The 144179-nt window shown below is 39.2% G+C and overlaps 2 protein-coding genes and 1 non-coding gene across 5 annotated transcripts; all 3 read left to right on the forward strand.

Annotated features, from left to right (window-relative positions):
- The first annotated feature begins 7606 nt into the window (after positions 1–7606).
- ERCC4 (ERCC excision repair 4, endonuclease catalytic subunit) lies at positions 7607–23028 on the forward strand. The gene is made up of 11 exons (XM_030958391.1): positions 7607–7816; positions 9370–9550; positions 11852–12047; positions 13408–13615; positions 14690–14870; positions 15219–15353; positions 15928–16038; positions 17172–17763; positions 18473–18565; positions 19194–19306; positions 20340–23028. The coding sequence occupies exons 1-11, from the start codon at positions 7643–7645 to the stop codon at positions 21071–21073; spliced, it is 2718 nt and encodes a 905-aa protein (XP_030814251.1). The 5' UTR covers positions 7607–7642; the 3' UTR covers positions 21074–23028.
- Positions 23029–35541: 12513 nt separating this feature from the next.
- On the forward strand, positions 35542–102684 carry MRTFB (myocardin related transcription factor B). Of its 3 annotated transcripts, XM_030957798.1 has the most exons (17): positions 35542–35670; positions 38738–38781; positions 52583–52756; positions 76012–76077; positions 77060–77115; positions 77682–77757; positions 78274–78435; positions 78965–79149; positions 83197–83337; positions 84755–85002; positions 86566–86719; positions 88834–89856; positions 91231–91386; positions 93627–93785; positions 94074–94211; positions 95558–95618; positions 97267–102684. In XM_030957798.1, the coding sequence occupies exons 3-17, from the start codon at positions 52603–52605 to the stop codon at positions 97803–97805; spliced, it is 3318 nt and encodes a 1105-aa protein (XP_030813658.1). In that variant the 5' UTR covers positions 35542–35670; positions 38738–38781; positions 52583–52602; the 3' UTR covers positions 97806–102684. The 3 variants fall into 3 exon arrangements, with proteins under 3 accessions (XP_030813658.1, XP_030813660.1, XP_030813659.1); XM_030957800.1 differs by lacking the exon at positions 91231–91386; XM_030957799.1 differs by lacking the exons at positions 35542–35670; positions 38738–38781; positions 52583–52756 and adding an exon at positions 63056–63763.
- A 4084-nt stretch (positions 102685–106768) lies between these two features.
- Positions 106769–106840, forward strand: TRNAT-CGU. The gene has a single exon. It is a non-coding gene; the product is annotated as a tRNA-Thr (tRNA).
- Positions 106841–144179: the final 37339 nt, after the last annotated feature.

Raw genomic sequence — 144179 nt, forward strand, 5'->3', positions numbered from 1 at the left:
CTGTGAAGAGCCCCCAGAGGGGAGACAGTGGTTGATAACAGCACAAAAGAAGAACAAAAGGCAGATTTGGTACACCATGAGTGTGTCAAAGGAGGCATAGCAGAAGAAATAATACCCATAATGAGTTATTAATGGTACTGAAATTGTACCATTCATTTGTTAAAATGAATATGCTTGACTGTAGATTTTCTTGTCAGTCTATATATTTTGATTTTGTGCACCACACAGCTCAGCAGTAAATTACTGCAATTAACTTCGATTCCTTAGGATCCACAGCACTAGCATTTCCACATCTCGTGACTGAGGCTAGAATTCAATTCTAAATTCTTGTCTAAAGTGCCTTTACAAAGTGGTTACTCTGAAAAGTGCTGACAAACTTCAGCAGAAATTCTATACAGATCTATTTCTCATAAGAAAAATATTTCTAAAAATATCCAAAGAAAATTTAGTTTATCCATCACAGTAAAGTTTGAAAAAGAGCTGAACAGCTTGAGTTAATTCCTTAACAAACACCTTATGCATTCAGTCACCATTTTTGGATTCCAAAGACAGACATTTCAGTGAGAATCTTCACTTACAGATAAGATGTTTTTCATGCTGTTCCTTTTAAATTTTAGTAGCACATCCACTGTGAAAGCAGCACCGTTCCATCTGTGCCCTTCTAGAGAGTCAGACACTTTATCTCATAACAAATCTGCGTAGCTCACTGGTTTTTGGCTGTATGCGTACAAAAGAACTTGACACAAAACAAACGGCAAATAATCAGATGCAAGGTGTAACTCTGAATAAAGTTAGAGCCCTACCTTGGTTAGGAGAAACCACAAATCACATGTCAACAGAGGGTGGGCAAGGGAGGAGAGACAAAATATTAGAACTAGGGGGACCAAGAGATTACACAGTAAAAAATCTGCCAGGAAATAGCAAGTAATAACCCATCCTCTGAATCAAATTTGACAAAGTGTAAGGAGAGTCAAGACAGATATTTATTTCTGATGAAAACTCTAGTAGTTTAGTAGTTTCTCTAGTAGTTTCATGTCTATGTATGAGACATGCTTTCCTGGTTTTGTTCCCATAACTTCACAGCGAGCTACTGGGCAATTCCAAGCACTGAATTAATTTAACTTCCAAAAGAAGGTTCTGTGATTTGTAAAAGTCACTGTGTGAAACAATTAATTGCTGCTGTATCAGTAGAGTACAACTCAGAAAATGATACATAGACATAATGGAGAATTTTGTCATGACTTGGAAATCCTGTCAAGGGATCATGATCAAAAAGGCAAAAGCCAGCACAGAACTGGACCACATCTACTTGCCAGTACTTTCTTTTTATATCACAGCAGACTTCAGGGACCACAAAGAGCATCTGATCCTCTTTTGCTAGTGCACAAGCAAAGAGGATTTTACAAGCTATGACACTACTTGCTCCATTTGACTCCACTCTGAAGAGCCAGGAAAATTAAGCATGTGCACACATCTCAACCACTTACAGCTCAAACTCTGACCTAGCTGCATGAAACCAATGCCCTGTGAAATGGCACTCTTACATATTCCATTAGACTACAGATGTGGGGAGATAATTGAGGTAGTTTTTTAATTGCCAAATTATTCACTGTGGTTTTGACAAATACCATGGCTAGGATGGCTGGTCCCTTTCCCAAAAGCACTCAACAAATCCCCTTTGCAGCTCTCTTATAAAGTTACCTTGCACCATTCATCTGGTAAATAAAAATCCTTGGAAAAAATGGAAACAATGAGAAAGCAGCTCCGAGCATATTCAGACAGTTGTAATTGCTATGGAAACCATATCTAGTAATAGTCTTGCTTCAGAGCATCAGAGGCAAATAATGAAAAACTGACAGCAAAGCAAAGTGTAATACTGCCTAAGAATTCAAAGTTCAAGATTCAAGAGAAAATTAAACCACTGCATAGGAAAAGCTTTCATGCCCTCCCATCTTCCAGGTTCCCAGGTTCCTTTGCAGCACATCTCTGTGGATGAGCACTTGGGAAGTGACTTCTGCCCAGGCTTCCCAAATTGCAGCTGAAGCAGCGCTCAGGGCTGACAGCATCGTTACAGTTGTTACAAAATACAAGGACACAGTTTCTTTAGCCTAGAAGTTATCCTAATGTTATGGCTAGAAAATTTAGGAAACCTGAAAACATGTAACTCTATTCAAGCAATGTCAATTTTTTTCAAGCTCCAAAGAGACTGATAATAGGGTCAAAGAGGGTAATGGGGTCGTGAATTCAGAGATCATTAATGACAGTTATTTGCTTTAATGGTTTACTCACCTAAATTAAGGTGGGTAAAACAAGAAGCTACTAATCTTAGACCAAAAAAATCAAATTATTTTAGAATATTGTGTGCCTTGCTTTCATTTCTGTATATGAAATATTCTCAATTTATTTGGCTGTGTCTGTACTATACTAACCTGTTAATGGATAGGTCAGAATATTTCCAACACTTCATTTCCTTTCCTTGCAGCAGCATACCTGCTGATACACCACAGGTTATCTCCCTACTCTTCCTAATCAACCCCAACAACTCTTCCTGAGTTTCATCATACCAATTCTCAAATTTGTGTTCTGAATAAAATTAGACAATGCAATGTGCATATATCTACTACTCCAAATTCTGTCCAAAAGTCATCACTGCTGATGTGCCAGCCTTGATTCTCTCTAGGTACATAATTCCCAGAAAGAGTTCCACCTCAAATATTACTGCTGAAGAGCACTGGATCTCAAACACTAACACTCCTTTTCCTTTCTTCAGGGACATCCCTTCCCATTATAACCTCAAAAAGTAACATTCCACAAACACTTTCATTTATCAAAGGCTTACAGTAATAAATCATTATTGTTGTTGTTTATAAGCAACAACTTCTGCTTTTTAAAAGTTATTTTGTTTGAAAATTCCACACAGTTGCCTATAAATGGTATTTGTGTAATTAGGGTTTGGGTCTATGATCATCTGAATCTTGCCTTTCCCACCTTTTTTATTTTTAATTAGGGTCTTCTAAGCCATAGAAAGCAACCAACTTCCCACCAAAAAAAATCTAGGAAACACCCATTTTCTATGCTACAATCAGTTAGATGGGAGCAAACGAGTCCATTTTGTCAGGAGAAGCACGGGATGCAAATTTGTGCTAACATTATTCTGATAATCAGAAGGCAAACAATAACTATTCTCACCTGATGCCATTTGTTTTAGCATTAACCACCAACATTTTTTACATAAATGTGGACAGGCAGGATGTGAACCTTACAGACCATCCTGTCATGTGGTCACAGCCTTCCCATGAGAGCTATTGTCAGTCACAAAGGTGGATTTATCCAACCACCAAATCACACCCTGGGCTTCCAGAAGAAAGAGTGACCAAAATATACAGCAAGTTACACAATCAGCTACACACAAACACTTAAACACTTGTTCACAAGCCAAAATCATGTTTGGTTCTAAAAATTAGTTAAATAAAAAACCCTTTTGTTTATAAAACATAAAGCAATGTAGCACCAATATAGCAAGGACATTAATTTGGCTTCTCTAAAATCTACCACTTGGATATCACCAGAGTTACCAAAGTCATGTATTAAAAACTGGCAGGAAAATTGACACTTCTAATAACACTCATAACATTATATTGTCATCAATAATTTTTTTTTCATTTGCGATTAGAAAATACAAAATTTTCAACTAAAATTGAAAAAAGCAGATTTGCATTGCCACTACCACACAACAACTCTACACTGGTCACAATGGTGCAAATGTTCCCCATTGCACCATCAACTTCTTCTAAGTAGGTTATTTGTAAAATTTCTTCTATTAAATGAGCAGCTAAACATCATTGAGTGAAAATGCCCATGGCCCTCAGAAATGTGTGAGAGACTTGAACACGTGTAATCTATTAAAACATTTCATCTAGCTGATATTTTATATATTGCTACAATAAAGAAATCTCTTTGCATTTCATGACTTTTGCAGCTAGAAATTATTAAGTAGGATAGTCTACACAGTCACCACATATATTATACAAATAAGATGCAGAAAGGGGGGGGAAAGTCAAAATTAAGGTTGTTCAGGATACTGAAGTACAAACTATATGTATGTATCTTTGAAGTTTTAAACTTAGCTTTGTAATTGTGGAGAAAAAAAGCATCCTGTGGAAAACATTGACAGCTGCTTAAGTCTAGTTCAGAGTTTACTTAAGACAAATGATACTGGAGACGCTTGCTGTGACTTGTATGGCAATTACACCTAAGGGGAAAAAAAGGGTTGGTAATTCCAGGGTCTCCTGGTCTGGCAGAGCCAGTGCAGGATGAGAACTCACCTTTCCCTCACTAATGTTCCCTCTCCATCAGACCAGAGCCCAAATATCAGCTCTTTTATTGCAGTTCATTTTTTACCCAGCAAAACCATGTCATATTTAATTTTTACAATAGCCTCATTGAAAAAGAATAATTAGGTTTTCTTTTATAGTGGTAATATTTTTTAACTTATAAAGAATGTTCTCTATGTAGACCGCTGGAGAAAAATCAATTTCAGCCAATTACAGATCACAGAAAGTGCCCCCTCAAAACTACCTATTCTAAGAATATGAATAAATGTGGCTGAAACACAGGTTCTAATCAATTTCCAGATTAAAAAACACATTTTTTTTCAATTTCCAATATATACTTAAACAAAAGACAAATACCAGTATTTCTAAATCCAAACAACAAGGCAAACCAAAGACACAATAAAAAAATCCACAGAGTGGGCAATCTCACTGTGTTTCTTATATAAGTTATTTAAATATTGTTTTTCTTCTCACAGGGAGTCTTCTTCAGCTCTTTACATGACCAGTAATAAAAGTTTATAATTATGGCACAAAAGATCTGTTACTGTCTTCAGACAAGACTGTTGTCATTACCCAAGTGAGCAGATGACTTAGTCATGATTTTAGCATTTTCCTCTTTCACACTAATGAGAAATAACTTGTAAACATTAAAATTTAAAAACAAATTAGTTGTCAAAAGTGTATCATAAAGACTAACATTAACATTGCTGATCCAAATAACAAGGAGTGAGCCAAATGCTAATCCCCTCTCCAGGGATTTGTTCTATTGCACTACCAGGCAATTAACCTGACTTTCATTTAGTGCTGATATGATAAAATAAATAGATCTGTTAATGCATTTTTAAAATACACAAGCAAATGTCTTCCTTGGGAGGTTGATAATGGGCTGTACTGTTCATCTCACATCATCTATCAGTTTGAAAGTAACTTATCATTTGTGTCTGCTTACTATTTTATATGGAATGAAAATCTGAAAGTTACATAAAAAACATGTTTAAAATTAAAAACAAACCTTGATTGTTGGATACAGAAATGTGTTCGTGTACTGCCCTGAATAACATTCTCCCAGCCTATTATTCCCAAATTTAAAATTAAATAGCTAATTCTTAGACAAATTTTATTTATCTTGTTCCTAGTCAGGTTATTTCTTGTGTGTTTATGATTTTTTTTCAATATTAATCTAGTGTTTTGCAAAGAAAAATTGCACAAAAATAAATTGCAAGATTTAGGCCTAAATTCTGGTCTCCAAAGGTAAGAAATGACAGCCCTCTGCTGGCTAACAAATATGTACCCACAAGAAGGACATCTCACAACAGCTTTACATTGATACAACATTTAGCCCAAGTAAAAATCTATAAAAATACATATAGAAAAAAAATTGTAATACAGGGATGACTGAAATATTTTATCTGGACCATTAGGAAACATTCTGTCTACTTTCTGTAGGAAACAGTAGGGCAAGGAAATGGCTGAATCCTGAATTATATGGACAATTCTGTAGAATACTGAAATTCCTCAAAGAAGTAACCTTATTGGGCTTCAGTTTTCCTATAAAGTATTCAAAACCAGCAATAAATGTTAATGTAATCACTGTGTTACTGTGTCTTTGTTTTATTCAATTAAATGACCTGCAGTGCACAAAAATGAAAAGTTGTCCCCCCCCCTCAAAAAAGAAAAAAAAACCACCTAAAACTGATTTTCTGACATTTTTATGGTCTTAAATAAGTTTTAAAAGCAAACATCAGAGAGCTTATTGGCAGCCAGATAAAAATGAGAATCACAGCAGGGTATTTGCCACAACAGTTAACAATGTGATACAACTTGCAAAGAAAAAATTGTTTAGGTATCAGCATAAAATTTCATAAACATGAAACACGCATGAGAAAAACCAAGACCAGTCCCTATATTTTATTAATTTTTGCCTGTTTTTAAAGACTTGTTTTCTACTTTGCCCTGAGGACCTGTACTGCATTTTAAAATACAAAGACACACATTGTAAAGAATCTGCATTTTTCCTACATTAATTTAAAATGTTCTTCAGCATAATTCTGACTGTGTGGAAAATTTTCAAATAATGCTTTGCAAAGTGTCCCTTCATTAACTGTGCTGACTGAAACCGGTGTGCAGTAAAGGAACACGTTGGCAGCATGTTCTTTATTTTCCCTCATTAGAAAAACACGGAAACCCAAAGGAAGCCCCACTGCAGCTGCCCACAGGTGACAGCGTGAAACAAAGAACTGAAAGTGTTTATTTGAATATATTTGATCGTTGACTCAACGCCTGATAACGGCATTTTACCCAAAGAAGGGATTATTGACAGAGATAACTGGAATCAGCGCCCGGACTAAGTAGAAGTGATGGGAGCATTTTGCGCAGGTTCCCAGGATGGAAGGAGCCCAGCAGCCCTGCACACAAAGCCGGCAGCTTCTCCTTCCCTTTGCAGAGCGGGATCGTGACCCAGCCGAGCCGGGGCCACCCCGGGGGCTCTGAGCAGCCTGGGCCACGGGGAGGTGTCCCTGCCGCGGCAGGGCGTGAAACTGGGAGATGTGAGGGTCCTTTCCACCCCAAACCCTTCTGTGACCTCTGTGATGATGCTCGGCTGAATTGCAGGGGCAGTGTGAGGAGTGCCCTACATTTCCAGCTGTTTGTGAAAGCAGCTCTGAGGAGCGCCTTCGCCCTCTGCGCACAAACTGCATTTTGCGCACTGACCGGGGCGGGCACCACGGAAACGGCGAGGGGCCGATGCCTTGTGAGAGGACTGCTCAGGAGAGTTTGGGTTTGGTGCTTAAAAAATGCAACTACACAGTAAAGAATAATGGAATCACAGAATATTCTGAGTAGGAACGACCCACAAGAACCATCGATCCTGGTCCTGCACAGGACACTCCAACAATCCCGCCCTGTGTCTGAGAGCGGTGTCCAAATGCTCCTGAAGCACTGTCAGCCTTGGGGCCGTGCCCACTGCCCTGGGGGGCCCGTTCAGTGCCCACCCTATGGATCAAAAACCTTTTCCTCGTATCTAACCCAAACACAAAATGATTGGAGAGGACCGGCTACCTCGCATTTCCACTCGGCACACACTCCCCGCACGGGGAGAAGCGGAGGCTCATCAGGCCGCAGTGGGAGCCCGTGTGTGGGGTCCCGTCCCCGCCCGCTGTGGGATCCGTGAGGGGACGGACACTTCCCTGAGGCACCCTCCTGTCCGCGCGCCCGGGACCCCCGCGCGCCCTGGAGGACCGCGCGCGGGCCCGGCAGGGGGCGCTGTCCGGGAGCGCGCGCGCGCGCGCGTGCGCGGGAGCAGTGCCGCGATGGCGGCGCTGCTGGAGCACGAGAGCCAGATCTTCCTGGAGCTCTTCCACCGCGACGGGCTCGTCGTGTGCGCCCGCGGGCTCGGCATCGACCGCCTGCTGCTGCGCTTCCTGCGCCTCTACTGCGAGCCCGCCAGCCTCGTGCTCGTGCTTAACACCAGCCCCGCCGAGGAGGTGAGGGCAGCTGCCAGCGCCCGCCCTTTCTCCTCCCGGCTGCGGCGGGCGCGGCCCGGGGGCGGCCGGCGGCTCTGTGGCTGTCGCGGCCGGCGGAGCGGCTCCCCGGGCTGGCGGGAGGGTGTGCGGGCTCCGGTGAGGGCAGCGCGGGGGGCGGGCCGGACGCTGTGCACCGGCCCACGGAACGGGTCAGGCTGGTAAGGAGCACAGTGCTCATCTGGTGCCGCTTCCCTGCTCAGGCAGGGTCATTCCAGAGCACACAGCACAGGATTGTGTCCAGACGGTTCTGGAATATCTCCAGAGAGGGAGACTCCACAGCCTCTCTGGACAATCTGTCCCAGGGCTCGGTCACTCACACGAGAAGTTCTTCCTCGTGCTCGGGTGGAACTTCGCGGGCATCAGTTCCTGCCCGTTCCTCCTGGTCCATTGCTGGGCCAGGGAGCAGAGCCCGGTCCCTGCTCTGAGCCCTCCCTGCTCACACTGACAGGCACTGCTGAGATCTCCTCTCAGCCATCTCCTCTGGAGGCTGAAGAGCCCCAGCTCCTTCAGCCTTTCCTCACGAGAGATGCTCCAGTCCCCTCATTCTCTTTGTCACCCTCTGCTCCCAGAGCTCCGTGTCCCTTTTGTCCTGAGGTGCCCAGAACTGGACCCAGCACTCCACTGAGCAGAGGCGCAGGGTCACCTCCCCGACCTGCTGGCAGTTCTCTTCCTGATGCACCCCAGGATCTCCTTGGCCTTCTTGGCCACAAGGCACTGCTGGCTCAGGGACGGCTTGTTGTCCACCCCCAGGTCCTGGGGAAGCTGTCAAACCACGCACATTTGGGATCGGGGCAGTTGGATTTCTACTCCTGCAGCACAGTGAAGTCCTAGTAACACTAATGAGCTAAAACAAATGCATAACTTATTAGTAACCAGTGAGGAGAAAGGGATGAAACGTGCTTGTCAGACTTGTTGGGTTGTCCCTAATTGTACAAAAAAAGGCAGCTCTTTTTTCTCTGGAACCAGGCAAATTTCCCACCATCTGGAAGGGGAGGTCTTGGGGGACGTTTTATAGCAACCATAGGTGAATAAAGATCACAGCTGTAGTTTGTAAGATTAAGCTTGGTGTATATGATTTACCTGCTGTAGTCATCTCATGACTATAGGTGATGGCACTAAAAGATGATCTCTTCCCAATTCTCTGTTCTTAAGGCAGTATTAAAATTGCATTTTCTCTGAAAATGAGATACTGAAATACAAGAAAATATAAGCTCCTTGAAGTGTCAGTTGCTCATTTTTATGTAAGTATTGTCTGGTTACTACTGACTATGTAGATTTTCTTAAAATCACCTAGATGAGTTTGAAACTGAAGAAAGTATGTCAAAGAAGAAAAAAAGAAAAAAATCATAATAATTCCGACTTCTTCTAGTATGTTATACTGCCATGTCTTGTTTTTGACAGGTCCTCAAAATTGCCAGAGTATATAAATTACCAGAGTGAAATAAAGGTGCTCTATAGATCCCTTTCTCTGGATACCACAATAATGTCTTGTGTTTTTATTGTGTTTGGTTTAGGAGTATTTTATTGATCAGCTGAGGTCAGATGGAGTTGTTCATCTCCCTCGACGTGTTACCAATGAAATTGCAAATAATACTCGATATGAATTCTATACACAAGGAGGAGTCATCTTTGCAACGAGTCGGATCCTTGTGGTAGATTTCCTTACTGACAGAATTCCTGCCAATCTCATTACTGGTAAGAGCTTAAAGAAATAAAGGTAAGAATGTTCCGTTTGAAAACACACAAAGCTTAAAAAAAAATTCTATATGAAGAATTCTACTAACAGGTATTGAGGTTGAAGTTACTCCTTTCCCCCCCACCCCACCAAGACTGAGGTAAAAGGAGCAAATATGTAGTTCTTTTGTTCTTTTTTTTTTCCTCTCAACTCATTTGCCTTATTTAATTATACAGTTTAAAAAGGCTTTCAAAGAAGAATAATTGATTGCACTTGGTGAAATAGTGTCCTGGGGTCTTAATAATCTTAATCTTAATGATTAAACCTAGCTGAATATTGTATGCTTAGAGGCATGTGAGTTTCTGCTTCAGAAGCTGTACTTCCTTCCTTTTAGCAAGCTACATCAAGTTCTACTGTAAAACATTTTGAACACTTTTATGCTGGAGTTGAAGAACACCAGATTTCTAAATTCAAAAGACGTGAATAGGTTTTCTGGGCAACCTGTGGTAATTTCTCTTTTTCCCTTGACTCCTTCCTCTTTACCTTCCTACCCTACCAAAGAAGAAAAAAAAAAGATGAAAAGAAGAAATACTGTAAAGTTTTGAAACTGGTGCTGTCCTTTAGTGCCACAGAGCTGTGACAGGTTTTGCATTGCCACCAGAGGTCGGTGTGAGAGCAGCTGCAATCGACTGGTGGCTTCATTCCCACCCTCCCTACACCGGGGTCTGTGTGCCTTGTCTGTGTGTGAGGTTGTACAAAAAAATCTTGGAGTAGTGTTTCATGAGGAGATAACAGCAAAAGCTTCTCTAAGTGTTAAAAATGTAGTTTGTAAAATCATGTGAAGTAACATCTGATGAACTCATAAATCCAGCTAAATGAAGATAAGAAATTATCACTGCAGTAAAGCAGAATTATTCCTGGTGGTTTTAGCTGAGTAGAAATTATGTACATGACAGCACAGTGAAACTGATGCAAGTTGGTGTAGTAAAAAGTGGCAAGTTGTTTCTACCAAGGCTTACAGAGCAGGGGTGAACTCCTTCATAAGCAGATATATGGTGACTATAAGCAGGAAGGTATTACAATAAACAAAGTCTTACTGACCTGTTAGGAATTCTGTCTTTCCTGTCATGTCCATCTGGGGTCATATCTTGAAAAATTTGTAAGGTGTTCAGAGATGATCATTATTATGTATGGAAAAATTTGCTTCATAGGACAGGTTTAACAATATCTAGATAGAAAAATACCTTGTAGTGGATTATTTCAGGACTTAATTATGAATGGTGAGCAGTTATATGGAAGTCTATTTTCTGGAGACTTTTTCATTTAGCAAGCAAAGGCATATTAAAATCAATGGCTGTGTGCTGAGTTGAGGAGACTTGTTAGAGAAATTGAATGCTCTGTAAGTTTATTAGCTTATGTAGGCATATGGTAAAACCTGTGGTGTTTGATGTCCTTTGCTTCCATTTTAGAAAGGCATTTATGGTTCCCCTGGAAGCTGTGAACAGATAGCACATAGGCCTGAATTCAGTAGGGGGAGAGGGAAAATAATGCAATGTGCTGTTTAACATGATTAGCATGAGGAGAAAACAAGCCTTGGTGTAGCAGGTCTTGGCTGAGTGAACTGTGAACTCCAGAAATGTTTGCCTCAACCACATAATTAAATTAAACTCCTGTTTCATTTCTCTTTATTGAAATGTGCTTGAAAAGTCTTTTACTCCTACTGCACCTATAGCCATGAAGAAAACTGGTGGCGTACTCATGTATTTGATAATACTTGCTGGCCTTGAGTGTGAATATGGGAGAGTAAAGCAAAATAAATGTTTTCAGAAGTTCTTTGATTGTATAACACTTGAACTGTTACCAATTCAAGTTACATGACAAGTCTGTAATTCCAGAATTTCTCTAAACAAAAGAATTCAACTATCACAGCCTCAAACACATCAAACTGGCTTTGTTGTAACAATGTGTTATGTTGTGCATCTGCTTTTCCTGCTCTTAAAAGGCTCAAGTTCAAGTTATGCCTCAGGAGTAGAAAATTTTCCTAGCTAGTAAGTCCTGCCACCCATTCACAAGCTTTTTTTTTTCCTGTTAAAGATGCATTATTAACCCAGTTCTGTTATTTGGCAATTCCATGGTACTGAAACTGAGGAGTCACTTGTTTCAACCCCAGAAAGTTTGTTCAGCCTTCATTTTAGAAGACTTAAATTCCTGTATTTAAACAACAGTAGAAGAATAAGACAGTTGTGAGGAAAAATCTGTACAAACCTGGACCTTTCTGTATTTATTTTTTTTAAACTTGATTATTTTTTTTCTCTTGACAGGCATTTTGGTGTACAAAGCACACAGAATCATTGAGTCCTGTCAGGAGGCGTTCATCTTGCGACTTTATCGCCAGAAGAACAAGCAAGGCTTCATTAAAGCTTTTACAGATAATGCAGTTGCATTTAACACTGGCTTTTGTCATGTGGAAAGAGTGATGAAAAATCTTTTTGTTGGGAAGCTTTATCTGTGGCCAAGGTGAGGCACTTCTTTACTTCACTGGAGAGTTAAACTTAGAGGAAAGATGAAGGATGGTACAGTGGATTCCCAAGAAAACGAGGTGTATGCAGTCACTCTGCTAATCTGTGTTCCCTCCTCTATTCCCAAACAAAATTGTTTCAGTTTTTGACAGAAGTGGTCTTAAAGATGCTGAATTTCTGAGAGTATTTTAGAAAATGGACTTCAGTTGACTGTATTAAGGGAATGAACCTTATGGCGGAGCTCTCCTGTTAGTCAGCAGAAGTTGCACCAAAAAGACATTCTTAATAGTTTAAGAAAAACTTCTCTTACTAAACAAGAGTACTTAAGCCATGAAATTGCAGGAAAACATTCTCTCAGTTCTGCTATTCATGGACATGTTTGTTTCCAGCTGTTATGAAACTCCATGCATCTCTATCTACATGTCAGATTATTTCAATCTTCTTACACACCTATGCTGTGTATGAAGAACATTTCTTGATGACCATTAAAAAACGAATTGCCAAAATGTAGCATGCACAGAGTCTTCCAGGAGCAGATCCACAAAAGGAACTGAACACTGATGACCCAGTCAGTGCTTTTGCCCTGGGCAGGAGCTGTGCCCATTTGTTCTGTTAGTCCAGGCTGGAATGTGTTTCACTCCATCTTAATGAATGGCTCCTCTGCATTGTAAATTCCTTAACAGTCTTTCAATATCCCAGGGAAGTAGAAGTGGACATACCTGGGGTAGGAAAGGTTGAGTAGAAGCTCTCTAGATTTCCTTCCTTGACTTCCATGAAAAGACCTGGGGCTGCAGGCTGCAGTAAGGGAAATGTCCATGGAGTTGCAGAGGTCAGCAGCCATGGGTTTCTCTGAGCCTCGTCCTGTCAGGAACAGTCAGGTGGCATCTCTGGATCTGTGCAGCTGGAGTGGCTCCAAGGACAACCCTTGTTGGGTTCCAACAAGGACCTGCAGGTTGTTATTGCAAGCTGGAACATCATAAAATCTGCTGGTGCAGCCATGTGATTTCAGGGAATTTATGAACCCCTTCCAGTTTTTCTCTTACATGATTTTTTGGGCTTATTTTAATATTTGTTATGTTTGATGATGATGCAGAATCCAGTGCAGTAATTTTCCATGGATCATTCACCAGCACTGTAGGCTCACATGACTAGAATGACTACAGTCATAATTGTGGAACAGATGGTTTTCCAAGGCTGTTCATAAGATTGCAGTCTTCACATCAGTAGAAAATTATTTTGGAATTAACTTAGTTGTTTACATTTCAAATAATTGTAACTGTAGTTTGTACAAACTTTTGAATACTTCTAAGTCAAATAAAACTCTCCATGTAAATCTTAAGAAGCTGTTTTTCTCTTAGATTTCATATAGCAGTGCACTCATTTTTAGAGAAGCATAAGCCTGAAGTGGTGGAAATACACGTGGCAATGACCCCTGCTATGCTTGCTATCCAGACTGCAATCCTGGACATTCTGAATGCGTGTCTGAAGGAATTGAAACGTTACAACCCAGCTCTTGAAGTAGAAGATCTATCTTTAGAGAATGCTATTGCTAAACCTTTTGACAAGGTAACAATTTTGATTGTTCTGCAGTGTCTAAGTAATGGGATATAGATCTCCAAAGTGCCTGCCATGCAGACAGAAATGTTATTTGCAAAATAAATAACCAGCAGCAGCAGAGTGCTCTCCCATGACATGTTTATTGCTGGTACAAGGGGATGGAATGGTGATGTGACAGTTGCCAGTAGGGTTTTTGATGTATTGGTGTTATTGTTCTTCCTTCATTTCCAAAGTCCCAAGAGTAAGAACCCCTCAATTCATGGTTATAATAATAATTGTTGCTGCTGTTATTAAAAAGACAGCTGCAACTTCAGCTCAGAATACTTTGTAGATAAGTATCAGTAATTGCCATACACATACTCCCTTTTTCCTTCTGAATTTCTTGCTTGTGTTGTTTATTTTCTCTAGTAGGAGAAGCACTGTGTGTAATAGACAACATGTACATGCATGCATCTGCTGTATCTTTAATCATTATGTATGTCAATAACTTTGGGTTCAGCGCTATTTTTGACAGATCTGCAATGTTTGGCACACATATGCTTTTGTTAGGGTGAAATCAACTGTCATAGTGCAGCACAGTTATTGGTTAACTGTGATTTAATCTGGATGGAAGGCTTTCTGTACTTTAAATATTTGAAGGTTCTTTCTTGGGCTCTATAAGTTGCACATCTTCATGGTACCTATCTTGATTTTGGACACTAAATGACATTATAATGGTTTTTTCTGTACCTAAGTGAAGGACATTAGATACTAATTACAACAGGCCAGTACCAGTAAAATAAGGGTGGTTTTTTATAATTTTACCAGTATTTTGTTAATAGATGGAGAGGAAGAAGTTTACTGAAAGCATTAAATTATATATGCTAATTGCTGAAATGTGTTTCATAAAGACATCTGTATTATGTTAACTTTGCTAAAATATGGTAACTTATATCAAAACAGATATCTCACTAGTACATATTTATTTTGGTATCTCTAATAACTCTGGGAAACCAGAGTGTCCCCTGTAAAGTTAAAGTGCATTCTCAGCTTGTTGCAATACTGTATGTTTGACACTCCAAATTTTCCAATTTTAATTTCCAGACAATCCGCCACTATTTAGATCCTCTTTGGCATCAGCTTGGAGCTAAGACAAAGTCTTTGGTGCAGGATTTGAAGGTCCTACGTACTTTGCTACTGTATCTAACCCAGTATGATTGTGTCACTTTCCTTAATCTCCTGGAGTCACTGAAAGCAAGTGAAAAAGCTTTTGGTGAGAATTCAGGTAAACATGGAATAACCATACAAGTTAATGCATGAAACGATGCAATGTTGATGTTTTTAATTATGATTCCCAAACATATGAAGGTATCTAATTAGGTTTTACACAACCAGCCATAAGGACGTAGGTTTTTATTGACAGAAAATTCTTTCATCTTCCCACTTAACTGCTGTTACTTAACAGAGTGAGATTTGCATCACATTTTTGTCATTTATTAAGCTGGTGATTACACAGCAAGCAGGTAGGGCAGGTATTCCAGCTGAAGATCTGGGGCTTTTATTGCAGAGGGTTGGAACACATACACATTGCAGATGTCAAACTACTACTGCTTCCTTCTCATTTCCTCTCCAGGCTGGCTGTTCCTTGACTCCAGCACTTCAATGTTTGTGAATGCTCGAGCTCGAGTTTATCGCATTGCAGATGAGAAACTGAATCAGAAAGGCAAAGGCTCAGGTTCTGAAAAACGTGATGTAAAGAAGGAAAATGGTACTGATCATTCCTAATTTTAAGTTTAAGAGTGTCACACGATTTCAAGTGTTCTGCATATTATTACTTGTACTCTGGTTCCTGCATGAACTTCCACAGCTCAGGATCTCAGTCTGTTAGCTGGGATAAATTGAGATATAATCTTAGTTCCAAAAGCATATGATAAACAACATAAAAGAGTCACGAAGTAGGGATTCTCCTAAGCTTGCTCAGCTGATCACTGGAAGAGCTTTTGTGAAATTGTTCTTGCATTACACTGATGTTTAGCTTCATCTTTATTATCTTATGTGAAAGAGTAGGAGGCTGTGGTTGCTTTTATTGAAAAATATATTCAGGAGTTTCAGAATTGAAGAATGAGTGAATACTTCAGTGTTTTGCTTCACAAAAGCATTTATCTCCATTTTTAAATTTAAGAGTGTTCTCCACCTCATTAGCATAACAAGTTGCATATGTAGGCTGTTGAATATCATATGTGCCAACAACGATCACACTAATGACATCTAACCACTGATTTAAAAGTCTGAAGGATATTTTGCCTGCAAGAGCTGCTATGTTCAATCTTACTTTGTTTCAGAACTGAAAAGGGAATTGGTTCTAGAAAGTAACCCAAAATGGGAAGCTTTGAGAGAAGTACTGAAAGAGATTGAAAATGAGAATAAGAACAGTGACAACCTTGGCGGTCCAGGTGAGAGAATACGAAATCATGCAAGTTTTCCATGAATTCTACTGGTTTGTACTTCTATTTGACCTTGGAGAGAAGGAACTAACCCTTTTCTGTAGTTTTATCAAAGAGCTGGTTTAAATTTAGTAATTTGTGGCCTCAAGATGAGGAATTTCTGTACATTATGTACATAAACTATGTAAAATTAAACTTTTGTTAGGTCTTGCTCTAAAAGAGAAATGCTGTTCCTACAAGGCAATACTTTTTAGGAAAGAACCTGCATTATTCTGAAAAAGCATTTTAGGTTACATTTCAGTAATGTACTGATACCTTAGTTCCAAGCCAAATAAAACAGATATGGAGATTTATAATGATCAAGGTACCATTCACTCATTTCTGAAGTTTGGATTCAAAACAAAAATAGGGATTCTGTCTTACAGCCTTTCTAACTTGCATATTCTTCTCATGCACCTGAAAATTTGCTTTGCATGGGTTGCATATAAATGAGGTAGAGATTAGGAGGCAGGGAAGAGAGTCTAACTGCTTTGCTGCCTTTCCTATTTTAGGGCTTTTCATTCCCTTAAAATTTAGCAAGTTTTATTTTTGGAAATAGTAAGGGTAAAAAAGTGCTCTTTTCTCCCACCCACAGTGTTCTGACTCTGGGTAAGAACTGGCTCTCTCTCCCAGTGCTGTAGGAGTTTATCTGAGTCAGCTTGCAGAGAATTGTTATTCACCAATGTCAATAATACTGTGTGAAACATGTGTTTTGTAGACTCTCTAACACAGCTGACAAATTAGAATGGTCTAAATTAAGTTCTCTCTTATTCCATATCTTAAAAATGAGTAGTTGTTCGAGTATGTTTCAACACACACTGTATCTGTCTCATTTCCAGTGGTCAGAAGGAAAACTATGAATTTAGACATTGTAAGAAAAAGGAATGTTGAACTTCCATTAATCTACTCTAATTTTATTTGGTACAAAAAGCCATGCAATTTAGATTCTCTCAAAGTCCAGAGCAACTGTGGCAGCCGAATGTGAAGGCATTTGGCAGGCACAGTGCTTGGATCAGTGCAAGCCATTGGCTCGGGAGGTGCTTTAGCTGGATAAGAAGCACAGCATTACAGGCTGTAAACATGGTATTGTTTCTTGACTGCAGGGCAAGTGCTCATTTGTGCCAGTGATGACCGAGCCTGTGCACAGCTCAGGGAGTATATTATTACTGGAGCAGAAGCTTTTCTAACAAGACTTTATAACAAAACCTTCGGAAAGGATGAGAAAGCTGGAGAAGTGTGGATTAAGGACAGAAAAGCCATGAAGTCCAAAGGAAATGCCAAACCAGACACAGGGCCTCAAGCCAAAAAAGCCAAACTGACAGCTTCTTCAAAACAAAATAAACAGAAGAAGCAGCAAGACCGGACTCTAATCCAAATGATAGGGAAAACTGAGGAGGAAAAGAGAGAGGAGGTCGAGGTGGAAGACAACAAAGAATTAAGTGGTAGCCAAGAAAGCAACACTGAAGAGACCATTCCTGAAGATTTTGATTTCAGCTTGCCCTCAGATTGTTACTATGGGATTTTCAAGGACCCACTGACAATTATCCACCCGCTGCAGGGCTGTGGGGATCCCTACGCGCTCACTCGGGTGCTGCACGAAGTAGAACCCAGATATGTTGTGCTGTATGATGCAGAACTCACTTTTGTTCGGCAGCTGGAAATCTACAAGGCAAGCAGGCCTGGGAAGCCTTTGAGGCAAGTTGACTTGGCCAGGGTAATTCTAGTCTGAAAAGAAAAAATTGGAAGTGCACTGTCAGCAGTCAATGCAGAACATGCTGCTGTTCGTTTTCATTAGCTACAAGTGCTCCTGTTGAGCACTTAAGTTTAAACAAAAGCAGAATGTCTGGTGTAGCCAAAAGATCATTTTTACTTTCCAGCAGGTATTTAGTCCCTTAACAGCAGAAGCATATCTGTTAAAAAAAATAAACAGTTCCAAGATCTCTGCTTCAATGATTTTAGTGGCAGTATATCATTTTCAGATAGTGTAGTCTCATTTTAAACCGTCTCTGAAGATATGACTTTTAAAGAAAAGGATTCATTTTGGGTTTAATTAATTTTCACATTTCCTCATGTTCCTCATGCTGAAGACCAGTAATTCAGAAACTGTAACAGAGAAGCAAGTAAAGGAAACACAATAAAGAAAATTAGTATTTGCAGTTCTAGCAACTGACAGAAAGATCACCACATTGGGTATATGCATTTAATACACCTGGAAATTGCAAAACTCAGTTTTATGAATAAATGTCACATACTGATTAAAAATAGAGAAAACATAAAATTTAATATGTTATTAACTAACTTGTCAGGCATTTACTGCTACGAACCTTAAATTTACTGGTTGTGAATTTTTTTAACTTAATACAAAGTTTTGTGACCTCTTTTTTTTTCTCTTTTATACCTACAGAGTTTATTTCCTCATTTATGGGGGCTCCACGGAAGAGCAGCGCTACCTCACAGCTCTGAGGAAAGAGAAGGAGGCCTTCGAAAAACTCATTCGGTAACACAGTTTAACTGCCTTTAGAATTAGTGTTTCATGTGATTCCCCAATATGCTGACATTTTAAATAGAGCGAAGTTCTTAACTGTGTGAAGGCTTTAAATAAACTTTTAATTCAATTCTTTGTCAATTGAATTGTCAATACTTTCTTATTGAGAATCACCAAAAAGTCAAAACTTTCCTTTTCAAAGCACCTGGTATTTTTTTTATTAATTTTAGCAGGATTTAATATTAATGTAAAGGCTAAGCAGCATCACCTGAATTGTTTCCTAATTGTCTATGAAGTTCATTTGTGTAATTGTGTTTTTGTAGGTAACATTTCTTGTAAGATAATTTCTAAAGCTCTTATAACCTAAGTCAGTTGGGGAAACAAAACATTTCCTTAGACTGTATAAGATAGTATTTTAACTGACAGTGCCTTCTCAGCAGGTTACAGTGCCATTACTAGTCATTAGTTCCTTTGTAAAAGGAAAAAACTAGAAAAACGGAGAAAATTCGATTTCTGATCGAGCTTGCATTTAGTATTAAACTATATATAATTTTACATCTGGATGAAGGGTATTGAAATGTTTCAATCTTCTTTACTCCTGCATTTGCAGTTTTTAGTGTGTTTGTTTGTGGTTCCTTAGAGAGAAGGCCAGCATGGTTGTTCCTGAAGAAAGAGAAGGAAGAGATGAAACAAACTTAGACCTCCTCAGAGACGCCAGACCTGCCTCTGTCTCTGCTGACACACGCAAAGCAGGTGAGCAGCTCCTAGGTCAGGCTTGCAGCCCAGAGCTTTCCAAAAGTCCCTTAACTATTGCACCTTAAATCTCCCTCAAAGTGTCTGGGGCAGACACACGTTGTACATTGGCTTCATGCTAAAGAAACATTATTTCCCAGTGACAATGAACTGTGGTTTCCTTTGAAAGTACAGGTTAATGAAGTATTTGACCATTAAGACAGATACCGTGTGGATTGTTCCTTGTCAGATTCTTGGTTATGAGGTTGTCTAGTGCTGCTTGTAGGAAGAGAAATTAAAACATAGAAACTGAAGTCTGCAGATGGTCAAAGGCAGTGTTGTCTTTGAACTAGTAAATGTTGGGGATTTCTTTTCATCTTGACAAAACATGCTGCCTGGGTAAACAACTGCACATTATGGGTGTGATCACTTTCTTTGTAGTCCTTTTCCTTTTGTTGCAATTCTGACCATATTTTTGTTCTTTTCCTCTGACAGCTATGCTGTGCCTCTGCCTGTTTTTCTTTACTGTTGTTTCTATAATCCTGCTCTCCTTTGCCATATGCCTCTAATCTTTGCTATTACATCTTTTGTGGCCTTGGTGCTGCAGTCTCTTTATGTGTCCTGCAGATCTGTAGAGCGCAACACATAATTCCCACAATAAAGTGCTGTATTTCTGTGGGAAACAGCTGGAAATAAAAGGGATCAGCTTCATTATCTTGTTTTGCAGGCAGCCTTTTAAAGATTTCCCTGATTCACTTAAATAATTTTCATCTACAGCTTATCTATTTCTTTGTCACCTATACAAAGCTTTCAGCAAGTAGCATGGTAGTTCTGTCAAGCTGCAGAGCATGCTCCATAAACTACAGTGTATATTTAGGCAAGTAATTTTTTTCTCTAACAGTTAAAAGGCAAATGAAGTCTATATTTATTGTACTGCTGAATTTGAGGTATAACTTAAGATGAGAAGTCCATCCATTGCAGAAGCCTTGGCAGCACACAGGAAAACAACCAGAGCAGAATGTATGGGGATGACTGTGTTTATTTTGCTCTTCAGGTGGACAGGAACAGAAGGGAGTCCAGCAAACCATAATTGTGGATATGCGGGAATTCCGTAGTGAGCTTCCATCACTGATCCATCGCCGTGGGATCGACATTGAGCCTGTGACTTTGGAAGTTGGGGATTATATTCTAACCCCTGACATCTGTGTGGAGCGGAAGAGCATCAGCGATCTGATCGGTTCCCTGAACAACGGCAGGCTGTACGCACAGTGCGTGGCCATGTGCCGCTACTACAAGCGGCCAGTGCTCCTCATTGAGTTTGATCCCAACAAATCCTTCTCCTTGATCCCACGAGGCTCTTTACAGCCAGAAATTTCCAGCAATGATGTTACTTCTAAACTAACCCTTCTCACACTGCACTTCCCAAAGTTACGAATCCTGTGGTGTCCCTCTCCCCACGCTACTGCTGAAGTCTTTGAAGAGTTGAAACAAAACCATCCCCAGCCCAATGCAGAAACAGCAATGGCCGTCACCGCAGACTCCGAAATTCTCCCCGAGTCAGACAAGTACAACCCTGGGCCTCAGGACTTCCTGCTAAAAATGCCAGGGGTTAATGCAAAGAACTGCCGTGCCTTAATGACCCACGTTAAAAGCATTGCAGAGCTGGTGACACTGTCCAAGGACGAGCTAGCCAAGATTTTGGGTAATGCTGCCAATGCCACACAACTCTTCGACTTTATTCACCTGACCTATGCAGAGGCACTAGCCAAAGGAAAAAGCAAAAGATGACTCATGAGATTGTTCAACACACAGCACAGATAAGCTTTTCTGGCACTGTACTTTGGCAAATACATGAAATATTTTAATAAATGCCTCCTCTAAGATAACCAGCTGTTTCTTCCTAATGCTATTCCATCAGTTTTAATATGTGAGTTAATTATTAATAAAGGCAAGTTTCAAGAGGAAAAAATATTTTTAATAGAGAAATGTGAATTATTTTTATTCTTTTTAAAGCACTTTAACCAATTCTGTAATACGACCGAATTAACTAAATTTCTAACTGAAATTAGAAATTTCAGTTAGAAAACTGAAATAAATTTCTAACTGAATTAACTAACCTTCACCAAGACCATAAGAATTAAGTGCTAAGACTAACTGATAGAAGTGTTTTCTTGTGAAAGTTATGATGCCTTGTTCAAGCTAAAAATGTGCTGTGTTTTGATTAGTCTGGGTGACCTGCTGCATGATACAACACTGCTTTTGCCATTTTTAATGTCTCACTCTCTGGCAACTGCCACTTTTTGATTGACAGTGATGAAGTTATGTGAAACACCTTGTGGTCTTTGCTCAGGAGTTTATTTAGACTATACTGGGACTGAATCCTGAATTTTAGAACATGACCATAAGCCTTTGTCACAGTAAAATCCATTTGGATGCTATGCTCTACATTTTGCTTGCTTACCTTACTACCAGTTACACTTTTTACCATTCCAAAGCCAGTACAGCTCTGTCTTGCTAGATTTTGCAAAGTGCTTTCCCTTGGTCAAACTGGCTAGAGATTCTGTGGTGCCACAGTGCAACTTAATTTTGAGTGTGCCTTACTTATACTTTTAAGGGGCTTTGTTTTTTACTCAGTTTTGATAGCTCTTTCACTTGAAAGTGAAAAATCTGGGTATACCATTGGCACTGTTACTTTTTACCAAAGAATATTTTGTCTTGTATAATGCAGTCATTTTCTAAGCAAGGTTTTCCAAAAGTGTTGAAAGTTCTTCCAATATTGGCTTCTTTTGTGTCCTATTGCTCTTCTATTTTTATGTCCCAAATCAACTGTCAATAACCTCAGTAAAGCCATTGTCAGCTAGAAGATAATACTTTTAATGTTTTGTGTAGCATAAAAGAGGGAAACATTTGTGAATATGTGCATTGTTAAATTAAATATTCTACACTGAACTTTGATACAACTGTGTAACAAACTGACATTGCCAAAAGGGTTGGTCCAGTGTTATTCCATGCTAATGTATTTACATTTGCTATTTACAAAACCTTTATCTATGACTTGCACATGTATTTATATGATTCTAAGGGGAACAACAGATCAATATTATCTCCTTCATGAAAGGAGAAAATATTTTTTGTGTTCAGGTTTGGTAAAAACTGTACTGGGCACTTTCAGGTAAAATGTTTATTGTGCATTTTAAGTGTGAATTATGAATTGTTAACTTTAATCTGTGGTTGAGCTATGATGAGTTTCCAAGGGAACATTTTTCTGCAGATGCAAATTTTAGTATTAAATACACCCATAGTAAGATTAAAATTTGTTCATTATCTTGTTTATCATTTGGCTGAATTGATATCAAAACATTTTTATTTTTAGTGTGTGGTTTACAATCCAGATCTTTGGGTTTCTATTGCCCTAGATTCTAATTTATTTAATATGAGAAGAAGTCTTTCCATTTTGACTTTTGCTTATTTAAACTAATGTTGGCAGATGTGCAGAGGGTTGAGAATGCCTGTAAAGTGGTGCTAAGAGAACTGGAAATCAGAGTAGGATCCAAGTGTCCTGAGTGCATGGCCTGTGGTGCCTGATTCAGAAAAGGGCAGCTGAGCAGCCTTTGAGAACAAACTTTGCTTGTGCAATGGGCATTAGGGTGCTCCATGAACTGTGGGTTTGGGGTTTTCTCACAGCTCTGTCAGTGAGGTTTGGAGTTTTTGCATTGATGTGTAGGGGGTGAAAATGAAGGGTATAGTAATGGGTGATAAAGTTGTAGCTTTGTGTTGTGTGCTAGATCAAAGTCACAACGTGCAATTAAATAATTATTTGCTAAATATTTTAATGAAATTGCCTTTTGCTTATATGTGTGGAATTTTTGTAAAGCTTTTTCCTTTTTCTTTCTCTATGCAGGATTTGCCCCTTTTCTCTAGAGCAGCCACAAGTACATGTTGTTGCATGTTATTATTGCTCCTGTGCGTTGGCATTTCACTGTATTAGGTGTGATGGCCAGTGAGAGCTGTGTCCTCCTGGGGCAGGAGGTACAGACTGCTCCAAGGTGGGAGAGGTCCTGTGGGCTGAAACCACTTATCCCTGAAATTATAGAGCCCAAGGCTCTGCCTGAAAGCAGTCACAGCACAGGGTTGGGTGAATGATGAAAACCCTCTCTTTGATCAACAGTCATAGAATTTGTGCATCTTGTCATTGCTGATGTTTTAAATTTGTGCTTTTTTATTAAAAAAGCAAACACAAAAACCCCCTGCCTTCAGTTTGGGAGTGTCTCAGCTTCTCGCTTGTCCCCAAACAAAGACTTCATGTTCCCAGGTCCCTCAGTAGGTGAAGCCCCCCGGGAGGGGTTCACATGCCATAGAGTTGCCAAGTTGCTCCTTTCTGCAACTTCTCCTGGGCTTTGATCACTGACAGTTCTTCTGGAATAACACACAACGTTTTAGGAGCAAATGTAGCTTATATTAGCAAATCCGTTCAGCACAGGACCCTTCTATGTGCTTCATATGAAGTCTTTAATATCTTGTTAACTGCTAGGTACCTTCTTGCACTGAAAATACACTTACCAGTAGTATCTGCACCTTCTTAATTCACATGTCTTAATAAGGTTTTACAAGGAAATACTCAAATGTTATGAGTTTCAGGGCCATTTTTTATTTTGAGTACAAAATGTTAGGAACTAATCTCCCAGACTTTTCAATACAAAGAGGCTGACCGTTTTTTTAATTTGAGTTTTGATCTGTATTTTGAAAGCTTCTCCTCAATAAATTAAAGGGAAGAAATGTCCTCTGTCACAGTCTTGAAAACAGGGAAGAACTGTTCAGTAGCTTGGCTGGCCAAGACTTAGCTGAGAGATGAATTCTTACTGAAGTTAGTGAGGGTAACCAGGGCTGCTACACTGCTATGGTGATTTGTTGTCTAAACAGAAGATGTTGCTGCAATATGTCAAAATGGGCCTGTGTATGTACTAATTTTAGCATCATTTTTTAAAGCATGATAAAATTACCTTAATCTACAACTTCTATAAAGCAGACTTCCTAGGAATATTTAATCAGTGCTAAATAGGTACCATTTTCTTAGTTTGCATTTTACCCTAGTTCTGTCTGTGAGAGCTTCCCTCTATAAATTATAGTTTTCATTCTTTAGTTTCGCTTTGATAAATAATTCAAAGAATTCAAATTTCATCTACCTGAACTCAGAAAACTTGGAATTTTACATAATTGAATTAGCAAGAAGAGAAGCAAATTCCCACCTGAAAATTCAGTGCAATAGCTCTGGTTTCTGTCTCCTTAGTGACTATTAGCTATTGTCCACAGAAACATGCTAACCTTCAAATTTCAGCACATAAAACCATATCCCATGTGATCCAAAGCCCAGGAGTTTTCCCAGTGAAATTGGCACAGGAAGCCTAAACTTGACAAGGCTGCATTTCAGCCCCCTAAAAATAGGCAGCATAGTTCTAATCTGAGCTCTTTGCACAGAGCCCTGCAGTTCCATGAGGATACACAGTGGAACATGTGCATTGTCCCTCGTCTGAACATCCTGCGGTGAATGGGATGTCCCAGCTGTGCAGCTGCAGTGGAGATCTGTGTGTCCTGTACTCACAGCATCATTTAGCACTGAATTAAGTAACATTTTACAGTTTCTTCATCACTTTTTTCTTGTGAAAATGTAAACTCTTGTGAATTTACTTTATTCTCAGATTCTCTATTCAACTTTTATCTTTCTTCTATTTTTCCTCTGGAATTTTCTGCTTTATTTCTTTTTTACATCTCTTATCCTAACCATGACTGTCTGTATTCTTGTCCTTTCGTTTCCCTTCAAGAATGCTGCTTAAATATTGGGGCAGTTTGTGATGTCTGTTGAGCACAAATAACACTGAATTCTTTGCAAGACTGGCTGCACTGGAGCCTTGTCCAGTACATATTAGCAAAGGGATTACATAAAAAAAGTATTGTACTTTGCTTTCATTTTGGCCCCAGACTTGAGGCGTGTCACACTTGGAAAGCTGACACTCAGGGAAAAGAGAGCAACAGGTTGGCAATTCTTGCAACATCAAATTCTCGGGTTTGTCTTACATTTCTTTTGAAACAGATTAAAAGCAGTCCAAATAACAGACACAATAAAATCATAATCAGTTGATTTTATAAATTTTCCCATCCTGGCAAAATTTTGAGGTATTTTTTATGTGTCACAAAATTCTTGGAATCTTATGCATAGATAGCAGAAGTTGGAAATTTTCTTGTGGCGTTTATATCCCACGACCCTTTTTACATATTGCAGTACTACAACTGGCAAGATCTCAGATCCTGCTAAAACTCTTATTCCATGCTTAAGCATTTACATTAGGGTGTGGAAGATCTGCAACAGCAAAAATATTAACTACATGTCTTCTACTTTTGTCTAATTTTTCTTTATCCCCTTCTCTAACTCCTCCTATTGTCAAAATATGCTTTATTTCTGCCTCATCTTAAATCTCTGAATGTTGAGTGTTGGGAAGAACTACAGTCTTTAAAATCAACATGTCTTTATGTTAAGCTATCACAATTCTAACTTCTGGAGTCTCTGCAATGCTCTTGTTTCACTTGTTACAGAAGCATTTGGAAATCTATCAATCCACTTTCTCTGTAGCCTACACAATGCCTTTACAACACTTGCGGTGTGACAGCAAGGGGGGCAGACACTCCTAACAAAAGCTGGCCAGGATGGAAATGTTCAGATCACGTGCAGCTATAGCACAAGAGCAAAATGTAGAGATCCTTCAAGAAAAGTCCTGCCCATACTGTGCAAATCTTGGTGCATAAGTACTATCTATACAGACAGTCCTTCAGAAAATGAAGATGTCCCAGACAAGCCTTGAACTGCAGCAATAAATCTGGTGTACTACAGTTCATGTAACTATTAAAGTTGCCATTTTCTTAAATATTTGCATTATACTGCACGTCACTAGGTGACAGAAGTCATAACCAAGTTCTTCTTTTTCACTTTAATATTTACTTGACAGAAGGTCTGAATCACATACTAAGTTATCTGAGTTCTTTTCCACAAAGTACTATTGGTATTAAAATGTAGAGATTTGGGTTTTTTTTGGTCAGGCCCACCAGCTCCTTAGGGATCTCTGACATATTTCCAGTGGCTTCAATAACTCTTGTGTTGTTACCCAAACAGAGGAATTCCAGCTGGTGTCCACCAGCAATGTCTGACTTTCCTGGGGCCATTACCAGCTTCAGCACCTGCAGGGGCACACACAGAGTGCCTGCAGGGGGTGACACAAGCCTCACATCTGCAATGACCCTGAAAAAGCCAGCTAAGGCCATCCCCGGTTCTATATTTAAAACTGTTTGTTTAATTGGTGGAGTGCACCAAGAATAAATAATGAGCTAATTCTGAAGATCATTCCCAGAACAGCCAGCTTGGATTTTTTTTCTGCAAGTCAAAACTCTCTCCTCTCCTTTGTTTGGGTTTTCTGGATTTTCGTGTTTTTAATGGTTTCATTCTCTGAAGGTGAACAGCTTTATCTAAGTGCAATTGTAGGAACAGTACGATATTTCAAGCATGAAGCATTCTTCACATGAGTGATGTTTTGCAGTGGTTTTTTACTGAATACAAAAATAGTTAAAAGTTCAATTTCTAAAAACTGGATCAAAGATTCTAACCAGATTGGAGATGAAGTTTCTTCCACTAAAAAAAAAAAAACCAAAAAACCAAAAAACCAACCAACCAACCAAGAGAAAAAAAAAAAAACAACACAAAAAACCCCCAGCAAACCAAAACAAAAGTCAGTTAAGAAATACTACCACCAGAGTTTTTCCAATGTATTGTACAGACCTTCTTTACCTTCCTTGATAACAGTTAAAAACTAGGAGCTTAACTACAAATTTTATCTCAGAAAAGAATTTTAAAAGACTTAAACAGATATAGAAATTCCTTTTTTAAATTTTTCATTAACTTTTTAGCTGTAATGCGTTATAAAGGTTTGATAATATTTTTTTTTTAATAACTTTCTCTTGTATTTTGCTTTGTTCTAATGCACCAGCAGCATCCACGGGTCTCTGTGTCTCAGTGAGTGCACAGGCAGAGAGAGAGATGAGGTACAAAGTAACATACAGAGATCAGAGTGCAGTGAAATGACTGTCCAGAATAGGCTTGCTCATGGACTTGATGATTAATAATATTAATACAGCAATTGTCCTTTTAATGACTATGGACATAAGTGGATCTCATTTAACTTGACTTACTGTGGTTGAAAGAATACAAGCTTTAGTCAAATACCAACCAGGCACTGTAAGAATACTATGTCTCTTTGCTAGGTTATAAAATAAAGAACTTAATTCTGTCATGCACTTGGTGTTGTATTCATTTTATCTCACAAATAGGGAGCCAAAAAAACTAAAGGCAAAGGGTTATGCCCAAGCTGATAAAGCAGGTCCATGATGAAGTGTGAAATTGAAGCTCACCACTGACTCATAGGTCAGTTAAACCTTAAAACCTTAAAATCTTATTTCCATATGCTTTTTTAGCTCTCACATGATGTTGCTTATTACCAGTTTCAGATGAAATCTTTATTTCTGTAGGAGTGTAGCGATACTCTGAGCAGCTTACACTGAAGTTTCCTTGATTCCTAGCACTGATGCACCAATTCATTGTCACATGTAAAAACATTCTGCCACCTCCAGTACAGCTTTGGGACCAAATATGACACCTATTCCATGGCATGAGCTCACCAAAAAACCTGTCTAGAAGCTGAATCTTACCTTCTGGGTTGTGTCTAACTACCCTGTGAGACAGGAAAGCTGGGGATTAAGTGGTAGCATGGAGTCAAGAACCAAGAAGTTGCTATTTGCTGCTTGAGTTTTTAAATTCAAATCCTTTTTCTAAGAGTGGGTTTTAAGTACTCAAGAATACTGAGAAATTCAAGCTGGCAAGCAGAACCCAGTTCAGACCTGGAAAATCTGGATTTCTGAGCAACTGTAATTAGCTTGACCCTTATTTTTAGGGTCACACTGCTTAAACTGGCAGATATCAAAATGGGCTGAGGGCCAAATCAGTTATGATCTGGTTTTATTTATCCAAAAGTCTCCTACGGACCTAATTTGCTATTTTGTGTTAAGAAATAATGAGTAAGTAGAAAGGATTACGAACACATGTTTGGCATAGAGAGGAAGAGAGAATGCAGCCATAACTTCAATTTGGGAATGTCTTACTTCATCATGAGCTTAAGTTTCAAAGCTGACACAGGGATTTTGGTACATAATGCCTCATTTTCAACTAATTGCACCTTAACTGAACACTGAAACCTTCAATTTGGAAGCTCAAATTAACAGCTATATGGTGGTAGCTTTTTCCCAGGTTGTGTGTAGATGCCAACTGGAGGATATAGGCATGTGATCAAGTCTTTAAATGTGGTTTTATTAAGTAATAAGAATAATCAATATATGGTGACAATTTTTACAAAACAAAACTTCTTCTAGTCTGCTGTGTTATCCCTAGTCAATATCTTGAGTAATTTACCCTGAAGTTTTCTCAGCACTCTGTAGAGAAAACCAGTACCCTTCCTTGAAAGTGCCTTGCTATTCAGCTAATTGGAAAAAAACAAAACAAAACAAAACAACAACAAAAAAATGTAACTGTTCTAGGTAATTCCCATGCTACGTTGTGTCAAAACTGCATTTGAAAAGTTGAAGTTCCCCCAGGGAAAAGTAAAACCATCCCTGGTGGTATATACCTGTTAAATATGAATGCAAATCACTGCTTCCTTAACTATTTATGCAAATGAATCTTTCAGCTGGGTATGAGATGTTTAAACTTTAAGCCTACCAAGTTGATTAATGACTTGGTCAATATAAGCCTTGGTTCACAGGGAAGGCATCTGCAGATAAATAAATCAAACACTCCTTGCCAATTTATAATATTGTATTTATACTTCTACCCTGTGCATGCTGAATGATGGCAGTGGCACACGAATCAAATGGGTACTTTACAGCTTCCCAAATGCCACAATCTGCCAATTTCATTAGCAATGCCATAAGATAATTTTTTCAACCTGGGGAATTTCCTGAGGAAATCAAACTTAGAAAAGAAAAGCCATCCCATGCTCTTTGAAAGTATGAAAAAGACATTTGAAGTCAAATCACTGGAGAACAAATTGTGAGAAGTTGCAGAGGAGGAGATGCACCAAGGGTTGGTGGTGAATGGTGCAAATACAGATGTGTGTGCTTAGTGACAGCCATCCACAGAAACTCCTCAGTCTGAAACTGCTCCCTTCCTTCCTTCCCAGCCACCTCTGGCTCCCCTCCCCTAGGGATCAGTATGAATTGTGTCCAGCATCAGCTCCGTGCTGCAGAGAACTGGAGCAGCCTGAGCCCGAGCTCTGCGTCCCCACTGTGTCAGCGTGAGAATGGGGGATGGCAAAACTGGGTTACATGGCTGAGCCTTCTCACAGTCCTCATCCAAGGAACAAGCACAACAGGAGCATGAAAAGCATGGGACCTAAAAGGCAGAATGAACATGCATAATTAATTTTCAGGGACTGCAAGACAATGTGATCACCTTCAGATTTTCCCCATCTGTTGCTAAGCAGCATTCTTAAGTCACAAGCTTTGCCTCACAAAATGAACAGCAGTCTCCCCACATTTTGCTGGTTTTCCATTTACACTGTTCTTTTGCCAAGCTTGCATTTTAGCTATATTTCAAAATGCTTTAAAACAAAGATCAGTGCTGATCTAGCTGCAATCTTTGGGAAAAGGTTTCAGTTACTACCTGGGACCAGCAGCCCACAGACTCACCAGTCCCCAAAAAGGAGTTAGAAAAGCCTCCATCTGGCATGTGCCAAAGGAATTGATTTCTGCCTCTCATCCCTGAGCTTTACATGAGAAATTGAACTTGCATCATGGAAAAGGCAGGAGTATCAAACTTTTGTGGTTGTATATTCATTATCAGTCTCAATCTGTAGAAACCTGTAGAAACAAAATCTTAGATTTTTTCCTGTGGTGGTAGTAAATTAACTGTATTTATTCATTTGATATGTGCTAAGGACGTTGTTCCAATGATCAAACACCCATTCAATGCTCTGGGCATTCTGACAAAAATTAAAATTAAATCAAGGAGCTCTCTCTGTTAGAAATTCTCTCTCATTTAATTAGAAGTAAAGGGCTGGCTGCCAGTGTTCCAAAACTAATACCAAACATGCCCAGTGCAAACACCCTCTCCACAAATATTCACACCAGAAATTTCAGAAATCCTCATTCTTGAAGACCAAGAGAAGTGACAAAGAGTTCAGGATCTTTCAGTGACTGTGGGGAATTAATTCCTCACACTTAGATCCCACATGTCTGCAGTTTAACCACTCTACACTGTTAGCTCAGTTACACAAAATGAGCAATCCTTTTAAAATGCAAAATGACCATCAGCTCCGTTTTCAATATTCATGAAATGAACAAATCATAAAGCTGATTAACATAGGTGATCCTGTGGAGTATGCTCAGCTCTCTAGAGCATGTATCCTCAGCTCTCTAGAAATACATTTCCCAAAGGGATAGCTAAAAGTTTCCCAAGTCTCCTTGGCTAACTGTAGCAGCCTTCAGAGCCCCACAGCCAACAAATGCTTCTCACACAGCCACTGGCCCAACACACACACACACATTGGTCTATGACTCTTCATATCCTTCCAGATGCCTCAGCACCCACCAAAGCACCAATTCTACCTGGTCACACCCCTAGTTACAAACCCCCAACTAGAAGTAGCTGCACTGTTCTGCCACTGAATAAGCCATCACTGTTTTGGCAACAAATATTGCTTCTTGAAGAAGGTTTTTGTTCCACATAAATTCAGATATAAACAGAATAGCTTTAATGACCTGGGCATTTATATTCACCTACTACCCAGGAGTAGCTGGGGATCCATACTTTGCACCTACACAAGGATATGTCCAAAGCCAAATTTGTTCCACTAGCTCCAGTGGACAGTGCATTCCTCACTCTTTTAGGTATATCTGTAGGAAAGAGATACAGAGAGTGGGTTTGGTTTTTTTTTTTTTACTTTGTTAATCTCTTTTTGTCTCTACTAGGTGTTAAGTAAAAGGACAGGGAGCCCGCCTAGCAAAACCTGCAGCCTAGGTGTAGGTAGGCAGACTCCTGTTGCCAACTCAATCTCCTCCCTGCAAGCCTCCAATTTCTGCAAAACTGCAGGACTACGGGTGAGCCACGAAAGAACAGCAGTCTCTGGCATGTGTCCTGTTGCTTAAAGGAACAGGCAAATGAGGAGAAAAGAGGCATGAGGAGGCTGCAGAGATGGAATATACACATATTCAAAGGTGAGGTTGCACCTACACGAGAGGAAAAACAGGCAGAAAGGTCTGATGCAGGCAAAATGGACTAATAGAGGGGATACAGGCACGCCATAGGAGAAAATAACAACAACAACAAAGAAGTTATTAGGAGAATTAGAGCAAAGAAACTAATGGAAAGACCGAACAAAAATGAAAAAACAGAACTTAAATGCCAATAATAAATATGCATTTCTTGTGACAGACTATTAAAGCTTCAGTGCAAGACTGATTTTACAATTAGTATGAATAACCACTGTTTGGCAGTGTTAAAACTGAATGTAATAACAGCCAGTGGTGTACAGCTATATTATTTTCTCAGATGTAACCTGAAGTGTAATGCTGTTTTCGTTACTGAGAAGCCACTGATGACCTGCAGTGAGCTCCATTCAGTAAGGTCAGCATGACAATAGCTGGCAATGGAAACCAAAACAGCAGGAAAGCTGCTCTCAGACATCGAGTCCCTTCTGTAGAATCACTGGGTTCAGATGTTGGCAAGTTTCTCTAGGGAATACCAAAAACATTATAGCAGAGATAAGGTCAGCCTAATGTTTCTGTAACATGGCTGTTTCAATATCATAATGATTTATAATGCTTATTTAACCTACTAATTTAACTTGTAAGCTGGTGAGAGGTTTTCATATTTTTTGCTTTTGTTTTTACTATGATGTTGATAAATGCTGCCTTTTCCTCTTTCAAATTCCTTGTCAAATAAGAACTGGTTCTGTAGTTTACACTGAAAGTCCATCTAGTCCAACATGTCCCCTTGAAGAGTAGCCACAACAGGATACTTCACAAAGACATTCCTGTCCTTTGATTTCTGTTGAACTCAAGGAGTTGTTCCCCTGTGAGAGAACCACCTCTTGTTAACTGTGCTGCCATTTTGTAACTAGTGTTAAAGCTTCTACAAATGCAAATAACGCTGTATCAACAACTCATCCACTTCCCCCTCACTTACAGCCCTTTGGAGAAAGCTTTGTAGACCAAGTAGTTATTTCTTCCTCGCATAACGTGTTTTGTCAACCTTTTAATCTCAGGCCATTAAGGAATATATTGAAACATAATAATTACAAATTATATGACTCCGGGAGAAGCTGTAGCAGTTCCTGCCCTACTTTCAAAGTAGCTTGCTCAACTGCAAGCCAGCTGCACTACTACTCTGTAATCCTGCAAGTTAGGTGGCAAAATGGTGGTCTTTACTCAATGAGTTTCATCTAGAAATTTAATACCCCCATGGAATCTGTAGTTGACACTACTACAGAATATATTATTGAATGTTTTAAATAATGAAGTCTTTATTAACAAATCTAACCACAGTGTTTACATCTCTAGAATAATCAAATTCTTTATATAAAGCCTGTACTAGAATTGAAAAGCATAGGTTATTTCTGAATAATTCCCAAAAGATATTTGCATTGTTTCATTAAACAAACAATCCTTTCCTAAAATACGCAGCTTGCAATTGCATGATTAAATACATATTCACTATAAATCACAACAAATGTTTTTATTTGTGCATCAATTGGAATATTAAAATGCTGATATTGTGTCATTTATCTACTTTACATGTTCTGCAGTTTCTAACAGCAGAACACTGGTTTGAAAGTGAGAGAGGGAGAGGGGGGTCCATCCTTTCACTGCAGAGCATTGCATTGCTCTGCCAGCTTCAACCACTGTACCAGTGCTTCTTATCCTTAACCTGGTATAAAAAAGGGGAATATAGAATCCATTGTTATTGTTGGAGGCATATGCCAAGGGCTCTTATTGAACTATTCTGTAAGAAGAAGGAAGTGTTGAACATGTCCATGCCCAAGACAGGAAAGGTGGTGCTCAAAAGTCAAGAATAATTGTGTGCAGCTGGACAATTTCCATGGAGTGATTTTATGGAAGAAACTGTTTATAAGTAGTTAATTGCCACTTTAAATGTGTCTTTTTCACTGACTCCTATCACCATGTGGTTTCATAAAGCACAAATACTTCAAGAAATGAGCACCATCTGTGTTTAATGTTAAACCCTTTAACATACCTTTGTCTCAGACATCTTTTTTCCAGGCTTTTCAAGTTCTATAGTATTCTTTAGCAATACTCCATGTGTTCTGCAATATGATCCATGTCTTACCCTTCTAATCAATGAGTGGGCAATGCCCATTAATGCAGTCATTGGAACAACCAGAATGATCTAGGCTGCATTGCAATAATAAAGAGATTTCCACCTCTTGCACAATGCTCTTGTACATTGTTGTTTTTAGTTTGCTTCTGGAATTGGATAAAATCTGATTAGCTAACTGTAATCCAGTGAAATATAAGAGAAATTTACCCTATTTTACAAAGCTTAACAAAAAACTAACCTTCCAATCCATCTAAAACAATTTGAACAAGTAATTCTTTCAATGTCCAAGTATCCATTAGTAGTGAAGTGCATTGGAATGTTGTCTTAAAATCATAAGGGATTGTAACTGATTCTTTTTTTGTGCCTGTGGTATCACTGCTGAACAAGTGCACTAAAAACTCTTTTGCAGCAGGGAACCATGTTTTGCTTGGTCAGCACGTAGCGTAAGCTCAATGCAGTCTCTTAGCAAGCTCCTGGACATCAGCAAATTGCAAATAATAAAAAAGCTGTATTAGACCATAGCACCAAGTGGCAGCTTAGTACTTAATTCGTGAGCTAAAAAAAATACAACTCAAAAGCAGGGTTGCACAATACTGGGCCTGATGCAGTTTGTACTTACAGAACAGGACTGGCTCGGTATTAGTAAAAGTCAATTTGTTAGATATTTGCTGTGAGCACAGCATTGCACAATATGTGCAATAAATTACTGCGTGCATGCATAATCATATTCTGATCACAGAATAAATGCCTGTGCTCTCTATTGCACATTCTCAAGCGTAAATCATCAGGTTTCCAAAACCTCTTTGAAGAATTTTTTTTTGCTCGTGATTAGTTTGATGCTGAATCAAGTTCAGTCACCTCAGACACTGACAGCTAAGCCTGAAGGTGAAATACACGAGGTATGAGTCCCATCTTGTTTGTGAATGTTTGCACAGCCAACATTTGAAGCCATACCCAATCCATCGGCTCCGAATTTCAAATCTGTGTGACTACAGCGCCCCGAGAAGAGACACTGGCACCCTCAGCCTCTGCCCGCCCCGGACAAAGCCCCGGGGTCGGGTCGGTCCGACCCTCCCACCAGGGCCCGGCGCCCCCAGGAAGCGGCGGGGCCGCCGCGGCCAAGGCACCGCTGTGCGGGACGGGGCGATTTGCCTGGGCCTGGGGAGTGATCCCAGAGAACTTTCAAAAATACCTGCACCAGGAGTAGTGTGGCCAGCAGGACCACGGCAATGATTGTCCTGTACTTGGCACTGGTGAGGGCACACCTCGAGTGCTGCATCGAGTTCTGGACTCCCCAGTTCAGAAAGGCCCTAGAGGTGCTGGTGTGTGTCCAGAGAAAGACAACGAAGTTTGGGAAGGGTCTGAAGCACAACTCCTATGAGGAGCTGATGAGAGGGCTCAGCCTGGAGAAAAGTAGGCTCAGCGGGGACCTTATTGCTCTACAAGTACCTGAAAGGAGGTTGTAGGGGTAGGGGTCCAACTCTTCTCCCAGGCAGCCAGCGACAGCACGCGAGTACACAGTCTTAAACTACGCCAGTGGAGGCTTAGGTGGGACGCACGCAGAATTTCTTTCCAAAAAGGGCGATTGACATTGGAATGGGCAGCCCAGGGAGGTGGTGGAGTCACCGTCCCTGGAGGTGTTTAAGGACAGGCTGGACGTGGCCCTTTGTGCCATGGTCTGGTTGACACGGTGGTGCTCGGTCATAGGTTACACTCGATAATCTCAGAGTTCTTTTCCAGCCTCAACGGTTCAGTAACCCCGCACCGGCGCTCGGTCCAGCCCGGCTCACTGAGGGCGCGAGTGCCCGGATGTGCGTCCCCGCCTCCCGCACGTGCGCGGCGCCAGCGCGCGCGGCTCCCCCGCCCCCGCCCGCGGGCCAACCGCCGGGGCGCGCGCCTGGGGAGGGCGGTCCCGGGCGCAGAGCTCGCGAGAGGAACATGGCCGCGGCGGGCCGGGGTGAGCGGGGCAGCGCGGGCGGGGGGCGCGGGGCGCGCGGCCGAGAGCCGCCTCACCGGGTCCGCGCCTCACGGGGCGGCCGCGCTGCCGCGCGCTGAAATGGGCCGGGCCGGGCCGGGCCGGGCCGCTGGGCGAGAGCGGCACCGCCGGCAGCCATCGCCGCCCGGCCCCGGGGTGGGCTGCGCGCCGCCCCGCCCGCAGAGCCTTCCGAAGGAGGTTGCGGGGGGCAGGAGTGCCGAGAGCGGCGGCCGCCTCCTCTCTGCCGGGGGCGGGCAGGCTGCCCGCGAGGCCGCAGCCGGGCACACGGGGGGGCGGCCCCCCAGCCCCGCCGGGCCGCTCTGGGCCCCGAGCAGGTGGAGGTGCCGGTGTCCGCACCGCGCCCTGGGACACGGCTCGCCCCGGCCCGGCCGCTGGTGGATGTGTCCTGTGTTATTATTTGCTAGGGAGGAACACTCGCTGCCGGGGGAGGTGCGGGGCTGCGGGCAGCAGGGCGGCGCTGCGGGCCCGGCCCGAGCCCTGCGGGCGTTGAGATGGGAGCGCCTCGCCCGGGGGAGACCGGAGCCCTCCGTGTCCCCGATCGTGGAGCTGCAGCGGAGGTCACTGGGCTGTGAGGAGAGCTGTGACCCTTAGAGCACGGGCTGTTAACGAGTTCGGCTCGTTTTCTGCGGCATGCGTGGATTTAGATGGCACTTGGTCAATCCATTTTAGCGTGGAATAGGTTGCCCAAGAAGGTGGTGGAGTCACCATCCGTAAGGCGTTTAAAAGACGATGTGGCGCTGGGTGATGTGCTTTAGAGGTTTCAGTGGCAGTGCTGGTTCGATGGTTGGACTGGACGATATAAAAGGTCTTTTCCAAGCCTGATGATTCCGTGATTCCAGAATCAGCGTTGTTAGCAAGCGTATGTATCCCCAGCACCTGCGTGCACAGATCCACATGCGGCTGCAGGTCCCTTGGCTGGCACTTGCGGCAGTGACATTCTTGGGGACGCGGGCAGCCAGGTGCAGAGCTGTGCTGCCGTGCCTTTCTGCCAGCAAATACATTTTCCTTTGTTCCATTTCTGTGGGTTTTGTATTGGTGTGCAAGTGTGCAGTGCAGAAAACTGCTGTTAGTCAGTGCAGTCAAGAGATACCAGGACTTCTGCCTGCTGCAGGCAATTGGCTGAAATAAAGACTGCAGGATTTAAAGTGAATAAATCCTGTTTGTTTAGCTATAAAGTAAATATCAGGAAAATTATCTTTTTATGAATGTTTCAAAAACACCTCCATAAAGTCTGGTATGTCAATATGTCTAAAATACTTAAAGCTTAAACATCACTCACCTTTTAAGAAAAAAAGCCAAGATTTCACTGTCCTGTGAGTACAGCATGTTCTGAAGTTCTTGTTTATGGGAAGGTGTTCACACTTCTTCCTCACATTGCATCTTTTCCTTTATGAGAAAAAAATGCTCAGGTTTTGAATTAATTGAGGTTTTGAAGCTTTCAACAAAGGCACAGCTGGCATTTCATAAAATTATTCTCTTAATGTGTGACATTTTATCTTGTTCCTTCCTAAAGTTTTCTGTCCTGTGTAATTGCTTAGGGCAGATGTGACTTTGTGGTCTAACTTGCAGTTAAAACTTGACAAGATTGCTGCCTGGTAATGACACCAGTTATTAAGCAAATAAAAACACCTAGAAGCTGAACATCCTTAGTACATTGTTGGGAGTACAGAATATCTTAAGGGATTTGGCAGTATTTGGAGAAGTGTAGAAAACTGAACTTAATGATGCAAATGAGTTTTTAGAAGCAGTCATACAATAACATGGAAATCACCTTTATATTTATCTTTTGTTTGTCAGATTCTGTTGAATTATAAGGTAGTATCAAACAGCTTTAATAGTGAGGGTTAATACATAGATATTCAGAAAAATTTAGTGGTTTATATGCATAAAATACTTCAAAAAATGGAACTTTTACTTGTTAGCCTAGCAATGAAATTAGATAATTGATGACGTAATAGACTAATGTAATATTGGATAGGGAATATGCTTAGTTGAGGTTTGGGGTTTTTTAAACAGCGTTTAGATTACTGATGAAATGATTATTGGAAGGAAGAGGGAATATATTTTATCATAGGCCATTTATTTTTGTGGGCCTTTTTGGCATTTCCATCTTGTAACCTCTTCCTCTTGTGAGTTTGCTTTGGTTTTTTACATGTGCAGTTTTTAACCTCTGTCACTGACATGTACAGAAACCATAACATCAGCTTCAGCCTTTAAAAGAATGAACAGTAGTCTGTTAGGATTCATCTCTGGGATCAAAAGTAAAATTGTGTGGCTGAGCAATGTCAGGGACGTTCTAAGTCTGATACCTGTGGGTTCAAAGCCAAAACTGGCAAACTCCATTAGTGTTACTGTATGAAACAGCATTTGATAAATGCCAGACTTTAAAATAACTGATTTTTTAAACTTTTCTAAATATAATGAGCAGTAGGTTTCTATTGACTTAATCATATGTGTCTGTATATGTATATATATACACACACAGTCTAAAATATTCCAATGAATGAAATGTTGATGTTGGAACGGGTCCATTTGAGTTGGTGACATAGCAGAAAGGCAAAATGTGGATGGGAACAGTTTCCTTTTTTTTGTAAACATTCCATTGTATTGGAATCTATAGAAAACTAAAATGCATTTTTGTTGTATAATTGACACTTCCAGGTGTAAAGACTTGAAGGAACTAGGGCTGAGTTTGTGTATTGGATTGAGCTAAAAGGAGCAGATGATGCACCTCTGCTACTGCTGTTCTTGCCAGAGGTAATTGGAAAGACAAATACCATCTTAGAATTTGAGCAGGAATATGAAAGGTGCTAAAAGATGCACATAAAGTATATTAAAATCACTTTACTCTCAGGATTTTAACCTAATAGCACACTTTTACATCTGCAAAACTGCAGAAGCTGAGAAAGCTGACCTAGTATTCTTAAGGCTTTAATTTCTCAGAACAAAATATGTAACTTTTTAAATAACAAATCCTTGAGACATCTTTGTGATTTTTGTTTTTCCTTTTTACTTTCCAACCAACCAGGAATGTGCTGAACAGACACTCTAGAAGGGTGCTAGAGATACAAGGTAAGTGCTGTATCTTAAAAAACTTAAACTTTTGAAATAAGTTTTTTTAATAAAGCTGCTATGCTATTTTTTTAGTGAGCAGTATATCCCTTTAAGTTGTGCTTAAGGTTTTGTAATCCTGTTAAAATGGAAGGTTTTCCAGGAGATCTGTTCCTATACAAACAGAAATTTGGTTATATGTAGTACATGTATTACGTAAACTTGAGAGCAAGTTATTGTGATTTTATGCTTTGGCCTTTGATATGAGTGGGTTTTAATCACCTCTTAAGATTATGATATAACTGCTCATATGCTGATTAAACAATATTTTCTCTTTTTAAAGGACTGTCATGCTTGCAAGCCTTCATAGATGTTAGCTGTTTTCCACATGTGAATAGTTTCGATATTAAAATTTTGGCTTGTAGAACATTTTGTTTACTTTTAACAGTTTTTCTGCAGTGACTCAGGCTTGTACCAGCACAGCACCTCCAGAGGGACTCCAGATCCTGTGTGGTTTGGTTAAATCAATCCAGTTATAGATGAGGAAAATTCTCTCTCAAAGGGAGTCACCAAGTGTGTTTGCCTCTGCTGCTAGTGCTGTTCCAGGAGGTGTTAGCAAGGGAAGTGAAGGAGCTCAGTAAAACAAGGAACTTGGGTTATATTGACTAACACATTCTCAGTTCTGGAACTGTGTGCTTCTGGAGTTTAGCTGATCCCTAAATGGTGAAAATTCTGATCCTGCCCTTCCCTCCTCATCTTCAGTGTGGGAAAAAGAGGGTGGGACCGGTTGCCTGATTTTCAAGACTTAAAGCCTCTTGATAGTTTCCAGTGAGGCCTCCTAGATGAACCAGAGCATTGGTTCCACCTCTACAGAAAAAGCAGACACTACACACGACTGTCATGGCTAAGAGCTGCTGCAGAGACTGGAAGAACAAGATGTACAGAACTGCATATACACAGAAGGGGATATATATCTGTAGCATTGATGTGTTCCAACAAACCCCAGAACTGTGCTAGGCAAAAAATCCCAACTAGAAACACTTCAAGCTAGGGGAGCTTCCCCTAACCTGAAGGCAAGGTGTGTTTAGGGTTGTGTGCAGGCTCCATGAGGAGCAGGTTTGATTAGACTTGGCAAACCAGTTCACTTTGTGTCCTCCTTTAGTAAATCTACAATCTTTGGTTCTTACTGTGAATAAATCTGCTGCTTTTTTAGCTGCATGTCCAAAAAAAAGATAAACCACTGAAATTAAGACTATTTTTGCTTGACAGCTATGAATGTTTCATGTTTGCTTCTTCAAATGAAGAAATGCTGCTTATTTTTCCATGCTGTGCTGTATTCCTAGCATTGTTTTGAAACATCTTTAGCACCTGAAGTTCAAGAGCCAGAATTGCCCAGTGTTAGTTACAGAATACAACTTTTTTCAAACTTTCCTTCTGTGGCAAAGATTGATGTCTACCACAAAAATCTTCCATATCCTGAAACTCCAAAGCAAATGCACATTACAGAATTTATTGAAGTGTTCAGATTACTGTTATTAAATCCAGATGTTAATGTAACAGTTTTGCACTTGGGCAATAAACTGGATCTCTGTGATTGTTGACTCAGTAGAGAGTATTTTAAGATTTCATATTTGGTACTTGGCTTAAGCATTAATTAAATGTTGGAGAAGGGGCTTTTACTTGGGCATGGTGCCAAAAGCAACAAAGTGAGAGAGAAGCCCTGGTTACACTCAGTTTTGGTCTTTATACCAACTAGTGAAACACAAATTAACAAAACAAAAAATAAAGAGAAAAAGACACCCACTGGTTTTCTATCCTTCTAAGTGAATTATGACCTAGGTAGTCCTAGTTACCTACCTGAGAAGGACATGCAGTTGTGTTCATGTTTCCACATTTTGTGTCTAATACTAGAAGCCTGCTGGAAGGCTAGGGAACAGTTGCTGAAAACTTGTTTACAAATTCTAGAGACATTAAAATTAGAGTCTTAGTCATTCTTTAAATGTAAAAGAGGTAGCTCATAAAAATTCAGCAGAGAAACTCATTAAAATGAGTTCAAATTATTAGTGTATTAAGTTATTTCAGGAGTTTTTGAATGGACTAATAAATCTCTCTGAACTATTTTTGAATGTGTTTTTTCATCATATATCACTTGGTGCGCTTTTTTTTTTAGGATTTCATCTTTAAAAATAAAATCTTAAACATATTTTTCCATGGAAAGTACAACTAAGACAGGTACCAAAAAAGAAAAGCCTTAATGTTTGGCTAATGTTTTTGCTAATGTTTTTCAGTATTTAATTTGTGTTCTTTGTACAGCTATACTCTTTATAAGTATACTTAGTATATTTATAAGGTTTTTGTTAAAGACTTGTAATCTCTATGAGTTAGGAATTTATAGAAACAATTGGAAACTACCATTTTCTACTTAATGTTTTCAACACTAATTTCATTTGCAGGGTCTGGACTGCAGAAGGTGTTTAATACCCAGTTTATGAGGGTAAAGCTCACTTATGGTCTTTCTAGTAAATACTTAATTAAAGAGAAGTTACTGCTTTATTTTGCAGTCTTTATCATTTCTGAATTTGTATGGGTTAATTACAGTAATGCTTCTTTATGTTAATGTCAAATAATACAGCAGCACTCAAATACAAAGTACTGAGCAAATACTGTCAGTTTTTGCAAAATATGAACTGTCTTTATGGATATGGGAATTATAAGTCTTCCAGTGTGAATCAAGCCCTAAATAATTCTCTCTATATCTTTAGACAGTTTTAACCAACTTTCTTTGCTTCTATGAATAACTGAGTGTAATTTGTGATTTCTTCTGGAATCAGATCCTCTCTCCTCTGCCAGATGTTCCACCCTTCCTCTGTTCTGTCAGTTAAACCATTTGATGCCTCTTTTACCAGCTCCTGCATCAGAAGCCTAATTTTAAAAACTTGTGCAAAATTGGTAAAAGAGAAAAGTGGAATCTCTTGGAAGAGGTGAAATGCAGGTGGTGAGAACCTGCTGTGGCCCATAGTTCATCCTGGCTGTCCTGGGAAGGCTGTGGGCAGGAGCACAGGTGGGAATGTGGAGCCAGCGCAGCCCCCAGTGTGACCCGGGGATGGGTGAAACACTGGGGCTGCCTCCCTTTGCTGCAGAGAAAACCACACTCACAGGAGACCCTTGGCACAGTTCTACACCTCAAATACCTGGGGCAGCTGGGGCCTGGAGGTGGTGCAGGAGAGAATTCCATGGTGTCTCCCTGCTGCCTGTGGGTTCTTGCATAGGTGGGAGACTTTGGAAAGCCTAAGCCAGCCTTGTGCTGGCTGCCTGAGGAACATGGTCAAGAAAAGGTTATCAAGGAAGGATGGTATACAGAGCATTTTTGATGGGTAAAACTGAGTTCAGGTGATTTAGTGATAGATGGAGGATAGAAAAAAATGGAGAATACAGGAATAGAAATCAGGAAAGTGGGTATTGAAGTGATCTGGGGGAAAAAACCCTATTGTCTGACACTAGAAAAAGAGCAATGAAAATAAACCAAGAGGAAAAACTCCTTGGCTACAGTATTTATATCTGATACCAGATTATATTTAACGAATAGCTTGCTTTCATCACATAATCAGTATTTTCCAACAAAGTTTCTAATAAAGCTTTGTAGTATCTTTTTAAAATATTTTGAGTGCTGCTCAAACTACAAGAACTACAGAAAGTAAATGTGTGACAGCTGCTAAGTGCAGAAATTTGTAATCTACTGTAAACAATTTTATGTTACCATCTATTTCTTATTTATTTTTAAACGAGCAGCTTTGTATGGAATGAAATACTGGAACACAATAGTTTAACAGATAAGACTTCTTTGAAACTGGCCTTAGACAACATAAACTCTCCTGACCCAGAGTTTCTGCCCTATTAGTCTTTAGCTAATTTCAGTAGGGAAAATGGAATTCAAATTCATTTTAGCTTTGGAGATCGTGAGAAATTGGTTCTTAAAGTACTGAGGGCATGGACTGTGGATTATAGCATTAAACTGTTTGGAACATCAGAGTTTTCAGGCACCATCCTAATAACATCCTTTTCCTGATTATTTTAGAATATAGGTGTTGATCTGGAGATGAGGCTTCATCAGTTATGATCTTGGATCTGTATTTATAAAGAAGCAATAAGTTATATTCCTTCCTGTGGTCTTACCCTGTTCCTTGTTAGAAGAAATGTGTTTGATTTGAAAAGTAAAAATTTGGCTTCTGTTGAAGTGAAGAGTGTAATTTTGTCTTTATCAAATTACTTGTTTTGCTGTTAGTCATAATACTATGTGTGTGGTATATCTTTGTGCCTAATATCCAGTGTTTAGGAGAATCAGGGCTGGGATTTTGTGGTTTGTTGTGGGATTTTTCTTCCTGGAAGTCTGCTTAACTGTATGGAATTCAGCATTCTTTCAGTCTGCATCCTTGTTGTTTCTATTAAAAAACACCCTGACTTTAATTCTTAGGAAGATGATGTAAGATGTAAATCCAGTAGAAGTGATATAATTGCATTCAGATTGTGACCTTTTGTCACTGCTGTATAAAAATGAGGCCATGTAATACAATGTGGGATTAGAAGTAAGAAACAAGAAAGAATATTGTAGGTGAACTCTTAATCACTTGCTGCTAATCAGGTAAAGAATGTACAGTAAATTGTTGCTGAGATGTACCGCAAGTTGATTTATATATTTTTTTAATTAAACATTAATGTGTTACCTTCTGTGTTTTCCTTTTGTCCATTAGCAGATTAAATATTAAAAGTTTCATTTTCAGAAGTTGGGAGCAACAAGTTGACTGGTTTCCATGGGAGCTAATTCAAGTTACTGTTTGCATTGTTAATACCTCAAAGCTATGTTGGTCCAAGTCAATATGCAGCAAAAGGTTTGTGTGAGATAGATTTTCTTAGCTCTCCTAAAGTTGTGTGTAGAGACTGCTTGAGTGAGGACCTTCTGCACATGTCACTGAATTTCAGCTCAGACATAATGATTCTGATTTTTGCAAGATCCCCTAAATTGAAGTTGCTTGTAATCTCTTAATTACGCTTACGTTATTTTGAATTAATGTCAGGTTAGCACTTAGTTTCTTGCTGAATGTAAATAGTATGTTAAATTCTGTCCAATAGAAATTGATTGTATTTTTAAAGACAAATTTAACTCCAGATATTACAATAATAAAGTAATTACAGTAATTAATAATCAAATTTCAATAATAAAACTTTGCTAATCTTTGTAAAGTGTGTAGATATAAAAATAAGCAAAGCATAGATTTTTCAAGAAATCTCATCTACTAGAAATGATTGTGCAATCAGTCCCACTTCTGAAAAGAGGTAGAAAGCAGCACGTTCAATGGGAGGCAGTCCTGCAGTTCCTTCCTCTTTGGTTTGAATCCTTGTGCTTTCCTTGCTTTGTTCAGTTCAAGGGCTTGGTTTGCAGGCAGTAAAATAAACAGAGTAGCACCTGCAGCTTAGTCATAAATGGGAACATCTCGCAGTATCCAAGCAAACAAATGAAATCATGGAGTCATCTAACCTTTCTTGAAATGCCTTAAGAGCTTTACCAACATTCATTTTTAAGAAGGACTTCTATTTTGGTTATCAAAGGTCTCTGAACATATAGGGAAAGATTATGATCCAATTCACTGATAAAAGTTATGAAGTATTGTCTGAGCTACCAAGTGCCTTTATTATACAAAAACAAGCACTTGGGCTTTGATTTTTTCCTATGCTGGCAACTTCAATTACATAAATAGATTCTTCTGGCTACACCTTGTGTTTGCTGGCCACAGAAAATCATGGAGCACATGAGATCTTAGTAATTGCTTTCACAAAGTTCTGTCATAGACCAGAAGAACTGAACTTGCTTCTGAGCAGGTTAATCTGAGTTGAAGTCGCAATTACTCAAGCACTCCTGCAAAGCACTTCATATTAAAACTGAAGTTAATAATTTTGGGATTTTTGCTGGCTTTGGAAGTCATATGTCACAATGTTTCATTGGAAAAAAATATTTAAATATGTAGATATTTATGAAGGTGAGAAACTAGGAGAATCATCTGTTTGCACACCACACTAATGCAGATAGCTGTTGTTTGGTTGGTTTCTTTGTTTCTTTGCCTTGCTAAATTTAGGTGTAAAACTGACCTTGTGTTGCTTTGTAAACTCAGCCTGAATGTATTTGTTGCCAGTGTTAATGTCAGCTTCTTAAATTAGAGAATTAAAACAAATTTAGAATATTGACAATCAACATCATCTTCACAGACTGAAAAATAGGAATGTCATATTTAGATTTTTCTGACCATTTGCATACAACATATTTCCATATACAGTAACACGTAAACAAGACACTGCTTCATATTTTGCCTATCTAGTTTTAAGTATTTTTATGAAGCTCTTTATTTTAAGAACTAGTGAGGATATGTGCTATGACAGCTTTGTATTTATTTAATCAAGTGGAACCAGCTGAACCACTTAATGTTGCCTTAAGAGGAGCATGTTTTATTAAGAATATCCACAGAAGAGATGAGATTAAATCAAATTATGTCTGCTCATATGGTGGTTAAAAGTAAAAAGTTGTTGAGGACTGTGCCTGAAGTCCTTCACTTAAAACAATTTATGGGTCAATGTCTTCTACACTTCAGGTATTGTGGCCAGAATTCTGGTTGCTGCTAAGTGCTCTTAGGGAAGATGGATTTAGTTGTAGATGAAATAAATTATTGTCTTCTCATGATTCAGAGTTTTCAGCATAAATCTTTATGAACTCTGCTGCAAACATTGCAAGTTAACACAGCATAGGTTCTGTTTATGAAGTATTGTGTCAGTGGAAGGTGAATTGAAGGCTGTCCTGGGTTATCAGGGTGGGTTACTGGATGTTTGCTTCCGTGCCAGTCTTAAACAGCTCTCTAGAGATGAGCATCTCTCGTACAGGGTGGAATTGCAGAGCTTCAGTTCTGACTTCTCCCTAAAAATGGAGGTTGTTGACTGGGTGGTACCTTTAACAGGCAGCTAATATTAGATACTTTTTCTTTGGTCCCTCAGACCAATTTATTGGTTTTGGTGCACACTGCGGAGTTTCTCAACTGTTTCTTAAAGGAAGATGACATAGTTGAACAGTTTTATATAATCAGTAAACAATTTAAGCATCACTTCTGTCTGAACGTATGGGTTCTGTTTCAGTGATGACTGTTGTGCATATTGAACCTTTGCTATATTTAAAATATTTGTAAAAAGTTTAGCATTTTGAATAAGTTCTATTATTATCAATTTAAAGCCCTTGAAATGTGAATACAGAAGATAGTTGTAATATTTACAATTACTTTAAACATTTGTATGAAACCTTAAGGTATTTAAACACTAAGCTTCACAACATTGCTGTGAGGTAGATTCTTTCCAGTGAAGGTTGATGTGTAGCCCAGATTTCACAAACTCTTGTTTGAACAGGTTAGTTTGAGCAGGCAGTAATGTGAGAAAAGAATAGATAAATCATCTCTATGGCCCTGCACAGCGACAGGGTAGGCTTTAGTTTCCCCACACTTTAATGGAGCTGTGGGAGGCTGCCTTTATTCCTCACAGCCCCACACTGCAGGGTAATTCATTTGCACTTAGCAGGGCTCAGCTCCCATTACCAATTACTGTGATTTTTTTTTTTTCCTGCCTGGAGGTAGCAGTGGAGGGAATGAATGTATCATCAAGGATTCTCCTGACTCATCCCCAGCCTCTGTCCAGGTACAAGTAATTCTCTGTACATAACCTCATGGACGATGTGCATTTGCCACTGTAGCTTATTCATTTTTCATTTTTGGATCAGTCCAAAGACTTAAGATTTAAAGACTTCCTCTGAGGAATTAGTAAAGAGAATCTCAATGTAGCATTGTTATAAAAATATGCAGAAGTGTTAGATGAGTTTCTGGAGGTCTTTTGGTGTCTGTTCAGTGGTATTAATTTAGCTAGAGCAGACAGTTACAAAAATTTAATCTCAGTTATTTAATGAAAGTGGATATTTTTCTGCAGTATCAACCAGTCCAGGAGGACTCTGTGCTCCTGGAAGAAACACATTATTCCAGGTACTGGAACAGTGAGAAGCGTGACAGGACCTCAGTTTTGTCAGATACTTCTGCACGCTGTTTTTTAAAGAAATGAATAGTAATAGTGAGTTTTTCATAATGCATAATCCAAGGTGATTACTCATGGTTAGTCAGCTGCTGATATTTCTCATCTTTTTCTGCTTTTGTATAATTACCCTCATAAAAATAGCTGTATGATTTAAATCCTTAGTGCCCTGTGTTTGACCACAAAGCTTAATTAATTAGGTTTATCAGCATTGTGTTTAACTGTGAGATTGCAGTTTCTCTTTCAATATGGTAATTAAATGTCAGTTTTCATGTCAGAGTTCCCGTGCTGCAGTAAGATGGTGTCTGTAGGAAGGTGTCAGGCCAGCAGAGGTGAGGCTGTGCTGTCCCACGGGGGCTCATGCCCCCACAGCCCTTGCTGCATTTCTGACCCCAGCAGCTGCTGGGGCTGAGGAGTGTCACCCTTTGGAGCACAGCCCCTCTTTGGGGTTGCTCCAGGAGCTGATGGAGATGGAGACTGCAGCCAAGCCATGGTTTGTTTGTGCATTTCTCTTTACCTCTGGCTGATAGGCAGCATGCCAGGAGGAGCCATCCTTTAAAAGCCTGTGTCTCTTCCTCTCCTTGGAGTGGTGTTCCATGCCCAGGGCTCGACTCCGGGAAGTGACTCCCGGAGCTTCCAATTCCCGCACTCCTCCGTGAGCTCAGTGTTCCCGACTGCTTTGTTTATGTTCAGGCCTGACGTGTGCTGATCCTTGGAAGAAAGCAGAGACTGAGCATTCCAAGGCTCTGACCACTGGACTGGACTAATTTGTAGCCCAGGAAGGAAGTTTGCTGTAGGCATGGGTAGGTCTGTGCATTCTGAAAGCACAGTCCTTGCCCTTCTTCATGAGAGGGGAAGGGGAATTGCCAAGTCAGTCTCAAATTGTGACTTCTCACATTCTCTCAGGTCATTAGTGCCCACTGCTCAAATAGAAGGAATATTTAAAACTATAACAGCCCCCAAAGTGCTTATTGGCCTCAATGTCAGAAATCACTGTTCCCACTGCACAGATCACCAAGTCCTTCCAGGCACTGACAGGGAGACTAAAAATCTTAATGCAATGGCCTGCCTTGGCAGCTGTTAGTTAACCTGCTGGATCTCACACTTTTTAAGGATCTCTTTTAGTGGTTTCTGATATATTGAAGAAAAAAGTAAGAAAAACAAAACAAACCCAACATTTTACATTTCTAGTATTCTCCCCACTAAAAATTCTGGTGTATTAAAAACTGCTAGAGTTTTAAATTTTGCTGAGTTTTACAAATGGAAAAACTGAGTGCTCATGTCACACCATGATTCTGTAAATCCTGGAGCTGATATTGCTAATATCCAATGACTGTTAATTCAAATACAGTACTGGGTACAGTGACCCAGGTTCCTTGCAGGTGTGAGTGAGTGAGCAGTGTTAATGCCAGCCAGTTGACTTGGCCAAAGCTTGAATGCATTGTCATTCTTGAACTGTTATTTTCCAGCAGATTGCTAAAATAAAAGCTGGTTTACTACTGAAGTGTCATCCAGATTTCAGAGCTTGTGCCAAATAAAATACCAGTTCTGGTGTCTCAAATAGCAGGGAAGTATAAGATGATAAGATTTTTCCAAGGAAATACATTTTGTCTTACGAAGATAAAATGTTTAAAAATAAAAGGAGCGTTTGTCTTCAGCAGTTAAGAAGATAGCAACCACCTACAATCTGTGAGAACACTTACATAAGGCTCATACATTGTACAGGAGTTCTGGTTTGCCAGTGCTGGAACACTGTTCCTATGTACTTGTCAGGGAAATGTGAACCAAAGCCTCCTAGCAGTGCTGGTGCAGATTCCATTTTGATAATGTATTCTAAAGGCTAAGTAGGAAAATATTTTTTTTCTAATTTTCACTCTGCTATTAAACATTTTGCTGTTTCTATGTTTAAAAAAACCAAAAAAACAACAAACCCAAACCAGCTACCTGTAATAATTTAAGACTATTGGAACAATTGAGTCATGTGATTTTTAGTTTCTGGAAATAAGTTGGTATTATGCTTTCCAACAGTTCATAAGCAGAAATGGAGCAGAGAGATGGCTAGCACAACTTTACCTTCAGGTGTCTTAGTTGCAAGGAAGGAAGTGGAAACCCCTTGAGTGACAACTGATTTTTGTCAGATCAGCCTGGTATAAAAGGTGCTTTCTTGGATTATGTTAAGTAGAATATTGAAACTTTCGTAGAATGGATTTCTTAAAATTGTATTTTCCTGTACATGTTTTAACTGTTGAGTTTCAGTTATGTTACTAATATACTTTGTGTGCAGGTCTGCTTCAATTCAGGGGTTACACAGATAATGGTTACCATCTGTAAATGCAGATGGCAAATCTGAAATAATTCTCCAGGAATGAGGAGGCTTCAAACAAATGAGAAAGGGGAGGCAAATTGTTATCTTTAATATAAAATGTGAGAGTATCATGGGCTTTACATTCTAAATCAGAGGTTTCTCAGTTTTGCAGATGATTGCTGGATAAAGTGTTGTACAGGGTTTGATTTTAAACAAGGTGAATAAATATTTTCTACTACTCATATTCGTGTTTGGATTGTTGATGTACAAACTATTGGTTATATTAGAAACATCAGAATGAAATGGCTTTTGAAGACTGAAAATAGATGGGAGATATTCTGCATATCTTTAGTTGAGTTTTATGTGAAGTAAATGCTGCTGGTTGTAGCCTGCACCTGATGCTAAAGCAGTTGTATTCACCTGGAGCTGTTAAAATGGGTGTGCTAGAAAATGATAATGGTTTGTTATCATACATGCAGCAGTGTAAAAATACATTTACAGAGATGTTTACAGATTTTTTTGTCCTCATTTATTTCTTTTTTGTTTGATTGTATGGAAAAATATTTATAAAAGTTATTTTTAAGTTCCTAAATTAGTTTTTTCAATCAATAAGGAAAACCTTATGCCAAAGGCAAACTATTAATTTCATGGATGCCAAGTTCAGGAGTTGTCTTCAGAAAGTTGAATGGCTGAATGAATTCTTGATTAGATCTAATAAAACAAGAGATAAGAATCAAATTAATTGTTTATATTTTATTATTGAAAGTCTCCAATTTGCCATCTTTATAATATTTTTTAGAAGTTCTGTTTGTTGATTCAGTAAGGAGCTGTAAGAATCCTAGTGTATCTGTGCCAGATGTTCATGATGTAGGTCACTGGTTTTTTTCCCCACAAAAAACCCTGGAAATGTTGGGTGGGGATGTGTGTTTTCCTTTTTGGGGAAGGTTAAGAGAATTTGTTGTTCTTAGCTCAGAAATATTTCTGTAGTCTAATATAGCAGCAGTTCATAAGTAATAACAAAAAGAAATGAGAGCAAAATGTGATTTGAGATGCGAGTAAAGAATTTGAGGAATTTAGACTTTCTGGGAATTCTGGAGTGTCTTTTGTTCAAAGATTATGTAGCAACATAGCAATAGGGTTGTTCTAGAGTTAAAGGATCATTTGAGAACATACCTGGGTTTTTAGCAGCCTATCTAAAAGATTTAGGAAAAGGGAAGTGCAGTATCTGGGATTTTATTGTGAATTGGAAAGTCTAAAATTAGGGTTAGAGTTCTGCACTGGAGAACTTTGGATTTAGAGGTTTTCTAGTGATGATGTTCATGTAGTGTATGAAACACAGTGAAAATAATGCCCTGAGAGTCATAATCAGCCGGAGAAGAAATTCTGTGTGAAGCAGGTGGGCAGAGCATTCATGCTGAGGTTACCCAGAGATGGTGAAATCACCTGCTTTGGAGATTTTCAGAAGCTGACAAGGCAAGTTCCTGAGAGCTGGTAATCCCATGAGATGGGGGGATGGACTAGATGACCTCCAGAAGGTCCCTTCCAACCTGATCTATTAATGTTCAAACCACAGATCAGGCACAAGTCAAACTTGTTTTGAGTTGTGCTGCTGTGCTGCAATCAACATCATTTAATTACATGCTGTGTTCTCAGTTGGATCTGGACAATAAACCCACATTTCTGTACATGCCTGAAATAAAAATGAAGGGATGGACATGTTACCAATTCCGCAGGGCGTTGTAGATGTGGTGAAAGTCAAGCTAGTTTCATTCAAAGCATGATGTTTACTTACCTGTCATGGGTAAAAAAATTAGTCAAAGCTAATCTGCAGCATAACAAATGCTGAGCCTTAGTACAAGAAGGTGTTTCTATTAATTTCAACTGGTTTAAAAGCATGAATACAGCTCACGTGGCTTCATCTCTTTGAAAAGTGACTCCAAGGCAACTCATAACTAGTAAATTGTGGATAAAATGCTGTGAATATGAACAGAGAAGCAGCTAAATTTTCAGTTAAATTCTGCTCTGAAGAGACCTGCTTGGTTAATAATGTACTTAATTTGTATGAGTGAGTGGGAGTTTGAGGAGAGTGTAATGTCAGGAAATCGAGTGAGAGCTGAGTAAATTATGCTTCTAGAAGCCAAGAACAAAGAAGAAAAATCTTGCATAACAGTAAGTTAATGTGTCTTCATTTAATGTGAAAGCTCCAGTTGGTAACTAGGGAAAATAATGAAAAATATGCACTTAACCATGATAATTGTTCTGTTTAGGTGTATATCAAGCAGTACTTGCTTATATTTCTTATTTTTCAATTCACACTTTCAGAACATGATTCTCTACTCTTTTGTAGTGTAGGCCATTCTTTGGTTTGTCATCTTGGTTTTTTAAATATCATGTGAACACTTGAAATATTTTGGTATTGATCATTGAAACATATATTGCATTTTCAAAATTCTGAATACACACCCCAACATGTGGTGTTTATATTCAGAATATTTGAAGTTTAAGGCTGAGTATGGCAAGCAGTTGTGTTTCTTAAGAAAAATAATTTAAAATTAACAAAAAATCTCACAATAATAAGACATTTCTTCATTTTTGTGGATCTTCCTGAGTTGTTAATATTTCATATCATTCAAGTTTCCAAGAATCCAGGGGTAGGACTTCATTGACATCCATATTGATTTATTGAAATTTTAATGACTTGATAGTTCTGTGAGGTATAAAAAGCCTGTACCAGTAATTCATACTTCTGTCTCTCCTTACTGTAGATGAAGTACTACACTAATGATAGAAAGGAAGGCTGTAGTAAATTGGGACTTTTCTTCTACTATTCAATAAGTAGCTAGTGTGCAGTAAAATTAATTTTAAAATATTCATGGCCAAAAGTCTTCCTTACTGGGGAGAATGAGGATTAACTAGTTCTGGTGTACTCCTTTGGTGGTGTGAAGTCCTCTATAAATACTGACGTTGATTTGGGATCTGAAGGAGAGTTGTGCAGAGCTTGAAAATATTAAAAGCCATTTGTATGTTAGCATAATATATTAATTCAGCATTCTCTGATAGAAGCTATTGGGAAAAAGGGATGTTGTGCTGATACGCGGTGAGGGGACAGGATGGGGCACAGGAACTCCTGGACATCCAGGGTGAGGGTGAACACTGGGTGATGTTTCTGTCAGTGTGAGCAGAGGAACTGTCCTGCTTTCCGGTAAATTGCCTCTGAATCCATTCCCTGACTGTATTTTTGCCAGCCCCGTAATATTCGTGGGAGATCAATAGGTAATGTGCATAGTTCTGAAGCTGAATTGTGGTGCGAAGGAACTGCCCAAAGCCCAGAGGTGTGAAGGCAGAGCAGTGTGTGAAGCGTTATCGGTGCTGCCGGAGCACAGAGTGACCAGAGCCGCGTTGTTTCCGCAGAGCGCCGAGGCGAGCCCACGATGGAGCCCGCGGGGCCGGCGGACGCCGAGGACGAGCCCGGGCCCCCGGCGCGGCTGGCGCCCAGCCCGCACAGCGAGGCCGTGGCGCACGAGCTGCGGGGGCTGTCGCTGCAGCCCAGCCCCTGCCTGCCGCCCCTCACCGAGCGCAAGAATGGTGAGTGAGGGGTGACCCAGCGTCGGGGGCGCGGAGCCGGGGGGGACCGGGCGGTGACCGCGAGGGACCCTCCTCGCCCGCTCTTACCGCGCCCAGGTGCTGCGGGATGCTGCGGGCCCGGGAGCTTCACCCGCCAGGGCAGCTCTTGGAGCAGCAGCAGGCACTCTGGAACCTGGAATGGAGTTCAGGAGATTTTTAAGTTTTAGTTTAATAACTAAGTTTTAGTTTTAAAACTGCATTTGGTGTATACTACAAGTATTGCTGAAATATTTTTTAGAGTTGTATTATCATCAGATAAAAAGGGATAATTTTCAATAATGGTTTTTTTTCTGCATAAATAATACATAATTTATGTTTTGCATTCTATCCTACAAATTTTAATTCAATATTAGAATACTTCTGGAAAAGGTGTTTTTTCTTAGTTTCCTGTAACACTGAAATGGATGAGGTAGGTATCTGTGTCCTGTCAAACCTCCAGAGCAGCCAAACTATTGCTCATCTATAAGTTCAGATTTAGTAATTTTAGTTAATTTGGATAGAAACAATTTTTTGTAGAAATTATGAAAGTCAGAAGCAAATTTGAACTTTGAACTTGATGGATTCACATTTAAAGTAGTTTTAATAATTTAGTATTTTTACTTTTTACCAAAAAATTGATATTTGCAAGAGTATTTTAGCATGTCACTACTTTATAAAGTCTATAAGCGTAAGAGATTGCAGTTCATAGAAACACAGTGGCACTTGAAAAAGTTCTGAAATGTTTAAGGGTATTTTTTGGTAGGGTATTTTCATGCAGGAAGCATTATGCTTACTGTGAGCTCTGGTAGTGATCCTTTAAACCTTTTGTTTACTTGAATGAGTCTTTTGGCAGTAGTCCAGTAGGAGGCTGAACTGTTCTAGTGTTGTTCTGCAGTGTTGTTAAGCTGACTTGCACAAGTTAGTACAGAAACTGTGTTTCCAGCTTTTCCAATGTCACTGCAAGGGTAGGAGGCTTCTGCTGTGGTTTGGTTTTGTTTACCATGGAGGTAATCACAGCATGCCTGAGTGAGCCAGCAGTCACTGGAGCTGTTACTCCCTTCTCCTTTTTCACATTTTCCTCCCATCCCCTGCCCTCTTCCCCAGAGATCCAGTCACAGAACAAAGCAGGAGTAAGAGTTCGGGTGGGCAGAGCTCGGTGGGTTTGCTGCAAATTCTCATAGTTAGCTTAAGCTCCAGGGGAATTATTGTCCCTTGAGTTTACAAAGGAACATTTATATGCTGTGCCAACTCTGTCAAAGAGGTTTTAACTTCCAGCAGAGGATCAATAACAAAACAGTTGGAGTGCATTAGCAGCTTAAGATTTTCTAGTCACTTATTACATGCAGGTATTTACTCCCTGAACAAAGACAAACGGATCATTTTGGGAGGTGGATGTTATATGTCAGTTTCCTGGACTGTCATAATTTTAAGGTTCTCCTATTTCATTTGAGCTGTGTTCAAGTTCATGGCTGTGGGCAATACTAATGAAACTAATTTCAGGTTCTCATTAGTCTGCATCTTTCTGGATAATTAGGCAGTACATTCAGTGCATTGATCATGTAACCATGTGCCCTGTGTATTACAGTGGTTTTCCATGCCTGTTCTCTGGAGGCAACTCTTGCTCCACTTGCTAAAAAGCAGCAAAAGTTCCTATTTCATTGGTTCTGCTCTTCACACTTGTCACCTCCTGAGTGATGACAGAGATGTGTCTGTGATCCTGGCAGTCTCATGACAGCCAGGGGTGTACAGTCCCTCTCATGAGCAGTGGGCCTGGAGTCTGGGAAAAGGCTCTGTGTGTGCATCCCTGCCTGAAGGAGGCCAGGTTGGGTCCAGGATGTGCTTTTCAGGCACGATGCTGTGTCCTTAGGAAGGACAGCTTGGAGGAAAAGTGACATGGCTGAGGCTCTTTGGGAGCAGGAGGAGGAAGACTGATGCCTGGGTGTTGAGTTGGGCTGTGCTGGAGGAAGCTGACAAGAGGAGCAGCAGCGTGGCACGGCCCAAGTACCAGTCAGAACAATGTGCTGCCCACACTGTACCACAGTTTCATGAGCTCCTGTCTGAGAGCCAGGAGGTGGCAAGGGAGGGAAGGATAGGCTGTCTGCTGCTGACAGCAGGAGGGTGGATGGGAATGATGCTGCCTGCAGCTTTCCAACCTGCTGTTTCAGAGCCAAATGATGGGAAGGGATTGCACATGTAGATACCATCAAAAAAAGTAAGCGGTGCATGACCAGAGCTTTTTGCATGCTGAATTAATACTTTTCTGGAGCTGGTGAGCATGCCACTTTGGCTGGAAGAGGGAGCTGTGAAGGGCTGGGTGTGAGGAGCCATGCAATCATTATTTCCAGGTACACGTAAAATAGAAAGCTCCTTGTGTATTACAGCAGCCTCTCTTGGCTCTGCAGTGGCTTCCTTAACTATCTCATTGTGCCAGACTCTTCTTGTGACAGTGGCTTCTAGTTTCTGAAAAAGAGACACGTTTCTGAAAAAGAGACATGTAAGTTGCTCTTGTGCAGTTGTCATCCACGGGTGGGAGCCTGGTTATATTTTTGTAAAATGAGTGGATAAGTGGCTGGCACCTGTCCAGGCCATTGAGGGCCCTTTGGCTCTGCATTTTGGCCATAAATCCTGTCAGAAGGAGAGTGTGCCCATTCCCTGCCCTTTGTGTGGTGTGGAGAAGCAGTTCTGTTCCAGGCAATGGGATCTGTGAGGTGTCTGCTCCTCCAAACTCACAGCCAGCACAGGAATGGGAATCCTTCTGCTTCCCTTTGGGGTTGTGTAACTGTTCTCCAGCAGAATTGGGCTAATTGAGAGAAGAACCAAGAGTCTTGGATATTTTGTAGGAAAAAAGCCTTGGGACAGTGATCATCTTAAAGTAAAAGCAAGACTGGTAAAATCTCAAGTAGGAGAAAGCAGTGCCCCTGGCTGTGTAAGGACAGGGACACTCAGGAACAGAGACCCTGAGGCACCAAAGGTCAGGTGAGAATTGCAGCTTCCTGTGGGGCTGCAGAGCTTGTGGGGTACTGTGGGGAATTCAGGGGAAGGTGGAACACACACACACACACACAAAACCCAACACAAACCCAAACATAAACAAATACTCCAAATGGTGTATGTTGAGTCCTCCTAAGGGACCAGTCAAGTCAGCTGGGAGACACAGTTCTTAAAATAACTGAATGAAATCCACATCCCACTTAACCTAATGGTATTACTTAAATGAATTTGATGATCCAAGGGATTTTTGCTGGCATCTAAGAGTTGTGGTGTATTAGTTTGCCTGTTATCTCTTATCTTCCACTCCCTCATTATGGAGCACTGGTAACGTGCATTCTTGGCATAGTTTTATGGCTTCTGCACAAATTCTCAATCCTCTGTGCAGTTAATAGATTTGAACTGCAATTTTGATATTAGGGAATCAGGTGAGATTTGGGACATTCTTCTTGCATCTGTGTATGACAGGTTTTTCTCCATTCCTCAAAGATCAGTGATTAGGTGTTTTTTCCCCTTGTAATGATATATAGGTAGGTCACTGTGCTTAGAATTTTTCTTGAGAGAGCTGGGAGAGACACAGTGTAAAAAAGATGGCTAGTGGAAAGACTAGAGAATAACAAATGGAAAACTTAGTTCTGATTAAAGTAATAGCTTGGCAGGGAATATAATTGAAAAATCATCTTAAATTCAGCAGTTTCTTAATCACTAAGCTGAAAGCAGTGTGATCTGGAAAACAGCATGCAGATATTCTGATTAACAGCACCACCACCAACAATAACATCAACAAACCAAACATAAAAATCCCCCACAAACCAGACCTCAAAGGAAGTGTATCCTGAAAGGCCAGTCTAGATAAAGAAGTGCACACTTTCTGTAAGCTTACAGTAGAAATGTGTGTGTGCATTTATAGTGTAGTCATAAATAATGTGTGTGTGTACAGTGGTGGTCCAGAGAGGCTGTGCAATCTCCACCCATGGAAATACTAAAAATCAGACTGGGCAGTGTCCTGGACAAGCCTGTTCCAGCTGACCCTGCTCCAGCAGGACTTGGGCCAGGGGATCTCAAGAGGCTGCTGCCAGCCTCAGTGATTCTGGGGTTTCTCTTTCCATGAAGGTTTTAACAGCCCATGGAACATCCAATGCAAATATTCTATGAAATAATCTTTGCTAAGAACACGCAGCATATTGTAATTAATATATATTTGTCTTCATGCTTTGGTTTTTTTGGTAGTACTCTGTTTTTTGAGGGAGTTTGTTTTTGGGGTTTTGTTTGGTTTTTTTAACATATCAGTAGAGAAAGCAGAAGTCCCTTGGTGTCCCTGTAAATATTTGAATGTCATCCTATCTGTTCCGAGAGGAGAGCGCAAACCAAGTAGGTACTGATTTCCCAGTAAGTCTGTCTTTGTCACTGGTACTGCCAGTTCCCACAATCCTAGCATTCCCAGGCCATCAGTCAGTGTCTACAAGGAACAATTTTCAAATATTAAAGCATGTGAAAAGAAACACAAGCCAAAACTCAGAGATCTCTAGGGACTGTGACCTCTTAAATGGAATATATTCTGACATTTTCACAGGCTACATGAAAGAATTCCAGCAGGGTCATTCCATTTGGTAAACTTCTAAACAAACATTCCATCATTTTAGTTTGATTTATAGATATTATTTTTTTTTAATTATCTGCTTATTGTGAAGAGATTAACACAGGAGACATGACCTGTGACTGACTCAATTCAAGGCATCTGGTATATGTGAAATCCTGTTTGGGGGCCTGGCATTTGAGTAATTACAGGAGATACAGAAAGCATGTTTTCCTTTAAAGAGATCACTTGATCAAACTGTCTTATTCTGAGCTTTTTCTTGAAATTCCTTGTGCACAACTAAATGCATAGCTACAAAAGAATGTTGAGTTAATTTTAAATTCCATTGTATAATTGTTTTAATTTGTTAGAACTAAGTCCTAACTGCAAATGTTGTTGAAGTGTCAGTTTGTGACACAGCCACTACAAGAAGGTAACAGGGAGCAAACAGAACTGGTAATTGGTGTGCAGCACTTACTATGGGCAACTTCTGCAAATCAGAGGTAGCACACTAAATGACTAAATATTGTCCTCTACAGGATATATATATGCAGTTAAATGTAGATCTGTATAGTTAAACATATACAAAAATGCACATTTTTATGTACTCTATATAGGCATTTTAAAAATGTTTATTAATTTAGATGTGTATAGGGGTAAGACCAAATGGAAGGTGGTTTTCATTTAAGCAGTGAACACTGCCAACATATGTCCTCCCTTAAAAGGAATTTGTGTGGGTTTTAGTGGGAGTAGAAGAACATGCAGACTTATAAATTTGACATCACTCTAAGTGTTTGGTATTTTTCTGGGAAGGGTGACTGAGGTAGATGGTGACCATTATTTGTGTTGTTTGGGTCTTTGTTGCCACAGTGGTGGAGAATATAGGCAGAACAGAGCTCCCCCAAAGCAATTCCCCTTAATTAATAATTTGAAGTAATGTTCTTAATGTTTATAGAAGTAATAGAATAAGTTATAATAGGGGTTATGTAAACTGATGCTTTAGTCTGTGTAGTCAGAGCACTATTTTCCTATGCGAAGAAATCATTACACCATGATTGAGAGCTAGATTATCCTAACACAATATAAAGCACCAAGATATTCATCAAGGTGTATGTAAAGCCAAGGTGAAATGGATATTTGTGTAATTAGGCTTCTTTCCCATTAGAAAATGTTATTATGGTAGTGAAAGAGTTTAAACACCCAAGGGCATTTGGTTTGGTTTTGTTTTTCTTTTTGATGGGATTGCAAAGGAATGAGTTCCATATGATGTGAAGAGTTGGAATGTACTGTTAAAGCAATTGTTGCTTAGTTACTTGGCGTTTAAGGAGGCTGTGAAGCAGCTCCCAGTCAGTGATGTCACTCAGCACATCACTGATGCTTCACCCAGATAAGGATTTGTTGTGAGGGGCAGACAGGCAGGCACTGGGAAGGTACCTGGGGCTGCATTGCTTCCTCCTGTACTTTGGAATTTTAATTTATAACTACTAGACACTTCCACCTTTTAAATAACACTTCTGCTGTAGGCTGAAGGTTGGGAGAACACTTGGAGTCTGTGCTACAGAAGAATGGAAGGAACAAGTGCTGATGACCTTAGATGTAAAGCAAATGTTTGTGAAAAACTTGTGCAATGCATTGCTCTTAAATGAGATTCTGGCTTATGAAACTGACAGAAATGTTCCATTCTGAGGCCTTTTTTCTTCATTTCACCCACTCTTACACAGTATATTCAACTGTAATTGAAATTCAAATGAGAGGTACTTCTGCCCTCTGAAAATAATGCAAATTCTAACATTTCATTTTCACTGAAACCAAGAGCTTGTTGTGTGTCTTTTACTTCAGCTTCTGGTTTGGATACACTGATGCAGTTTGTAACAAAGTTCAAACCTGTAACTGAAAAATACAACATGCAGGAGTCAAGATTTTCTTTCAGCTGAAAGAGATCCTTTGGTTTTGTTATTTGATAGAAACCAGTCTCTCAGCCACAAGTTTTGTTTCTAGGTCATTATAGGTTTCTCTGTGATTCTCAGTTTCATTTTGCTATTTGTAATGTTAAAAACAGCTCATTTGAAACAGGTACATGCTCAAATTGCAGAGGTTTTATGTCCAATGTTTAGTTTGGAAATGAGTAGTTCTCTCTATTACAAACATTCTCCATTTAAATAGTCAGCAGCAGAAAGAGAAAAAGAAAAATTTGCAATTTGAAAAAGTTTTCTGCCTGTTTTTAACAATGCCATCAATTTCAAATGACAATCCAAATTCCAGCTCACTTTTAGACACTGAACACAAAATGATTTCAAACTCTGAGTGGAGTTGTAAGATCTCAAGCTTTTTCTGTCCCTGATTTATATTGTATAATTCATGGGTTGTTCTATCAACTGTGTTACTGCTAAAATTAAGAGTAGTCAAAGAACAAATAAGTTGCTATTGTTTCACTCATACTTACACTAGAGGATTTTTTGTGGTAGGCCAGAATGGGTGATTTGAATGGGAAGGTGTTAAGTTCCCACCTGTAAAGTCACAATTTCTTTTCAGAGAAATGTGGAATTAGGGTCCTTTAAAACCAACAACAAAAGTAACTGAAATACAAAGCAGTTTTATCTGCCAAAACAATCAAGGCAGATACTGCCCAGACATAGGCAGTGTGTTCAGTCTATCAGTGTGGTGATAGTGGTTCATGACAGAAATTCTGCTACTTCATAAGAGCTTAAAAAATTACCATCAGATTTGAAAGTGCATGAATAACTCTGAGGAGTCATTGTGGTGCTTTAGCAGTCACAGGTAAGAACACAAGTGAGCCATTCTAGAGGAGTTCCAAATTCATTTCATTTGGCAGGGAAGGAGCCCTTACCTGGCAGGTGGGTGAGCACTGGGGGTAGCAGGCAGCACTGCCTGGGTTCACATGGGACCTGCTCAGGACACCTTTGAACACCTGGGTACTGGTAGGGAGCAGGTGAATTTGGTACTGGAACGTGCTAACAGTGTTTCTGTTTCTTCTGGTACAGCTCTTAGGGATGCTGACAAAGTCCATCATAGGAACATGCACTTTTCCCAGGTTGCAGTGCTGTGGAGCTGGGAAATGTGAGATGCCTCCAGGTGCCTGTGAAGCTGTCCCAGAGTTTTAGACTTTTCCAACAGACATGTTGAGGGGATGATTAGTTTTTCTTTGAAGCCTTATCACTAAAAATATAAGAACTATAATGTTGCACACTCAAATAGCCAGTAAAACCAAGTTATCAATTGAGCTTGGGTTAAGGTATATTTAAGACTTCTGGAAAAACAAAAGGTTATTGGAATAGGAATATTTTTTCATTGTGTGAGAGATAAATGTTATTCTTCATGCAGGGATTTAAGAGAAACTTATCCCTGAGCAGAATATCCAGATATTCTCCATATTCACAGTATAACTGAATCTGGAGCAGAACTATTTCCTTCTTCAAATGCATCTTTTCTTTGTCTTCATTTGTTATGTCTGCCCTCACCCAACTATTCCATATTGTATAGCATTTATTGGCAACAGCAGTATTTGGTTACATGAAAAATACACAGCATCATTTTGACCTTTCAGCTCTCCTAGTCTGTACAAGAATTTCCTCATTCTTATTTTTCATAAATTCTGTAATTCCTGCTTTTCATACTAAAGATTTTGCATTTTACTGTTGAGATTTTGATCAGACTTCTTAAAGGTCTTCTAAAATTTTCATCTCTGTGTTAAAGTTTCTATTGAACTAAGAGGTAAAATTGAAGTAAAATATGACATATAACTTCAAGTAGCTGAAGCATAAGCACATTGATCTGCTGTGGGGTGGCTACTCTTGGAAAGGGGGAGGAGTGGATAGCACCAACTCCTGCCTAAGATCAACTTTCTGAACAAGAGAAATGCTCCTGAAGGCTTGAGCTGCTCCCAGCTGCTGTAACTGTGATCAGCTTTCACCTGAGCACTGGGCACTCTCAATTTATATAAAGCACTATAAAGGGATAGGAATGGATAGAACTTCCTTCAGAAATATGGTGTCTGAAGAATGTCTTTCTCTGGCACCTTTAATTACACACTTCCTCATTAGGGCATGGAATTTTTAAAATTTCAAAATACTGTTTTCTGAATCAATGGGAAATCAGAGTGTGTGAAGTGCACTGTACCCTTTTCATAAACAATTTGTGCTGTTATATATTGTAACACTGTTAGAATATAATTTATCAATCCAAACAACTTAACTTCTCTCTTGAAGAAAAATGTGGAGTTATAATTTGTTATGTCAGTAAGTGTGTAATATTCTGTTTATTGACTGTGTCAGAGTTTAATGTGTGTTTAAGTTTAAGCAGTATGTGTTTGTATTCTGCTTGTCTGTTTTTATTTTCTGAATGTGTGGAGTTTCTCAACAGTAGTTTTGTTTCTTATGCACAGTAAGTGTTCGGCTGCAGGCAGTGAGGAAGTTAATTTGATTTATGAAGGAGCTTTTCCACAGTATTTTTCCTTGTGTTCAGTAAAAATCACTGCAAAAGCAAATGTATTGGAATAGTCTGTAACTTGCATTTAAGCAGAACATAATTTAAGCTGATAATTTCTATACAAATTATATGCAGACAACTGATTTTTAGGCCGGGAGAGTGGCCTCAAATCATTCATGCTGCAAAGAGTTTTTTGCCTGTATTGTCAGCTCCTTACATGTCAAGAGGTTGCTAAAGCCTGGTGAGCTCACTCCTCCTTGGAGTGTGCAGTTCTGAGCAGATCTAGGTCTCCTTCTCCCAGCAGCAGGCAAACAGGGAGAGGCTTCCAATTCCTGCTGGGCCAGGCAGCTTCACAGCCCGTGGTGTCACTTGCCCTGGCAGTGCACTGTCAAGGTGAACAGCAGTGCTCAGTCACTGGCTTGTAGAAAGATCCAAAGAGGAAAAGATGAGGTTTTTTCCTAGCTTCCACTTTTAAAAATTCTGTATCTCAATGTATATAGGTATTTCCAAATCTGATTCTATGGAAGTGAAACATTTTATCTGAATGGAGATATCCTTTATAATTTCAGGTTGAAGGATTTAACATACCAAGTAGAGGTGTGGAAAATGTGTGCAATGATAGCATTTTTAGGCCAAAGGGAAGGGAAAGTACACCTGCCAGAGTTCCTAGTTGACATGTAGAGACTATTTAACATTATGTATAGTTTCTTTTCTCTAAGTACAGGAAATTAAATGCAGACTTGTCTGCTGTTCCCTTATGGCCAATGCCAGGTAATTAGAGGGGATCCATTTCCCTGAAATCTTCCAGGTTGACACTGAAGTTGATGACTCATGTAAGATAAATGGGATATGCTGCAGAGAATGGCAGATCAGAAGCTGTGGGAGGAAATACTCCTGAAACTGTTGGGAATAATGAGATGTGTAACTAATGCAAAAAGGAAAATAATCAAATACTCGGGGCTTAGATTTTTACAACAAGGAACAGAGGCTCTCATGCTGCAGGGAAAGGCATGGAAATAATCACTGGTTTTCCCAGTTACCTCTGCTAGGTACATGTCTCTGGAACCAGTCCTGGGGTTGATGGGTGTGAAGGTTCCTTAACATAACTATAACTTTTTCAAATGGCGCTGTGCAGCTTTGTTTACGGGTGAAACTTAATGAGTAATGAATGTGCCGGTCAGGCAAAGATGAAATATTTCTGCTGCCTGCAGCAGTGTTCCGAGGAGTGGGGGCAGGGAAAAGGAAGGGGGGAAAGGGAGAGAGACCTCAGCAGTAGTTTGTCTTAGGTATCAGCGAATGCTCTCCAGCAACTGCTGGATTTATTTTTAACCGCTTGACTCATTCTTTGTCAGATGATTGACCACCGAGCTGCACATTGAACACCAATGTGCAGAGGAAGCGAGCGTAACTCCAGGCACAGGAGGAGTGTCTGCCTGGGAGGAGAGGCGGGCTTTGGGACTTGGGCTTCACATGCTCGGTGCCCGCGCTGAGAGCGGGCTGCGGGCTCGGAGCGGCCACAGCCAACCGAGCCGGGCTGAGCCGAGCCGGGCCGGGCTGAGCCGGGGTGGACTGAGCCGAGGCGGACCGGGCTGAGCTGGGCTGAGCCGAGCCGGACCGGGCTGACCCGAGCCGGGCCGGACTGAGCTGAGCTGAGCTGAGCCGAGCCGAGCCGAGCCGAGCCGAGCCGAGCCGAGCCGAGCCGAGCCGGAGCAGCGCCATGGGCGGCGCGGCGGTGCCCGGGCTGCTGCTGCTGCCGTAGGAGCCCGCGGCGGGCCCCGTGCGGAGCGCGCTGCACCGCTGCCCACCGCGGCCTGCGTTTTTTCGGTGCTGGATGTTGCCATTCTAAAGGATTCCCACCATGATCGATAGCTCCAAGAAACAGCAGCAGGGCTTTTCCGAGATCTTACCTGCAGGAGATCTTAAGCCACTGAAGGAGAAGGAATGCCTTGAAGTGAACAGCCAGAAAAGTCTCAAGGAAGGTCAGTCACTTGCTGCTTGGGGGACAGAGAATGCAGAAGTCCTGGGCACATTCGGTTCATCAGCATGCCTGATGTAATGCTGTAGGTCAGAAAGAGTTTTTGTGCATTAAATGAGGTATTGTTTTCCCTCTGAAAAAAAAACCCTCTAAAAGCTGAATTTATATTTTACCTGAGACTAGTAAAATAATGGTGATGATAGCTTGATAGGAATTGCAGTATGAAGAAAAATGAGCAATCAAGTAGTCTTTTCAGGGTATCATTTAGTGCTGAATTAATGAAGGACTCTGAAATTGTCCTGTAAATATTGCACAAAGTGCTTCAAAATGTCTCTATTGAAATAAATCTAATGAAATAAACATCATTAAATATTACATGTCAAAATAAAACCCCACACACCTTTAGTATTAGACATATTGTTACCTCATTTTCAACAGTGCTTTTCTCAGCTCTTTTCTTTCTTTGGAATTCTGTTCTCCCCTCATACTTCAAATTAGATTTGATTCTGGTTTTGAGAAGTGTGCTTTTCAAACCACATTATGTCTTTTTAAATTATTGGATTTCAACTGGGCATTAAATTGATAAAATGCACGGACATTAGTTTCTAAAATAGCAGTAGTCTGAGAATATTTGGAACATCATTCAAAGCTGACAAATAAAACTATACGAGATTCATCTAAAGTAATCTCTGTTAGGCTGAGGCAATAATGCTGCTGAGACAGGGAAATTGTCTTACTCCTGCGGGCAGGATTCCTCCCGCTGGCCGGGGTGAGGGAGGAGAAGGCAGAGACCTCCGGAGAGCGGCTGCCAGCCCTGCCCCGAGCCGTCTGACACGGTGGGAGTAACACACCAGGCTCTGGCAGCTCTGGGCTCAGCTCCAGCTGCTTAATCAATAGGACACAAACTCTATTTGTAGCAGACAAAACTCCTGCCTTCCTTTTACAGCACTCTGCTTTGGCTTTTCCTCCAGGTATCTCTGGATTGTCTGGTGATTCAGAGACTTCTCCCTTGGTGTGGTGGCAAGAGTTCTAGATGAGATCCTGCCTTTCTCAGAATTTAAATGCTGGGTTTGTTTGGGGCTTTTGTTAATTTCTTTTTTAAATCTGGACCTTAATAGTGTTTAAATTGGCAAAAAGATAGCCCATATTCAGTATTCAATTCAGTACCTGACAGGTTAGTTTAAAACCTCCATTACTTAGCTTTAAGTTTGAGCTAGAGAAAGCCCTGATCTTTGTGCAGTGCACTGATACCGAAGGTGTGTTGGTGATCAGGAAGGTACTGAGAGGTTGGGAAGGTCCTGAGAGAGGCTGAGCGTTGCTGCCTGTGGCAGTGGCTGAGAGCAGAACAGTTCTGCCTCCCTTGTGGCAGGGAAGTCCTGCCTGGGAGACAGTGATGAAAGAAAGGGCCAGCAGTGCCTCTGGTTCGGGGTAGTTTTGTCTCCCAACTCAGTTAAAGCCCTGCTGCTGCTGCTGAGGCTCTGGGGACAGCAGCGAGAGAAGGGAGCCAGGAGGGTCCAGAGGGGTGGGCAGTGATGTAGGAAAGAAACAAAACCTATCTGGGGTAAGCTACCAAGAAATCAAGGGCAGAAAAACATGGCAAAGCCAGCAGGGTGGGTAGTGTAGGTGGGCTGATGAGTAACCACAGTAATGATTATCTTCAGGCCTCTTCAAGCATGTCAGTTATGGAGAAAGTGGATGAAAGAATGTACATTACAGTAATGATGGTCTGTCAGAGTAGCTAAAAACCTGCAATTATGGGATACTCTGCCAGTCTAAATTCATTAATATTTTAGAGCTTAAATTATTCACTGCAGACAAGAAGATATGTTTTCCATAATCACTATCTTTGCTTCCTTTTCTGTGTTTTAGTACCTGTTCTCCATTTTCACTTTGCCCAGTGAATATATCTTATTCTTTTATCTCTCCCAAGTTTGGCAATGTAATTATTAAAATAATGAACCTCTTCTTGAGAGTTTGATTGACTACAGGATCTCCTCTTCCAGCCTTTTCTCCTTCTAAAGCTTAGAAAAACAATAATTTTGTTTCTTGTGGTATATAGAATGAATTATTAAAAACACTTCAAATCTTCTTGATTTACATCTAGGAGGACTAAAACAGAGCTTCATGTTTCCGGTTTATTATGTTATGAAATATGTACTTCAGACATTTTATAGATTTTTAAAAATTCAGTTGCAGTTGTTAGTTTAATCCTATTTAAATAATACTACAGGTAACAGATTTTACTTTTTTAAAAACATAAATTGTAGGCCAACTTATTTTACAGAACAGTATCTTCTAAATTAGCTTGTGCCATTCTGTCTCTCTTTTTTTTGCCCTCCTCTTTTCTCCTCCTTTCTTCCTCGTTAAAGTGATGTGCCTGTTTTGCCACGTGAATTCTCACACCTTTCTTCCTTAGGACACAAAATTACTTCAAAATATGATGTATGAATTATAAAACTTGGAAAAATTAAAAATGCAATGATGTAGAGATCCAATTCAAAAGGTGCCTTTGTTTCATAAGCTACTTCGCACAGGTTTGGTAAATGTAAAAATCCTGAGATAGTGCAGTGCTTATTTCAGCAATGAGTACCTTAAGAGAACTGCAAGGTGCAATTTTTTTTTACTTAGTATTTCTTTATAAGAAAAGGGATTTTTGATGGAAGTAAAAACAATAACACTGTCTTCAGCAAATTAATATTAAGGACATTAGCAGTTTAGATTGCAAAACTGAATTTTTTTCTTTCCTTGGCTATTGATACACATTATAGCATCCTGTAGCATGGGAGGAAATCCTCTTAATTACCCTACTTACTTCTTGTAAACAGCTCAGATACTATTGTTGCATATTGCCTTTTTTGTGAAAAAAATTCTTACTTTTATCTGTCTGATCAAAATTACCTTTTGTATGAGCAGTGAACAAAAGATATTTTCTGTCTCTGAGGTCAACCACACAGTGCTAACTAAACAGCTTTTTCAGAGATTCCTGTACCATTGACTACCTCCTGCAGCATCTTGTAGCACTGTCAAATAAGCAACCAAAACACTTGGAAAATTCAAGTGAAAAGCCTCAAATGTGCATACAGTTACTAAGGAATATTCAGTGCCATCAAACAGTGCATGTATTAGGATCTGGGAGTATATCTGGACTGCAGATTGAAAGGTTTCCCAACAGAACTGGAGAGAGTTGAGGAAATCTTGTTTTATCCCCTGAATTGTTTCAGTATAAAGATGGATGAGCTGCATGACAGTACAGAACTCTTGAAGACACAGTATTAAATTGGTGAAACAGATCAGTCTGGTGCTTAGGTGGGATTTAAAAGGAGGCTGAATCCCAGTTTGTTTGCACCATACTTTTCATATCATAATCTGAGGTTCAGAGTTACCAGTTGCCTGCAGGCTACTCTAATTTTAAAAAACTAGCCAGGAAGGAAATTTTCTTTCCACCTTGAAACACAATTTCTTTCCGGGATTTGTTATGCATTTTCAATTTACTGGTTTGTGAGGAACTGGAGACTGGCAAGTGCTGGAAACAGGATACAGAGTGCAATGAGTGGATTTCTCAGGTGTGCACTGGAATTGTCTTCGTGCTGCCTGAGTAACAGATTACCAGGTGTAGTCAGGAAGGATTTCTTCCCCTATCCCTTGCAATCAAATCCATGTTGCATGAGAATTGTTTATTCAACAGACTTCCTGCTACTGCTGGCATGTTGGGTATTGATGATACTCTTGACCTCTTCTGCTCTCCTGCCCTGGCATGATAAAGATTCTGCTCTTGGTTCATTTGGGTTGGTTGGTTTTTATAAAGAAAAAGCTCTGACTTGTGTTATCTGGTGTTCAGAGGTGTTTTTATGACCCCTTATTAGTGGTAGTCCATCAGGTATGTTTCTTGAGACACAGATAATGAGAAAAATACTGGTGAAAAAAGTGTTATTCTTTTGTTAATAAAGGAAGCACTGTAAATTCTGTGTAGTGATCCTGCAGGGCTGTGCTAAACTCTACCATAAACAGTCTCTTTAATGTCATGGATAATTGTATGTCGTAAAAGTAAATCAGCACTTACTCCACAGAATTTTCTTCTTCAGTGTAGCACTTAAATTAATAATAAATACATTGTAATACCATTATAATAAACACATGCTTAACTACTTCAATAAACCAAGATTACAATGTACTAATTTGATTTTGTATGTAATCTGTATACAATTAGAAGAGGATGGTGGCTAACCAAGAGCTTTTAAAAAACTTGCTATGGCAACTATAAGATTTCTTGAAGTTTTTATAGAAGGATTAGTACTGCTGCCAAGAGCCAGGGGTATTCCCATCCAGCCCTACCCTGCTTACTGCCAGGCTCTTTCTCCTGTTGGCATTAGGAGCCCAAAGTCCGTGGGTGTTGCTGAAGAGCTTTTCTTTCATGGTGCTGCCAGGCCAGAGCACAGACCTGACAGGAGGCACCTCTGCCAGTGTGAAATCAGCAGAAGCAGCTGGGGGTGGAGGGAGGCACAGACCATTGGCTTTTCATTGGTAATCCTGTGTTAGATCATATTGAGTTATGAAACCATTCTCTGAAACCACTGTCTGCTTTGCTGCTCTGCTGGGGGATTCTTCTTTCCTGTCACATCCACCACAACACGTGGGAGCCTCAGCCTCCAGTGCAGGGTCCTCCCTAATGCAGCAACTTCCCCATCCCTGTGATCAGCTGGACTCACCCACTGAGCATCTGCAGAGTCTGGAGCTGTCTGCAGCAGAGGTGACTCAGTACCATTGCTCACTCCCCCGTTTGGAAGCACGCAGCTCAGTGCAATCCACCTTGCTCTGCTTTGAATTATTGTGTACTCTCCTGAGGTGGAGAATCTGCTTGGGTGTGCATTTTGTTTGCTGTGCCTAGGAATAGCATGGACAATGGAGGGGGCTTGGCTGGAAATCATCTGTCATCGTTCTATGTAATACACTCCAAATTATCACAAAGGAAGCTGTAATAGGTGTAGAATTTAAACTCAAGTTTCACGAGTCCCTTCACAGTACACTTTTTGGCTAATAGTAGTATTTGAGGAAATGCAGATTATTATTTAAAAAATCAGAGGTCTGCACTAAGCAGAGTAATACTTGCAGATTTAGAAAATGTTATTGTTAACATACTGAAGTTATGCAATTTTACAGAAAATGGAAATATAAGCTTTAGTTTGTTAAGACTTCTCACCCAAGATGATAATGATTTTTCTCATTTTAAAGATGTAAACAGAATCATGAAAAGTATAGATTTTGCTTTTTACATATCCATGCATATATATATATATATATATATATATATATATATATATTCATCCCAGCAGACATCCCAGTAATTTGTTTGAAGGCTTGTGTATGTTCTGGCTGGTTTCTAAGCAACATGTTCCATAGCAATAGGATACAATACAGATTGTCCTATATCCTAGTCATTTAAGCCTCTCAGCTAATGATATTGTTATAGTTCATATGTTTGTTTGAAATGTTGAGTTTATATGTAGCTCTCTTTGCCATCTAGGTTTTCATTTTCTGCTTTCAGTGGATGCTGTTCCTGCTGGAAGCACTCATCTGAGCATCAGCACTGGCTGCAGACAAAAGCTTTAAATCACAGTGGTGTCATTTGAGAGATCTGGATGTCCTGCAGGGCTTCCCTCCAGAATTCTGGAGAGATGATCTGAAATGGCCCTCAGTAGTGTCCTCTCTTGTACTTTACATTTACACAGTACATTCCTAAGCTGAAATGGAAGTATGACTGAATAATTGTTTAAATTGAATATACAAAAGAGCTGCTTCAACTTTTCTTAATTATTTTGGATATAGTCTTAGCAGAAAAATCACTTATACAATAATGGAAAAAAGAGCATTAAAATTATATAACAAGCCAGCAAGGGGTTTTTTAAACAAAAGCAAGTTAAACTAAGTAAAATAGTTCCTTTTTAAAATTATATCCTAGCATACATGGAAGTTTTGAAGGCATTCACCCATGATCAGATGATGTCTGATACTTTTTACAAGATGAATTGGTGATAAATTATTTTTGTTTTAAAACTAAGAGTATTTGCTGTTACTACCATCTTCAGGCTGATGGGGAATGAGTACCACACTTTAAAATGCATTTTATCTTAAAATTCCATACAACTTAGAATCATTTCTAACAAATTAAAGGTAGCTATTTTCACAGTTTTCTCACCTCTCCTTCTTTGACATGCCATATAAATGAAGTGAACATTATATTAAAAAATTTCTGACTTTGGACTGGTGGAATGTGTAATAACATGTGCAAACTACCATATTCCATAACCTTCCTGAATGATGTACCTTGCATATCACCTGCGCTTTCTTTTACTCACTACATAAGATATACTTTCTACTATTTTTTAATTTGCAGAACAAATATTAGTGGGAAAGATGAACCATTTTTTAATAGAGTACAATACGTCATCATAGAGTTGAGGGAGAAATCTCTACTCAGGAGAAAGCAAAACTTATTTCTGGAAGATTAACCTAGCATAAAGTTAGGGTGTGTAGAAAAGCCAGACTTTAGGATGTGAGCAGACGGGCTGTGGGGTGCAGGGCAGCAGTGCAGGATGCCCAGAGAGCACTCAGGGCTTTAGGATGTGAGCAGATGGGGTTTGGGGTGCAGGGCAGCAGTGCAGGATGCCCAGAGAGCACTCAGTGCTCAGGTTCTGCAGCTCTGGAGCTGTTGCCCTGTGAGGCTGGGGCACAATTCCAGGGCAGAGGTGATGCTGGGATCACTCCCGGTGGAATTCTCTGCTCTGTGCACTGCCACACGCTGGTGACACTCTTGCATTAAGGCTACACCTGCTTCAGCCCCGGGCCCAGGGGACACTTCTGTGTCCCCCCTCGCAGTGCCGGTGCCACTGCAGCCTATGCTGGGAGCCTCTGCCCCCTGTGCCCCAGCCTCCAGGGGCCACCGGCTGCAGAAAAGCTGTTGGCAGCTGGCAGAGAGAAATGGAGGTTTTCAGTGTCCCAGGTTTTCAGTGAAAGGAAACGGCCGCGGTTCCAGCACTGTCTGTTTCCATGGCAGCCAGCCTAGCAGCCTGCGCTGGAGTTTCTGCCGCTCTTGGAAATTTCCAAGGGGTTATGGAGGAATGTTGGACATTACATTTTCTCATTTCCACTTGCAGTTTTAAGTGTTTAAATAGGTAATATCTGTTGGATTTTAACTTCAAGAGAATAATGAGATGATTACATACAGAACATTAAAAAATCTCAATGTGTTGTTTTTCTTCTTGCTGCCATTTGAAACTACTGTGTAGTGTCTGCTGGACCCCGTGTCCCTGGTGAAATGTTTGTTTCAGCTGTGTAATTGGGAAATGGCAACAACTATTTGCTGTTTCATAGTACCTTCTATAAAAAGATTAAAATTTGATCTTAAATTAATATGTCATTTATGTAATATATGTAATGAACTATGTTAGATGTGGAATTATTTGTGCTGGAACTGTGCACAATATGGGTTCTGGTTTTTTTCAAGGCAAGAGGCAGTGGTGAAAGCTTGTCAATCAGTGTAGATAGCATTGTTCCTGCAGGACAACTATTGATTTATTTTTGGCCTCTTTACATTCCAGTGCCTGTGATTATGTAGTACTACTTTGAGACTGCTCTTCTATAGGATACACATTACAGATTCAAACAGGAATCACTTGCTTAGCTCTGATAAAAGCTGTTTGTTGTGGTGATTTAATAATATACTTTATTTCACTCCTTCTGCCACTCACAGCAAGTAAAACATGCCCAGAGCACTCTGTTTGCTGCCTTTCCAAGGTGTACAGAATGTGCTGTGTCTCCTCAAGTGCCTGTTGGTGACACTTCTCCTGCTCTCACCCCCTGGAGCGCTTCAGCAGGAGATTGAGGAGCTGCTGGTTCTGGTTATGCTCAGTCTCTGCCCCTTTGGGGCACACTGTGTGTGAACCTGAGCAGGACTCCTGGTGTGAGAACAGGGCATTCATTGCCTTTATAAAAGTTGCTGCTTTACAGAAATACACTTCCACATAACCAAGTGCATTGGTTGATGGATGAGCTCCCCTTTCTGCACCATCATCTCCATCCCTGGTCAGAAGTGTTGATTCCCTGGTGTGCTGACACTGGAAGGAGCTGCAGAGTGGAGCACCAGCCTCTGGCACTCAGCTTTTGTGCTGGCTAAACACTCTCCCTCCAGTGCAGTCACAAGACTTCTGCTGACTCTGAGAGTCAGCAAACCAGATGTTCTTACTGTGAGGAGGGATTATGCTTTTTTGTTTTGTCAGTAAGTATTAAATAAGCTATTCAAGCTTTAATGATCATTTTATTGACTTAAGAAGACACATGGAAATTTTGGAATCTCTCCACCTGGTGTTCAAGTGTTAAAATTGTATGCTTAGTTGAAAACAAAAAAGAATATCCTCCCTTCTCCCTCGGTCAAAGCAGGAATTGGTCTGACCTCTCTGTGCATGGCTTTTATTCAGAAGCAGTTCACAGACAAATTTTTAGAGTTGCAGTGGTGTGAAGGAGGATTCCTGCCAGATAATGTGAAGTGCAAAATATCTGTACTGTCTTTTAACAACTACATTTCCTCAGTGGTGTTAACATTGCCCTTCTTTTGCATGTGTACTTGAAACAGGAGGAACAGTATTAACAACATTAATAGTTTTTCAACATATGTAAATATTTGTTAATGTTGTGCCTTCAGTTTGGAGATCACTTATGATTTTAGATGTTATGTAGGTAACTTCCTGATTTTACAAGTGTAAAAGTGAAAGGTAAACTATCTGTCAGCAAGCTGAATGGATTTACTCTGATAAGAACCATCTGTAAAACACAATGCTTGAGTAAACACCATTCCAAGGGCAACTTTGCTTTGTAGTACCTCCACCTCCTGTCTTTCGAGTTCTCCCTTCCCCACATTCCATTATGGTTTGTCTGTCAATGGTTCTTTAAAATAAAGGGGAGGGAGAAAAACAAAAGAAGGAAAAAATATCCAAACCCTGACCCACACTAGAACAAGAGTAAAAAATATATATGCATATATAATATATATGTGTGTGTGTATATATATATATATATGTTGTATTTGGGTAATGCTTCAGTGGTTTTTAGATTTTTTTGGTGGTTTTTTGGTGGTTTTTTCTGTTTGGTTTTTTTTTAGGCTATGTCCTCTTATCTCATCCAGCTTTACTAGATTTATCACTTTGTGTGTTACTGACTGTTCTGGAAATCTCTTGCTCTATGGATTTCCATATATATGATAAGTAAAGTCTGTATTAGCTTTAATTACATTACATTTAAACCAACCTGCCTTCTGTTCTAAATAGTTTCTCACAGAAATAAATGAGCAATTCTTTGCCATAAGTGGAATTCTCCTATGGCTCATCCTTGTCTCTGAAGATAATTTCATTATATTTTCCTTATTGAAAACGTGTGATTCAGTTTCCATGACTCCCATGCTCCTGCCGGGCTGGCTGTTCTTGTGAGTCCCCATTTCCTCCTGAGCTTTTCACAGACCTCACTCCTCTTCCCTTCCTTCATACCCACACCAGGCTGCCCTCCAGTATAGAGAGACACATCTGTCTGTACCTGCAGAGACAATGTAGGGTCACTCCTGACTGTGGTGTGACCTCCTGCTCTGACACCCTGACCTGTAACCCAGGTGTGCTCTGACTGTGTGAAGTTTTGCAACTCACAGACAGGTGTTTCTATTTCTTCCTTATAAACAGCTTTGCTTTTTACTTTGTGTCACTGTAGGGGCTGAAAGTATTTTAGATCCTCTAGATCCTTGTATTTCTTTTATAGAGCTATCAATATTGGCTTTTTTCTGATGGATTTGCTTTGGAATAGCAAAACCTTTTTAGCTTTCCAACTTTAAAAAATAATATATTTAGGGGTTTTATTCAAGATTGCTTTCTATTTGAAAATTTTCTATTTAATACTGCATTTGACTGCTCAATATTTATCTTTTTAAAAAGTGTAGCTATGAAATACTTTTTCAACATTAGTTTTGGAGTTGATTGCAAAAGCAAACATCTGGTTTTCATCCAGCTTGGTTTCTGTTTAACCTCTTTGCTCTGGTCAAGTCAAAATCTTCAGTTATTATCTTATACCATCTTTCTAACTATGAGTCATCTCTTCTTTAGCATTCCCCTGCAGTGCTTTCCTATTAGTCATGCTACAGGCTGTCCTTTCCTTATTATGTAATATATAAGTTCATGATATTTATCTAGTAAGTGAATAACTACATGTTCTGTATCTTCTATATCTCTAATTTTCTCAGTTTCTATGACTTGTCCAGATACAGATGGGACAACTTCAAAATCTTCCCTTATTGCTTTGTAGTGCCCAGAGTAGATGAACAGATGATGGGCAGACAAGTAATGTTATGAGAGACAAAAAGGTTTGTTACGTGTTTTTCTTAAAAAATGCTAAAGCTTCACATGTGAGCCATAAGGTTTATGTGCAGGTACATTCTTACTGTGCTCTCCCTTTTGCTCTAGTCCCACTGTATGTTCCCTTTTTACACTGTACATTGTTTAGGATATGACTCAGTTTTTAGTCTTTCTGTAAAGCTTAAACCAAATATCTGACCATAATTGAAGCCACAAATCATAGATACATTCCTAAACTACACAGCAGGGCTTCCCATCATTTCTATTTAGAAATAGTGTTCAGTATAATATATTCAATAATAATGTTCTTTCCCACTTGTGATTACTAATATTGAAAGCACATCCCTAGCAATGCTTAGGTAGTTATAGCTGAACCAGCTCCACTGACAAAATGGGCTTTATGAGAATGCTTAGTGAAAAAAAAATTGTAAAAGAAAATTGTAAAGTCTGAACAGATCTGCTGTGCCACAGCCCTGAAATGTTTGTATTTGAACTCTCAGTGTTTGTGTGATACAAGAAAATAATGTCCTTGTTTTCAGGACTTGCTATTCCCGGTCTTAATGCTTTAGCCAGAGGAATATCCTTCCTGTACTGCAGAACAGGAAATAAGCTGGTTCCTTTTAAATTCTGGAAACAATGAACTTTGTCCTTAGCTTAATTTTTTAGAAATTACATTCATTTTGATGTTTTGGACAATGCATTAGCTTGTTTTGCTTCCTTGTAAAATACAATAGGAACAGCATACCATAATCATACACCCATAATAAGCTCTCAAGTCAGAATTTCAGCATGTAAATATCACATCTTTAATGTGATTTATACTTTGTCTCTTAACTGTCCCTTGTTCAGAAGATGAAATTTCACTTTGGGGTAGTAGCTATATGTGTCAAAGAGATAATGAAGCACTATGATAAATTGGTATAGAAACAAAGGGAAGGGAGAAGTAGAAGAAAGAAACAACTGTTTTTTCCCCTTGTTTTCCCCGCTGGCAACAAAAAGCCATAATCTTGAAAAGTATAAAACTTTTATGTCTACCTCTTACCCCAGGTTTTGTGGTTTCTGTTGTAGTATTTAATATATGTCACATTGGTTGACACACAGAAATGTGTGAGAAACATTTTATTAAATGTAATGAAATGTAAGAAGTTACCTCTGAAGCTTTATAAGCTGTTTTTCCACATTTGACAGTATTGGATTTATTCTGTCCTTTCAATAATTATGACAACACATATCTCAATCAAATCCACCAAGATTTTCTGATGTTCAGAGAGAGTATAAGGTGTGTTCCTGATTGTAACACTTTTTTGTTGTTTTTAAATAAGGCAGATAAAATTCTGCTTCTCTCCAGCAAGGTTTTTTTAAACGTACAATCAGTCTTTATATTAAGAAAAAACCTTAAGAGCAAACAATCAGTAAGACACACACAGAGCTTTGCTTCTAAAATGCTCTGCACAGTTCATTTCTATTTCAGCCCAGTGAAGTCGTGTAAGATTGGCCTAGGACACACAGTAAGGCTCTGTGATCATTATGGGCTCCAGTTTATGGTTTAAACTCTTTTTACCTCACTGATTTCTTGATGTAAGCTCAACACTCCTCATGAGGCCTGACTGGTAGGAAAAGTGGATGCATGTGGGAAATACAGTCCTGGCATCAGATGAGATTGAGAGCAAACTCCGGTGGGGATGGAAGTAATCCCTGGGAACTGTTAACAGCAGCTGTTCTAGGATGGCTCGTGGGGGGTTACTGTCAGGTTTGAATACACAGCAGAAAGTATTTCTAAGGTTGCAGTACTTGCTATCACTGGAATGGGGGTTTTGCACTTGATGAGGAGACTGCTCATACAGGAATCAATGTTTTCTTTTGTCAGTACTTCAGCTGAGGCTGCAACAGAGACGGACACGAGAACAGCTGGTGGACCAGGGCATCATGCCACGTAAGACTTACACCTAGTAATTTGTATTTCTGTAGTGTTAATTATGAATTGAATATATAAAATGATGAAGATAAGCACTTCTGTGAGATCATTAAAAATAACTTTAGCATTTGAAAAGACTTGCAGGATCCTTTTGATAACCTAAGTGAGCATGTAGTGAATTCACTGTGCTTCAGTGAATTCATGTGCATCATGTTTCAGTTAAAATAGCCATTGTGACAAAAATGCAAGGATTTGTAGACCTTGTCTGATTCTGCTTTTATTTTCTCTATTTAAATAATTATGACTAATTTACTAAATGAACTGAATTACTTAAATGAGTTGACATTAATAATAAAACCAGCAGTTTTTAAAGAGTAGAATGACAAAGGTTGCCAAACAAATGAGGGGTGTACAGGATACATGGAGGATCTCAGAGGATAGCACTCAGATGGAGCACTCTACAATTTTTGTTATTGCTAGGTTAACAATGGGTTTTTTTACTCTTTTTGCTTATTTAGAAGCTAGACGTCATTCTGTTTTCTACGATGAACAATTAAGGCCTCTACATTTTTCTATATCATTTTTAAATCAACACATAGTTCTTAAGGGAAGGTCCAGTTCTCTCTAATAACAGCCAGGATGAGGTATGGACAGCCAGAAAATTCAGTGGAATTAATTAAATTAAATTGGCATTTTGGCATTCTAAACCTTACCTCACAAAATTTCCATTGTGGGACAGTTTTGATAAGTAAACAAACACCTTTGTAGATAGCAAAAAAGTTAACCATTACATGGTAATAATTTGTTAAATATTCCAGGTATTCTGTATAGGAGTATTGCTCATCTCGGCTAAATATAGGTGGATACAACTAGCACAAATCAAATGTAATCCTGCAAACACAACTCTGAGGTGGTGTTAACACTCATACACACATTCTGGTTAGCATATTTCTTTAGAAAATTACTTCGTGTCCGTTTAACTCTTACTCTCCCTTCACAGCTTTGAAAAGTCCAGCTGCATTCCATGAGCAGATAAAGAGCCTGGAGCGAGCCAGGGTAAACCACTTTGTGTAAACTTGTGATTAACATCTGGAAATGGAGAGTCAGTTTTTTGTGATACTAAATTCTCTGCGTACATGGAAAAATTCTTACCATTACAGTAATAATGTGTGCTTTTATTTTGGGAGAATTTGTTAAAATAAAATATTAAACCTGAGAGAAACTTCTCTGAGCCTTCACAGATCAGTGGGGATTAAACTTATGGGGGGTTAAAGCATATGGGGGGTTAACCTCCAGTTAAGGATTGGATACTTGGGGAAATTATGCATCTGCAGTTTTTTTCTATGGCAAATCTATACTATTGTGATTATGTGGTGGTGTGGGATCAAATCCAGAAACATTCCCATCTTGTTTGAAGAAGATGGAAATCCATCAGCCCTGCTTAACTGCTAGGAAAACAGAACAAAGCAGGAGGAACCCCTCTGCTGCCTGTGTTTTGACAGTGCTACCCCCCTATCTGAATGAAACTGCAACTATTCATTGATTGGACATGGCTGATTTGTCAAACTGCTTTGAGTTTTTAAGTGAACAGTAGCTAATGGTGTTTCCTCCTTTCTTTTAAGACTGAAAATTTCTTGAAGCACAAGATCCGGAGCAGGCCGGACCGCTCGGAGCTGGTCAGAATGCACATCCTGGAGGGTACGTGCTCACAATGTACATCTGGAGCTCTGCTCACACTGCTCACAGCAGGGCCTTGCTTCTGCTCTCACTTGTCTCCCTGAATGACACTTGGTGGGAATTAGTTCTAAAGGTTTATCTGCTCTATATCTCTGCTTCTACAGTGTCTGTGGTAGTCTCTATGCTAAATTTGTGTATTAACAGATACATCTATGGCAGTGAAGGTATTCCCAGCAGTGTATTTATTTGTTTGCTCTTGCATATTGTTCTTGATCTATAATGGTAATTATAGTATCAGATCTGTACATGGAGTGTTTCTATTTCAGTTTCAACTCATGCCCTAAAATGACCTGACAGCCTTATGCTCTCCCCTGGCCCTAAAGAACCTTTAATAAATGTGACTGTTATGCTGTTATCTGTTATACCTGGCTGCTTTTGATACAAGTGGAATGGTTATTGCAAAGACAAGACAATGTTGTTTGTCATGAGATTGGGGAACAAGTGGAACAGAATATTTGAATCAATATATCCTTTTAGAGACCTTTGCAGAGCCTTCACTACAGGCCACTCAGATGAAACTGAAGAGAGCTCGCTTGGCAGATGATCTGAATGAGAAGATTGCTCAGAGACCTGGACCTATGGAACTGGTAGAAAAAAATATTCTTCCTGTAGACTCCAGCGTTAAAGAAGCCATTATAGGCAAGTAAAAGTCCCACAGCTTCTGTTTGTGATCTGTTGGCATTGTGGAAAATAAATAATTTAACTCTTGAGGGTAAAGGTCACTAGAAGATAACATATGCTAAGTTTATTACTACTTACTCTTTCAGCTTCTGAGACCTAAACTTTGTTATCATTTAAATAAAGTAGTCCTATTTTTACATGAAACTTTGAAAATACATTTTTTAGAATAAAAATCATTACAAATAATCAAACATCTGTAGCCATTCCTCAGCCTGTCATAGGTGTCTGCGTGCACTCCACATCTGTTGAACGTACCTTTTAATCTCTTACTAAAACCACTTCTGCTCCACACTTGGTTTTATTGATTCCTTGAATATGATTTAATATGGCTCTCATATTAAAAACACAATAAATACTTAGGTACCATATGTTTAGACTGCTGAAAACTGATCATTTTCCAGCAATTAGCTAATTCTGCCATAAATGTCTAAATTCAATTTGTGCAATTAAAAAAAAAACATTGTTTCTTTCTATGTAAACATTTTAGCAGTTGGACAAGAGAATTACCCTCAAGCTTTGGATGATTTTTCATTCGATGAAGACAGCAGTGATGCTTTATCACCAGATCAACCAGCCAGCCAAGAATCCCAGGGTTCAGCAGCTTCCCCTGGTGAGCCAAAACCAAGTGACTCACCCTCACCAATAACCCCAAATGCTGCTACAACAACACAGGTACAGTTTTTAAATGTTAAGATCTTCACAGTATGGTTTTTGGTCTGGCGCTGTAGAAATGGGGCATGGTTTCAAACGGAATGAATACATCTGCTGCTACAAAGGGCTACCTGGGACTCTTTTCTGCTTGGGGGTGTACAGAGTAAAACCCTGGCTTAGCTGGTGGCAGTGATGAAATTCCCATAGGCTGCAGTGAAGCCATAAATTCCCTGAAATTCATTGTGTCAAGATCTGCAGCTTTCCCAGAAGTTGTTTAAAAGGTCATGGCCATGGTTTACTCCAGCTGTTATTGATTACTTAATGTCTGTCTTCCTTCTGGGCAAGGTCTTGAACTCATTTAGAATTAAACTTTACTGAAACAACAACAGTTGATGTCAGTTCCGTTACCTTCAGAAAAGTCCACAAAAAAGGTTTCCCACATAACTTAAATATTCTTTCCTATATTTTTAAAATACTGCCTAAGGAATTTACTATTTAAGAAATCAAAATAACAGTTATGTTGATTTCTCTGAGGTTTTTAGCATTTCCTCATGGTACTTACAAAGAAAGGAAAGTAACTGTGTCATGGCAGATAAAATGTTATCTTTATAGCAGAGCATCTAAATGTGTGAGGATTTAGAGAGCTGTGGATTTGCTCCTTACTGCAGAAAGTAATGTAAAAGTCAACTGTTAAATAAGTAAAAAAGAGATAGCTCTTGTTAATGCTCCAAAGTCTATAATGTCTTTATGACCATGGACACTTGACAGCTGAGTGGTTCAGGATGTGGTGTTACTCTCCTTGGTTTTCTTATTATCACAGGAGAGGGAAAAAGTATTGTAAAGTTCATATGCAGAAACAATGCTGGATGCAAAGTACAGCACAATTTTATTTCATTGTTCCCTAACATACAGATTAAGATATGAGTTGGGTTTCACATTGAGAGAACATAATTTGTGTTGAATAGATTGAAAAGAAACCACATGAAATTAGATTCCTGAGTAAGGAATTAGGTTCCTAATGGAGAGTTAAATAAAAATACTCAAAGCAATACACGCCAAAAGCTTTTCAAGTAGGAAGCATAAGATAGATCTGTGATTGCAGAAACAAAAAGTAAGGCACTTGAACGTGATTGAAAAAGTGCTTCAGATAGAACTTTAAGCCTTTGCTTATGGATTTCATATCACATTACAGCCACTTCTGTGCACACATCTAAAATGAGAAGTTGTTCTTCTGCAGAACAAAACAGATGCTCATCTTGTTGTTCCTTTTGAATTAAAGAATAACAGCACAGCAGTCCCTACAGGAGACGTGTCTGGGAATGGCTCCTTTATTCTTTTAATTTCCTCTGATAAATTTTAAATTTTATTACAACAAAGTAAATACAAAAAATACAAAGAACGTTTTGAATAAAGCAGAGTGCAGCCAGAGTTCTTTTAAAGACCTCCTCCTCCACACATTTCCAGACATCAGAGGATGTAACATAATTTTGAGAACCTTCAGCTCTTGCTGACTGATGACCTAAAACTTGCTTTAACCCAGTGTACTTGCATCTGGTTAGGATTAGGCATTTTAGTCATACTCTAAACAGATCAAATTGGGGTATTCACAATTCAGAAGATATTAAATAGTTATCTTCAAAACAGCTGGAGAATTTTGCTTGATGGCACAGAATGACTGTTTTCCCTAATATATTCTCTGTAGCTTGTTGACCTGCTAGATTCTTGTTGGCATCTAGCAGGAAAGGTACAGAAAGCATATTATTTGGAAATAGGGATCCGTTCAAATTAAATAATGACTAGTTTATGAAGCAATCAAGTGAAGAAGTCAAGACCTGTTAAATCTAAGTTTTTGAATTTAAAAATAAATTATGTGCATGGTTCATTGCTTCATCTAACACTTGCAGGTAAAATTGGGAAGTCTGTAAAAAGCTTTGTGTATAGGTTAGGATAATGACTAGTGTAAGGAAAAATAATTTACTCTCTGGCAAGAGGAAAATGTTTAACACCATGATTTTCACACAGTGTGAAAAGAGGTAATTTGGGGTTTTGGTGGTGCTTTTTTTTCTGTCGTGCAAGTCCAGCAAATAACAGGCACTGTGTAGATATCAGGTGCTTTCCAGAGCAAACACTTTGAAATTTGGATGTAAAAATAGAGACATTTGTATCTTTAGCCTGCCACCATAAACTGACAGGATCCCAGGCCAGGCATGTGCACAGTGTTTCAGTGACAGGGAGGGCATGGTAAATCTGCAATTTAATAAAGCAAGCATCAGGAGCTGTTCTTCTGTGTGGCTGCAAGACAGAGGGATCAAACCCACTATTCAGTTTACTGGGTTATGGGAAGGCAGCTATAGTTGCCTCTCGGCAGCTGATGGTTGGGAACACAGCGAGATGTCTTAATGAAACACGAAGATAAAATGGAAATTTCTTACAAATTAATTGTGAGCAAAAGTCAGAGAGCTTTGTTCATGCAGACTGGCACCTCGGGAACCTGCTATCCCAGAAATACAAAAGAACCAGGACACAGAGTTGCAAAATGTGTACCAAGTTAAGTCCTTTGTGGTACAATCCCATGGAAAAATACAGGAAAGGTACAGGAAGAAATGAAACAGAAAGAAGTACCTGTCGGACTTAATTATAATGCAAGTCTTGGAATTAATTTGGAAGAAAAAGGATGTTTACTGATAGGAATATAAAGAAGGGGCTTTTATAAAAGGAGCATTGTACTAGGTGATCTAATTGCTTTCTTAAACAATGGAAGTGCAACTGATGTCATCTGGCTGGATTTATTACTGGATGATATTAAACACTAGGAAAATGAGGATGGAGATTACCAGAAATGAGACAGAAAGAGGGAAGTCCTGGGCTGAAAGGAAGCTGGTACCAGTGCTCTGTGGGAGTTGATCTGGGATGTTCTGGTTTCGTGTTACCGTTAACAACCTTGACGTAAGAACGGCTCACCTAACAAAAGTAGGAAGATGTAGTCAGCACACAGTTGGATTGTTATTATGCAAAAAGAACTGGTTGATTTGGCTTTTAGGAGAGAAATGCAATTCCAATAGAATGAATAGTTCTTGGAAAGAAAAATACACAATGGCCCTCACAAAGAAATGTGGAAACCTGGGGACTCTTGACTCAAGAGAAAACTGAGGAGGAAGAGAGCTGGGGTGCAGTGTTCAGCAGTGGAGTCGGAGCTACTCTGGACATCTTCTGTGAGATTGCAAGCCTGTCAGAAGAGATGATTCCAGTAGAAGTGCTAATGCCACTGTAAGGATGCAGTGAGACTCTATGTGGAATATCCTGTACATTTTCAGTTACTTATATCCAAGAAAGACTAATGAAAACTGTTAATCCAGTTAACTGTAACAGGAGGATAATCAGAGAACAAAATCTCTGTTTCTAGAAAAGAGTAAAGATTTCTTTGTATATCTAGGAACATGAGGACTGAGATCTGTTTATGTAGAGTCTGTATTCCATCAGAGGGATATTCACCACAGAAGGAAATAATAAGGTTTCTTTAAGACCTAAAATCACAAACCAATTTCAGCTCAATAAAAATTGGTATGACAAATTTAAGATGAGCAAAGTTTGGGTTTACACTTCTGCTGGCATAAGATACAGAAGAAATGCACCTTCTGTCCTGCTGCGTGATCATTCTGAAGCAAGAAGTTTGTTTGCCTGTGTTGAAGTTTGACATTTATGAAAGCAATGCTTTTCTGACAGTGCTTGTTTGGGTGGTAAGATTCTCCTTGTATACACAGAAATCTGACTTCACACAAAAAATACTGAAGGCCTCAATTTTATAGTAATAAAGCAGTGTTTTCATAGCTAACTAAGAAGTCAAAGTAAGAAATCATTTTATTTGCTGTGTTTGAAGTGGGCCAAACTGTGCCCTTATAGAATACTTGTACACATGTACAGGAGTTCCGTTTTCACCATTCCTCCAAAAAAGTATTTTGTCAATTTGATGTGGTAGTAAAATGTCTTAACTTTTTCACATTTTTTCCAGTTACTCAGACAGTTGATGTTTTTAATGTTTCTCTTTTTCCTTATATTTTTTAATACTAGTATCCACCTTTAACCTCTCCAGTTCCTGAATTCCTCAAAACTCCCTCTACAATCGAACAGCACGTGACTCGTTCCACTGCTGCAACCACCCTGACCACAACCACTGTATCTGCAGCAAAGCCTGGGCCAACCTTAGTGAAGGTGGGTACCTGCAACTGTGGCCCCTGAGGACAACATTCTTCATCTGTGTGCTAAACACACAGGGCTGTGTTTAATGAAAAACTACACAAGTAACCTTACAGTGCCTGTAGCTAACAACTTCTGCTGCTGTTCAGGGGAGCATTCTGGGCAGGTGACTCAAAGTTTTTGTGTGCTAAGGTCAGCCAGTACCCCAGAGACCAGCTCATTATTGCAAGAGGTCCTTACAGTACAGTTGACAAAAGTTTTCAGGCAGAATTGTGCATTACATAGCTATGGAAATTTTTAAGAAATAAGGACAGTAGATTTTTGCAATACAGAGTTTCTACTTTCTGTCTGCCTTCTAATCTAGTTTTATTTGGAGGATAGCTGAATAGAAAGAGAGTCACTGCATTCATAGTCTACCAGTAACCAAAGTGGTGAACAGCATTGCTCCTTTTCCACAACTGTTTTCTTAGTTGGTTTAATGTATAAGCAGAATGCATTGTGAGGGAGAAGTTACTGTATCCTTGTTGGGGATCAGAAGAACATACCAATTCTCTTTTTGCACTGACTTAGCCAGCAGCATTGAAAACCCTTTCAAATACAGTTAGAGAGGGATTTCTTTTAGATATCCATCATATTTCATTTCAGTAACTTCACTGTCTTCATCTGTGTTAATATTTGTATGTAGACTTCTACTTACCTACATGAAATTAACTCAGTTAAATGTACAAGGATGACCTCTGGCACTCATTTTCTAATATAAATTTGGCTATATCCTTTGAAATCACTGGATATGTACCAGCTTACTTAATGTGGGACCTTAATTCAGATGTACCCCAAAAGAGGCTATCTGTGTAGTGAACAGGTGTGGATCAGCACAGCATTTCTGCTTTGATACCTTCTGTATGATTAGGTAACTGCCTTCAATTTTTCCCTCAAAATAATTTCAAAGAGCTTGTAAAGGAAGAGAGTTTTAACCACTTGAGCATTGCTAATGAAGATATTGCTGCCTGTAATTTATAGGAGTGTCTGTCCATGCTTTCAGTCTAGACCTCTAAGTACCTCAGATATTTACAGATGGAATTTAGAATACTGGCTTTTACTTCCACAAACTAAGTGGCTTTGAACTTAGCTGCTTAAGAAGAATGCCTCTTTGCAATGACAGGTCATGACTAGTAGAATCCCTTAGCTGTGCCACCTTTGAAAAACCATTCACAAACTGTGATTTGATGACCCCTACATGTGCAGGGGATAAGCCAGCTGGAGCATGTTAACCTCCCAAGGATGGTTCATTTGGGGATGTTTTCAAGGACAATTGTTTTCAGCAGCTCTCTATGGTAAAAGTGCTGTGGTATGCTGCGTCTCTGAGCCATGCATAACTGCTTTAAGTGACATCTGTTGTGATTTTGTTTCAATCTTTTCCATCCATAAACAGCAAAGCCACCCAAAGAACCCAAATGATAAACATCGGAGCAAGAAATGTAAAGAACCTAAGCCAAGGGTGAAAAAATTGAAGTATCATCAGTATATTCCACCTGATCAGAAAGGTGAGAAAAATGAGCCACAGATGGACTCCAACTATGCTCGTCTGCTACAACAGCAGCAACTGTTTTTGCAGCTGCAGATCCTGAGCCAACAGCAACAACACTACAACTACCAGACAATTCTACCTGCACTGCTGAAGTATGTGAAGCATTGTTTATGTCCTTTTAAGAAAAAACATATACATCAGTTATAGGCTTAGGGCTTTAGAAGTAAACATGGTTTGCAAACATGAAAGAGACAGTTGGAACCCAAGAAAACTTTAAGTGCTATTATGCATCACTGTGGGTATTATTTGCCTTATTTGACAGGTGGTGAGGTTGTTCTCTTGTTAAAATAACCCTGAGGTCTGAGAAGCCTTGAGGTGGTCCTAGTTATTTTTATGTGACATGAAAACAGAACATCTTACCTGTAAGATGGTTTTTTCTGACCAAATGCATATCTGAAACTCGAAAGTGTTTGTGCAAAATCAAGAAAGTTTTGACACCATTTTCACTCAAATGTGAGATAGGTAGTCAGGAGAGAAGCTTGCAGACCATGTCTTTAACAAAGGCATGCACTATTCCTGTGGGTTTATTTTTTTACATCGAATTCACAAACCACATTCTTGAACTTACAGATAAGACATAACAGTCTTTTTAGATTTGATAAGATCTGTCTGTTGTTTATAGCCTCATCTCTAATGCTTATATGAGTTCCTCATTAGTACTGATCTTTAGCACTTTTACCAGTGAGAAGTATTCTCACTGCTTTATAGGTAGAAACAGTCAAAAAAATAAATGTTTAAAGAGTTGCCAGCATCCCATAACAAAACAAGAAGTTGACTATCTGCAGAGTTTCATTCTCATCATCTAAGACCAGTCTTTTCCTAGAAGTGCTTAAAGTGTAGCATGCCACAGTCACACAACCCTAAATTCTAACTGACTTTCAGCTATTTTTTTAAAATGAGTTTTCACTGAGTTCTTTTTCTTCAGCAAGTGAGGCTAGAAAAGCTAAAGCTACCATCTGTGGTTGTATTTATAATTACCATGTATCCTAACATTTGGACTGGCGATGTTTCTGCCTGCTTGCCCACGCTTCTTATGTTCCATTTACTGACATTTCAGAAACATTTCTTCATAAATCAGCTGAACGAAATAGAAGAGCTGACTTACGATACCTAGTGTAAATGGTGGCATTTTTAGTTTTTTACAATTACTTCAGAATCCTTATATGAGATTCTTGAGTACAGCTGATAAAAATGCATCATCTTCAAAGTGAACTGCTTTATGTCAGTCCATAGTGTGTGTGAACATTGGACATCTATGGAAGGGTTGCATCACAGAGTTCAGTATTGGGGGGTGGTTATTGATGCCAGACAAAAAACTAATTGCCCTGGCTGGTGATTAATTTGTGTAAATAGAGTTTGCAGTCCATAGTGTTCTTCAGAGATACCATAACAATAATCAAAACTATGAAGCATAAATTGGTATGCTTAACTGCAAACCAAACCAAAATAGCAACATACTACTCTATGTTTTCCTGTCTGTTTTGTTTTACTGAAAATACTTAACAGTAATGTGTTAGGTTAAGCATGGATTTGTAAAAAAAGTTAATTTGTTCATTATCTTCACAGACATGAGATTCAGAATCATAGCCTCTTGACTGAAAACATAATATATTTAGCATTGACATTCTTGTCCCTCTTTTTCCTATTACTTGAAGGCCACTGAATGACAAACAGAGCAACAATGGGAATTCACCACTGAATACTCTGAACAACAGTACACCAACATCAGCTGCCAACTCACCAAGACAGAACAGTAATGTTCCTAGCAGGAAACCAGGTCCTCTACCTTCAAGCTTGGATGACTTGAAGGTAAAAGATAAGAGGGATTTGTCCAGTCCTGTGCATTACTGTAATTCATAACTTGTGAACTGTTACTGTCGAGAATATGCCTGGTAATTTGTACCAATGAAAACTGTCCTTTCCTCCTAATTGGTTAGGATAACATTGTCTGAGTTTTCATACACAACTCTCCTGGACTGAAATATTTGATTCCTCATATGCATATGTTCCAGAACTGACATTTCTTTCCCAAAGAATTAGAAGAGGAGGAATTTCAGACACATTGTATTGGTCCCTCACTATGACACCTTGGGTAAGCTGTGAGGTTCACTTCATGTGAAGTTTTTCAGCTCAGGCAGATTTAAACACAGGAGCAGTAATTTCCTCATGACAATTTCAGTGTATCAGTGAAGAGGTTTAGTTAAGCAATATAAATTAGAAGATGGCCTAATAAAAACATACTCTGAGAGGTCACTGCTATAAATAGAAACAGAAATAAGACTGTAAAGAGAGAACAGACAATATCTTCTTACCAGAGTTCAACACATCTGAAAATGAATGCTAAATTCCAAAATTTCTTTAAGTTATAACTAACTGTGTAGACTGTTCAGGTTGCACTATGAGGGCATTGCGTAGGATCTTCTTCCTTCTGAAATACATGAGAAGGAATAAAGACAAATCTGAGGCAGCTTGTGGGGGTTTAGGATTCAGCAGCTGTAGGAATGTGCCAAACTTCAGCAGCAGCGTAGGGACACCTAGTGGGCAATTAATTCCTTTCTCTCTGCCTTTACCAAGGTTTGTGAGGGGTGGGAGGGAGGATTCTTTTAAATTTGAAGGGATAAAAAGAAGAAATTCCATAAGATTGGATTCTCAAGGTGGTAATACATTATCTTAAGTTAAAACCAATCTTTTAATATGAAATAAGTCTATAACATGCAATTCAAACAACAGCATTTGAAATCAGTTTTCCAGTCTTTAAATTTTTAACTAAAAACTGGTGAAGATATTTAAGTTAATATCTGAAATTGTGCTTTGCAGTGATTAAAGCTGTTCACTTATCTATTTCTTGGCACAATTTATTGGTATTCCTCCTGATGTGGTAACACTCATATAAGCCTTCCTTGCAGACCTGCTGGTGGTGGTTTTACCACTGAATCAGCTAAATCAGTTCTGAGTTCAGGAATGAATTGTTGAAAAAGAGAAGAATTAGAACACACTCTCAAGTGCAGAGGGTACCAGACTGGGGGAAGCAGCTGATAGTCACTGGCTAGGGAGTTATTTAACATAAAATTGCTGTGGGTTTTAGAGATGTAAAATATATTGCTGTGACTTTTCATCATTTCCAAATCAAAAATACCTCCAACTTAAATTCTAGGCTGGCTGAGTACTGAAATACTACTGAGGTCACTACCTTCTGTTCTATTAGAGGTAGCTCTAATATGCAGGGAGCCCCAACACTGCAGTTATTTGTGCTGCATGTTTATGATAAACATTTTGAAGCATAGAATCAATTTACACTCAACATATTTGCACTTTACTTTGTCTGTAAGCTTATTGGAAAAAACTGAGAATGTTTTTCTGTCAGAAAGTAATTTTGACTGCTTAAACTGTTTTTGTAAAGGAAACACAGATGGCACATAGGGTGACTGTTTGGTTGCTAATTAGCAAGAGAGCCTTTTGTGTTTGATGGGTCTATTAAATTATCAGCTGACCTGATAAAGTTTCTCAGAAACAGATCTGTCTGTCCTGATGGTGTAACAAAGGGGCTCAGCGTGCTGCTGCTCACTGCTTTTATCTGCACTGCTGCCATTGTCTGCTGGTTTGCTACAGAGGTTTTTAGCTCAGAACTGGAGCTGTAGGTGCATTTTTCCATGTTGAATATTTATGAAAAAACATCATCAATTTGCTACTATTCGCTGTACAACTGAACACTGCTAAGATTTTGGCCACTTAAACACTGAAGTAAGTAGGAGGTCATGGCAATGTGTTCATAGATAATGCATGCTGTCAGAACCCAGAGGTTTAATAACTAGCAAATATGGGAATGAAAATAATTTTCATTATTAAGATGTAATAAGAATGTCTATCAGTAAGTTTTAATATTTTCCTTTTTTATTATAGTGTTTTATTTTGTTTTATTTCAGGTGGCAGAGCTTAAAATGGAGTTGAAACTGAGGGGATTACCAGTGTCTGGAACAAAAACAGACCTTATTGAGCGTCTGAAAACCTATCAAGATCTTAACCACAATGGGGTTGCTACAAGTACCTCTGTGACAGTGACCACTTCTAGTGGGGCCACAGGTAACACTGGGGAAGTGACTGTGGCATTTCCTGTTGCAACAGTAAATAAACCAGTGGCTAATACGATGTCCAGCTTCCCTCCAGAAAAAACATCTACTGCACCTGGCAGCAAAGCAGTAAATACTGAAAATGTCAGCTCTCCCCTGCCTATATCTCCCTCTCCCTCTGAACAGTCCAGTCTAAGCACAGATGACACGAGTATGGCAGACACTTTCCCAGAAATGACCATGATGTCACCATCCCAGTTCCTGAGTACTTCACCCCTGAGGGCAAGCACAAACGAGGATAATCAGAATCGCAGCAGTGGCAGCATCTCAACCATGGAGTTTGATGTAGCAGAAAAGGACCGCAAGCTTCAAGAAAAAGAAAAACAAATTGAAGAGCTCAAAAGAAAACTGGAACAAGAGCAAAAACTTGTGGAAGTATTGAAAATGCAACTTGAGGTTGAAAAAAGGGGACAACAGCAACAGTCTCAGACTTTTGGTAACTCAGCTGCTTTGGAACAGAAGCAGTTCAGTGCTGCTGTCAAAGATGAAACTGCCCCTGCTGACTGCTCAAGTACCAGTCAATCTGTCCCTGTAGCCAGCCATTCCTTAGGACAGCCCGTGTACACCGCTGGCCAGAATCCAGTTGCCAAAAAGGCGGTCATTATCAAGCAGGAGATACCTGTGGCCAAAGCTGAACTTCAGAATGCCATTTCTCAGTTTTATGTTAGTCCACAGAGGCAGCCACAAACTGCAGTTGTTGCCCAGCCCCAAGCTTTATTAACTACCCAAGGAACTGCCCAGCTGCTCCTCCCACTGTCTATCCAGGGACCGAATGCTGCTACTGCAGTGCAATTACCAGTTGGAAACATCAAGTTGCAGGTAAGGGTGTTTCTGTTTTTTTATCATGTAACCTGCATGGCAGTATTTCATAACTTAGTGTAAATAGGTAAATGTGCTGCTTGTAAGATTAACTTAAAACTCAGGCTTAGCCTGTTTCTGCTTAAGGGGAACAGTACAAAAGCTTGAGCTGATCTTGTAATACCTTCTTCTAATACTTGTTTCTTTGCAACTTTGTTCCTAGATACTCTTTCCTGAACAGCAGTTGCCTTACCATGTACTGCCTCCATGTACAATTTGATTTAAAGTAGCATATACCATCATTTTGTTAACTGCAAATTGTAATAGAGAGCTACAATCTCAGTACTTTGAGATAGCCCTGTTTGCAAAACATATGTGAACTACCTACTATGTGATGATGCTTCAATATATTTAAAAATGTGAATGCCAGATTGTACAACTCTCCTGTGGACTTAGAAAAAGAAACCATGGTTGTGCAAATATTATTTCTAGGCTGACTATGGGTAGTGAATAAATACAGCATAAACCAAGACAGGCTATAAATATAGAGGTATAGGAGTAATCTGACCAAGCTGAATCAATGTAACCTGTTGGTCTGAACTAAGAATGGTAGAATTAAGCAGTAATGCACTTCCCAGTGGCATTGTTTGAACATCCCCTGCCACCCATCATGGCAGCAAAGTATTCTTCCAGCTGCAGTGACTCCCTGGCTGTTGTGCATGCTGTGGGCCTAGGCTTGCTGCAAGCCTGTGCAGCAGCACATCCAGCAAACCTTATGAGGGGTGGAAAATTCTGGTGAGGATGTGTTGCATTGGGCCCCAGTCTGCAGTGCAAGAACTGTTCCTAGGAACTATACACCCAGATCTCCATGTGAATTGTTCTAAAATCCTGCTAGAATTTTGCTACAACCTTAAGCAGCTTGTCCTGGTATGTTACTTCATCTGTACTCCAGAAAGTTTTCCACTATCACTTAAAATTGTTTTTAATGAGGTTGGACACGCTTCTTGCCTTTCACTGGCCATTAAAAATTACCATGGTCTTAAAAGCAACCTTTTTCTTGCATTATCAGTTTTGTCTTCTGTTTACTCAAGCCAGTTCTTATAGTCCTTTCTTACTGATACCTGCTCTCTCTGTGCCCTGTTCTTTTTAGCATTTTTGCTGGGCTCTCTCCAGTTTGTCTTTGTCTTAAACTCTGTTGGCAAAATAAACATCACCTTTTAGCTGGGAACTCCCCAGTACCAAACACAGTAACAGTTTGGTTTCCTGTGCAGTTCCCACTCATCCCTCCCAGAATACAAGTTACTGCTATTCTGCTTAAGGTGTGCAATAGATTTTTACATGATGTAACTTAGTGTGAGATACAAATAATTCAAATATTTTATCTTCATCCTTTAGGCTCAATCACAAGCTGGAATACAGACCCCATCACAAATACCTGCTCCTATTTCTTCCTCTGGCCTGGTGCAGACAGCACCTCAGATGCATGCTCCACAATCAAAACAAAATACCATCACGCAGCACGCACTTGGTCAGAGCCAACAAATCAGAAAGGTTTGTGGATAGCAATAAACATTAAGATAAATAGTTGTATAATCTAGTTCTAGGCAGTGCTTTGAGAATCTTTTTTGTGTCATCTGTGTTATATTCAAATGATCAAGTCACCTAACATCTGTACCATGTTTTGCTGTGTGATACTATGGGCTTGTAACTCCTTTTTCCAAAATTTTAGTCTGTGCAGGACTTTATTTTTCAGTTGCAGATAAATACATTGTCGAAAGACTTTTTATCTTAATGGTACACTTAGGGCATGACTCCTACTGCATCCTTCCTCACGCTTGGGACAAGTGGTGGGTACCACGTATATTCCAGTCATTTTCTCTTATTTGCCACTGGCTCTAAATGTGAGATTCTCATAGGCAGTTCTTAAGGGAAGGCTTTTACTTAGGACTTCAAAGATTTATTCTTTTATAGAAGATAATTCTGGTTTTCTGACTTTCCTTGTTGATGTCATCCCTCCTTATGAAGAAAGCTATGGACTCAGATCCTGAGGATGGTAATTCCAGTGAATCCTTCTCTTCCTCTCTACCAAAACAATCAGCTCTGTAATGTCCCATTCCAACACATGTTCCTCAGCACTGGGTGTACAGTTGTGACTGCCACTCCAGTCATGTTCATATGGGAACTCATACCAACCCATCAGTACCAGTCATCACAAAAGAAAAGGTTTTCTCCTCCTCTGAGCCTCTTCTAGACTGACCTCTATTATTAGGAATGTGGAGATTAGTTTTGGACCTTTACTGCATCCTTATCAGTGGACAGCAAGGTTTTTCAGCCTGCCCCTAGGGACAGATAATCCAGAAACAAATTCTAAGATTAAGAGGGTCATTTTTACAGTGTATTATGTAACTGTTACATCTCAGCCTCCAAAGATCTTATTTCAGTTTACAGAAGTGCATCATGAACCCCATGTTCTGCTGTGATTTGGGGATTGTTCCTGAGCAGTGTGACCTTATCTACCTCTGCTTGGGCTCTTGTTGCAGATAACAACTTAATTTAGAGGATGTACGATTGTGCATTGCCATTCTCTAGAGAGCTGGGTGATAAAGGGGGACACAGCTAAAGCAGCATCAATACTCTTCACACTGCTTGTTTCATGGACATTGAGGTTATCCTCCAGGAGTCAAAATTGACATACATCCAAAAAGCAGATTTAATGCAGGTTCTCTGGGCTTTGGTGAGGGGCTGATCTTACCTTGTTAATGTAACAGGTCCTACAGAGAAATTTTCCAGTCATCCTGAGGCATGTACTTGTACCAGAGACTGGCAGCTTGCTGCCATTGCTGCCTCCAAGTTCCTTGAAATGTCTGTAGGACATTTTCTCCAGTCCTCCCTGCTATTCAGATCAGTTGTCATGAAGACCACAGTTCCCAGCAGAGTTTGCAGCCTGCTGTTGCACTAGTTTTAACATCAAAATGAAAATATCGATGGGATACAACAGATCAGGACACCCCTCATGCATTCAGCATTAGATCTACCTCTCTCCATCCATTACCTAAGATTTGTCACCTTTTTTATAAAGGTCTTTGGGAGTGATACTGAATTTACAACAGCCTTACATGCTGATGCATTCATAGTTTCTCTTAATCTCCCTTTAACTCAAAAGTATGAGAAACAGGATACTGCTGGAAGTCATTTACAGTGAGTATGTGGACTACCAGTTGAAGAAATAATAAGTTTCATATACCAGTAACCAAACTTATAGTTGATACCCATGTCCATCAGTTTTATCTTTTGCCTCTCCCTCAATCCTCATAGATACCTGTTATTACTTTCCAAAAAAAATTAGAATTATATGACAGACAAACTATTGTGTCTTAAAACTGGCAGGAGAGGGCAAATGTGGATATATGTACAGTTTGTATCAGGTCAGAAATAAGCTCAAGTTATTGACTGTCCACTAGATGGGGAAATTATGGATATGCTATTGAACTGTTTCATACACTTTCCTCATGCTTCCTGGAAAATTGCAGGAAAATGTTTTTAGTAATGAGTGATGAATGAAAGTATGTCAGAGCACAAAGTTTCTTTCAGAAACTAACTGTTCTGAATTTAAAAATTATTCCACTTAAAGGAAAAATCAGTATAAATAACATTCACTTAATAGAGAAGTTAAGCAAGCAAGTACCTTAGAAAAAAAGGTCTTCTATTTCATTAATGTAATATATCCAATGTTACCTTTTTTTTAAAATAAAAAACCCACAATCTGAGACTGATCTGTTAATCCTTTTCAGGTTTTTCCACCTGCTACATCAAATGCAGTATTTTCCTATCAGACTGCACCAGTTTCAACACCTTCACAATCTTTTATTAATAAAACATCAAACTCTAACATTCACCCTGGTGGTAATCAGGTCCCTTCTGTGCAGAATGGACCTGCTGCTCCCAACAAGGTAAGGATATCCTAACAATCTTCCATAAAGTTCATGTTTACGTTATTATTCTTATATAACATGTGATGGTTTACATATGGCAGTTCAATCAAGGAAGAATGTTTTGTAGATTAAAATAATGCTGATATGTGCATATGTGTTAGAGGGAGGGGGAAAGAAACTGATTTTATCCCTCTGATTACGCTAATACATGGACTGATGTCACAAAATAGAATAATCTGTAGAGCTTGATACATCCTCAATTCACTAAATCACATTATTTAGTCATTATTTTGTTATTTCATGCAGCCTGGGTCTCCATCTCAAGCCCAGCCTTACATTGTTCAGCAGCCCCTCTTCAACAACACAGTGTCCAAGACAAAAGATCCTCCTCGTTACGAAGAGGCCATAAAACAGACCCGCAGTATTCAGCCATCACAGCGTGAGGTACTTGTTTTCTTTAGGCTGTTAAAAACAAAGCTTTTCTCTACAATTACCAAAACCATTGCTTGTTTCAGGTTTTGATTTTTTTTGTTCGGTGTCAACATTTTCTAACATACCCTGTCACTAGTTTCATAACTGTGTTTAACTGCAGGACTCCTGTTTCATTATTCTTTTATTAAAGCAGCATCTATGTAAATAAGTCTTACGGTTCCCAGTTGGCGATACATCTAATTGGGATAGTGCTGCTGTTGGTACTAACTAGCCTTCAGATGACTTGGTTTGAGAATGTGTGATACCCACACCTCCTTAAGAGTGGAAAGATGTTTGTATTTTCCAAAGTGAGTAAACGTGAGGAGAATGTGTGCCAGTGTGTTTATACACACAGGCAAACATGAGCATAGGTGCTTGCTTGAAAAGAGTCTGTATTGAGTGATCTTGGTGAATAATCCTGTGTAGTGCTCTGCCAGTATGAGTAATAATGAGTATTCCTAATTTTGTGCATTTCAGAACAATCCCAAAAGATAAACCTTGTAGCCCCTTGTGTTGGTTGGGTTTTTGTGGTGGCAGATCTGAGGCACAGCTATGGGTGCCTAATGCCCTTTGGCATGTGTGGGACATCCCCACAGGGAGGGGACACAGGTTGTCTTAGGTCACTCTGTCACTACCAGTCAGCTAGGGGCTCCCCACTGCATCCCTGATGACAAATCAATTCCCATCCCTGGAGTACAAGCAATGGTTTAAAACACTTCTTCAGATCTTCATGAAAGTCTCCACTTTTTCTAGACTTTTTGAATGAGTGGGTTTGTGGGGGGTTTTCTTACCTTTTGCTTAATGTTCAGTTATTTAGGGGATGGCTGTTTAAAACAAAAAATGAGCAGTTCCTGAAAGCTTACCCCCCCCACTTTAAAAAATAAAAGAACATTAATCTACAAATTGGGAAGAAACCCCAAAGACACCTAATAAAATACATCTTTCATGACTGACATTTACATGCTATCTCTGAGAGACAGCAGAGCAGGGTTTGCAAGCCCTAAGTGCTGCAGTTATTACTATCCTGGTACAAAATGGGGTTAGTAACTCTCCTGGTCCCTAGCTTCCTGCACCTCTCTCCTAGGTTGCCTTCATGAAGTCTTTGTCATGCTTTTTCCCTACTCCTTTGTACTGAAACCAACTACAGAGATTGCAAATGTCTCTCCTAAGTATCTGTTTTCTAGCTAGACAATTTCCTATTAAGGATTTTAGTCTTTATTATAGGTTAGTACTTACATACTGTTGATAGAAACTAGGAAAAATAAGCGTAGGAAAAAATCCCACATGAAAGAGAATAACCCTGTTCTCCTGCACTACAGATTTCCAGTGCACACAGTCAGCAGATGGATGATCTTTTTGATATTCTCATCAAGAGTGGAGGTAAGCTCATTGACAGCTGTGTGATGTAAAGATTTAAAACCTGGTAGTAAAAACTCACTGCTATAATCAAATGAGAATTCTTTTAGGAACAGGAGTTAGAATCTAGCTAGCCTGAATGAAACTAAATTTTTGAAAGTTTGCTTAATTCCTTATTAAATAAAACATTTACCAAAACACATACAGTCAACTTGCTGTGGAACTTCATGCTTGCAAAGTAGCTCTGGCAGACCTTTACAGTAATCTCTGCAGCATCCAAATGATTAACACCTTAGGTTAGCACAGACATACTTTATCAAAATCGGAAAGGTTGAGCAAGTCCATAACATGTTTATTGAAATTATACAAAGAATAGAATAAGGTAAGAGTTCAAGAACACTGATAGTAAAATTTCATTAAATATAACCATGTGTTATCAACTATAAACATCAAAGATACATTACTGGGAAGAGTGTGCATGAACTACATGGAGACATTAATGAATAATAACTTTATGTCAGTTAAAATAAGGGAGCTATCAGAAAGGCACTGATATAACTGAAGTAATAAACAGAGTAGCTCAGCAATAAAAGGAAGAGGCTTTCAGCCATAATTAGGCTTAGTAGCCCAAGAAGCCATTACAGTAGTGGGAGATGTTGTGGTGCCAAGTGATTCAATTAAGGGAATGGTTTGTAACTGCTGTCATAAAAGTATCTTGACAGGAGGGAATGCCAGGGCAAAGGGTCTGGTTCTAGGCTACTGGAAGACTTCAGACATATTCTAAACATCAGAGTATTTTTTTCTTTTTCAATGCAAATTGCAGAAAATGTGAGTAGACTGAGATAAGTAACTTGAGTATTCAACAACTCAAGCTAAATTAATGATCATCTTTATGAAAAAAACAAAGTAAAGCATTCTGGCCTGTTGCACTTAATGTAAGTAAGCTCTGCACTGAAAAATGTTTTGTTTACTAATGTACTTCAGGAGAGTGAGAAGGCTGTGGGTTTTTGCTTGGAAAACCAGCACAAAATATATTGTCAGGTATATTTTTTCTGCTAGGAACATCACTTGTGCTAGAGGATTTATTTGCATATTTGTCTGTCTTGTTTTTGGGCTTCATTCACATCTAAGAATAAATTGGAACTTAGGCTTTATTTCCCCTTATTTTTACTGCCACAGTCTTATATGGAACTTCTTGACAGAAGTGTAGTTTTATATTCTAGAATTGGGAATAAATGCTTCTTAATCACATAATTTCATCTCATGGACTCTTAATTAACCAATGTGGACAGTACTAAACAGGGATGAAACTGAAAATTGGTTCTATACAAGGAAACGTGTTGGTTCCATAATTATTCCAGTTAATGAGAAGAACTGTAAACATGAAGGAGGTTAAGGTAACATCTAGAGATACGTTCCTTTTTTCATCAGTACTCATGCTAATTTGCTGAGCTATCACTGAAAGCAGAACTCTAGGACTTTTTTAAAATACTCTGTGGTTCATGGAGGCCGTGCCAGAGTCTGGTGTATGTGAATATGAGTGGAGCAGCACAGTGACTGTTACTGCACTTCATTCACTATGGATGAATCCCAAAATGGGCTGGAATTTCTCAGTAGGAGGATATTATGTCATTATCTGCTTGAATTCAACAGTGGGCTTTTTTTATTACAGAGATTTCCCTTCCAATAAAAGAAGAACCATCTCCCATATCTAAAATGAGACCAGTAACAGCCAACATCACTACAATGCCAGTGAACACAGTGATATCCCGTCCACCTCCGCAGATCCAAATGGCCCCTCCTCCTGTGTCCTTAGAACCAACAACCAGCTTGTCTATAAGTCTGGAAAACCAACTTGAAGCCCTCTTGGATGGAACTTTACCATCAGGTAATGAAATTCCTCAACTGACAGGTAGTAATGAGGACAGAGAGTCATTTTCTTTAATTGAAGACCTCCAGAATGATCTGCTTAATCACTCCAGCATTTTAGATCACTCTCATTCACCCATGGAAACATCTGACCCACAGTTTACTACTAATAATTCTTGTCTGTCTCTTGACCTTCCTGATACAAATTTGGACAATATGGAATGGCTGGACATTACAATGCCCAGCTCCTCATCTGGACTCACCCCTCTCAGTTCTGCTGCCCCGAGCGTGTTTTCCACTGACTTTCTAGATCCACAAGATCTACAGTTGCACTGGGATTAAGCTATAGCCAATGAGAACACGACCTGCAAGTCTCTCTGCAGCAGAGGTCCATTATTAAACCATTCTGATTGCAGTTAACATAAACTAAGACAGTAATGTTTGGAAGAACAAATGCTTGAAGCTAATTCCTTATTGATTTTCAAGTTTACAACAGTGAATCACTTTATGCACCTGTCAGTAATGCAGATCAGGCCCTCTGGAAGCTGTATTTCACAAGTCAAGAAAGGATGATTGTACTTCATGATTAAAAGTACCCCAAGGTAAATGTATCACAAATATTTAAGAGAGAAGTTACGTCTCTGACTTTGTAATGCTTAAATGAGCAACACAACATGACGAACTGAGAGTGAGATGTCAGTTCTCTGTATTGACCCAGTGAGCAAATGGCTGGGGGAGGGGAGGTATCACTGCACTTCATTGTTCCTGTGGAAAGCCTGAGCCAGGTTCAGAACTAATTGTGAGGGCAAAGGCAAATAGAAGCACTGGCTGGTTCAGTGAAATTTCATATATCTAGTCTCTTAATTTGTTCAGATTGTTTTTATATTTTGCTTTTGTGGATTTTAAAACACTTCCCCCATTCTTTAATCATGAGGGAGGAATTTACCTGCATCCAAAGGGATATTAAGTGTAACTGCAAGAAATCCACTGTAGCTAATGCCAGGTAATATTGAGAACACTGAATTTTCTATAGCAATGCTCTGGATTTAATAGCTAGGTTTTAATGTGTATATCAGACAGTTATTTGTATACTCTTTTAACTTTATATAGCTTATTTTTGTGAACAGAGGGGAACACAGTGGTCTTCAAACAAGAGATTATTATAATGGAAGTAAATATCCTATTTTGCTTTGTGTTTGAGGATATTTGTTAGATCATTGAATCCAGTATCTCAGCATACTAGAAAAGTTTGAGGAAGTAGAAAAGTTTAATTAATAGTGTTGTATACTACAATCCTGCAAGCATCTATGCAAGAATAGTCCCAATGCCCTCAATAAAAGATGTTTGTAGGATGAGATCAAGTTGCAGGGGACAGTGCTGATAGGACAACCATAATTTCTCAATGAACACTTCGTCTGTTGAACAGCTTTGTCTGCCACTACATAACATCAGGGAAACCAACAGAGAAGCTGCTCAGTACAAATCCTAAACACCAGGATCAGAATGTACTGTTTGTGATAAGAAGGCATATTGCATATCTGAAACAGAGAATAGCAAAAATTAAGCTCTTACCTCACAGCACAGCACATGAATATTTTTTTGTTGTTTTAAAGCCCTTAGTTGTTGTTTTCAGAGTCTATTTTGAAAGCAGTTAGAAAAACAAAAAAAAATCAAGTAGAAGTAATATACTTTGACATTCTATGGTTGTCTCTCAGGTAATAGCTGTTAAATGTTGCCATAGATGATGGAGGCTAATAATCAAACACAAAATTGGAACTTCCTATTAGGGAATTCCTAAATTAAGATAAAAGGAAACACTCCCTGTTTCCTGAAATGCAGAAATATTGTATGTTTTCTAGTCTGAAAACTGATCTCATGGCATGGTTCTTTCCTCACCAACAAGTTTCAAAAATAAAGTTTTGTAGGATTGAATGAAAAGATGCCCCAAAGCTTTTGCCTACTTCTTAGAATAATGATATGTATCAAAGAAATACTGAAAACAGTAAGTAGCTGTTATCCACTTAGCAACACTCACCACATTTTTCAAAAAGAAAAACACAACACAATCATGTTAACATCAAACAAATACTTTTGTCAGAAAATGTTACGGAATTAACTGAAAATTTGCATCTCCAGATATAACACAGTCTGGTTTACTGATATGACAGAGTTCCATTGGCTTCAGATAAAATAATGGATTACAACATTGATTCAGGGTTTGAACTGATATATGTTTGCATCATATCAATTACAGCACTTTAAATCATTATGTACCTTCACTAGTTTTACTGGCCAAGAATTACTGTAATATGAAACTAAGTACAAGAAAACAATCTCTGGAGATTTTCACTACACACAGTTGAAAGACATAATTCCTTATTCCTTCTTGCTGTGCCTACAATACTTGAGTACAATATTACATGTGGACTGTCTGCCTTAAGCTTTGATGGTATAGGACTTTTCAATAACAGTGAACACTTCACATTCAACTTTTTGCATTCCTGTTCATCATCCAATCTTGGGAGCTGATACTCTGAGATACGAAGTGCCCTCGGCTGTTACGAGAATAAGAATTAAGGACTCTTGGTCTGATAGGAACAACTCTGAATGAAATTTAGTGTTCTGCAGTACTGTCAGTTTATTATGTGTGATACACCAGACATCATACAATATATGTGTGGTTAGAGTTATCCCTTTTTGACCCTGCCTCCTGATTAAATGAGAGGCAAGTAAATTAATTTTTAGAGGACAAATTAACCTAGAGCAACTGTACTGTCATTTTTGATGTGCATGTAAATACAGCTTGAAACTGGCAAAGTCATCTTGCTACAAAATTACCCTTATTGGCAGTGTAGAATGTTAACTAATCTATAGAAATCTTTGTGCAGAAATAAACCCAAACAGTTGAGATGTCTTGTTATCAGTACGGTATAGCTTTCTGCTCTGAACGTCTATTTGAAAAAAAATAAAAATTAAGGGATCATTTTAGTTTCTGAAGTACAAATATACTAGTGTAGGGAATGTGTGATTACTTTTCTGTACATTTCAGAATTGTGTATTAAACCTTATATAAAATGGTTTGCTTTAGACTTTGTTCTGAAATGTGATATGTTTGCCATAGTTGTATATGCCTGTTTATGGCAGAAATAGGTTTTGCTTAGACTTTTGTGTGTGCATGTTTTTTACATGAAAATTTTTGTAGCACAAATACATCTTAGAAATTTAATTGTGACTGTGCAGTTTGACTGCACAGAACTGAATCTTTCTCATTAAGAGAACAGTTGCAAAGGAATGCACTGGCACTAAATTTGCCATTTAATGGCTGCAGTATGCTAACAGAATGCATCCTATCAAATGTGGTGTTAGTGGGTCCTTCAAAGTAATTAAGAATACCTTTCAATCAGTATGAAAATCAAAAGTTGGTTGTTTACACATCTAGACAGAGAGAGCTCAGACAATGTTTTCCTAGGCTGATGTTACTCAGGAGGAGTCACATCCTGTGTTCAGTAGAGAAATGGAATTTGCTGTACACTTTTAGTGCCCTTCAGCATCACTTACAGCAAGGAAGTTTACAGGCAAAATTTTGTTTAAAATTAGAAATAGTTAAAAAAGCATTGTCATGCTCTCTCTGACAATAAAATTAATTTATGGCAGTTGTTCTCTACAGAAATTTAAAGTAAAATCCAGCAATGTGGGCTTGCAGACCTGCAGAATCAGAACTTTAAAAAGCTGAGGCCACAGCTTTTAGAAATGATCACTACTTAATACTGACATTTATTTCCCAGGTATTTCTAAATTCACCAACAAGAGTCATGTTCAGAAAAGATGGTGATCCAAACAGAAGTGTCAATATTAAACTTTTTCTGTTACATAATCTCAAACATTCAGGTGCCTCAAAAGTGTAGGCATTGTAATCAGAACACAAGTACAAGCTGCTGAACTATTTTCAAGGCAGAGAAACTGCAATTACAGGATACATTGAACTGGAAGGGCATTATGTAATCAAAACACAGGAAAGTTCACCAATGTAAACAGTTATTATTCAGATGGCATCTTAAATGTATTATATAAACTTAAAGCAAACTCTATTAAAACTGGAAAAAAATCTTCCACTTATCTCTAATAAATGTTCTGTTGAAACTCTTTGTATTGTGGTCTATGAAATCACCTCTCAGTGACTTCTAGACCACAGCCCAGAAGGTATTCATGTGAGATCCGTGGCATTGAGTTACATACAGTATATACATGGCCAATAAAGAGCATCCATTAAAACCTGAAACAATCTCAAATATTCCTTTTATACCAGTTTGCTAGGAATAAAGTGCAAAAAAGAGACACCTACAGCATTCTGTAGTGTCCAATACTGAATAGAAAGTCTTTTTAAGTTAAAAGTGCATAACTGTATTTGTAGAAATCTAGCCAAAAAAGCCATTCTAGCTATGAGAGCAAATTCTCAAAAAGAAAGCAGGGAATGGTTAACTATATAATCACACTATTTTTATAAAATTATACAGCTCAGATATTCAAAAGACAGCCTAAAATAAATTATAATAATATAAAAATTTAAATAGGAACCAAAGCATTGCCATTTATATTGCCAAAGGAGGCACTTTGTATTTTAAAACATAGGAAATTAAGTCCCCAAAAGTGTTATCCATACTTTTTTAAAATTAAGGATGTAGATATTTTCAAAGCTGTTTTTGATGTTTAACAGTACAGATTTGTTTTTGTTGTTTGAGAAATTTGTAGTAAATAATAGCACAGGCTTTTCCAGATAGGATTTTCTTCACAGTACTGCTTGCAGTAGAAATAACGCTAACCCGAGTAGGTGTTTCTCTTCTTATTTTCATAGTCGTAATTATGTCTTAGCATCTCATTTTGTGAAAAGAAGAAGATAAGCACCTGTCTCTGGAGCCCTCTTCATTTAAGCACTACTTTACTAAATGCAAATTATGGCAATCAGGGCGTCAGTTTATGTATTGCCTTTCTAGAACCATGATGCCTTTGTATTTGCTGTTTGCACCCCTAAAATCAATTCCATATGTTTGAATGCCATATGTTTTGCACATTGTACTGTATATATGTAATGCATACTGTATTTTTATATGTGTACTACATTTATCAAATATTTTGTACATAGTGGCAATATTGTAGCTACTGAGGAAATGTTTGATATTTCAGCATTTTTGCTAAGTGTCTCAAATAAAAAAGGAAAACTGTGTTCATTTGTCCATGGTTACTACTTAAAATTAAAATTTCATTCTGACTTTTATGGGTCTGATACATTTGGCCTATGTTCTAAGTACCTTTCTCACAAAAAGGAGTAAGAATGAATCTGCACTTAGACAAACTCCAAAAGAATTATGGCTTGTCTTTAAAATCAGAGCCAAAATATGTAAGAACAGAGATGTCCTGAACCCTTGAAGCTTAGGTTTGGATTTCCATTTTTTTTAGCAATTTTTTATACAGCATCATTTACTCATAGAATGGCCTGGGTTCCAATGCCCTGGGCTGGGACACCTTCCTCTATCCTAGGTTGCTCCAAGCCCTGTCCAGCCTGGCCTTGGACACTGCCAGGGATGGGGCAGCCACAGCTGCTCTGGGTGACTCACTGCAGTATCTCAGCACCCTCACAGTAAAGAACTTCCTCCTAATACCCAATCCAAACCTACTCTCTTTCAGTAGGAATCTGTTCCCCCTTGTCCTCTCACCACAAACCTCTTGGAGTGCACTTTAATACATGACTTTCCCAAATCCTTTCAAGGTTTTCAAGATGTGTTGGGTTGTGAGATTTTGTATTTTTTATTTGCATTTTGCTCAGCTTCTGGAACGCCTGCATGTATTTTTTCAGGAGTATGAGCTACGAGCTGTTTGCACAAGCTTCTTTAAAGACAAAGCTGTTTCATTTAAATATTTAGTGTTACACTTCCCCTTGTGAAGGCAGTCCTGTACTAATCACCCACCCTTTCCTCATTAAAGTCTGTTCTACACTGATGACATCAGAAATTTTGACATTAGGCCAAATATTAAAAACTCCATAAAGTAGTAAGTAGTAATTGAGTAAAACTGAAAAAAAAAATTAAAAATTACTGATAAACACTGTAAATTTCATATAATACCTTCTCTCTCTGAAGTTTAACCATTGTAAAAGTTTGTAGGCCTGTATGGGCCATAAACTTACCTTTGATATCACACACCAAACACAAATATTGCAAAACAAGTGCAGCACTTTTTCACCATGTAATTGTGCATTAAAGAAATTACAGCTAGAGCATAACAGAGATAAAGCACTTGTTTGTTGCCAGCTGACAGTCTGCGGGCTTGATTGTTTTACAGTGACAAAACATAAACACATAACCTTCTTTCACAAGCTGTGTTCATATTACTATTTGATGTAAACACTAAACAAGGCTTGATAAAACTTGAGATTATCCTGAGTGAACTTCTTTCACAGGCTAAACCTTGATTTTCAATAAAAACTCAGTTTATCAACATGCTCTACAGATGGCCATCAGCACATTTGTCTTTACTCTCTACCACATTCAATGCCATTTGCTCCTGCCTACTGGCTTGTTGTTTATTGTACAGATGTTGCTAGAGGGACATATTCCTTAGAGTATTTGGAGTGTCTCAAGTAGGAGATGTTTCTTTGATGGCAAAGAAATCACATGGATTTCAAGACATTCTTAACACAAAATCAAAGTAACAGATTAGAGCTGCTGAGAACCAACAGCCAGGGCCTGGGGTTTTTTCTTCAAGTGTTTATCCATAAATGAAAAGAGAAACTAAGATAAATATTTCCCTTCATGTAAAAAAATTACCTGTGAGTCTCCAGTCTTCTGTGCAGAAAAAGGACTGCAGGGCCATTCTGCCATCTACTGCATCATTCTTGAACCCCTTCCAAGACAAGTACTGTGGATTAGAAAGTAAAATAGTGAAGAGAAACATTCTTTCATACAGCTAAGAGAAAGTCAAAGCTCAAGTAGGTGCAGCAGCTCCTCAGCATCCCACAGCAAGTCTATAAAACTCAATTGCACCACATCTACATAAATAGGATTGTTCCCCTGTACGTATCTCAGAAGAGTCAGGGAATGTGTTGAAAGGCCTTGTTTTGCACATGGAAACAGACACCAGATCAGCAGTAGAGTCCTCTAAGACTTCCCTTTTGAAAAGGTACGTTGTATTTAAAAGAAGCTTGTGTCAGAAGAGAACAGCCCTTAATGCACAAGGAGGATTCAGCATGGAGGAAGGGCTTTAACACCCAGCTCAAACAAGGGTAAGGGCCAGCGTAAAAGACACTTCCAAACAAAAGTATCCAGACGCCAAAAGGGCAATTACAGTTTTTTAAAATCGAGGTAACTTTTTTAGTTATAAAAATTATTGTGACAAATCAGCTCACCATTAAACAACACTTTGTTTAGATAGAAACAGTTTCTCCAGGCACACTAAGGAAGTTAGGCTCAGAGAGCAGACAAATTTTTTAAACCTTATCAAGAATTTCCTCTTTATCTAGTTAGAACATCTATATGAATTCAAATTGAAGTTTCCATCTCCTCATACAGTTAAGGAAGAACTTGATCAATAGAAGTTGATTTACCATTAAATACTATTCCCAACACCAAGCAAATACATTTATTACAATGTAGTGTATTTGAAGACATAAAACCCACATGAATTCCACCAACAATCCAAACAGCCCTTGTACCACAAAATTACCTCTCAGCTCATAAGGATCAAAAACCATTAATAAACATAGATGTGAGCTGCACAGGAACTGTGATGACAAGTTACAACTGGCAAGTATGGCACATAAAAGAGCATATTTTGTAATAAGCAAGTAGGCCAGAAATGGTATGTCATCAGTCAAACATGAATGGTTAAAACTGAACTCCTTTCTGCTGCCAGCTTGGCAATACTAAGAGTAACTCCATCAGCCAGGGGAGATAAGTGGCTCTCTGAGGTCAGCCATTCATAAACATTATAGGTGTGAGAGTTGAGGGAGGCAGCTTCCATTCCTACACACCATCACGCTTTGAAATGCTGCAGTGATTACACTGACAAGACAGAAGCAGAATACAGCAGTGCTGTTCTCATTTCCTAGCTTTCCATAGTCCAGATGAGGGCATGTGATGAACAAAACTAGCAGATAAATTCCAGCAAGCATTCAGACTGCCAGGCCATCCGTTATGCCCATAGGGACTGGAAAACCAGGTCACTTTAAGGGCAGCTTTACAAGGGCTGACTATCCAGTAAGGTAAATTAAATTAAACACTTTTCACTGCAGGGGAAGCTAATTCAAATCACTCTGTTTAAATACAGGCAGGCATAGAGTTATCACAGACAAACAAACAAATCATAAGTTTTAAAGAACTAAAATATTTTCATACATTCAAGGCATCAAGCATGACTTTCCATGATGACAGTTCAAAGAACATCCCAAAAGGATACATAAGTATTTCCGTCCTCACTGCAGGGTGGTTGAACTAGAGGACATTTGAAGGTCTCTTCCAAGTTATTTTCGTTCTATATGAACCTTGTAACACACCTGCATTACAGCACTACCAAATCAGTACCCTGATCTAAACCTTTACAATGGCACCTCTGCAATATGTTCACATGCTTCTCCCACAAGGAAACCAAAACCACACCAAAAGGAATATAAAACTTGGATATCAAGCAACAGTTTCATGGAGAATTTAAACAGACCTCCACAATGCATTAAATGAAAACTAAAACCTTTGTTTTCACGTCACACTTGTAAAAATCAAGGCGATCCCATCTAGAAAATATCTAGTATCTTTTCTGCCATTCACAACACTGAGTTTTTTGAGGGAACAGCAACCAGGCAGCAAGTGTGTTTAATTCAGTATTTACCATTTAGTTATCCCAACGTTTTGCATTCCTGCTTCTCTTCTTGGAGGAGGAAAATTGTAATCCCGCTTCTTTCTCCCTCTCTAAGCCGTGCTGGCCGATGTGAGGCCTCGAGTGCCGCCTCCGGGTACCGCACCCTCACAGCCCCGGGGCGGACACTGCAGAGGGCGCCGCCCTCAGAGCGCCTCCACAGCCGGAGGGAGGCTCCTGACAGCTCCAGGAGCGAGAGCCAGAGGGAGACCGGGAGCGGGGGCAGTCCCGGTCCGTCCGTCCCTCCCTCTCGTTCCGCCCCCTCAGCCGCCGCCGCGCCCTCAGCGCCTCAGGACCGCGCCCCCCGGCAGGTGGCAGCCCGGGCGCGCGCGAGGGCGGGCCGTGGGCGGGCGTGCGGGCGTGGCGCCAGCGATAGAAAGGCGTCAGGAAGAACTCTTAACGCAGGCGCGGTGGCCAAGTGGTAAGGCGTCGGTCTCGTAAACCGAAGATCACGGGTTCGAACCCCGTCCGTGCCTTGGCGGGTCCGCGCAGGCGGGAACTCTCCCTCTCCTTTTTAGGGGAAGGCGGAGCCCCGGCCCCGGGACCCTCCAGGGAGCGCCCGGCCGGGCATGGCGGCTCCACAGAGCCGCGGCCGCCGGAGCGCACCCGGCAGCAGTAGCGCTACGCCTCGGGCGGGTCCCCGCTCCCCCCGAGCGCAGGTACCCAGCCGCGGCTCTCGCACTGGCGGCACCGGTTCCTCCGGCCCAGCAAAGGCTTCTGGTGGATGTCGTGCCACCTCTGCCTCCACCTCGGTCATTCCTGCCCGTGCCTCAGCGGCTGCATGACCGCCGTTCTCACATCTACAGGAACAGAACAGTTTTGCTTCGTTTTTCCTTGGACTCTAATCCTGCTTTCAAGAGACCCTCAGCTCAGCCTGAAGAAACAAGAAATAGTTTGAAATGTGAAAGGCCAAGATGACTGCTGAGCTCTAGTGGAAGTCATGTCAAACGCCTTTTCTACACAACACTATTGAGGCAAGTGCTGGTGCCTACCTTGTCATGCAGTCATTCCTGGGAAGAACAAGTGGAGCCTCTGCAGGGTCTTGTTTGAAGAGATCCTCCAGCTCCTTCAAACTCTTGTTTGAAGAGATCCTTCTCCAGAGGCTGCAGCTATCAAGATCATCCTGTAATCCCCCAGGTCCCTTTCATTGGTTCACCTCCACCCTGCCACCATGTAATTAAGTATTTATTAATTTGATTCTTTCTTCTGGTTGGTAAACCATGAGGTTTCTTCATCTCTATCACTAACCACTTAGAAGGATTATTTGCAATGTGATTAGTGTGTACTTTAAATTTTCTATTTTCTTATAGAAAAAACTCCCTGTGACACTGAAAGTGGGTAAGGAAAGGGTGTGGTGGTTACGCAGAGCTCCCCTTCTCCAGGTGAAAAAGACACTGGGTGCTTTGGACACAGCTGATCCAGCAGCACCACAAGTGGCCAGGAGGTCCAACTCAGTGACACTGACAGGACCAGGCACCAAACCTTAACACAGTTAAGGGTTGACAGCACTTAAATGCATCCTAACAGTGTAAATAGGAAAAGAATTAGTAATTGAAGGAAATCTTTATTGATTCATGTTTGATATTTACTTACCATTTGAAATTTTACTGATCACTGTGTCCACACAATCAATTTTGTTCCCTGTCTGACAAATCTTCCTCTCATATTCTGCACCATTGTTGTCAGGAATATAAACTGTATATTTGTTGTATGAACAGAAATAAATGTCCTTAACTATTTACACTGGATTTTGTAAACATTCTTAGATATTTTTACTTAGAGGGATTCAAAGGACAGTGAGGTACATCCGTGTCCCTGAAACTACTTTCATAGGACGGTTGTAAAAACCAAATGCAAAAATCAAACTCAAGGACAAAACACATATCTGATAAATACTGCTTTCTGTTTACTACTGTCTCAAGGATAAACCCCTCATGGAGGGTGGAGATGAACCACCTTGCCACTGATAAGTAAAGCTTTCATAAATTTGTGCTTGTTTTTTGGAAATAATATATTTCTAGGACAAGCCAGGTATGCATAAGAGCTGGGGCTGTGTCCGACCCTCTTAATGATAGTTTGAGGCCTGTGAGCCTGTGTTAGATGACACAGAAATCAGATAAAACAGACCCTGTTTTTCCACAGTTTGCAGACAGAACTTACATTCTGTTGAGTAACATTGCTGAACTATTAGCATGATAACAATGTTGCTAAGTAACATTTTAAGACATGTCTTGTGGTTATCTACTTGAAATTAATTTTGTAATTAGAAAACTATCTGTGCACCCAAAGCCTAGGAGAAACTTGTGCAGCCCAGAAATAGTAACTCCAGCAGCAGTTAAGAGGTAAAAATAATTAACATATCACACGAGTCTACTGCCACAATGGATTAATTTACTTGGTGTTAAACCTTTTTACAGTGTTGTGCTATTTGCCTTCAACTTTCTTCTTTTTAGACAATACAATGCCTAAATTTTTAAATTTGGGCATTGTATTGTCTAAAAAGAAGAAAGTTAAAGGCAAATATAAATTTAAAATTAAAAAATTTTAGGCCAGGTTTTCTACACATCCAATCCTCTCCAGATGCTACATATTACTGTTGAAGTCAGCAGCTAGGGAGGCTTAGCAGCAGTGCTCAGAGAGGGCATTTCACCCAACAGGGCTCCCAGGGACCCCGCAGAGGCCGAGTGGGAATTGCATCACACGGCCCAGCAAAGGCCGGGCTGCCATCGCCACCGTGCCCCGAGGGGCTGCTCGGCTGCCAGGGCACCACGGCACACGGGTCACACACTGAGCACTGAGGGGCACACGGGTCACACACTGAGCATTGAGGCACCACGGCACACGGGTCACACAGTGAGCACTGAGGGGCACACGGGTCACACAGTGAGCACTGAGGGGCACATGGGTCACACAGTGAGCACTGAGGGGCACATGGGTCACACAGTGAGCACTGAGCGGCACACGGGTCACACAGTGAGCACTGAGGGGCACACGGGTCACACACTGAGCACTGAGGGGCACACGGGTCACACACTGAGCACTGAGGGGCACACGGGTCACACACTGAGCACTGAGCAGCACATGGGTCACACACTGAGCACTGAGGGGCACATGGGTCACACAGTGAGCACTGAGGGGCACATGGGTCACACAGTGAGCACTGAGCGGCACACGAGTCACACAGTGAGCACTGAGGGGCACACGTGTCACACAGTGAGCACTGAGGGGCACATGGGTCACACACTGAGCACTGAGGGGCACATGGGTCACACAGTGAGCACTGAGGGGCACATGGGTAACACACTGAGCACTGAGCACTGAGGGGCACATGGGTCACACAGTGAGCACTGAGGGGCACATGGGTAACACACTGAGCACGGACCGGCACACGGGTCACACACTGAGCACTGAGGGGCACACGGGTCACACACTGAGCATTCAGCAGCACACAGGTCACACAGTGAGCACTGGGGGGCACACGGGTCACACACTGAACACTGACTGGCACACACAGCCCTGTCCCCAGAACAGGCTGGGGGATGTGAAATTTAAACCCCAAACCTCCTCTGTGGCCAGCACCGCACCCTCTGCAGCCCTGACTCCCGAGGGCACCTGCAGCTCTCTGTGGCACCCACACGCCGGGCACAGAGGTTGAACCAGCTGCCGGCAACCACGGAATGCCAGGGCACAATTTGTACCACAGTCATGTGAAATGGGTCCTCTCCATAATCCAGTTTCCATGATTGCATAATTAAAAAAAAAAATCCCTTACACTGTGCAGTGTTATTGGTGAATGCAGAAGGTGAAGAAAATTTAATTTAGTTTAATATTCTGGGGGTTTTTTTTTGTTACTATAACAGCCTCTTGCCTGCCTTTTAAATTCAATTTTACTTGTGACAACCAGTATGACCAACAGAGGACAGCACATCCATTCCTTTTAATGATTAAAAGATCCTGAGCTTGAAGCTGCCATTCACTTTTTCACTCAGGAAATGAGAGTGACAGGCAGAGTGGAGCAGTGTGCCGTTAAGTAAGCCAGCCAGATTAAAAAGGCCTTTCTCCAATTAACTAGAGCTGTTTTGAATTCCAGGAGATTACTTAAAAGTAAATCTACTTCTAACCAGGCATTATTGCTAACGAAACACTGTGGGTGCATGTTGGTGAAACCTGGGTCTGTATTTGACACAATTGTTTACTGAGCACTGCAATAACAGTTAAAACACACTTAGGAGTAAAAGCACACAGGAGTGTCAGGTAAACTCAGCTAATTCCCCTACAAAGCTGCAGAAAGACAAGATGTCTGTAACCAAGTTTTGATTAAATGTGAGTGTTCATAAAACACTGAAGTGAAGCCAACTCTAGTGTTTTTATTGCATTTGATTTGGGGGCAGAGAAGACTCTGCAAGTCATAATGAAATTCAAAGAACAAACTCAAGGATTTCATGTGGCTGAGGGGAATTTCATTAAGGAAATCCAATTAACCTGCAAGAGTTGCACACATTGAAATCTATTATCTTCCCCCAAAAGCTGGCTTTGTGGTTTTTATAGTAACCTTTGCTATTCCTGGATAAATAATACTTTATTACAAATGCACTGACATCTTTCTATAATTAAGATTATAATAACATCTTCATTTGTCTCTGCTTTGCAAACATTCAATTCTGCTTCCTATGAAACATATGAAATAGTGTTTTTAAAGAAGGTATGAGTCAGGATTGGGTGTTAGACAGTAGCACAAAGCAAACAGAGATTTAGGAGACACACGAGGAATAATGTGGTTCCCGACAGCGTGCGGGTCTGCGTTCGTCGGTCAGGGCCTGATCCTGTCAATTGCTGAGCTGAATTAATTAAGAGCCTAAGATACCATTAGGTCCATGGAGACTGACAGTGCTCAGCAGTACTCGGTATTAAAGCCCTCAAATAAAAGCCAACCTACAAATTCCGATTCATGCGAGTAACAATATTGCACACATCTACAGTGGGGACATGAATTATTCACATCAGTGTAGCATGAAAGATGCAAAGGGCAAAGACTGTTTAAAATAACACACAAACACTCAGTGTTTCTGTGATATGTGGGAGGGTTATCATTTGGCCCATTTTTCACTCATATGCATATTCCTTTTATTTGCTGCGTGCATAGGTCTGATATGAGGATGTGGAGAAAATAAATACAGGAGATAGACATCTAATAAACATTATTAAAAAATGAGGAAAGGAGGTTACTGATTAGCATTCTTCCCATATAAAACTGTTAGATTGTATCAGAGAAATGTGAGTTAAGTGTTTTACCGTTCTTTTTTTTAAACCATTATCTGATCAGAGAAGCATGAAAAGCACTTTATTGCCTTTTTTTTATCCCTGTGCTAGGAGCCCTCTGCAGGAAGTGAAGCTGAATTTCACAAATCTTCCCTTTCTGACGTCTCCCGAATTTCTAGGAATACCCCTTCCCTGTTACTATATTTGGTGGTAGTTTCTAGGAAAAAAAATAATTTTCGGACGGTCTTGGACTCACCACACCTCCTCGCAGAGGACTGTGCGCCCCGGGTCTCCTGGCACGGCCCCCGCGGAGTTGAGGAGCTCACGGCTCGGGCTCACAACTCCCGGCGCAGACTGCACGTCTTTGTAGCACTGTTGGAGGAATGAGCATGGAGAAGGAGTGGGAAGGGGAGAGGTGTCTTTGTGGCAACAATGAGTGAATCTTCTCTAGTTTTTTTTCCTGGCTGCTGCTCTTTGTTTTTTTGGTTGGTTTTTTTTCCCTGCACTTTTTTTTTTCCTTTTTTCAAGGAAGAGGATCTTAATGAAAGAAAAAAAGCCATAGGATTTTTTTTTTCTCTCTGCTTCCCCCCTCTCCCCCTCCCCTTGATGTGGCCTCTTGTTTAGCTTGTGGCGTGACCGTGATGAAGAAATGTTTCAGGGCGCCTGGCAGGGTGATCTTTTTATGTAATGAGTCAGGATTTTGCCAACGGAAGGAGCCGGCTCGGAGCGAGGACCGGAGGGCTGTCTCCTTTCAAGAACGGGGACCTGCCCGGCGAGCGGCTCCCTGTGCGCGGGATCCCCGCTCGCTGCGGGCGCTGATCCATTCCCGTTCCCGGCTCTCCGGGGCACCGCCGCGGGCACTGACAAGCGGTGAGTTGCGCTCTCCCTCCGCGCCCCCGCTCCACGCCGCCCGCGGGGAGCAGCGCGGCCCCGCGACGTCCGCGCCGAGGCCGCAGGTGCGGCCGCCGCCCCGCGCCCCCTTCCGCGGGCAGCCGGGGCCGCGCCCTGCGCGGGGATGGGGCGGCTCCGCGGCGGGCGGGCACCGGGGCGTGCGGGCGCGGCCGAGGCAGCGCGGTCGCGGAAAGGCGCCCCGGGAGCGGCAGCGGCGGCGCCGCGGGGCCGCGCATCGGCGGGCGCGCGGCCCCGGGCAGCTCCCGGCGCGGCCCCGCGCCCACCTGCCGCAGGCCGCGGAGGGTGCGCGCCGGGCGGGGCGCCGGGCCCGCCGCGCCCCGCGGGGAAGGGGCGGCTCGCCGCCGTGCCGGCACCCTCGGCAGCTACAGGTGTCCGCTCCCCACGGTGTCCGCTCCCCACGGCGTCCGGCCCCCGCTCCCGTCCCGCTGCCTCCGCGTGGCTGCTGCGGCGACTTTCGCCAGGCACAAATAACTCCAAATGCATGTGCGGAGGGGGTCGATACGCACCGTCTGATGAGGTCGTGTGAAAGCCAGAAAAACCTCCTAAATCATCACAGCCGTAAATAAGTCGGTTAAAATGTATAGTCTGTAGAAAGAGGAATTATTTAAACATTGCTACTTAGCCAGAATTTCCATCAACTTTTCTCCATTTTCCTTTCAGGATGTATTTATAAAGGTGTTTATAAAGCAGTCCAGCTAGGACAGCATTCTTCAGCTGCACATTTTGATTATCAAAAGTAGCATGAATATAATAGTGACTTTTCAAGGACAGTAATTAGTTTCTTTTAAAGTAACTGACAGCATTAACGTATTTCAACCATCCAAGTGTAAACCATAATGCTTTTAAATATGGATTTTATATAGAAGCTCTGTTGGAATTATAAGTGAAGATTTAGAATATATGTTCCTTTTGTCTGTGAATTTCTACTTTTCCTCTCATCTTTGAATGATCTTATGAAACAATATTGAATACTTGAGACTATCATTGTTAGTAGGAAGAGACCTGTTTTCAAGTAAAGTGAAAATAATTTCTAGTTTATTGTACAAATAACAAATTTAGAATAATGACAACTATTTCTCTATAATGTGTAAGCTTTAATCTGAAATACAGTGAAACAGATAAATAATAACTTGTTACACACTTTGAGAAGAAGTCTTAATAGATATTTTGAGTGCTGGGTCTAATAACTTATTCTGTGTCATTTTATAGACACTCAGAAAAGGTACTTCTTACCTGCTTGATAAATAATTCATAACATATTAATAAAATCAATTAGTATCTGTTAGTAATTCCTGCTGTCCAGAAACTGAAGGAGGATGTATTGTGACTGGGCTATAACGTTCTCTTTTGATTAGTCTGAAAATTACCCACTCTATAAGCAATGACTCAGTTGATTGGGCATATCTTACAAAGATGCTTTACTTACAAATTGAATCTTGGAAGGCTGTGGTTCCAGAGTCGGGGTTTTGGGGGCGAGATGAGCTTATGTTTTATCCAACTGGCCCACAAAGTCCCGCTTTTGGTGGTCACTTTGTTCTGCAAAAGAAAACAGCACATTATGGCTCTTACACTGGACAGTAAACTTAGTAGTAAACTACTGCTGCACTTAGTAAAGGGCTATTATACACCTTAAATAAATAATCATGCTCTACCTTTAATGTTGTCTTCAGCAATAAAGAAGTGGATAGAAAATAAAATAATTCCGAAAGTTAAACATACAGGTTTTCTAACTATTGGTGGTGTTTTTCTCTTAAAAAGCCAGCAAATGCTGAAGAAGAAGTCACCTTTCAAAGGGTGCAGTACAGGTGAATTGGGAGAAAAGATGGTCCCTAGAAAAGAGAGACAGTTTAAACCTTGAAAAAATCTGTTAAACACTGGTAGCATTTGTATTGTCAATCCCCACCTCATTTTTTTTTTTTTTTGCTCACAAAGTATTCAGTTGTAAATGTATCTCTTGAACGTTCCTTTCTTGTGTCTGTGTGTGTCCACATGTGTATGGTCTTTATCTATGATCCAATTTAAAGACTCCTGATTTTTGTACTGTTAAAAGTTGTGAAATAGATTATTGTGAGTGAAGCAGTGTAAACCTGAGCTTGGTAGAGCTATTTAAGTTCATGTTGTTATTTACATTTTTGTATCAATATCCTAAAGAATTGAAATATTATTTTTACTTAAAAGTTACATAGCTGTACTTTCCTTATGGGATTCTAGAAAATGTTGAAAACACTGGTAGAGGTACTAAACTTTCTGGTGGTTCCAAATATACTGCACAGATATTTAACACTGAATGAACACATGATACACAATGTAATTTATACAGTGTTTCACATATGCAGCATATTCACACAACATACATGCAGGAGCTCAGCTAGTGTAAATGTGTCATAGTTTTGACATTTAATGCCAGCTAATCACCTGCTTGAGCTACACATAAACATCCAGACATTCACATTGTGATCACATTGTCATTGCAGTCAGGTTAATTTTGGGAGTTGACCTATACAGACTGAATCAATTTGAGTATTTCAAAAAGGCCTGGAAATTCAGCTGAAGTGAGACAGTGAGACACTGTTAAAGCAAAGTTGGCATGTGATTTATCTGATGACTATGTGCAGGATCTGTACATTTATGCAAATGAATATCAGGATGAGTTACCAAGTTATTCTATAGAATTCTCACATTTTACATTTTATAGCAACATAATTGCAACAAAACTGGAATAGGATGTGTCCAAACCTCAGTGCAACAAATTCCTCTCTTGTTTAAGACTGAAATCTGATTTGGAAGAGCTTAGGTCAGAGCTGTGGTGCTAATATGCTTTTTAGCTAGTATTTTCCATGAAAATAATACTGTTCAGAAGCAGCATTTATGAAAGGTTAAATTTTCATAAGCCAATTAAATTAAAAACGTAACTGTAGAAATTTTTTATCTTTGACTTATACTAGAGTATAGTTTGTGACTACATTCCAGACTTGTCCAGTCTTCCTAGTTGTCAGATTTGGATTGGTTTAATTCCTGTGGTCTCTTCTCTAGTATTCTGAGAATGTAAGAGCAGAGAATCAGAGATGAGAAAGTGGATCAATGTGAGGATCTTGCTTTAAGGGAAAAGAGAAACACATCCAAACATCAGCAAAGATCAGCTCTGCTCTGCTGAAATACCACAGTTACTTTTCACCAACTGTTACTTAAAAGCTCCTAAATTAAAACGTAATTTTGTGCAGCTACTTCCAGTAAGATGTAAAGATCACACTTTGTTAATCAGCTATTTTTAGATTATTTTTTAAAATAGATTCTATCTGCTATCTGGCTCTCTACTGAGGATATATAAAATTCACTTGCATTGCTTCTAGCACCAATAACCTAGCTATAGAATTAATACACTATTTAAATGATTAATGAGCAGTGTTAAAGAACACAGTTACGCTTCTGTAGGCCTTCCTCATACAATATTTTTATTCACATTTTTTCCCATCAATAAGCTTACAGAAAGAGCTCCTGTTTGTCTCTAGTGTGCAGTAGAACAGACAATTTTCTGCTGCTATAGATATCATGCATATATTTTAAACTTTAAATGTATGTTCATTTTGTATGGGTTACTTAAATTAATGATGATTAGAGAAAACATTGATAGATTTCCTAAACATCTGTGTTATAAAAATTTGATCTCTTTCCCTCACGCTGGTTTTCCCAGCAGGTTTGCATGCAGCTTGGGGTGCTGGCCTCAGAGCTGAGACTCCTGAAGTGCACTGTGTATCCACAGTATTAATAATTAAATACCTGGGATCAGTCTATCTTGCTATTTGACATGAAAAAAGAAATTTACAGAAGATAAAAAGTAGATGGTATGTTTGTAATAAAAATTAAATTTTCTTCAGATAAAAATGTCATTAATTATTGAAAAAATTTACAACTATCAACCCCAATTATTTATTGCATTTATAATTTACAGAATTGAAAGTCCTACTAGCTGTCTTTCTATTTAGAATAAATTCAAAACTACATTTTTAGAACTACTTTTCTGCATTTTTAAGCACACCTTTAAAAAACCAGCTCACAAACACACTGAATCAGCAGAGGATTACCAAATGGCCTAATCTGTTTACTTTTGAAATTTTATTGAAAGCAGTGAAAAGATCAGGATCTCCCCTGGAATCCTGTGGCATGGTTTGGAGCTTGCTCTGGGGCCTGTAGTTTCTGCAGCAAGGCCTCAACCTTTGACACCTCCTGATCCTGTGTTGCAACAGAAAAGTTTTGTGACTCCCCTCTGATCCAGCCACAGAAAAAGAGACAGACAGCTAACGACCCCAAGTTTGGAAACTCATGACCTGGAAAAATTAAAATTTTGCCTTACTAAAGGCTACAGAATCAGTTGTCCTTTCCTAGGAAATTATCCAGTTTTTCCAGGGCAAGAGCACAGACCCCCAAGGTCTGAATTTTAAACTGTGCCTTGTTCTTTGCTCCCTGCTGCAGTGTTACACAGCAGCCCTGCTGCCCTGGCGAGAACCTGGAGCTCACGCCACAGGAAAGGTCTGTGCAAACACAAACCAGTCTGCTCAGGCATATTTTCTAAAGACATCACTCAAAAGACAATTTTACCTGCCTTGGAAATTGTATTTAGAAGCCTATGAAGCAAAAACGAAACAAAGAAATGGATTTTGTAAATGGATTTAAAAGATTTGGAGAAAAACACTGCTACCACCTGGAAGCTGCAGCTGTAGTGGAAGACATGGTAGAGAAGTGCTTCAGACCCTGTGGCTTGAGCTTCTGTGGAATCAATGAATTTAAAGCATCATTTGCCCAATTCACAGTGCACATCAGTTAATAACTACACTAATCCCTTGCTGCAATGCCATATGCTGTTTTCAGTCAAACAGTGCAAACATGTAGGGAATTTGGTAAAGGTATAAACATTTTGCCTGTTGTCAAAATGCCCAAATAGTTCCTGTTTCCAAGGTTTGGGGGCAAGGGCAATAATTCTGTATTCAAGTGTGAATGGATAGGCCTTTTTCAGCTTGGGAATTTTTTTCAGGGCCTTTCTTACAACACCTACAGAGTAAACAAAGATAATATCAACAGAAATAAAGTGCTATGCATTAGTGAGGTGACTGGTTTTGTGAGGTAGCTGACAGGGCTACACCTTAGCAGATGGTTCCAGAAGGTTACCCCTGATCTCTGACTCCCTGTTGGATATAAGGCTCTTTAATTACCAACACTTTTTAAAATATTGGAATCGTAATTCTCTACAGATAGGCTCCAGAGTTTTGTTGGGTTTTTTTCCCTGTTTGGAGTATACCTGCTCCTAGGTCAGCTCAAAAGAAGTCTTAAAAATTTGAGTCCTATCTGATTTCCTAGTATGCTGAATACTTACATTGTTGATATAAATGAAAAACTTTTAAACAAAACTATTTGGATATTTTCAGTTAATGCTGTTAAATTTAATTTAGCTGTCAATGGGGGCGACCACAATTCAACAGTATAAAGTAGCATTGATGCATTTTTGCTATTTGAAGTATCTCAGCTTCAGTCAGACAATCCAAATCTTTTACTGCAATCATGGCCTTTCTATATGAACCAATATAAAATAGTATCTAGACACTAATTTTTTAAGTAGAGATTTTCATTTGTAGGTCAGGACAAGAATTAAAACAGAATACACACACCCCCCCAAAAAATATAAAATGTGTTTTGTTGGCTACAACATGGCATGTATTGGCAAGGCAAGGTTGTAGGACAAGATGAGAAAAATAATTTCAGGATGTTTCAGGACTGGCCCACATGCATCAGGAAAAATGAATGAATGCAGTAATTATACTGAAAGGGCATTTCTAGATGTTACACATTGCTGCTGTTAAAAATTTCTGTTTTATGGTCAGCAAAATCTGGCTTTCTGCTTTGATGCTGCTGCTGTTTGTATTAAAGCTTTTTTTTTGTAATCAAAGGCCTATTTCAAATCACCTCTGTCAGTAGGTGCCTCGAAGCTGCTCAAAGTCAGAATTATCTCCACTGAATTCATTCATTCATTTACATCCATTAAAAATGCAAGTGAGAGCATGTTAAAATTTCTGGAACCTGAGAAAATATTTAGTTAATTTTTCATATTTTAACACAAACAAAGGGCAAATATATTACACAGAACATAGTACTAAATAATGTGAAGAATTGAGCATTGCTTTTTTCAACAATATTATTGTTATATTTTATGCTTTGTACTACAAGAATCTGTGAAGAATATGCCTGTTAGGTGCTATTCAGTGTGGATTGTTTTAAAATAGTAACTTTTCATTGGGCATGCCAATTGAATGGGCATTAACTTAAAGTTCAAATGTGCTGCCTGTTTTACAAATGATATTTATAAATATGGATTATTCAGCCTACTAAATTGGGATTCCACTTTGTATTTTCACTCTGACTGGTCCTTCTGTATGTATGAAAAACTGCCCAGACAGTTAATTGGAAAATATCTTAAAATTCTTTAAAATGAAAGATGTTCTATAATTCTATTATGTATAACTTTCTTCTATAAACTAATGTTCACTCTGTCAATGAAGTATCCTGAAAAATGAGAAATGCAGGTCAGCAGTTAATGATGATTATCCTGGGGTTTTGTTTTGGTGGGGATTTTTTGGTTGTTTTGGTTTTTTTTTTTGGAGAGCTGAAAGAACTCTTGTCCTGTCTTGTCTTCATGCAAACTGTATTTTGCTTCCCAAAAATAGTATTTCTAAGACATCTGCCTCAAAATTCACTTTATTGCATGGACAGAACCATTTTCTACATCCAGAGTTAATGAATTAGAGGATCCTTGAAAAACCACAGTTTTACTATCCAGTGGACTAACAGAAAATGATGAAATCCTGAGGTATTGTTGGAAAGTTGTTTTAACTTAAAAATCTTTTCTTTATAGTTTCATTCTTGATGTTCCACAGCATTCACCACTTCCTGCATGGCTTTTAACCGCAGGGAAAATGAGGGACTTTTGGGGGCAGATGTGTTTCCATTACACTATCATAATGCCCCTAAAAATCCTTATTGCTCTTGCAGTATTCTTCTGTATTGCTGGGCCTGGTGAGAACTACTTGAAGACCTAGCTTATAAATACAGCTTTTCTCTAAAAACACTTTAAAAACACCACTGAGTTTTATTTTGCTTGTCTTATATTATTTTTAGTTGTGTTTACTGTTGCTTAAAATATAAATGGCAAGATATGCAACCACCTGTTGGTAAATAAATGTCATAAGTCATAAATCCAAGGGACATGCTGATAACTGCATGGGATTATGAAGAGGGGGTCTGTTTTGGTTTAAGAGTGAGAGCTTTATTTTTTTTTTTTTTGGTACAACTACCTTGTTTTTTACGTAAGAATTTAGCATTTATGTATCTGAAAATACGACAGATGTTTTGCAAGCTAACTCAAATGACTGCTGTAAGTGAGCCTCACTTAGAATATTTACTGCTTTTGGAAACACACCACAGGTTATTTATCAAATGCATAGATCTGTCCAGTACATTTATTTAAATGCACCAAAATATTAAAATCATGGTTTTACACAGTCTCAAAATATAATTCTCATTATACCTGAAGAAGACATTGTGGGTTGTCAGGTATTCATTCTATGCTTACTCAGCTCAGAAGGTCTTTGTGTGGCCATACCTCTTGCTGGGGCTTCTGCGGAAGGCCCAGTCCATTGGGAATGCAGTCCTGCCCTAGGGCTCCTCCCAGGAAGGGAGAGATGCCCAGGGGTGTCCCAGGCACAGTTTATTCCTGCTGGGTGGCAGGTTCCCCTGGAGCCTGCAGTGTTTCAGTTCTGGAAGGAGAAGGCAGAACATACACATGTAAACATGGTTTGTTGTTGTCTTGGTCTTGCAGAGCAATACATCATCAGTTTGACATGTGCACTGCTGGTTACATTTATTTCAGTAGCTGAGTGTGGGGCACACACAGTACTGTCACTGCTTTGTGTTAAATGTACTCTTGACTTCACTGACTCATTTAACAGAAATTATAGATGGTGTGGCGTGGTCCCTCTGGCAGGGTCTGCTTGTATCTTTAAATACCCTTCAAAATATTTGGCGACATAGGAAAGGAACTTAACTGGGTGGATTCACCATACCACTTATATTAAAGTTTAATCTCCAGGGAGATGCTCTTCTTCATTCTGCTGTAGGAATGTGTCTCATTTTTCAGGCAGCAAAATCTTACAGGTCAAGTCACATCCTCCAGGTCATAAAGCAGGCTTACTGATATGACTGAGGCTCAGAACTTTTGCTGCCCAGAGAAATACTACAGTAACAAGAAAATTCCTTTCTGGAAGGATGAAATGAGCAGTGTTGAACAATTTTATATTCACAGGTCAAAACACGCTGGAATATGTCCTTCAACATAAATCACTGCCAGATGCAACAGCATTTCAAATTAAGGTATAGACAGAGAATAGAAAACAGTCATTACATTAATTTGAAATTTTCATATCAATATTTCAGCACTCCTGTTTGGACTACTGATCACAAGATGATCCCTAGCACCTTCTGACATAAATGGAAGGTATAACACAGACTGGTTTGAGGCTTATCCAGCCTTTATAATTACAGTTACTTACAAGGTATGAAACTAATTGAACTATTAATATTAGTCATTAGTCAAAAACTCATTAGAGTTTTTTTGCATGTTTTTATTCTAAACATGCCAAGGTGTATGTTCAGCATTCTTTTTATTTCCAAATGACACTCCTAGGTGAAGACTCTGCATCTAATAGAAAATGTTTTTTAAAAAAATACGCAACAGCAAATAACATATAACTGTCATTTTGTTTTACACATTTTTATTACTGAAGAATAAGCATTAGAAAATGAGAGTCAAGCATCAGGTTTGAGATGTGTACTTAAATTTCTGAATTCAAATACTTGCTTCAAATAATTTATTTTAAGTATTTAAATCATTTGATATGAAACAGTATGTCACAAAAATCTTTGGATCTGATCTAGCCTCAGAGGAAGGACTGCAAAACTCATCTGTAAAGCTGTCTACTGCAGCTAATAGCACATTGGGAATGGGCTGTGAGTAGATTTCAGTGTCAAACATTTTGTAAAAGATAATATTCTTTCTCTGTTTGTTTTCTTACATATTAGCAAAGCACAGATTTCTATTAGCCTCTTCTTAGAGATTTTAGTTTCTTTTAATTATAGGGCCAAGAGACATTAACAGGAACAATCAAGTTGCTCCAGAAATTAGAACAGTAGCAAGTAGGTAATTTTTCGAGTAGAATTTCCACAGTGGAAAAGATATTAAGTATTTGTTATGTGCCAAGAAATGAGTAATACGAGAATATTTTGATTCTTTTACAAAATGGAAGAGCATTAACAGCATTTTAGTTTTTTATTATATATAAAATTCTTGATTACCAACAGTCTCATAATAGAGAAACAAAAGTAGAAGAAAGGACATGCAATTATTAAATAGACTGAATAAGAGACATTAATCTCATTTATGTATTGAATAAACCCATTTTTATCTCAAGTTTTGAACACTGCCTCAACTGTATGTAGACTATTTAAAACATGATTCAGAATACAGAACTTGGCTGATCCATTGTAATAGTGTTTAATTATTTATTTGCTATGTTATTCACTTCCAGTGTGTTAGATCCAGTTTGTTACCAAATTTAGAGAGTGTCAGTTCTGCTCCAGCCCGTTCTGAGGGGTCCCTGTGCTGTCACCTGTGGGGAGGTGACTCCAGAGCCAGGCTCTGAGCACAGGCAGCAGCTCTGGGCCGTGGCACAAGGAGGCTGCTCAGATAAAGGCACCTAATTCCACAGTGGGCTAGAGAAAGGTGTGGGAAAGGAAAGAGCTCTAGCACAGGGAGTAGCAACTGCAAGAGAGAAACCACTACTCACATGCTCTAAGTCTGTCTATAGAATAAAGAACAGAATAAATATAGAATGTAGAATAATATATAAAATATAGAATAAAGCAGAAGAATGTGGCCAGAACTAAAGGGGAAGGAAGGATTCATCACAGCCTGCAATGGAGCTTTTTTCACTGAATGCTTAGTTATGGAAGCAGAAGTGCACACAAAAATAAGCTCCATGAATAAATGGTTACTACTACATTTCTCAATTACATTAAATTGTTTCAGACTTTGTTAATTTGTTGCCATTTATGGCTGATTAAAGATGTTTAAATGGTTTTATTTTTTCCTTAACTTTTGAATGTATACAATTTTATTCCCATATTTAAATAATTAGTGCCAAGATTCTGACTAAAGCGGATCTTCATCATTGTATTATCAACAAGCACAAATGTCAGTTATGAAGTCCATGGCTGACATAATTTCAGCTATAGCTGGAAGAAAACTGTGTACATACACTTTAGCAACACAAGGAATCAATGAAATTGAATAAAAATCATTAAAAGAAACCACATATTTTATAATTGACCTATTTTATACTTAAGAAATTAAAATAGAAGCTGAAATGTTTGGAGATTATTAATTTATTCAGTAGTTAGATTTAACAGGTGAGATTACCCAATAAATAATTTACTGAAAAACTGGAATTCTTAACCAAACTTAATTTTATTGACTACTGGGGCTTGGGTTGGTTTTTTTTAAGGAAAAGCCACTTCAAAATTTTCCTTACTTTTCCAATGACAGATTGTATTTTGTATATTCCTTTAAAAGCAAAATCTACAGCCTTGCTATGACTACTGTCTGAGGCTTTTGGAGATCTCAGCTGTGAGAACAGTGTAAATACCAAACAAGATAGCAGCAGGTTAGTTTTGATTCAGAGGAAGCAATAAGATATTCCTATATGAATCCAGGGAATCTGTGCTAGTCATTTTTGGAGTGCTGAACTAATCCATAACAAAATTATCCCATGACTGCAGTTGGCAATGTGGAGAACTGAGGGAGCCCACAAGATCCCCAGACTGTAGTCTGAATCAAATGTGGACTTTGTGATATAATCTGGCCTCATACTCAACTAGCCTAGCTTTAGTGTTTTGATAATTCATATAAAATCTTATTTTATGGATTTATTCTAACTTGTACCAGAATGCCACCATTTTATTCTTTTAAGACTCTGGGTGTGTCTAAAACAAAAAAAGGAAACAAATCCCTTCTTCAAACATCTGAAATGAAAACATCTCCAGAGTTCTGGTTCCAGTCTGAGCATCAGGAGGTGAATGTTTCAGCAGGAGTTCTGTATTCAAGGTCTAGGCCCTGATTTGCCCTCTGGCCAGTGACAGGGAGGTGCCAAATGCCCTGACTGGAACCCAGGTGAGGTCAGGTGGCCCGTGCCAGCATGTGCCAGCACTTCACCTGTCAGAGGGAGCAATGCAGCTGCCACTCAGTTCCAGAATGTGCTTTGATCTGGAATAGTCAGCTCTGGCCTTAAACACCATATCTTTCTGTACCAGCTCTATTCCTACCGCCTCCTTTCCAGATTATCTAGTTCATAAACAGAAAGTTCCAAGAAGTCAAAAAACCCACCCAAAACCAGAGGTAAGTAAAGACGGAGCCACAGCTGCAATTTCCTGATAACAGCCCTTGCAAACATCCCGGAGAGGGCTGTGAGTGGAAATTGACACCAATTAGGCAGCTCAAGGCTCTGGATTTTCGTGTAAAGCAGGACCCGGCCATGCCTGTAGTGTCCCAAAGGCCACCTTTGCCAGGCTGTCACAGCACACCTCAGTGGGGAGGCAGTGTCCCAAAGGCCACCTTTACCTGTCACAGCACACCTCAGTGGGGAGGCAGTGTCCCAAAGGCCACTGTGCCAGGCTGTCACAGCACCCCCAGATCCGGGGCGGGGCTGGGGCCGTGCCTGGCAGCCCCCGGCCCCGGGCACGCCGGTCCCTCTGCCCTGTGCCTCTGTCCTTTGTGCTGCAGATGCGGCTGCTCAGCAGGCACAGCACACGGCACTTCTGTCACCGCTATTTTATCTTTTTCTCAGATGTCACCCACAAGATAGCAGAGATGGTGAACTGCTGCATCTTGAGTTTCATCTCAACCAACTCCCAAGGAGAATTTCCTTTATCACTGTTAATAATGGAAGTGAAAAACTGCCTTCAACTCTGGTTGGCAAACAAAGCAATCATACTTTAATGACACAGTTTTAACTGATTTCTCTAGGAGTTAATACCAGCAGAGTATTATATATTATATATTATATGTATCCTTGAACAGCAAATCCACAGAGTATATTACAATTCCTGTAATAGCAAGTTTTATCTTATTGCACAAAAAACCCCCAAAACATTTCTAATGAAGCATGATATTGGGTGGTATTGACATTATTATAAATTTTCATCTTTTTATGGAGAACATAAAAATATATTTTCCTATTCTGCCCACAGAACACTTGAAAATAATTAAGTATTTTATGCTAAGGCACCAGACTATTGCAGTATTACAGCAGAAATATGGAGTTTTAGATATATTGGGAGACAGGGACTTTGTTTCTGTTCTGTATGATGATTCTGCATCTTCCTGTCCTGATGTTTGCATTTAACACTCAGGTGTTAAAAAGTTGGAAAGAACAAATAATAAATTCAAGGTGCTGGACCTGATTTTGGAATATTTTGTAGGCTGTAAGTTACTATTGCCAATCTTTAGCATCAAGAATACAGAAAAATTTGGGCTGAGAAAAGCCCTGGGAACTAAAAAATAGAAGAGTAAAGCAAAGTTTCTAGACTTCAGGCCACTTGCCAGCTGCTCCTTACATCAACTTTCAGTTCTTCTGCTTGCTTTGACTGTAGCAAAAAGATAAACATTTTCTTGTTGCAAGTTAACAAACACTGCCATGCGTGACAATTTGATAAGGGGTATTAAGAGTTGTATCAGGAGTTTATTAGTTCATTTGAGCAAGAGATAAACATGGTAGAAAGTTCTGATGTGCTGCTGAAAAATGAAAAATGACTGGTCAATGCCAAAAACAGTTCTGCTGAAAAAAGGGTTTCTATTCTTAGTGAGTGGAGGTTGCATTGCTATAGACAATTTTTTTTCTGTTTGTAGTAAATTCCTCAATGTGTCTGCCTCCTTTGTAAACTTATACCACTGCTCTGTGGGTCTGTATTTTCAGGTGGTACAGATATAGCAGACTGAATTCTCCACTCACAAGGAACTCTGTTAAAGTCATGGCACAACAGGCAGAATTTGGTTTAGTGACAGTCTCTTCTGCTTGGTGTCTTTTCACATTAACTGTAGATGCTGTGATCTTGTCTCCATGTTTTTGTCTGTTGTAGTTATTGAAAACTAAATACAGTGTATTTAAGTATCCTTTAATTTAGCACTTGCCTAATTAAATTCTTGCCTGATTATTTTTCTGATGTAGGCATACATGCCTTACAACAAATTCATAGTGTTTGACTCTTGATATTGTCACTAAATCTGTATTTGAACTAAGACCTGCCAAAACAAATATTAAAAATCCTGCCATACATCCCAAATGGCACTTTTAGTATGGCAATGCAGTGTAATATAAACAAGGAGAAACAAAGAGATAACACAGTGATGTAGGATCAGAGTTTACTGGCAAAACCTGTATGTGGTATATAAATCACAGATGATAAAAACATAAGCAAAAAGGTCTTCCTAGACTGCAGGAAGAGACCTATATCCTACACTGTAATGACTTTTTTGTGTCATTTCTTTTATAGAACAATTATTTTAGAAAATTTTTGGGGGTTTTTGCCTTACAAAAGTAACCATACTATTCTATAGTCCCTTTCCCTTACTAAGCCAGACTTTAAGGCACCATTGACATTTGTGGTATGCCAATTTTTATGGCTCTAGAGAAATAATAATAACACATCTAGGAGAAAATTCTGACATTTTGTCTGGCAATTGTTGTTACACTTTGTCAAAGGCATAAGAACTTACTTTAATATCCTGTCTCACAATATGGGGTAAAATAGACAAGAAAATTAGGATAAGATCAAATGTACACGTTAGCAAGATGTGATCAGTGACCAGTCAGGTAATATTTTCAGTTATTTGCAAGACTTCAATGATTCACAGATGCCTGAAGTAGGGCAAGGGTAAGGACTAGGAACTTCTGGATTTGATGGTTGCTTGGCACTGTGGAATGTAGGTACCTTTGCCCATTGTATAAGAATTGTGTCCTTTGCCTTGGCTTCCCACTGGGAGCTGAGACTGAATACACTGACAGTAATTCAGGGCTTCCTTTCTCCTTTATTGAGGGCACAGGCATGGGAGATGCATGTGCAGGATGTTTATGGAAAAGAATAAAAAGTTTTATAGCAACTGATTGCTCTTGACAGAGTGTCACAAATGCAGATATTTGGTGAAAGTAAACAAACTCCTGTCTATTTTGAAGGAGAAAGAGCAAGGGCTTTTTCCCCCTCTGTATTCTTAGACACTAAACCACATTCTCCTAAAAGGCAGAAATTGTTTATGTGCAGATGCTTGACTTCCTTGAAAATATTAAATTTTCTTGGTAGCATATTTATTCACCATATTAATATTAGTCAACTAGGGGTTACTATTTTTGAAGTTGAACTACTCTGAGGCTAATAGCACAGAAGTATTGCTATCGGCTTGTTAAATATTTTCCATTAACTAAATAAGTTCAATAATTTAATAAACTCATTTTTTACACAGTTATTTATGAAATTCACATATTTAGTTGCTTATTCTGGCTTCCTCTGATTCTCCAGTCTAGAATACTAAAACTTAGACAACAGACCAGACAATAACACACATGTAAATTGAGGGGTGGGATATGGCCTTTATAAAACAGGGCAGTAAACTTAGAGGTCTCTTGGTACAGGAGACAGTTCTACTATTAAACAACTGGTGCTAAGAGCAGTTCTAAGATTCAGAACATGAGCAGTCTGAGAAGATGGTCTATAAGGTGTACATTTCAATTTAAGTCTTTTGTGAAGTTAAAAGCTTCTTGCTGTGCAATGAATTTCCTCCAAAGGGCGTGGTATTTAACAGCAGCAGACCTTTGTGTGACGATCAGCAGATTTTGTCACAGTCTGTATTGTGATAATCAGCAGGTAACACATCTTATGAAACCACTGTACCTTGGCTGTGGCATGAAGAAAGCAGGATACGAATGGATCATTATGGGAATTTATGCAGGCCTGTATCATAAATAGTCACTTGTGAGAATGCAGGAATAAGGAGAAATGTCCCAGATGAGCTGACTGGCTGCTTACAGGAGCATCACACTGCTTAAAGAATCAACTCTTTCAACTTCACACCAACTTAGCTGAGGGTATTTCCTAAGATGAATAGATGGCAAGCACAGAAAACAGATAACATTTGTCTTCTGAGGTTTAAGAATATTTTGCTTAGTCTGTGCTGTAAGGAGCTAATAAAACGAAAATAAAATGGAAGAGAATATTGTTTGATAACATTTGTCTTATATTGGGTCTGACAGATTCAATGTTTAGGGTAGAATAAAGCTCATATATCATAAAAGACCACTTACCTAGCACTTAGACTCATTTTCCTGCCTAAAGCAGATTTTTTGTACGTTTTAAATTGGATTCTATTAGATTAGGTTGGGTCTCACGCATCATTGCAAAAGTAATCTACAAAGGCACTTCAAGGACCCCTTCATTTAAAACAATAGGCCAGCAGGGTTTTTTTTTGTTTATTTGTTTGGTTTATTGGAGGATGCATATTGGAAGCAGGCCCTGATTCTGAAACTCTTCATTTCAGAATGTGTTGTAGGGAATTTGGAGCTGGAGAAACTGTTCTGAAGTAATGGCTCTGAGGTGGTGCACCAGGAGCACTGCACAGGAATTTATCCCAACAAGCCCTGATGTTTATCTCTGCTCAGATATTGCACCTAGTCTGCTCTTACATCATGTATTCCAGTTGTGGTTAGAATTACATAGAGTTCTTTCTGAATTACTTTTAAAAGTAATACAGTATGAATTAAGAATCCTCACAGATTATTATGAAACAGACATAAATCTTGCAATATGTAAATTGCAAGAAATAAATAGCACCTTTGATGCAAAGGTGCTATTTAGTTGTCCTTGTAGCCTTACTGTCATGGTTTGACACTGGCACAATGCCAGTGCCCCATGAAAATATACTTCCCTGGTGTTTGCTGTGAGATGTGACCAGGAAATAAGCAAAGCAGGCCTCTACCTTAGAAAAAAAAGTTTATTAACTAAACTACAAAAGGAAAACAAACCACACACACACCCACACACACACACACACCTGGAAAATGAAAACTCCACAAAAAGCATTTCCTCCTCCCCCCCACCACATTTCCAATACATCTTCCAAATTTCAACTCTCCATCCATCACCCTGTAAATACTCAATTCCAGTCCATCAAGAGGAGAGGAGTCCTTCTTGGGGCCATGGTGACCTCTTCCTTGCATGCCCAGCGCTCTCACCACTGGACAAGGAACAGAGCTGCTTCAAGGGTTATCCTTTTAAGGGTGCTTTGACCAGTTCCAAAAAAAAGCACAGTTTTCTCTCATCCCGGGACCTCTTGTTCCCCCCATACTTGTCTACCCCCTGGGGCCGGGGGGTCTCCAAAACTGAACCCTCTCAGTTCTGAGCCATCGCCTCCCCCCTGCATGCAGCCTCTGTGTCACGAGGAAGCATGGTTCTGTCCATGGCTGTACCAAAAAGAGTCCAGCAACCAGCTACTCCATCATCTCTTTCCGGCTTCATCTTTACTCTCCCAGCCTCACTCACTGCTCCAACTGTCATTCACTTGCCCATTTCCTCTTTATCATCCACTCCATCTCCCCTCCGGGAAAGGTCCAAATGCTCTGTGAGGTCTTCATCGTCCAGAAAGGGGTTAACAAACTCCTGCACACGGCCAGGCTCCTTCCCTGCTGCACTCCCCCCTTCCCCCTCCTTCTTCACAGGCCGATATCACTTCAAGGCCACAGGCCCGTACCAGCTTTCTCCCTCTCGTCTTCTGGCTGGGGGGCTGCCCAAATCTTCTCAGGGCCTCTCTCCCTCTGTCTTTCCTGGGGGGGCTGCCCAACGCCTCCTGGTGCCCCCACCACCCTTCCATCTTGAGGGGTCAGGCCTACCTCTGCCGGGCCGCAGGTTTCTCCTCCCCCGCCCAGCTCGAAGCCGGGCAGGGGAGGCCTTGCCTCTTTGCTGGCCGGAAATCAAAGAGGGAGCCCAAGGGAGTGCTCTGCTTCTAACCCCTGTGTTCTCAGAGGCGCATCCACCCTCAGTGGCCAAGCCTGGTGTCAATTTAAAATCTGAACACCTATTGGCCTCTGGCCACTCCATTCCCAGAAAACCTGCTTCCTGTAAACCCACGACACTTACTCACCTTGTACAACCCCAAGTATAATTTGATCTTCTACATTTAAAACTGTACATTTACATATTGAAATTGTTTTAATAAGAGATGTGTTAGTTAAGCATTGCTAAACACATATTATGTTCCTGAGTAATAGTTCAGTATTTATTACTGCAGTAAAAGAGCTCCAAGACACAAGAGTGGTGTAGCAAAGAGAGGATCTTCCCAAATCCATGCAACCCAAGTACTGTCAGAATCATTCTCTAAGTATGTGCTGCTTCAGTATGTGGTTTTTAATCATTAAAAAGTGCAGTCTTTTGTAACTTGAAGATAAGGACTTTAATGAGAATTTTTGTGAATGTATTACTTTCCTGTTACAATACTTGGAACGCTTTGTTAATCCTGTGTGCCCTAAACCAGGACATCCTAGTAAAGCAGCAAATGGAATGTAACCATGAATGGAACTGAAAGACTATAGTCCTTCTCTATGGAAAAAAATACTACAGAGCTGACTGGTAAGTTCTTTACAGAGGAGTATAAACTGAGGAGAGTATTAGAAAGCATTCCTACAGAGCATGACTAGTTTAGTTCTTAGTGAAGTAACAAATTTTAAAAATTTAATAAATCTTTATTAAGTGATTTTTTATAATATGGGAAGTACATTATATGTAGTCCTATAAATGAAATATCTATTTCTACTTAATTTTTAGATTTACAGCCATATAGATTGTTAGCCAAGGTCTAAATGTAAGTGATTAAAGTAACGAGCAAACATTTCAGAATGCAGCTAATGCATTACCTGGTTCTGCCTCATGGCAACAAATGATCATTTAAATGATCATTTAACCAGTACCTATTTAGTTATATATAGCTATGCTTTAGGAGATGCAAAGGAAATACTTCTTTTTTATGAAACCCATGTTTTAATGTTTGTAGGGTGACTTAACAGCTTAACCCCCCTAAGGATGTCTGGTTTTGTAGGTAAATCCAGATTCAGAGTAGAAACTTTCAAAACTCAGCAAATTCCTCTTTGAGTCCTACCTACCTTAGAGGCTTATCATGTGAGGGGATGAATAACTCTTTGACAGTACCACTGCTCTTCACTGACAGATAGTCCTCTTGTTCATCATGGTCCCTAGATTTTAGACACCCAAAGTAAGGAGGTATTAATTATTCTTGGAGTCACTATGTTCCTTAGAGGATTAAAAAAATGAAAAGTCAGCACATTTTTTAGCACATTATTTTTCTTACATACAAGATCAGAAGAAATCCTGAAAAAAAGTATTCTAATATTGTCTCATTGTGGCTGCCTATTCTATATATGACACCAATTTATAAACTGCACAAATCTATTCCTGCAACCTACAGATACTCTAAATGACAAAATAAAATTGAGCAACAATATAGAAAACATAATGCATTTATCATGCAGAAATAATTTCCATCTATAAACACATTCTAAATTGAACTAGACAAGGCTAATATTACATAAAAAAATAAAGTAATTAGACATTTAACTCACAGGAAATAACATGATCAAAGATAAAGTCTAAATGACAAAACAGTCAGTAATTATATCCATAAAATTACTGGCAGTAAGATTTTATGTCATTATTATCATATTGGTAAAACTTTCTACAGTATCAAAGTATACACTAAATATTGTGTTGTAAAAATCCCTGTGGTATGAGTCATAAAAAAATCCCAGCAGAAACAGGTGTCTCTATTACCTGACAGCTCTACAAGGCTTTGAAATCAGAAACTGATCTGCACAACCATAAGTGCAGCAAGCCTTTAAATAAGTGGATTTGTGAGACCATTTTACTTTTAATGAAATACAGCAAAATGTTCTTTTGACAGAACATTTTATTCTGAGTCCCTATTTCTATATTTCATCCTAAAAATCACTTTTATAAATTACAAGTGTCACAGAGACCAGTGTGACTTAAAAACCAAATTTCAATCTATGAAAAGAGTCTTGATTTGAACAGGCTCTTTTGCTTTTAAATCAACTGGAAATCCAGACCAAATTCCCTTCAACATATTCAGTGTGCCTAAGCTGATTTTGGTTTCATTTCAACACAGCAAATAGTACTGGTGACAGGCAATAACATGAAACTCAAGAGATTTTGGCCGTGATTCTTGCAGAATCTGGAGAATTAGTAAGTCTGAAGTATGTGAAACTGGTACAAAAGTGAAGGAATTATCCATGCTAACCTTTTCATGCCTAGTTATTTACCAAAGTGAAAGGTTTTTGCTATATTCATAAAACTAAAATCCCAATTTTTACAACTGTACTGAACAGGAAGGGTCCCTCTCCTATTAAATGCAGAGTGATTAAACACTGGAGACTGGAAATGCTGGTTGATAAAAATGGCTGGTGCCTGTCTCAGAGGAGGTTCTCTCTGAACACAGACTCTGATAGCTGCATTAACACACTGAATAAATAAGGATGATGACTTTTTAGATATTACTACTGGCAATTTCTTTGTACTCATTCCTCTGGAATACTCCTATTGGTTTAGGAGGAGAGGACATAACAAATTAACCACAAATCCTATGCTTAATTCCACATTTAAACAGGCTCCTTTGCTGCAGTGGGAGTTGCCACTGCAATGAGAAATTGTGTGTGTGAGAGCAGTGTCCAATGGCTGTGTATCTGTAAATCTCTTTACACCAAACACTGCCTGGGCCAGGCTGTGACCTCAGGCAAGAAGGAGATTGCTTGACTTTCATATAAAAAAAGCATGTTGCATGATAACTGGAAAATTATTTTTGCATTATTCCAGTAGTTGGACCAAATAAAGAGCTGTTGTGATGTAATCCCAGAGACACATCACAGGTACTTGCTTTGAGCTGCAGAACACTGTCAAATGAGTAGCATAATCCAGAAATCATCTAGGAAAACTGCATTTTGTCCTTAAAACTAACTTGTAGGTGTTATTTCACACTTTGCACACCAAATATGTTTCATTCATACAAATGTACATTTTCACTCAATATTTACACTCTTCATACACACCCATGATTAATGTAACCCTTACTCCCTGTTGTAGAATGGATTTTTACCTGTAGCATAAGGTTTATCCATAAGCAACTGCTTGACTAGAATGAATAATGTAAAAATCACATATTCCATCAGAATTCCTCAAGTCTTTACCAGCATGGACAAATTGCAATAGAAAATCTTTTAAGGATTTACTGGAAAAGGCAAACTCAGTTGTTAGCCTAAGAGTCTGTCCTAAAATGCAATAGTTTAGTTAAAATACATCGGAGAAGCCTTCATGGTGCTCTCTGCACTTGACTTGACTGCAGCCAATACTATTAATCCTCTAATGTCATAAATACTGTAGGAAAGACATGCTAATAAAAAAGACAGCACTGACACCATTTATCATGTGTAGGAGTATATAAATAATGCAGAAATCTCTTTCACTTTTACAAGAAAATCAGCTTTACAACACTTTTCTGAGAGAATTGACTATAATTTCTCTGCAAAAATATTTATACTCTGAAAATAAAAGTCTTTTTAAATAACCACATGATTTTAATTGTCATTATTATATCTATGTCAACTTTTAATGAAAGACTTATGGATGTGTTATTAATGTTCCTGCTATCTGTTCTGTTTGTGGGAAGGTTTGATTTAATAATGAAATCTGCTCCATTTGAAAAATGCATTTCAGCCTAATGTCAGAGCTTTGAAAACCTGGATTGGTTTGATATCTAAAATGACTTACAGTTGGGAAAATGGGTTTTCTCCTAATTAAGATTGTTCAAATCAACTACTGCTAACAAAAATGCCCAAGTTACATATATTTAGAAAAGATTTAGCAAATAGCTGTTTTCTGATACAAGCCTGCTGCAGAGCACTCTGTATGGAACCCCACTGTGTGGAATTTAAGGGCACTGGTGGAATTTGCAGAGTCCATACATCGCATTCCTAAAATGTTGATAAAGACTGAGTTTCAGTTACTTACATCAAATTTTTAAAGGTTGTCAAAATAAATACTGCAAGGTAAAACTCAGCAAAATGCAGCATTGTTTCTACCATAATTTTCCAGGTATTTGTAAAATTGAGTTGTTCAGCCCATTTTCTTCTTATTATGAAGAAATCCTTTGTAATTTTCAGTTATGGATAGTGGCAATACCCATTAAGAAGCAGACAATAAGTATAGCGGTGGGCTTTGGCTCAAAATCTAATTCCTTAACCTGAATAACATTGTAGAAGTAGGGTTTTTTTATGTTATATAAATGTGTTATTCTTCCTTGTGCAAACTGTGCTTTTGCAAGGAGCCCTGTAATCTTCATTGAACATAATTCAGTAAAGGAACTCCCCAGAGGAACAGGACTGCCTGGGTACAATGCCATGTAGAGCTGAGGAATTCTTATTCTTTTTACTCAACAGAAAATAAATAAAAGTATATTTTGCTATTGTTTTACAATGCTTATGGGAAAATTTTAAAAAATCTAAATTTTGTCATAATCCTTGTTTTGCTTATTCTTTTCTTATGGGTAAAATATTCTGTTATTTAAAGCTGTGTTGAAAAGTGAGGTGATTCGTGTCTGTGCACGTGTCAGGATTATGTATATTCTGTATATTTAGATATTCATAATGCGTATAACTTTGGAATGAGAATAAAATATAAATGAAATACTTTTCCCAATACAAACTGTACAGATTTTTGAAAGACTATATAATCCTCACAAAACTTCTAGGGCCCACTTTTGTCTGTGGCACTTACTTCTGGCACTTACACTGATTGTAGGAATAGATGCTAGTAAATAAAACATCTCTAGCTAATAGTACCAAAGATATAAATTATAGTAGTAATGGAACTTGCTGTATGTACTGCTATGGATTATAGTTTTCATTGTATAACTTTTTTATTTCAACCACAACTTAACAGGATGGCAAGGAAAGTGTGAATACACATAAATGTGAGATGTTGTGACTAAGCACAGGAGTGTAATGATGGGAAATTTTTCCTACAAATAATCTCTTTGCATGAAGCTTTAAATGTATTTCCTCCACAGAACTCAAACCAACCCCTTGATGTAATATTAAAGTGAGTGGCCTGTGTCTGTGTATGTCCCTTACATCACCATTCCTTATAACTGCTTTGTGCGATACGCGACTGCACAGGAAGGAGTTTGCTGTGACCCCACCCCTGCAGTTCCCACAAAAACTAACACTGAAACCCTCAAATCCCTGCCAGAAATCTCAGCATTGAGAATTCTAAGGAATTTGCCAGCATGGTTTTAAAAGAAGCCAGGAGGATCATCAGTTATATACAATGATTACATTTTTGCCTGCTGATATTAATCTATTTTTAAAAAGAAATTAAAGCAATATGTGTTTTACTTCTCTCATGCTTTTGACTGCAAATTCCAGTTAAAAAGTGATGATTTAGGTTACAGCTTTGTACTTCCATTTTCCCCTTGAATTTCAATCAAATGCAGTGACAGCACTAAAAAAAGGAGAGAAGAATAGAGGTGGCAAGGTTTCTAAATATAACCAAGATTGTTTATGTCAATGAGCTCTGCAAAATGATGGTGTGTTTATGTGACTGTCTCAGTGAGTTGGTTTGCGATGCTCATTTATGCTGTGCATCCCTTATTGTTCATATTTCAAAGGCCTTTTTTTCCAAGGCTCTAAACATACATATCAAAAGTTTCATTATTAACTCAGTTGTGGAAATTGAAGTATTGAAGCTGACTGACTCTGTCAAGTCAATATTTACTGTTAGAAGAAGGATTAGATTTCATGTCATGCCTCCAAACCTTACATCCAGAATTGTCCACCTACCACGCTGTGATAAATGTTCATGTGTTTGGGTTTAAGTGCTTAGATCCCATGGAAGAGCGGTCAGGAAAATTACTAAAAATTTCTTAAGGATAACTCAGATGCTGAACATGAAACCCCCACACATTTCATGTTACAATTCTCCTCACTACCATTTCTCAGGAATGTTCTGATTCATGCCTGTGGAACACTTTGTGTGCTGCAGTTTAACTGTGTATTTCTGTCATGGTACCAGCAATGTGCCAAACCAGCGATTCCTACAGCCCCGCGTGTTCACTCCTCACCAAACGTGTCCCGTCTGCTCCCATCCCTGCCGTCTGTCACAATTATAATTTTTGTGAGAAAAGAAAATCCCATTTTTACCACAGGAGAGGCAGGCTGCTTAGGTCACAAGATTCTCCTGGCTTCATCCTGGTGTATGAATCATGAACTTTCCCTAATAAGTACCGGCATTCTTCAGATGATCAAGCTAGCTTACCAAGGCTTCCAGAGCTTTCCACATTCATTATCACCATGGTTAAAGGATCCAAAGTAGCAGCTAATTAAGAATTATTAAGACTGCAAGTTGTTTATTCTTACTTTTCCTTTGTATCCTCCATTCCTTACTCTTACTTGGGTTGATATTGTAAAGTACAATGATACAACTCAGTTAAAAGATAACAACATATGAAAAGGATTATGAAAAATATAAATTGAACTGAAAATTAGCTATATGGAAAATTGGAAACAAATTTGCTTGCTTTCTACACTATAATGGGTCAAAAGTAAGCTATACATGACCACAATTTCGGTTCAGAAAAAGCTTTTTTCTCACATTAATGATCAGAAAATTGTAAGATAACCAGACTAATAGTAAGCCTCTACTCTGGAAATAAATGACTTCTGCAACTTTTGCAGAAGCACAGACACTATTGAAAAGTCATAGTAAATACTATGTGATTAAGTAATTATTCTGTTAGAAATAATTAAGATCATGACTCTTAAAAGAAAAAGAAACTATTTCTTAACATTTGAAAGTGAAAACAGAATATTCACTCTGGATTCAGAGTAAGAAAATTGTTGAAATAAGTCTGGACTTCAAAGTACTTTCAATCTGGAAACCTGACAATCCTGGGCATCTCAGGAAAAGACACTAAATTCAGATACTAAGTCTTGTAAAAGTAGAACAATTAAAACTCTATTATATTTAGCTACCAATATTATATTTTTTTTATCTTTTACCAGGATGAGCATATCTAAATAAAGATTGGGGAAATTCCTCAAACACAATTTTAAATGTGGCACAGCATGATAGGAAAAAGGTGTATTTTATATTTGGAAAAAAATAAGAAGATTTGTACTTTACTGGCAGTTAATTAACAACATGTATAGGTGGATCAATATATAGGTATGAATAACAGGACACACCCAAGTCATAGTCAAAAATCCTCTGGGAACTTCTGTGAAGACAGCAAATGTTTTTACAATAGCAGTGATTAAGGCTGAAAATAAAGGGAGAAAGCCCCGAAAGGAAATCAGAAGTGAGTCAAAATCATTAGTGGTTACTCTCATATTTATCATCCAAAGTGAGTCAAAATCAGCAGGCGTTACTCTCATATTTATCATTCTATAAACTGTACTGTAAGAATGCAGTGAAGAGGAAATGAAGAAACGAGATTAAAAGAGCAAATCCATCTTTAATATTCTTTCCAAAGAAAGAATATTTGAGAAGAGTACTGAAATTTGAGAAGAGTACTACTAAAGAAATACTAAATAGAAAGTTCTTCTTTAAGCACTCAAATGAGTTCTGAAAAAGAACTTAAACCAGTGGAATAACATTCTAGTTTATGTTTTCCAGACAAATCCTTTGAAATCAAATTCAGATACTGTATGTAGATATTTACAAATTTTTAAAATGCATAAAATTTTCATAAAGATTCATTATAGCCCTTTTTTGAGGCATAATTCAGTGACATACTTGAACAAGTGAGTAGCTGAACATGAGTCTTGCTTCCAAGGACTTGCATAATTTAGCAACCAGGTTCAGGAAATGACTCTAAGTAATACCAGCCTGATTCAATAAACTATTTGAAGACACAGGGTACTGAGCATTGAATTTAGTGTTTGCTATGTCTGTAAACAGATAAACAGAATCTTGCTCCAGAATGAAGGTGTCTCTGCAGAAAAAGAAACATTCTCTAGTTCTAATAAATGTTTTCCTGAATAATACAGAAATCAGGCAGAAAATCTACGATCTATGGGTAGAGTTCTATCCCATCCCTGTCTTAAAACCCATAATTTGTTAGGGATAAGCTCAAGCCACTTAAGTAAGAGCTACAGAGGGATAAGCAACACTTCTGCTAAAAAAGTTACTGAATTTTTTCCAGACTTAGTTAAAAACACTGCAAAGTCTTCATAGCATCATGCAAAACTTGAAATTAAAATTTTAGGCTACCACTGTGCTGAATGTTTAGAGAAGAAGTTTAAAGTTCTCCAGAAGCTGTTCTGTTTGATTATTAACTCTTTTTGTCCTGTTCCTCACTACTTCTGAAAATATTTTGGGGTTTTTTTATGGAAGGGTGCAAATAGGCAGAAATTGTTTCACAATTCATATTAAAAAAACACCAACTCTAAAGCTATGCTTTCAACAAAACACAGCATAACATCTTAACCTAATAAAGTACTGCCCTACTTTCTGATTTGCAGACTTCAAAAAAGGAGTATAAATATTTTACTTTGGCATTGGGGCAAAATTACTTCCTAAGAAAAAAAAAAACTGAAAAAATTACCTTATTTTGGTACTCCTTTTAGTCCTAGAAACTGCAGAACCAGACTGTGTTGAGACGTGACAATGTCCATGATGCAGATCAGTAAGAGGAGCCACATTCAATTGCTGCTCTACAATGGCATTAAGTAATCAGAAAGGACAACAGAAGAGAAACATTTCCAGTGCTGTTTTTTTCCTTTGGATGAAATGAGCTTGTGTACAGTTACAAAAAGGAACTAAAATTATAAGGCCAGAGTACAGGCATGGCATGATCCTAAAGAAGAATCTGTTTCTATCTTCCACATGCTGTACATGCACAAAAATAATGATGTATCTGAGCAAAAATACTTTCTATTTATGAAGAGAAAATTATTAATAAAACTATTTTGAGATAGCATTAAAAGCAACAATGAAAACAAAATAAAGGTAAGTATATAGCAAAAAGCAAGATGGTTTTGAGTGCTAGACAGATATAAAAATGATTTCCTAAAACTCTTATCAGTTACTATTAAGTGTGTCATTCTTTGTGGCTCATCTTTGCCCAGAGAGCTCCATCATTGATCCAGTGCAGATTGTTCATTAATTCTTCATATCATTATATTAAAATATAGGAAAGTAAAGATACACAGGGTTTACACCATCTTTCTTTTCAGTCAGCAGTTACTTCTCTTATTGGTTTTGTTTAATCTCTCAAAGGGACAAAGGAAGGAGAACAATAGATTTTCTCTGAAAAATACTGCTCTTAATATATGATATCAACTTCCAAGTATTAAATTCAACTTAATATATGCAGTGATCAATAGATATGAACTTCATGGGGCAGTGGGGCAGCAAGTCTACAGCAACTAAACTCTATCATAAGTCACAAGGACTGCTGATGGCTGTTCTCTTTCTACCCTAAGGGTTTTCTCTTGCTTGATATACCAGTAAATTTACATTATAAACCTGATTTTTTCTTATGCATGTAATATATTTTAATATATAAGTTCAGCAATGGCAATTGCATCAGTTTAACATTCAACATTTATCTCTTCTTCACGATCTTCATTTATCTACCTTATTTATTATCAGATAATGCATACATATATGCATAGGATTCCTACCACATTACATTCCTGCTTATTATTTAAAAGCAAATGAGTTAATTTTTTCTTCATAACAAAGAATGCAGCATGTTATTTTTATGTACCACTAGGAGAAAACTGATAAAGAGGAAATGAAGCAGGGGAACAGAAAAACAAAGTGAGAAATGAAATCCAAGTTTCTAATGCAGCGATGTAATGCCAAGAAACTGCTCCAGAGAAAATGAATAACTACCAGCTTTTCTACCTGTTGCCAAGAAAATGTTGCTGTGTTCACTGATCCTGTAATTAAACTGAGTATGTTCTGAAACAACTTCTTCTGAGTTGTGCCATCTTCTGTGAAGGGGGAGGGAGCTTCATTCCTACAATACACCAATAGAAAGATGGTTCTTCTCTAAAAAATTAGGTAGAAGAGCAAGCTTGGTTTAATCATGTACACACATTCTTTAAAGAAAAAAGTAACATTATATATATATATATAACATTATATATAACTATAAGTAAACTTGATAAAATTTTCAACCACTACTAAATGTACAGCAAGAGTAACACAAAAACTGAAGTATGTATTTTGACTTGCTGCAAGAAAGGCCAGAAGATGGATGCACAGTTATATTGCACCTGTTCAAAGGAGGCCACATTAATATTGGGTTTTCAGCAGCCTTTCCAGTTGCCATCAGGAGAGCTAATAAAGCTGACTAGCAGGCAGAGCTCAGCTTCTGGGAGCTGTTGTTTGTTACAGTGCTCTCCCCCTCCATTTGTGTGTCTGTTCTCATGCCTGCCCTGCCGGCAGGGCTCACTGCACTCTCCCAGGGATACATGTGAGAAGCCACCATCTTTACAGAGGTGACATTAGCAGCACAAAGCATCTTGTGTGAGATGTGACGTCTCACAACTTGCACTAGGTTCTTAATCATAGAATTTGGAGAGGGAAATTAAATCTGGCATACAGCCCTTAATGTTGTCAATGTATGACCTAGATTGCATTTCCCTAGATGGTTTATGAGAAAGTTATTTGAGAGATTTTTCAAAAGGGTTTTTAAAATCAAAATATACAGCTGCCTATCCCTCATTCACAAGAGCTGCTACCCTGTTGTAGAGGGAAATCCAACTTGATTAACTTGGTGTGTTGTTCACAAATCCATCCTGTTACTCACTTCCTGCTTATCTTCTGGATGACAGCAATTTTTTTTCCTAGTTTATTCTACATTTTTTTATTTTTATACTTAGCAAAAGAGAAATGAGTTGGATTCTTGAATAAAAGTAGTATTTGCAGTTAAGTTACAGGAAAAATCCCCTGTTCTTTGTAGTCTGCAATAGTAAAAAGGCATCTAATTTGATCAAGTGCATTTAAAATGGGTTTGTTCCTTCATTTTTCCTCTTAACCTTATATTGTCTTTAACATGCCTGACTACCCTTTACAACTCCAAGAGGATAATGATGTAGCAGCTTTGTGTTCTGTCTCATTCTTTTTTGACTATCCCTCACAAAATTCAGTTACATGTTATCCTATTACTAACCATTTTTAAAACTTCCACTTTTTTAACAAATACATTATTAACGGCATTATTATTAAAATATGTTTCTAATATTGCTAATCTTCAAAATAGTTTAAAAATACACGATCAGTTCATGCCTAAAATCCTTTGCAATAATATTGTCATGTGAAAATTCTTCTTTCTATTCCAATGTACAGAAGCAAAACCTTTAAAGCTGCACGTGGCTTTAAGAAATAAAAGAAATAACACCTTGAACTTTTTATTTATGACATGTTTTGAAAATTCTGTCAAGCTCTGCAACAGGTGAAATTGAGATTGAAGGCCACACCAAGCTCTTTTAGAGCCATGAAGACATTAAATCATCTTTTTGTGAGGCAGATTGCATACTTGCCATTGTTTTACTGGTCTTATGGGATAAAATTAATTTGCAGGGAGTTTTAGATTTCTTTTTAACATCAATTTACAAACTATAAAAACTAAAGTGGTTTATCTCCATGGATGTTTATTTTATGTATCACTACATGCACCATTTGGAATATAACAGTGAGAAGTGCTTTTTATGTACTCAAATGCATTCGTTTATAAGGAAAGATTTGACACAGTGTATAGGTTAGTTCAGTTACTTACTTAACTGCACTGATTGCAAAATGCTGAACTCAAACCAGCTCACACAGGATTTGTTTTAATTTCTCTCTGTTGGAAGAAATAAAACAGATTATTTGATCCAAATTCCAATGCTGTGCTCTGACTTTTACATGCCATCTAAAATGTACTAATAATGCCAAAAAATGAAACACTGAATGTTCTTCTATTTATTCTCCATGTATCATTTTCTCATTTGGGGAATCAGGCTCTGAAGTGTTGGCAATTGAAATAATCTGAACCATAAGCTTTTGAAAGCTATTCCTTAATATAGACCTTGATTACCTTTGTGGGTGGTGTTTCTTTGTACCTACGTGAAATAAAAAATTGTCATGACTCTTTTTTTTGATGTCCCACCTACAACTCCCTTATTCTTACTAAAGATTCAGATAGAAGGCTGTGTTTTTCTCCCTAGATTTCCTGATAAATATGAAAATATTTATCTGTTTTCTGTTTAGAAAGATGAACAGGCTTCAATTATGACAAAGTAATATTGGCACACATTTTTGTTGGGCCTGAATTGTAAGGAATTAACTATTACATTTATAAAGATTTTTGGACTATTACAAGTAAACACTTTGCTCAATGGATTTAGATGCCAATTTACTAAGTAAATCTGCAAGGTTGTTCAATTACATTTTAGAGTGAATTTAGACTGAAACAAGGATGAGAAATTCTTTCTGGACAATGCAAAAGAAAAGGTCTTTCCTTTTTTAGTTCCTACAATGTATGCATATTTCACACAGGCTTTCTAAGGAGGGCTCTGCCAGCATAAAATACTAGGTGGAAGACTTTCTCAGTGCTTTCTATCATTGTAAGAAAACAAGGCAGAAGAAGCAGGACCATTACCACCATCATTTGGGGCAACTAATTTTTTGTAGGTATGCCAATAAAATTGTTCATCTAAATCTGCACTGTCTGTACAGTCTCGGGAAAGATGGAAAGCAGAAAAGCTGCCTTCCAGAAGTGACTGCTTCTTTACAGGAAAAAAACCTGTAAAGGGCCATTCCCTGGGAACTGCCTTCAGGAACTCCAGAGTAACTAGCTGAGACTAAACAGCCAGTATTTAAAAAGGTGGAGTGAGAACATTGTTACAGAAGAGATACAAACTTAATCTCTGAGTTGAGCAAGGATGAGAACAATCAACTCACAGAAATTACCTGGGAGCTGTTCCATCAGAAATGGATGTTTGAATACACAAACTCATAGCTCTGAAATTAATACTGGTTTTTGGTGGTTTTTTAAATTGGTGATTCACTAGAAGGAATCCTACAGAACTACAGACAGCTGCAAACCAAATGTAAGCCTACAGGCAGTAGGCCAGTTTGTGTGGTGTAGCACATCATGCAGCATTGAAGACTTTCACATCAACAACATTGCTACTGGGAAATTTTTTGTAAGCATAATAGTAGCAAAAAATTATTTTAAACTAACAGTTATTCTTCAAATTTGCAGCTAAATGCAGCTTTCATCTGAATGTGTGTAGGTTAATGTTGGTAATTTCACCTCCCTCCAAAAGTCACATAAAGGATGCATCTTGACTTATCAAAAAAAAATTGCTGAGAAGTTTAGACTCACATTCTTCACAACTGAGAAATGTTCCTTAACCTTAACATTTAAACTTTTTCATTAGGACAATACATAGGAAATGCCTAAGATAAATACATGCCACAGTACAACTGTGATTTTAAATCCACCCATGTATATAAATAAATGCAACCAAAATTACTGGTAACAGTAATACCATGTTTTCACACTGCAAAGCTTGTGCCTAGAAGTTTAGAAATCTCATATTAATACTGTAAAACATTCAAATGGCACTGCTCATCTTTACAGCCACATTCTTAGTCTGTTTTGGACTGCTGCCTTCAAACTCTGCATAAAGAGCAATTTTCATGATCTAAGAATTCTAAGTTCCTCTAAGAATGGCACTTCCTTTCTAGTGCTTTGGCACTTTAGGGCTACTGTTGTTTGGCTTTAAATCACAAAGCTAAAAGTGTCTCAAATATTCTATGTCATTATTTTATCAATAAATCTTCTCAAAGTCTATATGCCAGGAAGCCAGCAAATCTACTTTTAAGCACCAATATATCTGAAAATTACATGCCTACATGACAATAACACTATTTTAAGATGCACCACCTTCTGAAGGTAGCCCCAGTATGACTCAAGAAAATAACTGTGATTACTTATGTATGCACACTAAAAGGTACCCAGCTATCCTAACCTTGTCTAGCTGTATGCATTTAAACAAGTTCCTTTTCAGCTTTCAGACAACACAGCCACTTCCCTCTTAATATAACCTCCCTGCTTTTGTAAACTTCTGGCACTTTTCTTTCTGTTCTATTTTCTTCTCAACAACAGCAGCTCCTTCACTCTGTTTAATTAAAGGAGAATGCTGTGACTAACACAGTGCATGAGCTTAACAACATCCTCAGAAACATCAATTTCAAGGACTTTTATATGTTAATATGATCATATACTAATTTTTAAGCATATTGCACACATTCAAGGACAAATAAGATTTCTATTAAGATAATGGATTGAACTACATGATGTGAAAATTGCAAACAGGAGGGAAGGAGAGGTAATGGCAACTGGCCATCATTAGACAAGGC

Source organism: Camarhynchus parvulus, chromosome 14, assembly GCF_901933205.1.
Source record: "Camarhynchus parvulus chromosome 14, STF_HiC, whole genome shotgun sequence".
NCBI classification, from domain to species: domain Eukaryota; kingdom Metazoa; phylum Chordata; class Aves; order Passeriformes; family Thraupidae; genus Camarhynchus; species Camarhynchus parvulus.

What these genes read in the sequence shown, in the direction of transcription:
- ERCC4 (XM_030958391.1), top strand. Translation starts at nt 7,643, where the DNA reads ATGGCGGCGCTGCTGGAGCACGAGAGCCAGATCTTCCTGGAGCTCTTC. An exon ending in TGACAACCTTGGCGGTCCAG is followed by an intron (nt 16,039 to 17,171) that starts GTGAGAGAATAC and finishes TCTTGACTGCAG; the next exon opens with GGCAAGTGCTCATTTGTGCC. An exon ending in TGCTGACACACGCAAAGCAG is followed by an intron (nt 19,307 to 20,339) that starts GTGAGCAGCTCC and finishes TTTGCTCTTCAG; the next exon opens with GTGGACAGGAACAGAAGGGA.
- MRTFB (XM_030957798.1), top strand. Translation starts at nt 52,603, where the DNA reads ATGGAGCCCGCGGGGCCGGCGGACGCCGAGGACGAGCCCGGGCCCCCG. An exon ending in GGACCAGGGCATCATGCCAC is followed by an intron (nt 76,078 to 77,059) that starts GTAAGACTTACA and finishes CTCCCTTCACAG; the next exon opens with CTTTGAAAAGTCCAGCTGCA. An exon ending in ATGCTGCTACAACAACACAG is followed by an intron (nt 79,150 to 83,196) that starts GTACAGTTTTTA and finishes TTTTAATACTAG; the next exon opens with TATCCACCTTTAACCTCTCC.